This window comes from Schistocerca americana, chromosome 11 (genome assembly GCF_021461395.2).
Source record: "Schistocerca americana isolate TAMUIC-IGC-003095 chromosome 11, iqSchAmer2.1, whole genome shotgun sequence".
NCBI classification, from domain to species: domain Eukaryota; kingdom Metazoa; phylum Arthropoda; class Insecta; order Orthoptera; family Acrididae; genus Schistocerca; species Schistocerca americana.
The window spans coordinates 86,292,849-86,437,027 of record NC_060129.1 but is presented as its reverse complement, the minus strand read 5'-3'; the positions used below and the strand labels follow the sequence as shown (position 1 = coordinate 86,437,027).

At 44.6% G+C, this 144,179-nt stretch overlaps 3 protein-coding genes across 3 annotated transcripts; all 3 read right to left on the bottom strand.

The window, feature by feature from the left end:
* Nucleotides 1-85,803: 85,803 nt before the first annotated feature.
* On the bottom strand, nucleotides 85,804-137,099 carry LOC124553270 (speckle-type POZ protein-like). Its single transcript, XM_047127155.1, has 4 exons — nucleotides 136,938-137,099; nucleotides 122,657-123,207; nucleotides 102,183-102,332; nucleotides 85,804-86,350 (listed from the first exon to the last, which is right to left on the bottom strand). Exons 1-4 carry the CDS (start codon nucleotides 137,097-137,099, stop codon nucleotides 86,278-86,280), a joined length of 936 nt encoding a protein of 311 aa, XP_046983111.1. The 3' UTR covers nucleotides 85,804-86,277.
* Nucleotides 85,843-86,244, bottom strand: LOC124553271 (ankyrin repeat domain-containing protein 1-like). Its single transcript, XM_047127156.1, has one exon. It carries the CDS (start codon nucleotides 86,242-86,244, stop codon nucleotides 85,843-85,845), a length of 402 nt encoding a protein of 133 aa, XP_046983112.1.
* LOC124553269 lies at nucleotides 137,100-137,693 on the bottom strand. The gene has a single exon (XM_047127154.1). The coding sequence runs from the start codon at nucleotides 137,691-137,693 to the stop codon at nucleotides 137,100-137,102; it is 594 nt and encodes a 197-aa protein (XP_046983110.1).
* Nucleotides 137,694-144,179: the final 6,486 nt, after the last annotated feature.

Here is a 144,179-nt window from a genome sequence, read left to right as displayed (position 1 = left end):
GTTGTATACGGTATGTATTTCCACTTGTGAGTGCTTTAAACGTTTCAGAGTATCTTATGCTACACTTTATGCTTGTCTTTCACTTGTGTGGCAAATGACAGACACTAGAGGTTAATTGAGATACGTCTGCACAACTTTCCATAAATACGGCGAAACAGAGTGTTTGCAGCTTGCTTTTCAAAGTCACCACGAATTATCTCGAGTAGGTAACAGAACGTTCCTCCCGTCATGTCGTATATCCGTAAAACCTATGTCGTTACTCTGATAACTGAAGGAAGAGTGTTTAGTACTCGCCACATTCCTTACGAGACAGGAAAGCTCATTCAGATCCATTCGGCATCTCTTTAATAGCAGAAGCCGCTGCGCAGCATTCGTATCCACGCAAAGAGAAGTCGTGGTATCCACCCTACCCTAAGAGACTAAGATATGGCACTATTGCTTACACAGAATAGATTATAACCCAACCTAACCTCCTTGACGCTGCCAAATGCTGACGGAGATCAGACGCACCGTGACCAAGCTGTCGGCCGATGTTGTCGGGTGAGCCCTGCCGACAGCGTCTGACGACCGTCGTCGGTGCCGCTGTGAACGCAGCTGCCCCGTCCCCCCCCCCCCCCTCACCCACCCCTTCTACCGCGCAGCTCTGACCTACACAGTTTACCAGGCGGAGTGCAGAGCAACCTTCCCAGAACTCCTCCCAAAGCACGCAGGACGGGAAATATCTCGTGAGATATCGAAAGAGTGGAATTCCGATAAGGCCGAGTCACGTACCTGCTTACCGCTTATCTGAAGTGTTTACTACGGCGGAGCAATGGCGTCCCCCTGACGTTGACAGATGAGACGTTCATGACTTCACATACGAGTGTGGACATATATAAGGGAAGAGGCAAGTGGGGGAGGGTTTAAGGGGGTGCGATAACAACGTTTATAGCTCAACTCATACCTTGTAACGTTGATATGGATGTATTTATGGGGCAAAGCTTTGATGGCGCTCCAGTGGTGAGCAGCTGGTTGGGCTGGTATGAGACTATGATTTTTCTTCGTCAAAGTTGATATCTCAAATACTTCTGTCAAACTGTTTTCATGATTTAAATCTTACCTGCCGTCAAATAAACACATTCAGACTTCTGACATTCCAAGCCCCGATATGTAGAACATCATCCTTTCATTGGTTGTTCAATTTTTTCTCACGATCACCTTGCCCTTGGCAGTCCCGGATCACTGTGAAACATTTCGGTATATTTTGCAATGTTTTCGAATGCTCCTGAATACCCTCGAAAGTTCTGGGATGTTCTCGAGTAGCAATTGTTCAGGAATTTTCTAGAAAATTCTAGAGGACGTACTTTCCAGTCCTTATATCTTCAAAAGTACGCCCTTCAGGTAAAAATGAAAACCTTATTCATTGATGGGGGATAAAGGGCTAAAGGGCTATCACACTATGCAACCTATGAACGTGTCTTCATTTTTCTTTTGCCTTGCATCCATTATTAACCGAGTCGTCAGATCTGCCTCGCTAGTGCCTTTACCTTTTCTAGAGGCAAACTGATCGTCATCAGAAACATTCCATTCTTCTGCATATAATACTTTACAGCAACTTAGCTCCATGAGCTTCTAAGCTGATTGTGCGACAATTTTCACACTTATCAGCTCTTCCAATCTTCGGAATTGTGTGGATGATGTTTGTCCGTATGTCAGGTGGTATATCGCCAGACCACATATATTCTACACACCAAAGAGAATAGTCGTTTTGTTCCGATGTTCCTCACTGATTATAGAAATTCTGATAGAATGTTGTCTATTCCATCTGTCTTGTTTGACCTAAAGTCTTACAAAACTCTTTTAATATACATTCTAATACATGATGGCCAACCTTTTCTATATCGACTGCTGTCATCTTCTTCTATCACATCATCAAACAAGTTTTCCCCCTCATTGAGTTCTTCAGCGTCCTCTTTCAACCTACCTCTCTTCTGCAGTTAACAGTGGAATTTCCATAGCACTCCTAATGTCACATCCCTTGCTTTTAATTCTACAGAGGCAACCTTTGAGTTTTCTATATGATGAGGTGGTCCTTGTGACCATAATTTATTATCAGATTTCTTCAACTTTTTTTTTTTTTTTTTTCTTTTTTGCGACCGCTTCACATTTGTTTCTCTGCACTTACTATTCATTTCATTCCTGAGTCACTTGTAATACTGTTTTGCTGAACAATCCTGAAAATTTGTGTGTTGTCTTGTTTCATCGATCTACTGAACCTATCGTTTCTTCGCAGTTATCTTCTTTGCACTAACGTCTTTATTACCTGTTTCGGTGATTGGTGTTCTAGAGATGTCCATTCCTCTTCAACTGAACTGCCTACTGTTCCCTGTCGCAGAATCTATGGCCTTGGAGAACTTCAAGCGTATATCTTCATTCTTTAGTTCTTCCATATTCCAATTCTTTGAGCATTCATTTTTCCTGATTAGTGTCTTAAACTTCATTTTACTCTTCATCACCACTAATTATGTGGTCTGGATTCATATCTGCTCCTGGGTACATCTTACAATCCTATAGCTGATTTCGGAATCTCTGCCTGGCCGTGATATAACCTAAGTGGAATCCTTCTGTATCACCTGGCCCTTGCCAAGTATACCTCCTTCTCTTGTGATTCTTGAACGAAGTATTCCCTATTACTAGCTTAAATTTATTGCAGAATTCCATCAGTCTTCCTTCTCTCTCACTCTTACTATCAAGACCATATTCTTCTGTAACCATTTCTTCTACTCCTTCCCCTATGACCACAATCCAGTTCCCCTGACTATTAGATTTTCGTCTCCCTCCATGTACTGTATTACCTCTTCATCTTTCGCTGTCAGTGTCGTCATGTTTACCTGAACTATCGTTGTTGGCCTATTCACAATAAGCCACTCTCTGTCCCACCTTCCTATTTATCAAGGAACCTACTCCCGTTTTACCGTTTTCTGCTGCTGTTGATACTACCCTACACTCATCGGAAAAAAATCCTGGTCTTTACCGTTTCACTCCACAATGCCTAGATTTTCCTCAGCATTTCCTTTTCTGATTTTTAGCTTCACAACCACGTTCAAACTTTTGACTTTCCGAGCCCCGACATGTAGAACGTTATTCTTTCTTTGGTTGTTCAATCTTTTTCTAGTTTTCACCTCGCCCTTGCCAGTCGCTTTCCCAAGATATGAAAGAGGCATCATTCCAAAAACTTTTACCAGTGTAGAGACCATCATGACACTTTTTCAGTTACATTCCAAATGTCCCGTTGATCACATTATGTGGCTTTAATGTGGTTTTCATTGTTTTCTGCATCCTCATTCCGTTGATCATTCTTCCGTCTTTAGGGGCAGTTTCCCACGCCAAGTGCAAAGGAGTGCCCTGAACCTCTCTCCGCTCCTCCGCAATCATTGAAAAGGCCGTTGGCTGACTGAGGGTGACTTCTTATGCCAGATTCCATCTACCGTCAGTACTGACGATTTTCATCCAAATTTAAGCAGTGGTGAGATTAGAACTAGCGACCGAGGATCTTTTGATTGCTAACCACGAACGCTACCCCTAGACCACGTGTACTGAGTGTTTTACGCACCCCTACTGGCCAAGAGTCGTAAACGAGGTTCCCCTTAAGGCTTCTCTTCTTCAGAAATGCTGACGTGGGAGCGATGTCAACTCAGCAACGTATGCTGAAGTCGTGAACCACCTGTATTTGGTATCTACAGCGCTCAGTGCTCGACAGGTATTGGAAACCTTTCAAGGAAATAAACTGATATTAACAGAATTCTGTACAAAAGTTTCGCTATCCACCCTTTACGAGCAGGTGGCCGCTTTTACAGTGATTAAGACGAGGTGCCAAGTACTTGTTCTCTTATCGTGAAGTAGGGGGAGGGGGGGGGGAGGCAAACCATGGGGAGTCATCAATGTGGACACGGCGTTTGGCAGTCGCGTAACACGTACGTTCATAGCCGTCCTAGCTGGGTGCACGAAGCACTGGAACACTCAAATAGACGAATGTTGCGGATGTAAGGCAGATTAAAGGAGATCTCAGTAAAAATTAATATTTCTGAGAAAGTAATTTTATACTGTTGTTTCCAGGCGGAAGTAATCAGTTCAGCTAACTATGGTAGGCGCTTGAAAATGCGAGTAAATTGTTTTATTATAAACTGGCCACGGAAAAGTAATAAATATAGTAAATCGGAGGTCTACCAAATATAATGTCATGAATGCGAAAAAAGCTATATCGGACAGACAGGTAGGAACTTTGATGTAAGGTCTAAAGAACACATGTATGCCAGTAATAAGACAGTGCTAGGCTTACATATGCAAGACGAGGGTCATAATATTGGTAAAATCGACGAACAGCTTCAAATTCTACATGAAGTCACAAAAAGTAAACGATTAGACATTGTAGAACAACTGGAGATTTTTGTGACGAGATGTAGAGAACCTGACAAACTCCTCAGTGAACAGTAAGAATTTGCAACAGACGCATACTTCAACATTTACGACGATCTGTTCGCCTGAGCGAATCGTTTTCACCACACACGTGCTTCAGCTGAGGATTGAGCCTTCCGGCGGGCGAGTATTGCGCTGGCCAGTGCGGGCCGCAGCAGATGTCAGCAACCTCTGAGGCGGAGGAGCGTCCCAGGCACCTGCAGCAGAGCACCACACTCGGCGCCCTGCCCGTGTCGTCCCTGCAGTACCGATGGACAGAGGCGTAAACAGGCAACAGCCATCGGGCGTCAGAAGTACACACTACAAGTGCTAGCACTATTTGCGTCTATAGCAATGTTTTCTCTTTGTTCTGAAATGTTATTTCACTGATTTAACGATCTGTTCTGTAGTTTTAAATTTTACATACATTTGACCTAAATATTAATAGTAAATTTGTCATATTTTAGACTTCTGAAAAATAAAGACCATCTTATAGAGGACGCGCTTATCTATCATAGAGGAAACACAAGCAAAAAAAATTTTATATCTATATTGTGGTTTTAAATTTTATAGCTAATTTGACAACGCATGAACCTGTGTTCAATATATGCCGCCTTTAGGTATGAACTATTGTATTTCGCACAAATTCAGCAGATTACTAATAAGCCTGGTTAAATATAGCACTTATTTTTAGGTTTTAACAAGAATTTTCTTTTGTATTGTTATAGAATCTGAAGATGGTCATTGTGTAGTCGAAACCGGTTATGACTGTGTCATAATAATGTGATTGCTTATATAAATAAACAAAAAATTTTTACAAAATAATCAATCCCTCACTCCATTGACAAAATGTTTTTTTTTCAAGATATTCTGTGTGTTGGTAACGAAATACAGATTTGTCAATTTAAATTTCGTTCAGTATCTTTAAGATTTATAAATGTTGTTACTGCTGATCCATCTGTGAAAGCCGTATGAAAGCTCTTATTATTATCAGCGCCCGAATGCTTTCAGTGTACTTTCCCAACTTGGCGCTGTGAGATTCTAACTGTCCTTGAATACAAGTAACAGGATTGAGGCACATGCACATGGTCGCTTTCAACTGAAACGGCAAATGGTCTCGAAAAGAGCTCCGAAACAGATGTTACATGAAAAGCATCCTCAAAATACACTCCTGGAAATGGAAAAAAGAACACATTGACACCGGTGTGTCAGACCCACCATACTTGCTCCGGACACTGCGAGAGGGCTGTACAAGCAATGATCACACGCGCGGCACAGCGGACACACCAGGAACCGCGGTGTTGGCCGTCGAATGGCGCTAGCTGCGCAGCATTTGTGCACCGCCGCCGTCAGTGTCAGCCAGTTTGCCGTGGCATACGGAGCTACATCGCAGTCTTTAACACTGGTAGCATGCCGCGACAGCGTGGACGTGAACCGTATGTGCAGTTGACGGACTTTGAGCGAGGGCGTATAGTGGGCATGCGGGAGGTCGGGTGGACGTACCGCCGAATTGCTCAACACGTGGGGCGTGAGGGCTCCACAGTACATCGATGTTGTCGCCAGTGGTCGGCGGAAGGTGCACGTGCCCGTCGACCTGGGACCGGACCGCAGCGATGCATGGATGCACGCCAAGACCGTAGGATCCTACGCAGTGCCGTAGGGGACCGCACCGCCACTTCCCAGCAAATTAGGGACACTGTTGCTCCTGGGGTGTCAGCGAGGACCATTCGCAACCGTCTCCATGAAGCTGGGCTACGGTCCCGCACACCGTTAGGCCGTCTTCCGCTCACGCCCCAACATCGTGCAGCCCGCCTCCAGTGGTGTCGCGACAGGCGTGAATGGAGGGACGAATGGAGACGTGTCGTCTTCAGCGATGAGAGTCGCTTCTGCCTTGGTGCCAATGATGGTCGTATGCGTGTTTGGCGCCGTGCAGGTGAGCGCCACAATCAGGACTGCATACGACCGAGGCACACAGGGCCAACACCCGGCATCATGGTGTGGGGAGCGATCTCCTACACTGGCCGTACACCACTGGTGATCGTCGAGGGAACACTGAATAGTGCACGGTACATCCAAACCGTCATCGAACCCATCGTTCTACCATTCCTAGACCGGCAAGGGAACTTGCTGTTCCAACAGGACAATGCACGTCCGCATGTATCCCGTGCCACCCAACGTGCTCTAGAAGGTGTAAGTCAACTACCCTGGCCAGCAAGATCTCCGGATCTGTCCCCCATTGAGCATGTTTGGGACTGGATGAAGCGTCGTCTCACGCGGTCTGCACGTCCAGCACGAACGCTGGTCCAACTGAGGCGCCAGGTGGAAATGGCATGGCAATCCGTTCCACAGGACTACATCCAGCATCTGTACGATCGTCTCCATGGGAGAATAGCAGCCTGCATTGCTGCGAAAGGTGGATATACACTGTACTAGTGCCGACATTGTGCATGCTCTGTTGCCTGTGTCTATGTGCCTGTGGTTCTGTCAGTGTGATCATGTGATGTATCTGACCCCAGGAATGTGTCAATAAAGTTTCCCCTTACTGGGACAATGAATTCACGGTGTTCTTATTTCAATTTCCAGGAGTGTATTTTTGAAACTATCCTTATAATTCTTTCAAGGTCACTAATAATCCCTCAGACCTCGCGTTTTCTTTGACGACAGTGAACGTAAGGTACTGAACCGCCTTTGTCGGAATGTCTCCCTTCTACAACGCGATTTTCTTTTTAAATGGCAACTCATGAAACCAGAAGGAAGCTAACTTGTGGTGTCTTATAGCGGGCAGTCTGCAGTCGAGTCAACTAAAAATCCATTGCGGATGGTCTAATTCTCGTTTCTGTATTCATTTTTGCTTCATAAATTGAACAACAGTGAATTTTAAATGATAAATCATCCTAGGCCTGCCTCTTGAGTTAGTCAACGTACTTTTCAATAATATACACTGAAGCCCCAAATAAACTGGTTATCAAATAGACAAATAAACAGTCAGAATACGCCTATAGAAGACAATAAGTGTCTGGCATAGTTTTTTGTCCGGTTAATGCTGCTAAAATGGCAGGTTATCAACATTTAAGTGAGTTTCAACGTGGTGTTACAGTCGGCGCACGAGCGATTCGACACAGGATCTCCGAAGGTAGCGATGCAGTCGGTATTTCCCCAAACGACCAATTCACAAGTTTACCATGAATATCGGGAATCCGGTAAAACATAAAACTCCGACATCGCTGCGGCCGTAAAAGGATCCTGCAAGAACGGGACAAACGAGCAGTGAAGAGAATCATTCAAAGTGACAGAAGAGCAACCCTTCCGCAACTTGCAGCAGATTTAAGTGCTGGGTCATCAACACGTGTGAGCGTCGGAATCATTCAACGAAACATCATTGATACAGTATTTTGGTGCCAAAGGCCCACTCGTGTAACCTTCATGACTCACGACACAAAGCTCTACGCCTGGCCTGGGCCAATGAATACCGACATTGGACTGTTTGATGAGTGGAAACATGTTGCCTGGTAGGACGAGTCTCGTTTCAAATTGTATCGAGCGGATGAACATGTGCGGGTGTGGAGGCAATCTCACTAATGCATGGAGCGTGCGTGTCGGCAGGGGACTGTTCAAGCTGGTGGAGACTCTGTAATGGTGTGGGGCGTGTGCAGTTGCTGTGATACGGGACCATTCATAAGCCTAAATACGACTCTGACAGGTGACACGTACGTGAGCATCTTGTCCCATCACCTGCATCCACTCAGGTCCATTTTACATTCCGGCGGCTTTCGGCAATTCCAGCAGTACAATGGTACAACCCCGCATGTCCATAATTGCTACAATTTCGAACTGGGAACGCTCTTCTAAGTGTAAACACTTCCGCTGGCCAGCAAACTTCCCAGACATGAGCATTGTTGATCAAAGCTGGAATGCCTTGGAATGTGCTGTTCAGGAGAGATCATAAATAAACAAAAAAATTTTACAAAAAACTCAATCCCTCACTCCATTGACAAAATGTTTTTTTTTTTTCAAGATTTTCTGTGTGTTGGTAACGAAATACAGATTTGTCAATTTAAATTTCGTTCTAAACCGGTAGTCATCGTAACGCTGCAACAGTCGTAATAAATATCATGTTTCTTGTTTATCTGTACCCAGTTCTTTTCACCATCAAGATATTAAAACAAGCCGTTGAATATCAGTGTGCGGTCTCATTAATGCAACAGTAATAAAAATAAATTTGCCACGAAATGTTTTTAATGAGCCACCTTGAAGCGATACGCCATTGATCGCTGATGCGGTGTGAGCGTGAGCGAGACAGCACGAGCAGCCGTGCTGGACTGTTGGACTTGTCGAGAGCGCCTTACTGTACCTGTGAGAGGGCGGCTAGGCCTGCCCACACGGTGTTTGTTTGTTTGTTTGTTTGTATAATGTACTGGGCTGTATAAGTCGCTAAATGTATCATGTATACATATATCTGAGAAGATTTCGTGTGAATAACCATTGTAAGAAGAGATGCAGCATCAGACATACGTTCATATTGCCAGAGTACCTGTGTCTGCTGTTTGCCGGATATCGCGTGTGTCGGAGAGTACGGCGTGCGGCCGCTACTCGTGCAGGCGCTGACCTCTCGGCTGCTCCGTCTCCCTCAGTTCGACGCTCACTGCTACAGAAACGTGGAACGCCGCAGTGGTCGGCTGCCATCACCTGTGTGGGGAGCTAAGATAACGGGGACTCGTATATCAGCTTATCTCTTACTGGGAGTGCTGATTGTCAGGTGCGCCCTTTGTAGGTAAATGGTTCAAATGGCTCTGAGCACTATGGCACTTAACTGCTGATGTCATCAGTCCCCTAGAACTTAAACTACTTAAACCTAACTAACCTAACTGACATCACGCGCATCCATGCCCCAGGCAGGATTCGAACCTGAGACCGTAGCGGTCGCGCGGTTCCAGACTGTAGCGCCTAGAACCGCTCGGCCACCCCGGTCGGCATGAAGATACATCCCGCAATGCTTGACAACAGACTCGTAACAAATAAGGCAGTCGGCCTTTCTCTTTTGCGTAAAAATTTTTAATTTTTGTTTCATAGTACGTTCAGTATCTTTAACATTTATAAATGTTGTTACTGCTGATCCATCTGTGAAAGCCGTAGGAAAGCTCTTATTATTATCAGCGCCCGAACGCTTTCAGTGTATCTTTCCAAACTTGGCGCTGTGAGATCCTAACTGTCCTTGAATACAAGCAACAAGATTGAGGCACATGCACATGGTCGCTTTCAACTGAAACGGCAAATGGTCTCGAAAGGATCTCCGAAACAGATGTTACATGGAAAGCATCCTCAAAATATTTTTAAAACTATCCTTATAATTCTTTCAAGGTCACTAATAATCCCTCAGACCTCGCGTTTTCTTTGACGACAGTGAACGTAAGGTACTGAACCGCCTTTGTCGGAACGTCTCCCTTCTACAACGCGATTTTCTTTTTAAATGGCAACTCAAGAAACCAGAAGGAAGCTAACTTGTGGTGTCTTATAGCGGGCAGTCTGCAGTCGAGTCAACTAAAAATCCATTGCGGATGATCTAATTCTCGTTCCTGTATTCACTTTTGCTTCATAAATTGAACAACAGTGAATTTTAATTGATAAATCATCCTAGGCCTGCCTCTTGAGTTAGTCCGTACTTTTCAATAATATACACTGAAGCCCCAAATAAACTAGTTTTCAAATGGACAAATAAACAGTCAGAATACGGCGCTGCGGTCGGCAACGCCTATAGAAGACAAAAAGTGTCTGGCGCAGTTTTTAGTTCGGTTAATGCTGCTAAAATGGCAGGTTATCAACATTTAAGTGAGTTTCAACGTGGTGTTACAGTCGGCGCACGAGCGATTCGACACAGGATCTCCGAAGGTAGCGATGCAGTCGGTATTTCCCCATACGACCAATTCAGGAGTTTACCATGAATATCGGGAATCCGGTAAAACATAAAACTCCGACATCGCTGCGGCCGTAAAAGGATACTGCAAGAACGGAACAAACGAGCAGTGAAGAGAATCATTCAAAGTGACAGAAGAGGAACCCGTCCGCAAGTTGCAGCAGATTTAAGTGCTGGGTCATCAACAAGTGTGAGCGTCGGAATCATTCAACGAAACATCATTGATACAGTATTTTGGTGCCAAGGGCTCACTCGTGTAACCTTCATGACTCACGACACAAAGCTTTACGCCTGGCCTGGGCCCATGAATACCGACATTGGACTGTTGATGAGTGGAAACATGTTGTCTGGTCGGACGAGTCTCGTTTCAAATTGTATCGAGCGGATGAACATGTACGGGTGTGAAGACATTCTCACTAATGCATGGACCGTGCGTGTCGGAAGGGGACTGTTCAAGCTGGTGGAGGCTCTGTAATGGTGTGGGGCGTGTGCAGTTTCTGTGATACGGGGCCATTCATAAGCCTAAATACGACTCTGACAGGTGACACGTACGTGAGCATCTTGTCCCATCACCTGCATCCACTTAGGTCCATTTTACATTCCGGCGGCTTTCGGCAATTCCAGCATGACAATGGTACAACCCCGCATGTCCATAATTGCTACAATTTCGAACTGGGAACGCTCTTCTAAGTGTAAACACTTCCGCTGGCCACCAAACTTCCCAGACATGAGCATTTTTGATCAAAGCCGGAATGCCTTGCACCGTGCTGTTCAGGAGAGATCTCCACCCCCTCGTACTCTTACGGATTTATGGCAGCCTTGCAGGATTCACGGTGTCATTTCCCCCCAGCACTACTTCAGACATTAACCAAGCCCTTGCCATGTCGTTTTGCGGCACTTCTGCGTGATCGCCTGGGCCCTACACGATATTAGGCGAGTACCAGTTTCTCTGGCTCTTCAGTGCATTAAGCCTCCGTACTTGTCGTTTAGTTCCATTGAAAACTGTTGCAGCTGACAACGCATGTGACTTCAGAAATTTTCCATTTTTCATGTTCTCCAGGCCTGAAAATTTATTACAGACCACATTTTTTATGTACAGGACAATGAATTCCATTTGCGATTCGTTGTTATTTTTCACTCTTTCATTATCAACTAAATTTTAAATTCTTTCCACATGGTATTGTAAAGTTGTTTCATAACAAACATGTAGCAGTTGTCGCTTATGTAAATTCAGAATACTCATATCTCAATTTTGCAAACAAACACTGGATATCTGAACATCCTTCATGAAACCAAAAGCAGAGAATGTTAAACAGCTCTTACGGCATGATTCTGCCGAACTGAAGAGACTTGTGCCGACCGAAAAATGCCGCACAACAATCCTAAATGAAATGTCGCGCAAATCCGAGTGACAAGATGAACCTTGGCTCACACGTGGCATGCACACACTGCACGTGTGAAGTTTGGCACGCCGCGGCCGGCCCTGCCCTAGATACAAGCTTCCAGGTGACGGCTGTAGATGCAAGCACAGTACGTACTCAGCTACGTAATGAAGTGTACCGCGTGTTGCTCAGTTACGCTGTGTGGCAGCGAGTCTGTGGTTTATCAGCTGCTTAGGACACTGAAGGAAAGGTGGTTAAGAAATACTTCAATGAAGACGACGCAAATACTGAAACAGTGTAAATTTTCGAAAGTAATATTTTCAGTAACAAATGCTATGTTTGCTACTCTAAGAGCACACTGAAAATCTCTAAGCATTGCTAAGTATGAAGAATTCAGACTACTCGGACACGAAAGAATTGTCATGACACCATCTCTCACTTCAACGGAAACTAAGACACTGGAGATGTAGGCAATATATACGATGGAGAATTAAAAGGTCTACATTGAACATTAAAATTAAAGAAATTAGTAGGCTGATTTGGGAAGTTACTACTGATAATTTCGTGAAGGTCCTCGGCTCTGACCCCTGGCTACACGTGGTGAAGCGATACTATCAGTAGCCATTCCATTTTATTTTCCAATCAACAACATAATCGGTAATTATATAAGAAGTCCACAACAAACTATGTTTCATTAGTTAAATAAATGGCTTGACCAGCTCATATGCTGCTCATATGCTGTTGTTGCACTTCAGAAACGATAATTACGTACATTCCTCTCTAGAAGAACAAATGACTAGCCTCCAGTTGTGGTATTGGTTCCAATTAACCACCTACTCCCATATCCACAATAAGCTACTGTCTGCTGGTAATAGAAGCGCTAAGTAAGCAGTTTTTGAGAAATGCAAGGTGTACCCAGAAAGTAAGTTCCGATGCTGGCACAGAATACCAAATCATCACCAATCAAAATATATTAATACGAATGTTTACCGTTTCACTAGTTAGTTGTCACCGTAGTCATCACCACTGATGAGAGGTTTTCCTAACAGTGCCCCATCAGCTGTATACCCGTGCCTTAGGATTCAGCCCCAAACATAACGAGCCACAGAGCCACTCCAGTCTGCACCTCAGCTTCGTTGTGGTGGATGATATTAGCTCTAGGGTGGATGGTAGAAGATCTCCCATCCAATATGATTCAACGCATTTCATGCGGCATTGGCACAAGCTTAGTGTCTCTTGTCAACATCGCACGTCTCTTGATCTGCACCACGCACTTAGATTTTTCAATGCCTGACAATATCCATCGTATTTAAGGTTTCCCCTCGCTGTTTCTGGCAACTTGGTCTTCACAGGTGAACCGCTATGCCGCCAATCATTGGATTCTCGTATTTTTTCTGGTGTGGTATGCGATACCCATGTTTCATCTCCATTGACAACATGGTGGAGAAACCAGTCAACATTCTCTGCATACCGCTGTAGGAATACCAATGCTCCAGCCAGTCTTCTATTTTTTGTTCATCTTTCAGTTGCCTTGGCACTATCTTGCACACACTCTACCAAAACCATTTCAGTGGCAGACAATTTCGTGCAACAGCGAGCGAGACGTTTCGGGAATTGACGAGAGAGTTCAGGAAATCTGAAGCGCCGATTCTGCAAAATTCCTCGCAGCACACATTTCCAGCTGTTCTGGTGTCACCAGGCACGGCCTACCACCGGCCACTGGGGTCTTCTTCGACCTTCAGCGAACTGCCTGCGCCAGCTTCTGACCACACCGTCGCTCACAGTGTCGTGTCTGCACGCGTGGCACAACTAGCGATGAATCTCTGCGGGACTGTGCTTCCGAGCGTGCAAAAATCGGATAACTGCACGAACCTCGAAGTTGGTGGGAGACAATTTTAGGGCAGCCATTTCAGTGGCAGACAATTTCGTGCAACAGCGAGCGAGACGTTTCGGGAATTGACGAGAGAGTTCAGGAAATCTGAAGCGCCGAATCTGCAAAATTCCTCGCCGCACACATTTCCAGCTGTTCTGGTGTCACCAGGCACGGCCTACCACCGGCCACTGGGGTCTTCTTCGACCTTCAGCGAACTGCCTGCGCCAGCTTCTGACCACACCGTCGCTCACAGTGTCGTGTCTGCACGCGTGGCACAACTAGCGATGAATCTCTGCGGGACTGTGCTTCCGAGCGTGCAAAAATCGGATAACTGCACGAACCTCGAAGTTGGTGGGAGACAATTTTAGGGCAGCCATTTCAGTGGCAGACAATTTCGTGCAACAGCGATCGAGACGTTTCGGGAATTGACGAGAGAGTTCAGGAAATCTGAAGCGCCGAATCTGCAAAATTCCTCGCCGCACACATTTCCAGCTGTTCTGGTGTCACCAGGCACGGCCGACCACCGGCCACTGGGGTCTTCTTCGACCTTCAGCGAACTGCCTGCGCCAGCTTCTGACCACACCGTCGCTCACAGTGTCGTGTCTGCACGCGTGGCACAACTAGCGATGAATCTCTGCGGGACTGTGCTTCCGAGCGTGCAAAAATCGGATAACTGCACGAACCTCGAAGTTGGTGGGAGACAATTTTAGGGCAGCCATTTCAGTGGCAGACAATTTCGTGCAACAGCACGCGAGACGTTTCGGGAATTGACGAGAGAGTTCAGGAAATCTGAAGCGCCGAATCTGCAAAATTCCTCGCCGCACACATTTCCAGCTGTTCTGGTGTCACCAGGCACGGCCTACCACCGGCCACTGGGGTCTTCTTCGACCTTCAGCGAACTGCCTGCGCCAGCTTCTGACCACACCGTCGCTCACAGTGTCGTGTCTGCACGCGTGGCACAACTAGCGATGAATCTCTGCGGGACTGTGCTTCCGAGCGTGCAAAAATCGGATAACTACACGAACCTCGAAGTTGGTGGGAGACAATTTCAGGGCAGCCATGTCAGTGGCAGACAATTTCGTGCAACAGCGAGCGAGACGTTTCGGGAATTGACGAGAGAGTTCAGGAAATCTGAAGCGCCGAATCTGCAAAATTCCTCGCCGCACACATTTCCAGCTGTTCTGGTGTCACCAGGCACGGCCTACCACCGGCCACTGGGGTCTTCTTCGACCTTCAGCGAACTGCCTGCGCCAGCTTCTGACCACACCGTCGCTCACAGTGTCGTGTCTGCACGCGTGGCACAACTAGCGATGAATCTCTGCGGAACTGTGCTTCCGAGCGTGCAAAAATCGGATAACTGCACGAACCTCGAAGTTGGTGGGAGACAATTTTAGGACAGCCATTTCAGTGGCAGACAATTTCGTGCAACAGCGAGCGAGACGTTTCGGGAATTGACGAGAGAGTTCAGGAAATCTGAAGCGCCGAATCTGCAAAATTCCTCGCCGCACACATTTCCAGCTGTTCTGGTGTCACCAGGCACGGCCTACCACCGGCCACTGGGGTCTTCTTCGACCTTCAGCGAACTGCCTGCGCCAGCTTCTGACCACACCGTCGCTCACAGTGTCGTGTCTGCACGCGTGGCACAACTAGCGATGAATCTCTGCGGGACTGTGCTTCCGAGCGTGCAAAAATCGGATAACGGCACGAACCTCGAAGTTGGTGGGAGACAATTTTAGGGCAGCCATTTCAGTGGCAGACAATTGCGTGCAGCAGCGAGCGAGACGTTTCGGGAATTGACGAGAGAGTTCAGGAATTCTGAAGCGCCGAATCTGCAAAATTCCTCGCCGCACACATTTCCAGCTGTTCTGGTGTCACCAGGCACGGCCTACCATCGGCCACTGGGGTCTTCTTCGACCTTCAGCGAACTGCCTGCGCCAGCTTCTGACCACACCGTCGCTCACAGTGTCGTGTCTGCACGCGTGGCACAACTAGCGATGAATCTCTGCGGGACTGTGCTTCCGAGCGTGCAAAAATCGGATAACTACACGAACCTCGAAGTTGGTGGGAGACAATTTTAGGGCAGCCATTTCAGTGGCAGACAATTTCGTGCAACAGCGAGCGAGACGTTTCGGGAATTGACGAGAGAGTTCAGGAAATCTGAAGCGCCGAATCTGCAAAATTCCTCGCCGCACACAGTTCCAGCTGTTCTGGTGTCACCAGGCACGGCCTACCACCGGCCACTGGGGTCTTCTTCGACCTTCAGCGAACTGCCGGCGCCAGCTTCTGACCACACCGTCGCTCACAGTGTCGTGTCTGCACGCGTGGCACAACTAGCGATGAATCTCTGCGGGACTGTGCTTCCGAGCGTGCAAAAATCGGATAACTGCACGAACCTCGAAGTTGGTGGGAGACAATTTTAGGGCAGCCACTTCAGTGGCAGACAATTTCGTGCAACAGCGAGCGAGACGTTTCGGGAATTGACGAGAGAGTTCAGGAAATCTGAAGCGCCGAATCTGCAAAATTCCTCGCCGCACACATTTCCAGCTGTTCTGGTGTCACCAGGCACGGCCGACCACCGGCCACTGGGGTCTTCTTCGACCTTCAGCGAACTGCCTGCGCCAGCTTCTGACCACACCGTCGCTCACAGTGTCGTGTCTGCACGCGTGGCACAACTAGCGATGAATCTCTTCGGGACTGTGCTTCCGAGCGTGCAAAAATCGGATAACTACACGAACCTCGAAGTTGGTGGGAGACAATTTTAGGACAGCCATTTCAGTGGCAGACAATTTCGTGCAACAGCGAGCGAGACGTTTCGGGAATTGACGAGAGAGTTCAGGAAATCTGAAGCGCCGAATCTGCAAAATTCCTCGCCGCACACATTTCCAGCTGTTCTGGTGTCACCAGGCACGGCCGACCACCGGCCACTGGGGTCTTCTTCGACCTTCAGCGAACTGCCGGCGCCAGCTTCTGACCACACCGTCGCTCACAGTGTCGTGTCTGCACGCGTGGCACAACTAGCGATGAATCTCTGCGGGACTGTGCTTCCGAGCGTGCAAAAATCGGATAACTGCACGAACCTCGAAGTTGGTGGGAGACAATTTTAGGGCAGCCATTTCAGTGGCAGACAATTTCGTGCAACAGCGAGCGAGACGTTTCGGGAATTGACGAGAGAGTTCAGGAAATCTGAAGCGCCGATAATGCAAAATTCCTCGCCGCACACATTTCCAGCTGTTCTGGTGTCACCAGGCACGGCCGACCACCGGCCACTGGGGTCTTCTTCGACCTTCAGCGAACTGCCTGCGCCAGCTTCTGACCACACCGTCGCTCACAGTGTCGTGTCTGCACGCGTGGCACAACTAGCGATGAATCTCTGCGGGACTGTGCTTCCGAGCGTGCAAAAATCGGATAACTGCACGAACCTCGAAGTTGGTGGGAGACAATTTTAGGACAGCCATTTCAGTGGCAGACAATTTCGTGCAACAGCGAGCGAGACGTTTCGGGAATTGACGAGAGAGTTCAGGAAATCTGAAGCGCCGAATCTGCAAAATTCCTCGCCGCACACATTTCCAGCTGTTCTGGTGTCACCAGGCACGGCCTACCACCGGCCACTGGGGTCTTCTTCGACCTTCAGCGAACTGCCTGCGCCAGCTTCTGACCACACCGTCGCTCACAGTGTAGTGTCTGCACGTGTGGCACAACTGGCAATGAATCTCTGCGGGACTGTGCTTCCGAGCGTGCAAAAATCGGATAACTGCACGAACCTCGAAGTTGGTGGGAGACAATTTTAGGGCAGCCATTTCAGTGGCAGACAATTTCGTGCAACAGCGAGCGAGACGTTTCGGGAATTGACGAGAGAGTTCAGGAAATCTGAAGCGCCGAATCTGCAAAATTCCTCGCCGCACACATTTCCAGCTGTTCTGGTGTCACCAGGCACGGCCGACCACCGGCCACTGGGGTCTTCTTCGACCTTCAGCGAACTGCCTGCGCCAGCTTCTGACCACACCGTCGCTCACAGTGTCGTGTCTGCACGCGTGGCACAACTAGCGATGAATCTCTGCGGGACTGTGCTTCCAAGTGTGCAAAAATCGGATAACTGCACGAACCTCGAAGTTGGTGGGAGACAATTTTAGGGCAGCCATTTCAGTGGCAGACAATTTCGTGCAACAGCGAGCGAGACGTTTCGGGAATTGACGAGAGAGTTCAGGAAATCTGAAGCGCCGAATCTGCAAAATTCCTCGCCGCACACATTTCCAGCTGTTCTGGTGTCACCAGGCACGGCCTACCACCGGCCACTGGGGTCTTCTTCGACCTTCAGCGAACTGCCTGCGCCAGCTTCTGACCACACCGTCGCTCACAGTGTCGTGTCTGCACGCGTGGCACAACTAGCGATGAATCTCTGCGGGACTGTGCTTCCGAGCGTGCAAAAATCGGATAACTACACGAACCTCGAAGTTGGTGGGAGACAATTTTAGGACAGCCATTTCAGTGGCAGAAAATTTCGTGCAACAGCGAGCGATACGTTTCGGGAATTGACGAGAGAGTTCAGGAAATCTGAAGCGCCGAATCTGCAAAATACCTCGCCGCACACATTTCCAGCTGTTCTGGTGTCACCAGGCACGGCCGACCACCGGCCACTGGGGTCTTCTTCGACCTTCAGCGAACTGCCTGCGCCAGCTTCTGACCACACCGTCGCTCACAGTGTCGTGTCTGCACGCGTGGCACAACTAGCGATGAATCTCTGCGGGACTGTGCTTCCGAGCGTGCAAAAATCGGATAACTGCACGAACCTCGAAGTTGGTGGGAGACAATTTTAGGGCAGCCATTTCAGTGGCAGACAATTTCGTGCAACAGCGAGCGAGACGTTTCGGGAATTGACGAGAGAGTTCAGGAAATCTGAAGCGCCGATTCTGCAAAATTCCTCGCCGCACACATTTCCAGCTGTTCTGGTGTCACCAGGCACGGCCGACCACCGGCCACTGGGGTCTTCTTCGACCTTCAGCGAACTGCCTGCGCCAGCTTCTGACCACACCGTCGCTCACAGTGTCGTGTCTGCACGCGTGGCACAACTAGCGATGAATCTCTGCGGGACTGTGCTTCCGAGCGTGCAAAAATCGGATAACTGCACGAACCTCGAATTTGGTGGGAGACAATTTTAGGGCAGCCATTTCAGTGGCAGACAATTTCGTGCAACAGCGAGCGAGACGTTTCGGGAATTGACGAGAGAGTTCAGGAAATCTGAAGCGCCGAATCTGCAAAATTCCTCGCCGCACACATTTCCAGCTGTTCTGGTGTCACCAGGCACGGCCGACCACCGGCCACTGGGGTCTTCTTCGACCTCCAGCGAACTGCCTGCGCCAGCTTCTGATCACACCGTCGCTCACAGTGTCGTGTCTGCACGCGTGGCACAACTAGCGATGAATCTCTGCGGGACTGTGCTTCCGAGCGTGCAAAAGTCGGATAACTGCACGAACCTCGAAGTTGGTGGGAGACAATTTTAGGGCAGCCATTTCAGTGGCAGACAATTTCGTGCAACAGCGAGCGAGACGTTTCGGGAATTGACGAGAGAGTTCAGGAAATCTGAAGCGCCGAATCTGCAAAATTCCTCGCCGCACACATTTCCAGCTGTTCTGGTGTCACCAGGCACGGCCTACCACCGGCCACTGGGGTCTTCTTCGACCTTCAGCGAACTGCCTGCGCCAGCTTCTGACCACACCGTCGCTCACAGTGTCGTGTCTGCACGCGTGGCACAACTAGCGATGAATCTCTGCGGGACTGTGCTTCCGAGCGTGCAAAAATCGGATAACTACACGAACCTCGAAGTTGGTGGGAGACAATTTTAGGACAGCCATTTCAGTGGCAGACAATTTCGTGCAACAGCGAGCGAGACGTTTCGGGAATTGACGAGAGAGTTCAGGAAATCTGAAGCGCCGAATCTGCAAAATTCCTCGCCGCACACATTTCCAGCTGTTCTGGTGTCACCAGGCACGGCCGACCACCGGCCACTGGGGTCTTCTTCGACCTTCAGCGAACTGCCTGCGCCAGCTTCTGACCACACCGTCGCTCACAGTGTCGTGTCTGCACGCGTGGCACAACTAGCGATGAATCTCTGCGGGACTGTGCTTCCGAGCGTGCAAAAATCGGATAACTGCACGAACCTCGAAGTTGGTGGGAGACAATTTTAGGGCAGCCATTTCAGTGGCAGACAATTTCGTGCAACAGCGAGCGAGACGTTTCGGGAATTGACGAGAGAGTTCAGGAAATCTGAAGCGCCGATTCTGCAAAATTCCTCGCCGCACACATTTCCAGCTGTTCTGGTGTCACCAGGCACGGCCGACCACCGGCCACTGGGGTCTTCTTCGACCTTCAGCGAACTGCCTGCGCCAGCTTCTGACCACACCGTCGCTCACAGTGTCGTGTCTGCACGCGTGGCACAACTAGCGATGAATCTCTGCGGGACTGTGCTTCCGAGCGTGCAAAAATCGGATAACTGCACGAACCTCGAAGTTGGTGGGAGACAATTTTAGGGCAGCCATTTCAGTGGCAGACAATTTCGTGCAACAGCGAGCGAGACGTTTCGGGAATTGACGAGAGAGTTCAGGAAATCTGAAGCGCCGAATCTGCAAAATTCCTCGCCGCACACATTTCCAGCTGTTCTGGTGTCACCAGGCACGGCCTACCACCGGCCACTGGGGTCTTCTTCGACCTCCAGCGAACTGCCTGCGCCAGCTTCTGATCACACCGTCGCTCACAGTGTCGTGTCTGCACGCGTGGCACAACTAGCGATGAATCTCTGCGGGACTGTGCTTCCGAGCGTGCAAAAATCGGATAACTGCACGAACCTCGAAGTTGGTGGGAGACAATTTTAGGACAGCCATTTCAGTGGCAGACAATTTCGTGCAACAGCGAGCGAGACGTTTCGGGAATTGACGAGAGAGTTCAGGAAATCTGAAGCGCCGAATCTGCAAAATTCCTCGCCGCACACATTTCCAGCTGTTCTGGTGTCACCAGGCACGGCCTACCACCGGCCACTGGGGTCTTCTTCGACCTTCAGCGAACTGCCTGCGCCAGCTTCTGACCACACCGTCGCTCACAGTGTCGTGTCTGCACGCGTGGCACAACTGGCGATGAATCTCTGCGGGACTGTGCTTCCGAGCGTGCAAAAATCGGATAACTGCACGAACCTCGAAGTTGGTGGGAGACAATTTTAGGGCAGCCATTTCAGTGGCAGACAATTTCGTGCAACAGCGAGCGAGACGTTTCGGGAATTGACGAGAGAGTTCAGGAAATCTGAAGCGCCGAATCTGCAAAATTCCTCGCCGCACACATTTCCAGCTGTTCTGGTGTCACCAGGCACGGCCTACCACCGGCCACTGGGGTCTTCTTCGACCTTCAGCGAACTGCCTGCGCCAGCTTCTGGCCACACCGTCGCTCACAGTGTCGTGTCTGCACGCGTGGCACAACTAGCGATGAATCTCTGCGGGACTGTGCTTCCGAGCGTGCAAAAATCGGATAACTGCACGAACCTCGAAGTTGGTGGGAGACAATTTTAGGGCAGCCATTTCAGTGGCAGACAATTTCGTGCAACAGCGAGCGAGACGTTTCGGGAATTGACGAGAGAGTTCAGGAAATCTGAAGCGCCGAATCTGCAAAATTCCTCGCCGCACACATTTCCAGCTGTTCTGGTGTCACCAGGCACGGCCTACCACCGGCCACTGGGGTCTTCTTCGACCTTCAGCGAACTGCCTGCGCCAGCTTCTGACCACACCGTCGCTCACAGTGTCGTGTCTGCACGCGTGGCACAACTAGCGATGAATCTCTGCGGGACTGTGCTTCCGAGCGTGCAAAAATCGGATAACTACACGAACCTCGAAGTTGGTGGGAGACAATTTTAGGACAGCCATTTCAGTGGCAGACAATTTCGTGCAACAGCGAGCGAGACGTTTCGGGAATTGACGAGAGAGTTCAGGAAATCTGAAGCGCCGAATCTGCAAAATTCCTCGCCGCACACATTTCCAGCTGTTCTGGTGTCACCAGGCACGGCCGACCACCGGCCACTGGGGTCTTCTTCGACCTTCAGCGAACTGCCTGCGCCAGCTTCTGACCACACCGTCGCTCACAGTGTCGTGTCTGCACGCGTGGCACAACTAGCGATGAATCTCTGCGGGACTGTGCTTCCGAGCGTGCAAAAATCGGATAACTGCACGAACCTCGAAGTTGGTGGGAGACAATTTTAGGGCAGCCATTTCAGTGGCAGACAATTTCGTGCAACAGCGAGCGAGACGTTTCGGGAATTGACGAGAGAGTTCAGGAAATCTGAAGCGCCGATTCTGCAAAATTCCTCGCCGCACACATTTCCAGCTGTTCTGGTGTCACCAGGCACGGCCGACCACCGGCCACTGGGGTCTTCTTCGACCTTCAGCGAACCGCCTGCGCCAGCTTCTGACCACACCGTCGCTCACAGTGTCGTGTCTGCACGCGTGGCACAACTAGCGATGAATCTCTGCGGGACTGTGCTTCCGAGCGTGCAAAAATCGGATAACTGCACGAACCTCGAAGTTGGTGGGAGACAATTTTAGGGCAGCCATTTCAGTGGCAGACAATTTCGTGCAACAGCGAGCGAGACGTTTCGGGAATTGACGAGAGAGTTCAGGAAATCTGAAGCGCCGAATCTGCAAAATTCCTCGCCGCACACATTTCCAGCTGTTCTGGTGTCACCAGGCACGGCCGACCACCGGCCACTGGGGTCTTCTTCGACCTTCAGCGAACTGCCTGCGCCAGCTTCTGACCACACCGTCGCTCACAGTGTCGTGTCTGCACGCGTGGCACAACTAGCGATGAATCTCTGCGGGACTGTGCTTCCGAGCGTGCAAAAATCGGATAACTGCACGAACCTCGAAGTTGGTGGGAGACAATTTTAGGGCAGCCATTTCAGTGGCAGACAATTTCGTGCAGCAGCGAGCGAGACGTTTCGGGAATTGACGAGAGAGTTCAGGAAATCTGAAGCGCCGAATCTGCAAAACTCCTCGCCGCACACATTTCCAGCTCTTCTGGTGTCACCAGGCACGTCCTACCATCGGCCACTGGGGTCTTCTTCGACATTCAGCGAACTGCCTGCGCCAGCTTCTGACCACACCGTCGCTCACAGTGTCGTGTCTGCACGCGTGGCACAACTAGCGATGAATCTCTGCGGGACTGTGCTTCCGAGCGTGCAAACATCGGATAACTACATGAACCTCGAAGTTGGTGGGAGACAATTTTAGGGCAGCCATTTCAGTGGCAGACAATTTCGTGCAATAGCGAGCGAGACGTTTCGGGAATTGACGAGAGAATTCAGGAAATCTGAGGCGCCGAATCTGCAAAATTCCTCGCCGCACACAGTTCCAGCTGTTCTGGTGTCACCAGGCACGGCCTACCACCGGCCACTGGGGTCTTCTTCGACCTTCAGCGAACTGCCTGCGCTAGCTTCTGACCACACCGTCGCTCACAGTGTCGTGTCTGCACGCGTGGCACAACTAGCGATGAATCTCTGCGGGACTGTGCTTCCGAGCGTGCAAAAATCGGATAACTGCACGAACCTCGAAGTTGGTGGGAGACAATTTTAGGGCAGCCATTTCAGTGGCAGACAATTTCGTGCAACAGCGAGCGAGACGTTTCGGGAATTGACGAGAGAGTTCAGGAAATCTGAAGTGCCGAATCTGCAAAATTCCTCGCCGCACACATTTCCAGCTGTTCTGGTGTCACCAGGCACGGCCTACCACCGGCCACTGGGGTCTTCTTCGACCTTCAGCGAACTGCCTGCGCTAGCTTCTGACCACACCGTCGCTCACAGTGTCGTGTCTGCACGCGTGGCACAACTAGCGATGAATCTCTGCGGGACTGTGCTTCCGAGCGTGCAAAAATCGGATAACTACACGAACCTCGAAGTTGGTGGGAGACAATTTTAGGACAGCCATTTCAGTGGCAGAAAATTTCGTGCAACAGCGAGCGATACGTTTCGGGAATTGACGAGAGAGTTCAGGAAATCTGAAGCGCCGAATCTGCAAAATTCCTCGCCGCACACATTTCCAGCTGTTCTGGTGTCACCAGGCACGGCCGACCACCGGCCACTGGGGTCTTCTTCGACCTTCAGCGAACTGCCTGCGCCAGCTTCTGACCACACCGTCGCTCACAGTGTCGTGTCTGCACGCGTGGCACAACTAGCGATGAATCTCTGCGGGACTGTGCTTCCGAGCGTGCAAAAATCGGATAACTGCACGAACCTCGAAGTTGGTGGGAGACAATTTTAGGGCAGCCATTTCAGTGGCAGACAATTTCGTGCAACAGCGAGCGAGACGTTTCGGGAATTGACGAGAGAGTTCAGTAAATCTGAAGCGCCGATTCTGCAAAATTCCTCGCCGCACACATTTCCAGCTGTTCTGGTGTCACCAGGCACGGCCGACCACCGGCCACTGGGGTCTTCTTCGACCTTCAGCGAACTGCCTGCGCCAGCTTCTGACCACACCGTCGCTCACAGTGTCGTGTCTGCACGCGTGGCACAACTAGCGATGAATCTCTGCGGGACTGTGCTTCCGAGCGTGCAAAAATCGGATAACTGCACGAACCTCGAAGTTGGTGGGAGACAATTTTAGGGCAGCCATTTCAGTGGCAGACAATTTCGTGCAACAGCGAGCGAGACGTTTCGGGAATTGACGAGAGAGTTCAGGAAATCTGAAGCGCCGAATCTGCAAAATTCCTCGCCGCACACATTTCCAGCTGTTCTGGTGTCACCAGGCACGGCCGACCACCGGCCACTGGGGTCTTCTTCGACCTCCAGCGAACTGCCTGCGCCAGCTTCTGATCACACCGTCGCTCACAGTGTCGTGTCTGCACGCGTGGCACAACTAGCGATGAATCTCTGCGGGACTGTGCTTCCGAGCGTGCAAAAATCGGATAACTGCACGAACCTCGAAGTTGGTGGGAGACAATTTTAGGGCAGCCATTTCAGTGGCAGACAATTTCGTGCAACAGCGAGCGAGACGTTTCGGGAATTGACGAGAGAGTTCAGGAAATCTGAAGCGCCGAATCTGCAAAATTCCTCGCCGCACACATTTCCAGCTGTTCTGGTGTCACCAGGCACGGCCGACCACCGGCCACTGGGGTCTTCTTCGACCTTCAGCGAACTGCCTGCGCCAGCTTCTGACCACACCGTCGCTCACAGTGTCGTGTCTGCACGCGTGGCACAACTAGCGATGAATCTCTGCGGGACTGTGCTTCCGAGCGTGCAAAAATCGGATAACTGCACGAACCTCGAAGTTGGTGGGAGACAATTTTAGGGCAGCCATTTCAGTGGCAGACAATTTCGTGCAACAGCGAGCGAGACGTTTCGGGAATTGACGAGAGAGTTCAGGAAATCTGAAGCGCCGAATCTGCAAAATTCCTCGCCGCACACATTTCCAGCTGTTCTGGTGTCACCAGGCACGGCCGACCACCGGCCACTGGGGTCTTCTTCGACCTTCAGCGAACTGCCTGCGCCAGCTTCTGACCACACCGTCGCTCACAGTGTCGTGTCTGCACGCGTGGCACAACTAGCGATGAATCTCTGCGGGACTGTGCTTCCGAGCGTGCAAAAATCGGATAACTGCACGAACCTCGAAGTTGGTGGGAGACAATTTTAGGGCAGCCATTTCAGTGGCAGACAATTTCGTGCAACAGCGAGCGAGACGTTTCGGGAATTGACGAGAGAGTTCAGTAAATCTGAAGCGCCGATTCTGCAAAATTCCTCGCCGCACACATTTCCAGCTGTTCTGGTGTCACCAGGCACGGCCGACCACCGGCCACTGGGGTCTTCTTCGACCTTCAGCGAACTGCCTGCGCCAGCTTCTGACCACACCGTCGCTCACAGTGTCGTGTCTGCACGCGTGGCACAACTAGCGATGAATCTCTGCGGGACTGTGCTTCCGAGCGTGCAAAAATCGGATAACTGCACGAACCTCGAAGTTGGTGGGAGACAATTTTAGGGCAGCCATTTCAGTGGCAGACAATTTCGTGCAACAGCGAGCGAGACGTTTCGGGAATTGACGAGAGAGTTCAGGAAATCTGAAGCGCCGAATCTGCAAAATTCCTCGCCGCACACATTTCCAGCTGTTCTGGTGTCACCAGGCACGGCCGACCACCGGCCACTGGGGTCTTCTTCGACCTCCAGCGAACTGCCTGCGCCAGCTTCTGATCACACCGTCGCTCACAGTGTCGTGTCTGCACGCGTGGCACAACTAGCGATGAATCTCTGCGGGACTGTGCTTCCGAGCGTGCAAAAATCGGATAACTGCACGAACCTCGAAGTTGGTGGGAGACAATTTTAGGGCAGCCATTTCAGTGGCAGACAATTTCGTGCAACAGCGAGCGAGACGTTTCGGGAATTGACGAGAGAGTTCAGGAAATCTGAAGCGCCGAATCTGCAAAATTCCTCGCCGCACACATTTCCAGCTGTTCTGGTGTCACCAGGCACGGCCGACCACCGGCCACTGGGGTCTTCTTCGACCTTCAGCGAACTGCCTGCGCCAGCTTCTGACCACACCGTCGCTCACAGTGTCGTGTCTGCACGCGTGGCACAACTAGCGATGAATCTCTGCGGGACTGTGCTTCCGAGCGTGCAAAAATCGGATAACTGCACGAACCTCGAAGTTGGTGGGAGACAATTTTAGGGCAGCCATTTCAGTGGCAGACAATTTCGTGCAACAGCGAGCGAGACGTTTCGGGAATTGACGAGAGAGTTCAGGAAATCTGAAGCGCCGAATCTGCAAAATTCCTCGCCGCACACATTTCCAGCTGTTCTGGTGTCACCAGGCACGGCCTACCACCGGCCACTGGGGTCTTCTTCGACCTTCAGCGAACTGCCTGCGCCAGCTTCTGACCACACCGTCGCTCACAGTGTCGTGTCTGCACGCGTGGCACAACTAGCGATGAATCTCTGCGGGACTGTGCTTCCGAGCGTGCAAAAATCGGATAACTACACGAACCTCGAAGTTGGTGGGAGACAATTTTAGGACAGCCATTTCAGTGGCAGACAATTTCGTGCAACAGCGAGCGAGACGTTTCGGGAATTGACGAGAGAGTTCAGGAAATCTGAAGCGCCGAATCTGCAAAATTCCTCGCCGCACACATTTCCAGCTGTTCTGGTGTCACCAGGCACGGCCGACCACCGGCCACTGGGGTCTTCTTCGACCTTCAGCGAACTGCCTGCGCCAGCTTCTGACCACACCGTCGCTCACAGTGTCGTGTCTGCACACGTGGCACAACTAGCGATGAATCTCTGCGGGACTGTGCTTCCGAGCGTGCAAAAATCGGATAACTGCACGAACCTCGAAGTTGGTGGGAGATAATTTTAGGGCAGCCATTTCAGTGGCAGACAATTTCGTGCAACAGCGAGCGAGACGTTTCGGGAATTGACGAGAGAGTTCAGGAAATCTGAAGCGCCGATTCTGCAAAATTCCTCGCCGCACACATTTCCAGCTGTTCTGGTGTCACCAGGCACGGCCGACCACCGGCCACTGGGGTCTTCTTCGACCTTCAGCGAACCGCCTGCGCCAGCTTCTGACCACACCGTCGCTCACAGTGTCGTGTCTGCACGCGTGGCACAACTAGCGATGAATCTCTGCGGGACTGTGCTTCCGAGCGTGCAAAAATCGGATAACTGCACGAACCTCGAAGTTGGTGGGAGACAATTTTAGGGCAGCCATTTCACTGGCAGACAATTTCGTGCAACAGCGAGCGAGACGTTTCGGGAATTGACGAGAGAGTTCAGGAAATCTGAAGCGCCGAATCTGCAAAATTCCTCGCCGCACACATTTCCAGCTGTTCTGGTGTCACCAGGCACGGCCGACCACCGGCCACTGGGGTCTTCTTCGACCTTCAGCGAACTGCCTGCGCCAGCTTCTGACCACACCGTCGCTCACAGTGTCGTGTCTGCACGCGTGGCACAACTAGCGATGAATCTCTGCGGGACTGTGCTTCCGAGCGTGCAAAAATCGGATAACTACACGAACCTCGAAGTTGGTGGGAGACAATTTTAGGACAGCCATTTCAGTGGCAGAAAATTTCGTGCAACAGCGAGCGATACGTTTCGGGAATTGACGAGAGAGTTCAGGAAATCTGAAGCGCCGAATCTGCAAAATTCCTCGCCGCACACATTTCCAGCTGTTCTGGTGTCACCAGGCACGGCCGACCACCGGCCACTGGGGTCTTCTTCGACCTTCAGCGAACTGCCTGCGCCAGCTTCTGACCACACCGTCGCTCACAGTGTCGTGTCTGCACGCGTGGCACAACTAGCGATGAATCTCTGCGGGACTGTGCTTCCGAGCGTGCAAAAATCGGATAACTGCACGAACCTCGAAGTTGGTGGGAGACAATTTTAGGGCAGCCATTTCAGTGGCAGACAATTTCGTGCAACAGCGAGCGAGACGTTTCGGGAATTGACGAGAGAGTTCAGTAAATCTGAAGCGCCGATTCTGCAAAATTCCTCGCCGCACACATTTCCAGCTGTTCTGGTGTCACCAGGCACGGCCGACCACCGGCCACTGGGGTCTTCTTCGACCTTCAGCGAACTGCCTGCGCCAGCTTCTGACCACACCGTCGCTCACAGTGTCGTGTCTGCACGCGTGGCACAACTAGCGATGAATCTCTGCGGGACTGTGCTTCCGAGCGTGCAAAAATCGGATAACTGCACGAACCTCGAAGTTGGTGGGAGACAATTTTAGGGCAGCCATTTCAGTGGCAGACAATTTCGTGCAACAGCGAGCGAGACGTTTCGGGAATTGACGAGAGAGTTCAGGAAATCTGAAGCGCCGAATCTGCAAAATTCCTCGCCGCACACATTTCCAGCTGTTCTGGTGTCACCAGGCACGGCCGACCACCGGCCACTGGGGTCTTCTTCGACCTCCAGCGAACTGCCTGCGCCAGCTTCTGATCACACCGTCGCTCACAGTGTCGTGTCTGCACGCGTGGCACAACTAGCGATGAATCTCTGCGGGACTGTGCTTCCGAGCGTGCAAAAATCGGATAACTGCACGAACCTCGAAGTTGGTGGGAGACAATTTTAGGGCAGCCATTTCAGTGGCAGACAATTTCGTGCAACAGCGAGCGAGACGTTTCGGGAATTGACGAGAGAGTTCAGGAAATCTGAAGCGCCGAATCTGCAAAATTCCTCGCCGCACACATTTCCAGCTGTTCTGGTGTCACCAGGCACGGCCGACCACCGGCCACTGGGGTCTTCTTCGACCTTCAGCGAACTGCCTGCGCCAGCTTCTGACCACACCGTCGCTCACAGTGTCGTGTCTGCACGCGTGGCACAACTAGCGATGAATCTCTGCGGGACTGTGCTTCCGAGCGTGCAAAAATCGGATAACTGCACGAACCTCGAAGTTGGTGGGAGACAATTTTAGGGCAGCCATTTCAGTGGCAGACAATTTCGTGCAACAGCGAGCGAGACGTTTCGGGAATTGACGAGAGAGTTCAGGAAATCTGAAGCGCCGAATCTGCAAAATTCCTCGCCGCACACATTTCCAGCTGTTCTGGTGTCACCAGGCACGGCCTACCACCGGCCACTGGGGTCTTCTTCGACCTTCAGCGAACTGCCTGCGCCAGCTTCTGACCACACCGTCGCTCACAGTGTCGTGTCTGCACGCGTGGCACAACTAGCGATGAATCTCTGCGGGACTGTGCTTCCGAGCGTGCAAAAATCGGATAACTACACGAACCTCGAAGTTGGTGGGAGACAATTTTAGGACAGCCATTTCAGTGGCAGACAATTTCGTGCAACAGCGAGCGAGACGTTTCGGGAATTGACGAGAGAGTTCAGGAAATCTGAAGCGCCGAATCTGCAAAATTCCTCGCCGCACACATTTCCAGCTGTTCTGGTGTCACCAGGCACGGCCGACCACCGGCCACTGGGGTCTTCTTCGACCTTCAGCGAACTGCCTGCGCCAGCTTCTGACCACACCGTCGCTCACAGTGTCGTGTCTGCACACGTGGCACAACTAGCGATGAATCTCTGCGGGACTGTGCTTCCGAGCGTGCAAAAATCGGATAACTGCACGAACCTCGAAGTTGGTGGGAGATAATTTTAGGGCAGCCATTTCAGTGGCAGACAATTTCGTGCAACAGCGAGCGAGACGTTTCGGGAATTGACGAGAGAGTTCAGGAAATCTGAAGCGCCGATTCTGCAAAATTCCTCGCCGCACACATTTCCAGCTGTTCTGGTGTCACCAGGCACGGCCGACCACCGGCCACTGGGGTCTTCTTCGACCTTCAGCGAACCGCCTGCGCCAGCTTCTGACCACACCGTCGCTCACAGTGTCGTGTCTGCACGCGTGGCACAACTAGCGATGAATCTCTGCGGGACTGTGCTTCCGAGCGTGCAAAAATCGGATAACTGCACGAACCTCGAAGTTGGTGGGAGACAATTTTAGGGCAGCCATTTCAGTGGCAGACAATTTCGTGCAACAGCGAGCGAGACGTTTCGGGAATTGACGAGAGAGTTCAGGAAATCTGAAGCGCCGAATCTGCAAAATTCCTCGCCGCACACATTTCCAGCTGTTCTGGTGTCACCAGGCACGGCCGACCACCGGCCACTGGGGTCTTCTTCGACCTTCAGCGAACTGCCTGCGCCAGCTTCTGACCACACCGTCGCTCACAGTGTCGTGTCTGCACGCGTGGCACAACTAGCGATGAATCTCTGCGGGACTGTGCTTCCGAGCGTGCAAAAATCGGATAACTGCACGAACCTCGAAGTTGGTGGGAGACAATTTTAGGGCAGCCATTTCAGTGGCAGACAATTTCGTGCAGCAGCGAGCGAGACGTTTCGGGAATTGACGAGAGAGTTCAGGAAATCTGAAGCGCCGAATCTGCAAAACTCCTCGCCGCACACATTTCCAGCTGTTCTGGTGTCACCAGGCACGTCCTACCATCGGCCACTGGGGTCTTCTTCGACCTTCAGCGAACTGCCTGCGCCAGCTTCTGACCACACCGTCGCTCACAGTGTCGTGTCTGCACGCGTGGCACAACTAGCGATGAATCTCTGCGGGACTGTGCTTCCGAGCGTGCAAAAATCGGATAACTACACGAACCTCGAAGTTGGTGGGAGACAATTTTAGGGCAGCCATTTCAGTGGCAGACAATTTCGTGCAATAGCGAGCGAGACGTTTCGGGAATTGACGAGAGAATTCAGGAAATCTGAAGCGCCGAATCTGCAAAATTCCTCGCCGCACACAGTTCCAGCTGTTCTGGTGTCACCAGGCACGGCCTACCACCGGCCACTGGGGTCTTCTTCGACCTTCAGCGAACTGCCTGCGCCAGCTTCTGACCACACCGTCGCTCACAGTGTCGTGTCTGCACGCGTGGCACAACTAGCGATGAATCTCTGCGGGACTGTGCTTCCGAGCGTGCAAAAATCGGATAACTGAACGAACCTCGAAGTTGGTGGGAGACAATTTTAGGGCAGCCATTTCAGTGGCAGACAATTTCGTGCAACAGCGAGCGAGACGTTTCGGGAATTGACGAGAGAGTTCAGGAAATCTGAAGCGCCGAATCTGCAAAATTCCTCGCCGCACACATTTCCAGCTGTTCTGGTGTCACCAGGCACGGCCTACCACCGGCCACTGGGGTCTTCTTCGACCTTCAGCGAACTGCCTGCGCTAGCTTCTGACCACACCGTCGCTCACAGTGTCGTGTCTGCACGCGTGGCACAACTAGCGATGAATCTCTGCGGGACTGTGCTTCCGAGCGTGCAAAAATCGGATAACTACACGAACCTCGAAGTTGGTGGGAGACAATTTTAGGGCAGCCATTTCAGTGGCAGAAAATTTCGTGCAACAGCGAGCGAGACGTTTCGGGAATTGACGAGAGAGTTCAGGTAATCTGAAGCGCCGATTCTGCAAAATTCCTCGCCGCACACATTTCCAGCTGTTCTGTTGTCACCAGGCACGGCCGACCACCGGCCACTGGGGTCTTCTTCGACCTTCAGCGAACTGCCTGCGCCAGCTTCTGACCACACCGTCGCTCACAGTGTCGTGTCTGCACGCGTGGCACAACTAGCGATGAATCTCTGCGGGACTGTGCTTCCGAGCGTGCAAAAATCGGATAACTGCACGAACCTCGAAGTTGGTGGGAGACAATTTTAGGGCAGCCATTTCAGTGGCAGACAATTTCGTGCAACAGCGAGCGAGACGTTTCGGGAATTGACGAGAGAGTTCAGGAAATCTGAAGCGCCGAATCTGCAAAATTCCTCGCCGCACACATTTCCAGCTGTTCTGGTGTCACCAGGCACGGCCTACCACCGGCCACTGGGGTCTTCTTCGACCTTCAGCGAACTGCCTGCGCCAGCTTCTGACCACACCGTCGCTCACAGTGTCGTGTCTGCACGCGTGGCACAACTGGCGATGAATCTCTGCGGGACTGTGCTTCCGAGCGTGCAAAAATCGGATAACTGCACGAACCTCGAAGTTGGTGGGAGACAATTTTAGGGCAGCCATTTCAGTGGCAGACAATTTCGTGCAACAGCGAGCGAGACGTTTCGGGAATTGACGAGAGAGTTCAGGTAATCTGAAGCGCCGATTCTGCAAAATTCCTCGCCGCACACATTTCCAGCTGTTCTGGTGTCACCAGGCACGGCCTACCACCGGCCACTGGGGTCTTCTTCGACCTTCAGCGAACTGCCTGAGCCAGCTTCTGACCACACCGTCGCTCACAGTGTCGTGTCTGCACGCGTGGCACAACTAGCGATGAATCTCTGCGGGACTGTGCTTCCGAGCGTGCAAAAATCGGATAACTGCACGAACCTCGAAGTTGGTGGGAGACAATTTTAGGGCAGCCATTTCAGTGGCAGACAATTTCGTGCAACAGCGAGCGAGACGTTTCGGGAATTGACGAGAGAGTTCAGGAAATCTGAAGCGCCGAATCTGCAAAATTCCTCGCCGCACACATTTCCAGCTGTTCTGGTGTCACCAGGCACGGCCGACCACCGGCCACTGGGGTCTTCTTCGACCTTCAGCGAACTGCCTGCGCCAGCTTCTGACCACACCGTCGCTCACAGTGTCGTGTCTGCACGCGTGGCACAACTAGCGATGAATCTCTGCGGGACTGTGCTTCCGAGCGTGCAAAAATCGGATAACTGCACGAACCTCGAAGTTGGTGGGAGACAATTTTAGGGCAGCCATTTCAGTGGCAGACAATTTCGTGCAACAGCGAGCGAGACGTTTCGGGAATTGACGAGAGAGTTCAGGTAATCTGAAGCGCCGATTCTGCAAAATTCCTCGCCGCACACATTTCCAGCTGTTCTGGTGTCACCAGGCACGGCCTACCACCGGCCACTGGGGTCTTCTTCGACCTTCAGCGAACTGCCTGCGCCAGCTTCTGACCACACCGTCGCTCACAGTGTCGTGTCTGCACGCGTGGCACAACTAGCGATGAATCTCTGCGGGACTGTGCTTCCGAGCGTGCAAAAATCGGATAACTGCACGAACCTCGAAGTTGGTGGGAGACAATTTTAGGGCAGCCATTTCAGTGGCAGACAATTTCGTGCAACAGCGAGCGAGACGTTTCGGGAATTGACGAGAGAGTTCAGGAAATCTGAAGCGCCGAATCTGCAAAATTCCTCGCCGCACACATTTCCAGCTGTTCTGGTGTCACCAGGCACGGCCTACCACCGGCCACTGGGGTCTTCTTCGACCTTCAGCGAACTGCCTGCGCCAGCTTCTGACCACACCGTCGCTCACAGTGTCGTGTCTGCACGCGTGGCACAACTGGCGATGAATCTCTGCGGGACTGTGCTTCCGAGCGTGCAAAAATCGGATAACTGCACGAACCTCGAAGTTGGTGGGAGACAATTTTAGGGCAGCCATTTCAGTGGCAGTCAATTTCGTGCAACAGCGAGCGAGACGTTTCGGGAATTGACGAGAGAGTTCAGGAAATCTGAAGCGCCGAATCTGCAAAATTCCTCGCCGCACACATTTCCAGCTGTTCTGGTGTCACCAGGCACGGCCGACCACCGGCCACTGGGGTCTTCTTCGACCTTCAGCGAACTGCCTGCGCCAGCTTCTGACCACACCGTCGCTCACAGTGTCGTGTCTGCACGCGTGGCACAACTAGCGATGAATCTCTGCGGGACTGTGCTTCCGAGCGTGCAAAAATCGGATAACTGCACGAACCTCGAAGTTGGTGGGAGACAATTTTAGGGCAGCCATTTCAGTGGCAGACAATTTCGTGCAACAGCGAGCGAGACGTTTCGGGAATTGACGAGAGAGTTCAGGAAATCTGAAGCGCCGAATCTGCAAAATTCCTCGCCGCACACATTTCCAGCTGTTCTGGTGTCACCAGGCACGGCCTACCACCGGCCACTGGGGTCTTCTTCGACCTTCAGCGAACTGCCTGCGCCAGCTTCTGACCACACCGTCGCTCACAGTGTCGTGTCTGCACGCGTGGCACAACTAGCGATGAATCTCTGCGGGACTGTGCTTCCGAGCGTGCAAAAATCGGATAACTGCACGAACCTCGAAGTTGGTGGGAGACAATTTTAGGGCAGCCATTTCAGTGGCAGACAATTTCGTGCAACAGCGAGCGAGACGTTTCGGGAATTGACGAGAGAGTTCAGGAAATCTGAAGCGCCGAATCTGCAAAATTCCTCGCCGCACACATTTCCAGCTGTTCTGGTGTCACCAGGCACGGCCTACCACCGGCCACTGGGGTCTTCTTCGACCTTCAGCGAACTGCCTGCGCCAGCTTCTGACCACGCCGTCGCTCACAGTGTCGTGTCTGCACGCGTGGCACAACTAGCGATGAATCTCTGCGGGACTGTGCTTCCGAGCGTGCAAAAATCGGATAACATCACGAACCTCGAAGTTGGTGGGAGACAATTTTAGGGCAGCCATTTCAGTGGCAGACAATTTCGTGCAACAGCGAGCGAGACGTTTCGGGAATTGACGAGAGAGTTCAGGAAATCTGAAGCGCCAAATCTGCAAAATCCCTCGCCGCACACATTTCCAGCTGTTCTGGTGTCACCAGGCACGGCCGACCACCGGCCACTGGGGTCTTCTTCGACCTTCAGCGAACTGCCTGCGCCAGCTTCTGACCACACCGTCGCTCACAGTGTCGTGTCTGCACGCGTGGCACAACTAGCGATGAATCTCTGCGGGACTGTGCTTCCGAGCGTGCAAAAATCGGATAACTGCACGAACCTCGAAGTTGGTGGGAGACAATTTTAGGGCAGCCATTTCAGTGGCAGACAATTTCGTGCAACAGCGAGCGAGACGTTTCGGGAATTGACGAGAGAGTTCAGGAAATCTGAAGCGCCGAATCTGCAAAATTCCTCGCCGCACACATTTCCAGCTGTTCTGGTGTCACCAGGCACGGCCTACCACCGGCCACTGGGGTCTTCTTCGACCTTCAGCGAACTGCCTGCGCCAGCTTCTGACCACACCGTCGCTCACAGTGTCGTGTCTGCACGCGTGGCACAACTAGCGATGAATCTCTGCGGGACTGTGCTTCCGAGCGTGCAAAAATCGGATAACTGCACGAACCTCGAAGTTGGTGGGAGACAATTTTAGGGCAGCCATTTCAGTGGCAGACAATTTCGTGCAACAGCGAGCGAGACGTTTCGGGAATTGACGAGAGAGTTCAGGAAATCTGAAGCGCCGAATCTGCAAAATTACTCGCCGCACACATTTCCAGCTGTTCTGGTGTCACCAGGCACGGCCTACCACCGGCCACTGGGGTCTTCTTCGACCTTCAGCGAACTGCCTGCGCCAGCTTCTGACCACACCGTCGCTCACAGTGTCGTGTCTGCACGCGTGGCACAACTAGCGATGAATCTCTGCGGGACTGTGCTTCCGAGCGTGCAAAAATCGGATAACTGCACGAACCTCGAAGTTGGTGGGAGACAATTTTAGGGCAGCAATTTCAGTGGCAGACAATTTCGTGCAACAGCGAGCGAGACGTTTCGGGAATTGACGAGAGAGTTCAGGAAATCTGAAGCACCGAATCTGCAAAATTCCTCGCCGCACACATTTCCAGCTGTTCTGGTGTCACCAGGCACGGCCGACCACCGGCCACTGGGGTCTTCTTCGACCTTCAGCGAACTGCCTGCGCCAGCTTCTGACCACACCGTCGCTCACAGTGTCGTGTCTGCACGCGTGGCACAACTAGCGATGAATCTCTGCGGGACTGTGCTTCCGAGCGTGCAAAAATCGGATAACTGCACGAACCTCGAAGTTGGTGGGAGACAATTTTAGGGCAGCCATTTCAGTGGCAGACAATTTCGTGCAACAGCGAGCGAGACGTTTCGGGAACTGACGAGAGAGTTCAGGAAATCTGAAGCGCCGAATCTGCAAAATTCCTCGCCGCACACATTTCCAGCTGTTCTGGTGTCACCAGGCACGGCCGACCACCGGCCACTGGGGTCTTCTTCGACCTTCAGCGAACTGCCTGCGCCAGCTTCTGACCACACCGTCGCTCACAGTGTCGTGTCTGCACGCGTGGCACAACTAGCGATGAATCTCTGCGGGACTGTGCTTCCGAGCGTGCAAAAATCGGATAACTGCACGAACCTCGAAGTTGGTGGGAGACAATTTTAGGGCAGCCATTTCAGTGGCAGACAATTTCGTGCAACAACGAGCGAGACGTTTCGGGAATTGACGAGAGAGTTCAGGAAATCTGAAGCGCCGAATCTGCAAAATTCCTCGCCGCACACATTTCCAGCTGTTCTGGTGTCACCAGGCACGGCCGACCACCGGCCACTGGGGTCTTCTTCGACCTTCAGCGAACTGCCTGCGCCAGCTTCTGACCACACCGTCGCTCACAGTGTCGTGTCTGCACGCGTGGCACAACTAGCGATGAATCTCTGCGGGACTGTGCTTCCGAGCGTGCAAAAATCGGATAACTGCACGAACCTCGAAGTTGGTGGGAGACAATTTTAGGGCAGCCATTTCAGTGGCAGACAATTTCGTGCAACAGCGAGCGAGACGTTTCGGGAATTGACGAGAGAGTTCAGGAAATCTGAAGCGCCGATTCTGCAAAATTCCTCGCCGCACACATTTCCAGCTGTTCTGGTGTCACCAGGCACGGCCGACCACCGGCCACTGGGGTCTTCTTCGACCTTCAGCGAACTGCCTGCGCCAGCTTCTGACCACACCGTCGCTCACAGTGTCGTGTCTGCACGCGTGGCACAACTAGCGATGAATCTCTGCGGGACTGTGCTTCCGAGCGTGCAAAAATCGGATAACTGCACGAACCTCGAAGTTGGTGGGAGACAATTTTAGGGCAGCCATTTCAGTGGCAGACAATTTCGTGCAACAGCGAGCGAGACGTTTCGGGAATTGACGAGAGAGTTCAGGAAATCTGAAGCGCCGAATCTGCAAAATTCCTCGCCGCACACATTTCCAGCTGTTCTGGTGTCACCAGGCACGGCCGACCACCGGCCACTGGGGTCTTCTTCGACCTTCAGCGAACTGCCTGCGCCAGCTTCTGACCACACCGTCGCTCACAGTGTCGTGTCTGCACGCGTGGCACAACTAGCGATGAATCTCTGCGGGACTGTGCTTCCGAGCGTGCAAAAATCGGATAACTGCACGAACCTCGAAGTTGGTGGGAGACAATTTTAGGGCAGCCATTTCAGTGGCAGACAATCTCGTGCAACAGCGAGCGAGACGTTTCGCGAATTGACGAGAGAGTTCAGGAAATCTGAAGCGCCGAATCTGCAAAATTCCTCGCCGCACTCATTTCCAGCTGTTCTGGTGTCACCAGGCACGGCCTACCACCGGCCACTGGGGTCTTCTTCGACCTTCAGCGAACTGCCTGCGCCAGCTTCTGACCACACCGTCGCTCACAGTGTCGTGTCTGCACGTGTGGCACAACTAGCGATGAATCTCTGCGGGACTGTGCTTCCGAGCGTGCAAAAATCGGATAACTGCACGAACCTCGAAGTTGGTGGGAGACAATTTTAGGGCAGCCATTTCAGTGGCAGACAATTTCGTGCAACAGCGAGCGAGACGTTTCGGGAATTGACGAGAGAGTTCAGGAAATCTGAAGCGCTGAATCTGCAAAATTCCTCGCCGCACACATTTCCAGCTGTTCTGGTGTCACCAGGCACGGCCTACCACCGGCCACTGGGGTCTTCTTCGACCTTCAGCGAACTGCCTGCGCCAGCTTCTGACCACACCGTCGCTCACAGTGTCGTGTCTGCACGCGTGGCACAACTAGCGATGAATCTCTGCGGGACTTTGCTTCCGAGCGTGCAAAAATCGGATAACTGCACGAACCTCGAAGTTGGTGGGAGACAATTTTAGGGCAGCCATTTCAGTGGCAGACAATTTCGTGCAACAGCGAGCGAGACGTTTCGGGAATTGACGAGAGAGTTCAGGAAATTTGAAGCGCCGAATCTGCAAAATTCCTCGCCGCACACATTTCCAGCTGTTCTGGTGTCACCAGGCACGGCCTACCACCGGCCACTGGGGTCTTCTTCGACCTTCAGCGAACTGCCTGCGCCAGCTTCTGACCACACCGTCGCTCACAGTGTCGTGTCTGCACGCGTGGCACAACTAGCGATGAATCTCTGCGGGACTGTGCTTCCGAGCGTGCAAAAATCGGATAACTGCACGAACCTCGAAGTTGGTGGGAGACAATTTTAGGGCAGCCATTTCAGTGGCAGACAATTTCGTGCAACAGCGAGCGAGACGTTTCGGGAATTGACGAGAGAGTTCAGGAAATCTGAAGCGCCGAATCTGCAAAATTCCTCGCCGCACACATTTCCAGCTGTTCTGGTGTCACCAGGCACGGCCGACCACCGGCCACTGGGGTCTTCTTCGACCTTCAGCGAACTGCCTGCGCCAGCTTCTGACCACACCGTCGCTCACAGTGTCGTGTCTGCACGCGTGGCACAACTAGCGATGAATCTCTGCGGGACTGTGCTTCCGAGCGTGCAAAAATCGGATAACTGCACGAACCTCGAAGTTGGTGGGAGACAATTTTAGGGCAGCCATTTCAGTGGCAGACAATTTCGTGCAACAGCGAGCGAGACGTTTCGGGAACTGACGAGAGAGTTCAGGAAATCTGAAGCGCCGAATCTGCAAAATTGGTCGCCGCACACATTTCCAGCTGTTCTGGTGTCACCAGGCACGGCCGACCACCGGCCACTGGGGTCTTCTTCGACCTTCAGCGAACTGCCTGCGCCAGCTTCTGACCACACCGTCGCTCACAGTGTCGTGTCTGCACGCGTGGCACAACTAGCGATGAATCTCTGCGGGACTGTGCTTCCGAGCGTGCAAAAATCGGATAACTGCACGAACCTCGAAATTGGTGGGAGACAATTTTAGGGCAGCCATTTCAGTGGCAGACAATTTCGTGCAACAACGAGCGAGACGTTTCGGGAATTGACGAGAGAGTTCAGGAAATCTGAAGCGCCGAATCTGCAAAATTCCTCGCCGCACTCATTTCCAGCTGTTCTGGTGTCACCAGGCACGGCCTACCACCGGCCACTGGGGTCTTCTTCGACCTTCAGCGAACTGCCTGCGCCAGCTTCTGACCACACCGTCGCTCACAGTGTCGTGTCTGCACGCGTGGCACAACTAGCGATGAATCTCTGCGGGACTGTGCTTCCGAGCGTGCAAAAATCGGATAACTGCACGAACCTCGAAGTTGGTGGGAGACAATTTTAGGGCAGCCATTTCAGTGGCAGACAATTTCGTGCAACAGCGAGCGAGACGTTTCGGGAATTGACGAGAGAGTTCAGGAAATCTGAAGCGCCGAATCTGCAAAATTCCTCGCCGCACTCATTTCCAGCTGTTCTGGTGTCACCAGGCACGGCCGACCACCGGCCACTGGGGTCTTCTTCGACCTTCAGCGAACTGCCTGCGCCAGCTTCTGACCACACCGTCGCTCACAGTGTCGTGTCTGCACGCGTGGCACAACTAGCGGTGAATCTCTGCGGGACTGTGCTTCCGAGCGTGCAAAAATCGGATAACTGCACGAACCTCGAAGTTGGTGGGAGACAATTTTAGGGCAGCCATTTCAGTGGCAGACAATTTCGTGCAACAACGAGCGAGACGTTTCGGGAATTGACGAGAGAGTTCAGGAAATCTGAAGCGCCGAATCTGCAAAATTCCTCGCCGCACTCATTTCCAGCTGTTCTGGTGTCACCAGGCACGGCCTACCACCGGCCACTGGGGTCTTCTTCGACCTTCAGCGAACTGCCTGCGCCAGCTTCTGACCACACCGTCGCTCACAGTGTCGTGTCTGCACGCGTGGCACAACTAGCGATGAATCTCTGCGGGACTATGCTTCCGAGCGTGCAAAAATCGGATAACTGCACGAACCTCGAAGTTGGTGGGAGACAATTTTAGGGCAGCCATTTCAGTGGCAGACAATTTCGTGCAACAGCGAGCGAGACGTTTCGGGAATTGACGAGAGAGTTCAGGAAATCTGAAGCGCCGAATCTGCAAAATTCCTCGCCGCACACTTTTCCAGCTGTTCTGGTGTCACCAGGCACGGCCTACCACCGGCCACTGGGGTCTTCTTCGACCTACAGCGAACTGCCTGCGCCAGCTTCCGACCACACCGTCGCTCACAGTGTCGTGTCTGCACGCGTGGCACAACTAGCGATTAATCTCTGCGGGACTGTGCTTCCGAGCGTGCAAAATTCGGATAACTGCACGAACCTCGAAGTTGGTGGGAGACAATTTTAGGGCAGCCATTTCAGTGGCAGACAATTTCGTGCAACAGCGAGCGAGACGTTTCGGGAATTGACGAGAGAGTTCAGGAAATCTGAAGCGCCGAATCTGCAAAATTCCTCGCCGCACACATTTCCAGCTGTTCTGGTGTCACCAGGCACGGCCGACCACCGGCCACTGGGGTCTTCTTCGACCTTCAGCGAACTGCCTGCGCCAGCTTCTGACCACACCGTCGCTCACAGTGTCGTGTCTGCACGCGTGGCACAACTAGCGATGAATCTCTGCGGGACTGTGCTTCCGAGCGTGCAAAAATCGGATAACTGCACGAACCTCGAAGTTGGTGGGAGACAATTTTAGGGCAGCCATTTCAGTGGCAGACAATTTCGTGCAACAGCGAGCGAGACGTTTCGGGAATTGACGAGAGAGTTCAGGAAATCTGAAGCGCCGATTCTGCAAAATTCCTCGCCGCACACATTTCCAGCTGTTCTGGTGTCACCAGGCACGGCCGACCACCGGCCACTGGGGTCTTCTTCGACCTTCAGCGAACTGCCTGCGCCAGCTTCTGACCACACCGTCGCTCACAGTGTCGTGTCTGCACGCGTGGCACAACTAGCGATGAATCTCTGCGGGACTGTGCTTCCGAGCGTGCAAAAATCGGATAACTGCACGAACCTCGAAGTTGGTGGGAGACAATTTTAGGGCAGCCATTTCAGTGGCAGACAATTTCGTGCAACAGCGAGCGAGACGTTTCGGGAATTGACGAGAGAGTTCAGGAAATCTGAAGCGCCGAATCTGCAAAATTCCTCGCCGCACACATTTCCAGCTGTTCTGGTGTCACCAGGCACGGCCGACCACCGGCCACTGGGGTCTTCTTCGACCTTCAGCGAACTGCCTGCGCCAGCTTCTGACCACACCGTCGCTCACAGTGTCGTGTCTGCACGCGTGGCACAACTAGCGATGAATCTCTGCGGGACTGTGCTTCCGAGCGTGCAAAAATCGGATAACTGCACGAACCTCGAAGTTGGTGGGAGACAATTTTAGGGCAGCCATTTCAGTGGCAGACAATTTCGTGCAACAGCGAGCGAGACGTTTCGGGAACTGACGAGAGAGTTCAGGAAATCTGAAGCGCCGAATCTGCAAAATTGCCTGCCGCACACATTTCCAGCTGTTCTGGTGTCACCAGGCGCGGCCTACCACCGGCCACTGGGGTCTTCTTCGACCTTCAGCGAACTGCCTGCGCCAGCTTCTGACCACACCGTCGCTCACAGTGTCGTGTCTGCACGCGTGGCACAACTAGCGATGAATCTCTGCGGGACTGTGCTTCCGAGCGTGCAAAAATCGGATAACTGCACGAACCTCGAAGTTGGTGGGAGACAATTTTAGGGCAGCCATTTCAGTGGCAGACAATTTCGTGCAACAACGAGCGAGACGTTTCGGGAATTGACGAGAGAGTTCAGGAAATCTGAAGCGCCGAATCTGCAAAATTCCTCGCCGCACTCATTTCCAGCTGTTCTGGTGTCACCAGTCACGGCCTACCACCGGCCACTGGGGTCTTCTTCGACCTTCAGCGAACTGCCTGCGCCAGCTTCTGACCACACCGTCGCTCACAGTGTCGTGTCTGCACGCGTGGCACAACTAGCGATGAATCTCTGCGGGACTGTGCTTCCGAGCGTGCAAAAATCGGATAACTGCACGAACCTCGAAGTTGGTGGGAGACAATTTTAGGGCAGCCATTTCAGTGGCAGACAATTTCGTGCAACAGCGAGCGAGACGTTTCGGGAATTGACGAGAGAGTTCAGGAAATCTGAAGCGCCGAATCTGCAAAATTCCTCGCCGCACTCATTTCCAGCTGTTCTGGTGTCACCAGGCACGGCCGACCACCGGCCACTGGGGTCTTCTTCGACCTTCAGCGAACTGCCTGCGCCAGCTTCTGACCACACCGTCGCTCACAGTGTCGTGTCTGCACGCGTGGCACAACTAGCGGTGAATCTCTGCGGGACTGTGCTTCCGAGCGTGCAAAAATCGGATAACTGCACGAACCTCGAAGTTGGTGGGAGACAATTTTAGGGCAGCCATTTCAGTGGCAGACAATTTCGTGCAACAACGAGCGAGACGTTTCGGGAATTGACGAGAGAGTTCAGGAAATCTGAAGCGCCGAATCTGCAAAATTCCTCGCCGCACTCATTTCCAGCTGTTCTGGTGTCACCAAGCACGGCCTACCACCGGCCACTGGGGTCTTCTTCGACCTTCAGCGAACTGCCTGCGCCAGCTTCTGACCACACCGTCGCTCACAGTGTCGTGTCTGCACGCGTGGCACAACTAGCGATGAATCTCTGCGGGACTGTGCTTCCGAGCGTGCAAAAATCGGATAACTGCACGAACCTCGAAGTTGGTGGGAGAGAATTTTAGGGCAGCCATTTCAGTGGCAGACAATTTCGTGCAACAGCGAGCGAGACGTTTCGGGAATTGACGAGAGAGTTCAGGAAATCTGAAGCGCCGAATCTGCAAAATTCCTCACCGCACTCATTTCCAGCTGTTCTGGTGTCACCAGGCACGGCCTACCACCAGCCACTGGGGTCTTCTTCGACCTTCAGCGAACTGCCTGCGCCAGCTTCTGACCACACCGTCGCTCACAGTGTCGTGTCTGCACGCGTGGCACAACTAGCGATGAATCTCTGCGGGACTGTGCTTCCGAGCGTGCAAAAATCGGATAACTGCACGAACCTCGAAGTTGGTGGGAGACAATTTTAGGGCAGCCATTTCAGTGGCAGACAATTTCGTGCAACAGCGAGCGAGACGTTTCGGGAATTGACGAGAGAGTTCAGGAAATCTGAAGCGCCGAATCTGCAAAATTCCTCGCCGCACACATTTCCAGCTGTTCTGGTGTCACCAGGCACGGCCTACCACCGGCCACTGGGGTCTTCTTCGACCTTCAGCGAACTGCCTGCGCCAGCTTCTGACCACACCGTCGCTCACAGTGTCGTGTCTGCACGCGTGGCACAACTAGCGATGAATCTCTGCGGGACTGTGCTTCCGAGCGTGCAAAAATCGGATAACTGCACGAACCTCGAAGTTGGTGGGAGACAATTTTAGGGCAGCCATTTCAGTGGCAAACAATTTCGTGCAACAACGAGCGAGACGTTTCGGGAATTGACGAGAGAGTTCAGGAAATCTGAAGCGCCGAATCTGCAAAATTCCTCGCCGCACACATTTCCAGCTGTTCTGGTGTCACCAGGCACGGCCGACCACCGGCCACTGGGGTCTTCTTCGACCTTCAGCGAACTGCCTGCGCCAGCTTCTGACCACACCGTCGCTCACAGTGTCGTGTCTGCACGCGTGGCACAACTAGCGATGAATCTCTGCGGGACTGTGCTTCCGAGCGTGCAAAAATCGGATAACTGCACGAACCTCGAAGTTGGTGGGAGACAATTTTAGGGCAGCCATTTCAGTGGCAGACAATTTCGTGCAACAGCGAGCGAGACGTTTCGGGAATTGACGAGAGAGTTCAGGAAATCTGAAGCGCCGAATCTGCAAAATTCCTCGCCGCACACATTTCCAGCTGTTCTGGTGTCACCAGGCACGGCCGACCACCGGCCACTGGGGTCTTCTTCGACCTTCAGCGAACTGCCTGCGCCAGCTTCTGACCACACCGTCGCTCACAGTGTCGTGTCTGCACGCGTGGCACAACTAGCGATGAATCTCTGCGGGACTGTGCTTCCGAGCGTGCGGGACTGTGCTTCCGAGCGTGCAAAAATCGGATAACTGCACGAACCTCGAAGTTGGTGGGAGACAATATTAGGGCAGCCATTTCATCCTAGCACTGTGCGGTAACCACCGCCGCCACAACACAACATCTGCACTGCATTATTCCCATGCGTCTCCCCTCTACTCCTGCGAGTGCGCATCCCTATCACACGACGGAAGTCATCTTAGGACGTGATTGGAGCTTACTTTATGTACGCCTTTCATACTATCTCTTACGAAGGAGCGAGTCCCAGTTTGAATCCGAATGTGCCCAGATCTTCTCTTGTTGTTTTTTCCTGTTCCTTCCAGGCTTTTGTGGGAGACATGTTAACTTTAAATAATAGTGACACATCTACGACTTCACTCATCTTCTCATTTCATGTCCTTAACAATTCGTAGTTTTCATTTGATTTTAATTGGTTTCAAAACAGCTTCTTATTCTGCTCTTTCACCATCAGTTGCTAAACACAAGAACATACGACCACAACAGCTTTCAGAGGCAAAGAATTTAAACCTCTGCACTGTGTGGCTAATATCAATTCCAACTCATGTCATTCTGACGTCGGGAATGTACTTAGACGCACTTCAGTACCTGATAAATTTCCTGATATAGCTGGTACGGCTGGACTTGATTTCTACTGTGAACTCACACCAATCAAGAGATAACACACTCCACACATGTCCTCAGTTGATAAATAATATCCGTTAGAGATAAGTTGGTTTCTGAGGGTATCTTAATCTTTAGCACTTTCTATATTGTTTTATTGGTAATTCATGTTATGTATTCTTTCCCTTTCAGACAGAAAATATGCACTGTGGTACTAAGTTTAATAGGGGTTAAGGAATTACCGACCTTGGGTGCAAGCGTGTATTGATTCCAATCAATGAGAAAAGTGGGAAATTTGTAGCAGACTGGGATTTGATCCCGGGTCTGCAGCTTATAGGCAGATTCTCAGATCATTAAACCTTCCAGATGCGCTGGTCATTGCAACTGCACGATTTAACTTACCATGCCTACTTTCCAACCCAAATATTCAACTTATTCACGTACTATTAATTTAGTGCCCTTCCTCATTATCAATATTACTCACGGCATTTTTCCAATTCCCCTAAGAGTTCCAGAGTGCCGTGCATCTGCACACGAGAGATCATTGGCCATCTCATCTTAATAACATATACACTGAAGAGACAAAGAAACTGGTTCATCTACCTAATATCGTGTAGGGCTCTGCGAGCTCGCAAATGTGCCGCAACACGACATAGCATGGACTCGACTAATGTGTGAAGTAGTTCTGGTGGGAACTGACACCATGAGTCCTGCAGGGCTGTCCATAAATCCGTAAGAGTATGTGGGGGTGGAGATCTCTTCAGAGCAGCACGTTGCAAGGCAATAAACTTGTCTGGTGAGAATGTTGTCTGATCTCAGAAGAGTGTTCCTGGAACAACTCTGTAGGGATTCTCCACGTGTGGGGTGTCGCATTGTCCTGCTGGAACTGCCCAAGCCCGTCGGAATGCACAACTGACATGAATGGATGCAGGTGTTCAATGCTTAGGTACGTATCACCTCTCAGACTCGTATATAGATGTATCAGGGGTCACATATCACTCCAAGCGCACACGTCCCACCATTACAGAGCCTTCACCAACTTCGACATTCCCCTGGTGACAGGCAGGGTAAATAGATTCATGAGGCTATCTCTACACCCGTAAATGTCCATCCGCTCCACACAATTTCAAACGACACTCGTCCAACCAGGCAACATGTTTCCAGTCATCAACAGTGCAAGGTCGTTGTTGATAGGTACAGGCGAGACGTAAAGCTCTGTTGGGCAGTCGTCAAGAGTACACGAGTGGGCCTTCGGCTCCAAAAGCTCATATCAAAAACGTTTCGTTGAATGGTTCGCACGCTGACACGTGCTGATGGTCCAGCATTGACATCCGCATCAATCTGTGCAAGTGCTGTACTTGTGTCAAATTCAACGATTCTCTTCAGTCGTTTTTGTTACCATTCTGCCGAGATCTTTTTCCGGTCGCAGCGATGTCGGAGATTTGATGTTTCACTGGATTCCTGATATTGACAATACACTCATGAAATGGTCGTACAGGAAATTCCCCACTTCGTTACTACCTCAGAGATGCTGTCCCCCATCGCTCCTGCGCCGACTATGACACCATGTTCAAACTCAGTTAAATCTTGACAACCTGCCATTGTAGCAGCAGTAACGGATCTAACAACTGTGCCAGACTCTTGCTGTCTTTATATTGCCGTTGCCGACCACAGCAACATATTCTGCCTGTTTACATATCTCTGTGTCTGAATACGCATGCCTATACAAACTGCTTTGTCGCTTCAGTGTATATGTGGTTCCTGTTCTTCCCGACATGTCCGAAAGAAGAGGCAACACATGTTCATTTAACAGCTGTTTTTGTCAAACCAACATAAATATTTTAAATAACGACGTGATACTAGCAAATTGGGTAAGATGAGGTGTGGTATTTCCCTCAATAGTACTCTTGAAGTGAGTGATAAGGCTCCTCCTATTAAATGCGTTTGTGCTTTCCGTGTGGACTCTGGTTTATATCAAAGGCTGCCCAGTCGTTCCCGTCTCGAGCGTCAGTACTATCAGTGCCTTCCATTCCATATCTACGTCTTCACTCCGTAAGTTTCTTACGGTGTGTGGCGGAGGGTATTTCTGCTACCACTATGTTTGCTCCTCTCGCCTATTCCATTCGCAAACGGTGCGTGGGCAAAATGACTTCTTTTAAACATTCGTATGAGTTCTGACGTCTCTGATTTTCTGGTCGTGTTGAGTTACATGTGGGAGGAAGTGATACGTTTCCCGTCTCTTCTTTGATCTCGCGCTCTCGGACTTCCAACAGGAGCCCTCTCCATGGAGCAAAGCACCTGCCTTGTAACGACTGCCACTGCTGTCTGCTGGGAATCTCTGTGAGATTCACGCTGCGAGTGAACGATCCCGTGGCAAAACGCGCAACCCTTCATCGAATCTTCTCCGCCTCACCCGCTCATCCTTCCGTATGACTCTCGCACACTCGGGTCGGTGCTCTACTGTCGGGCAGAGGCTGCGCAGCTGATCCTTACAGCCGGGAATGGCGCTCTGTGTCTTTGGGTGAGCCAACACGAACACTAGTTAGTTGACTATAGGATTTCTTTCACGTTTCCGATGTCAGGAGCTCATCCCACGACCCTTTTCAACTTCTTGATTAAAAAATGTTTATTTATACAATTTGTTATTAAAGGAAAGATAAACAGTTTCACAGAGGGTATTTTGGCTTTCAGTTTAGTAGTGGAAAGGAAAACAGCACACTTTCAGTGGACCTACAGACCTGGAAAAAGCGTCTGAGAGTGTAGAGTCGATACCGAAGGAAATGTAAGTACAGGGTGACAATTATTCGACTATATGAAACAAAGTATTCACAACTTCTGAACGGTTTACGCGGGGCAAGATGGGAATTAGTATGCACATGCATGGTTTGTATTAGTGACGAAGCCCACCTCGTTTGGTTGGGTTCGTCAATAAGAAAAACCGTCAGATTTGGGGGGCTGGGAATCCGCATTGTCTCACACATGGTTTATGTAAGTCGAGATAACTGGGGGTCCTTCTGTAGTGTCTTCCGACACACACACAGTGGGACATAGGTTTCTGTTGAGCTGTCGTTTTCTGCATGAGGTCTGTTAAAAATTTTCCTTAACAATTGTAATTTCGGACCAGTGCTGTGCTGGAACGAATTGGGTTGGTATCCCTGATCACGCCTATGTTAAACGTGTAACTGCTGGAAGTTTCATTGCTGTATGTCCGTTAGTTATGGTTCACTGCTGTAGTGTGTAGAAAGTTGTGTCGCACAGTGTGCGAATTGGGAGATGGCAGAGCTAGAGGAGCAAAGCGTCTGCATTACATTTTACGTCAAACTCAGGAAACCTTTACAGAGACGCACCAAATGACGCGGGAAGCCTTCGCTGATGAGTAGTTAAGCCGTACTCGGCGTTACGAATGGTCAACACGGTTTAAAAACGGCTGGACGGAAGTTAAAGGTGACCCTCGTCCAGGACGCCCTTCGACTCCTACCGACGACGTTCACGTCAGTAACTTGAACGAAATTATACCTACGAATAGAAGACTGATTGTCCGAGAGATTGCAGAAGAATGTAGCGTTTCAGATGGATCATGCCATGAAATCCTGATACAGCATCTTGGAAAGCTTCTTGTTGCCACCAAGTTCGTCCCACGGCTCATGAGTGAAGACAAAAAGATGTTTACCTTGCAACCTTTGAAGAGGTTTTATATCTCACAAATGAGAACGAGATGTTCTTTAAGAGAATCATGTGACAGGGGTTTATTGTTATGATGTTGAGACAAAGGGATGACTGGATGGTGTTGAAAGAAACATCAGGGCCCTATGAATCAGAGTATGGAGAAGGAAAGTAAACCAGAGGGCACAATGAAAGGATATTGCGAAGAAGGCTAAGGCCCATGCAGCGTTGTGAAGACACAAAAAGAATTTAAATGGTTTGGCAGCCTCATCAAATTTATATCTCATTTTTGTGTAGTTAATAGTTTATGTAAAGAGAACTGTGCTCTTTTTTCAACAGAGACTCTTAATAAGTTTTGTTGGTAGATAGTTAATTATTGATTATTTTCTCTGAAATGTAGCTCATATGTATAAAGTGTGTTTGGAAATATCCGTTACAAACTTCTAGAACTCGTAGAGGTGAGTGAGTTCATAATATCTTGAATAGGAAGCCACATCTGGAAAAATACTATTTCTCTTCTATTACAGTTTCAGTTCAGATATTTAATTTATCCACTTCTACTTCACGAATTGAATGATTAGTGACACAATATAGTTATCAAGTAACAATTCGAAATGAAACATAACGAGGCATGGATTTATTACTGAAGTACATTTATTTGTATCAGCACTTTAACATTAAATGTTTACGTTATACCGAAACAAAAGGAACCCAGCATGCTGAATGCACAGAACACTGCTGATGTGTTACAACAGGTGCATGACGTGGAGACCATCTACATTGTTACAGACATTGTACCTATGTAGCATGTTCCGGTATACACTCTCCTTGCCACCGAGTGTCTCTTTAATTTCTAGTTCAGTGACCAGAACTTGTGCCAGCATATCTTCCTCTGTCTCTACAGGAGAGTTGTATAACAAACCTAGCATATGACATTAATGACATCAGGTGAGCATCAGATGTAGCACAAGTCATCCTGTATACCCTGTTGCATACCAGGACAATCAGCTCTGAGACTTTCCTATTCCCCTCAACAGATGTGGACACGTTACACATCTGAAGTGAAACTGTGATAGAACAGAAACAGTTCTTTTCGGGATATGAATTCCCATTCAAGATATTACATACTCACTCCCTTCCACAAGTTCTAGAAATTTGGTGTGACGTGTATAAGTGCAGATTCTTTTATATGTGGTGCCTTAATACGTACACACAGCAGTAAAGTGATTGCTTTTCCTCTGCAATGCACAGTCGTCACACAAACATGTCATATTATTTATTGTCTGATGTTTTCTACATGGTTGTAGCTGCACTTTTAAGCGAACTACATCTGTTACTCTATAATGACTACCCATTTTGGGTCCACATGTCTATACTTCAGCACCTACCTTCTCCTCAGGAGATAATAATCATTTATGGCTTGTTCTTGCCAAAAGTACTTGCAGTTACTACCCAACCCAAAAACATACGATATGGTATTGCTATAGTTGTTAGTCAGCAAATGATGTAAATACTGATGTAATGGGTTCAGTACATCATACCCAGCCACCAATAGAAATATCAGAACTTAACTTCCAGTATGTGTATACAAAGGTCGATCAGAAAAGAGGTTCAAAATTTGCAGAAGTATGCATCAAGAAAAGAAAAAAATGTTCCCATAAACATTTATCTTTAGCGTCATGCTCTGTGTGTGTTTACGAAGAGCATATCTTGCCCACCATATACTTTTACACAAGACAAATAAGGAAACAGCATATGTACTACACATTTTTGCAATACAGTGTGTTTGCATTCGTATCAAGCATCCACCCAACACAAGAACATTTACAGTATTCCACAGCATACTACAGTAGGTAATGTATTGGTCAGGTATGTTATTTTCATCTGGGGTACCCATAGGGCTCGCATGGTGCATTGTTTGCTGTGACAGGGCCGTACATTCCTGTAATTTGTTTGCATGTCTTTCACTGTATGTACAGCATCCAAAGGAGGCCTGGCCTACTACTCTGCGTAGGAGATGGCACAAATGGTCTTCTCCTTCTGGCAAGTAGATGGAAACAGCTTATGGGCATGTAACCTTTATGGTACCAAATACGCATGACATCGTATACCATTTGTAACGATGTTTATTACACCTGAAAATTATAATGAAATCCAGACCTTCAACTTTTATTGGCGTTCATAAATATCAATGGGGACAGTTGAAAAATGTGTGTCCGCGACTGGGATTCAAAGCTGGGATTTCCTGCTTACATGTCAGATGCTCTAACCGACTGAGCCACCCAGGACACAGATGATAGTGCGACTGCAGGGACTTACCTCTGCCATGCTTCCCGTGAGACCCACATTCCCAACTTGTTGTCCAGAAACTGCTGTGTGCTTCGTAGCTCAGTTGGTGAGAGCGTCTGTCATGTAATCAGGAGGTCCTGGGTTCAAATCCTGGTTGGGGCACACGTTTTTCAACTGTCTCCATTGATATTTATCAACGCCTGTAAGCAGCTAAAGGTCTGGATTTCATTATAATTTCAATCTTCGAGAGTTGCAAGATTGCCAATGGTATCTGTACAGATAAAAATTTCATATGTTGATTACCCTGTTCCAGCAGCAATCGAAAATGTGATCCTTTGCATCAGGACAGTGGCAGACGTCCAACAACCCACACCTGATTTGGAGCAATGGATATTAGAATGTGTGGAAAATAATGCTGAAACACGGAGAATAATGCTGGAATGAGTGTCTGAAGAATGGCTGCGGCAGAAGGTGTTGCAAAGTGTGTTGTCTCGACAATCATCCACGGACAGTTGCTCCATCCCTACCAAGTCCACTGAGTCCAGGATTTGCTGCCATATGATCAGCCTGCCGGATGGTAGTTCTGCCATTGGTTTTTACATAGGTGAATTAATGTACTGGAGTTCACAGCAAACGTGTTGTTAACTAATGGACTGGGCTTCAGGAGAGATGGTACCATAAATTGTCAAAATATACACACATATAGGCCACTGCCAACCCATGTGAGCTTGAAGAGAGGTGACACCACCAGATATTTAGTATCAACATTTAGGCAGACATCCATGTGAGCAGAGTGCTAGGTCCTTACTTTCTGCACCACACACTGAATTGTGCTAGAAATCGTCACTTTCTTTGGAACGAATTACATGTGTTGCTGGAGAATGTTGGTACACGCATTAGGTGAGGTGATACCTAACATCAATTTTTGCGGAGTGATGGATTGTTTGTGGAGGACCACTACCTTTGCCTGCCTGTCTTCTTGACCTTAATGTTGTGAGCTTTTGGATTTGGAGACATGTAAGGACCTTGCCATATGCAGTCCCATAAATGATGTCGATACACTAAGAGAATGCTTGTTCAATGCCTATGACACAATTTGGCAACAGTCAGAAGTGTACCTACGAATACACGATTCCATCTGATGTAGGATGGAAGGATGCATTGAAATAGGTGGCGGTCACATAGAGCGACTATGGAGACTAGCGAAGAGACATGGTGACCATTGAGATGAGTGATTGTAGACTCGAAAGATACAAGCTTCACAACCTATGTTCATAGTAATATAGGAATTTTTTCTTCCCTTGTTTCATACTAGATCCTCTACAAATACCGTAATATATATATATATATATATATATATATATATATATATATATATATATATATATATATATATATAGGGTGAGTCACCTAACGTTACCAGTGGATATATTTCGTAAAGCACATCAAATACTGACGAACCGATTCCACAGACCGAACGTGAGGAGAGGGGCTAGTGTAATTGTTTAAAACAAACCATACAAAAATGCACAGAAGTATGATTTTTAACACAAACTTACGTTTTTTTAAGTGGAACCACGTTAGTTTTGTTAGCACATCTGAACATATAAACAAATACGTTTGTTGCATTCTAAAATGTTAATTACATCCGGAGATATTGTAACCGAAAGTTGACGCTTGAAACCTCCGACGTTCAGTTGCGTGTTGTAACAAACACGGCCCACGGTCGGCGAGCAGCATCTGCAGGGACATGTTTACGATGACGACCGTGTTTACGAGTGTGGCCGTAGTGCACTGTTGTGGTTTGGTCTAGCTGTCGCAGTGTCCGCATGTAGCGCTTGCTGCTATTGTTATTCTGCATTCGTCTCCGCACGCAGACCAACTGTAGTACACCGTGTTACCAGACGTCTGTGATACTGTAGTGTTGTAGGAACTGTGACCATGGTGTATTCGAACTCTGAAAAGGCGGAGATGATACTCATATATGGCGAGTGTCGACGAAATGCAGCTGAAGCCTGCAGTGTGTATGCAGAACGGTACCCGGACAGAGAGCACATTGCAAAACATCTACCGCCAACTGTATGCAACAGGTATGGTCGTAGAACGCAAACGGGTCCGTAACAGGCCCGTCACAGGAGAAGCGGGTGCAATTGGTGTGTTAGCTGCTGTTGCCATGAACCCACACTTGAGTACACGGGACATTGCGAGAGCCGATGGACTGAGTCAAAGTAGTGTCATGCACATACTGCATCGTCACCGCTTTCACCCGTTTCATGTGTCGCTACATCAGCAATTACATGGTGATGACTTTACGGAACATGCATTACTGGTCAGTGGGCAATCCTCGCTGGCTCAGACAGGTAGAGCGACAGCGACCGTGGAATGTAAATGTATGGTGCGGAATCATTGGCGACCACCTCATTGGTCCTCACTTCATTGCAGGGGCCCAAACAGCTGCGACATACACCGCGTTTCTACAGAATGATCTGCCAACGTTGCCCGAAAATGTCCCACTGGAATCGCGTCGACGTATGTGGTATCAGCATGATGGTGCACCTGCACATTCCGCAATTTACACTAGGCTGACCCTTGACAGGATGTTCGACGGGCGTTTCACAGGACGTGGAGGACGCATAAATTGGCCAGCCTGTTCTCCTGATCTTACACCTCTGGACTTCTTTCTGTGGGGTACATTAAAGGAGAATGTGTACCGTGATGTGCCTACAACCCCAGAGGATATGAAACAGCATATTGTGGCAGCCTGCGGCGACATTATACCAGATGTACTGCGGCGTGTACGACATTCATTACGCCAGAGATTGCAATTGTGTGCAGCAAATGATGGCCACCACATTGAACATCTATTGGCCTGAGTTGTCGGGACACACACTATTCCACTCCGTAATTGAAAACGGAAACCACGTCTGTACGTGTACCTCACCCCTCATGGTAATGTACAGGTGCGTCAGTGAAAAAGACCAATAAAAAGGTGTTAGCATGTGGACGTAATGTGCTGTTCCAGTTCACTCGCAGCGCAGGGCTGCATCAGCGCATCAGGGATTCCATGCGACGGAGGGTGGATGCATGTATCCTCGCTAACGGAGGACATTTTGAACATTTCCTGGAAAAAAGTGTTTGAAGTCATGCTGGTACGTTCTGTTGCTCAGTGTTTCCATTTCATGATTAATGTGATTTGAAGAGAAGTAATAAAATGAGCTCTAACATGGAAAGTAAGCCTTTCCAGACACATGTCCACACATCATATTTTCTTTCTTTGTGTGTGAGGAATGTTTCCTGAAAGTTTGGCTGTACCTTTTTGTAACACCATATATATATATATATATATATATATATATATATATATATATATATATATATATATATATAGAGAGAGAGAGAGAGAGAGAGAGAGAGAGAGAGAGAGAGAATTTTTTTCTGTATGTTGAAGGTGCTAATCACTCTGAATCTTGTCGTGCTACACAGTTTTGTCTATCTTATATTCTGTTATTCGTAAACTGATATGCAGAACTTTTTCATGCTAGGCGAGCTGACTTGGGTCTGAATTGATGACCTCCATACAAGTATGATATGTCATGGGAGTGAGTACAGAAAAAAGATTGCTCTCTGTAGAAGCCATTCCTGTAGCCAAGCAACCAAACAACTACACTCGTTTGCCTGAGAGGCTGGCAAGTGTGTGGTAGAAAGAGGTTGACGTATGCTACTGAAATAATAGGCATATCTGTAAAGGAATTTAGGAGAACATGATTGCACTTACAGTATCTTCAACTAATGGGTTTCATAAGTGGTTTGGGGGTTGTCGAAACTGACTGGTGTATGCAACGGATAAGGAACAATGAGTTGTGTAGAAGAGCTGGAGGGGATCTCACATGGTACAGTTCTGAAATCACATATGGTGGACTGATGAACTGATGTGAAATCAGGAGGTATCAGTGATGAACAAATTATGGGCAGCGTCATGGGATTAAAAATGTGAAGTGCTCACTGACTGCTTACAAGCTGATGCTGTGTGTGTCTACCCTGCTCCTTGAGAATCACCTCATCTACATCTACATCTACATGACTACTCTGCAATTCACATTTAAGTGCTTGGCAGAGGGTTCATAGAACCACAATCATACTATCTCTCTACCATTTCACTCCTGAACAGCGCGCGGGAAAAACGAACACCTAAACCTTTCTGTTCGAGTTCTGATTTCTCTTATTTTATTTTGATGATCATTCCTACCTATGTAGGTTGGGCTCAGCAAAATATTTTCGCATTCGGAAGAGAAAGTTTCGTAAAAATATCTCGCCGCGACGAAAAACGTCTTTGCTTTAATGACTTCCATTCCAACTCGCGTATCATATCTGCCACACTCTCTCCCCTATTACGTGATAATACAAAACGAACTGCCCTTTTTTGCACCCTTTCGATGTCCTCCGTCAATCCCGCCTGGTAAGGATCCCACATCGTGCAGGAATATTCTAACAGAGGACGAACGAGTGTAGTGTAAGCTGTCTCTTTAGTGGACTTGTTGTTATCTTCTAAGTGTCCTGCCAATGAAACACAACCTTTGGCTCGCCTTTCCCACAGTAATATCTATTTGGTCCTTCCAACTGAAGTTGTTCGTAATTTTAACACCTAGGTACTTAGTTCAATTGACAACCTTGAGAATTGTACTATTTATCGAGTAATCGAATTCCAACGGATTTCTTTTGGAACTCATGTGGATCACCTCACAGTTTTCGTTATTTAGCGTCAACTACCAACTGCCACACCATACAGAAATCTTTTCTAAATTGCTTTGCAACTGATATTGGTCTTCGGATGACCTGACTAGACGGTAAATTACAGCATCATCTGCGAACAACCTAAGAGAACTGCTCAGATTGTCACCCAGGTCATTTATATAGATCAGGAACAGAAGAGGTCCCAGGACGCTTCCCTGGGGAACACCTGATATCACTTCAGTTTTACTCGATGATTTGCCGTCTATTACTACGAACTGCGACCTTCCTGACAGGAAATCACCAATCCAGTCGCACAACTGAGACGATACCCCATAGACACGCAGCTTGATTAGAAGTCGCTTGTGAGGAACGGTGTCAAAAGCTTTCCGGAAATCCAGAAATACGGAATCAAATTGAGATCCCCTGTCGATAGCGGCCATTACTTCGTGCGAATAAAGAGCTAGCTGCGTTGCACAAGAACGATGTTTTCTGAAACCATGCTGATTACGTATCAATAAACCGATCCCTTCAAGGTGATGCATAATGTTTGAATACAGTATATGCTCCAAAACCCTACTGCCAACCGACGTCAGTTATGTAGGTCTGTAGTTTGATGGATTAGTCCTACTACCCTTCTTAAACACTGGTGCGACCTGCGCAATTTTCCAATCTGTAGGTACAGATCTAACGCTGAGCGAGCGGTTGTATATGATTGCTAAGTAGGGAGCTATTGTATCAGCGTAATCTGAAAGGAACCTAATCGGTATACAATCTGGACCTGAAGACTTGCCCGTATCAAGCGATTTGAGTTGTTTCGCAACCTCTAAGGTATCTACTTCTAAGAAACTCATGCTAGTAGCTGCTCGTGTTTCAAATTCTGGAATATTCCATTCGTCTTCCCTGGTGAAGGAATTTCGGAAAACAGCGTTCAATAACTCCGCTTTAGCGGCACAGTCGTCGGTAACAGTACCATCGGCACTGCACAGCGAAGGTATTGACTGCGTCTTGCCGCTTGTGTACTTTACATACGACCAGAATTTCTTCGGATTTTCTACCAAATTTCGAGACAATGTTTCGTTGTGGAACCTATTAAAGGCATCTCGCATTGAAGTCCGTGCCAAATTTCGCGCGTCTGTAAATTTTAGCCAATCTTCGGGATTTCGCGTTCTTCTGAACTTCGCATGCTTTTTCCGTTGCCTCTGCAACAGCGTTCGGACCTGTTTTGTGTACCATGGGGGATCGGTTCCATCTCTTACCAATTTATGAGGTATGAATCTCTCAATTGCTGTTGCTACTATATCATTGAATTTGAGCTCCATCTCGTTTACATTTGCATAGTCAGTTCGGAAGGAATGGAGATTGTCTCTTACGAAGGCATCTAGTAACACTTTATCCGCTTTTTTAAATAAAATTATTTTGCGTTTGTTTCTGGTTGATTTGGAAGAAACGGTATTGAGCCTAGCTACAACGACCTTGTGATCAATAATCCCTGTATCAGTCATGATGCTCTCTATTAGCTCTGGATTGTTTGTGGCTAAGAGGTCAAGTGTGTTATCGCAACCATTTACAATTCGCGTGGGTTCGTGGGCTAATTACACGAAATAATTTTCGGAGAAAGCATTTAGGACAATCTCGGAACATGTTTTCTGCCTACCACCAGTTTTTAACAAGTATTTTCGCCAACATATCGAGGGAAGGTTGAAGTCCCCACCAACTACAACCGTATGAGTGCGGTATTTATTTATTACGAGACTCAAATTTTCTCTGAACTGTTCAGAATCATCGTAGTCTGGGGGTCGTTAGAAGGAGCCAATTATTAACTTAGTTCGGCTGTTAAGTATAACCTCCACCCATACCAATTCGCGCGGAGTACCTACTTCGACTTCACTACAAGATAAACCACTACCGACAGACACAAACACTCCACCACCAATTCTGCCTAACCTATCTTTCCTGAACACCGTCTGAGACTTCGTAAAAATTTCTGCAGAACTTTTCAGGCTTTAGCCAGCTTTCTGCACCTATAATGATTTCAGCATCATGCTTTCTATTAGCCCTTGAAGCTCAGGAACTTTCCCAGCACAACTAGAACAATTTACAACTACAATTCCGACTGTTCCTTGATAAAGCACGTCCTGTATTTGCCATACACCCTTTGATATTGCAGCCCACCCCGTACTTTCCCAAGGCCTTCTAACCTAAAAAACCGCCCAGTCCACGCCACACCGCCTCCGCTACCCGTGTAGCCTCCAGCTGAGTGTAGTGAACTCCTGACCTATTCAGTAGAACCCGAAACCCCTCCACCCTATGGCGCAAGTCAAGGAATCTGCAGCCAACACGGTCGCAAAACCGTCTGAGCCTCTGATTCAGACCCTCCACCCGGCTCTGCACCAAAGGTCCGCAGTCGGTTCTGTCAACGATGCTGCAGATGGTGAGCTCTGTCTTCATCTCGTAAGCAAGACCGGCAGCCTTCACCAAATCAGATAGCCGCTGGAATCCATAGAGAATTTCCTCAGATCCACAGCGACACACGTCATTAGTTCCGACATGTGCCACCACTTGCAGCTGACTGCATCCTGCGCTCTTCATGGCATCTGGAAGGACCCTTTCCACATCAGGAATGACTCCACCCGGAATGAACACGGAGTGCACACTGGATTTCTTCCCCTCCTTAGCCGCCATATCCCTAAGGGGCGCCATTACGCGCCTAACATCGGAGCTCCCAACTACCAATAAGCCAACCCTCTGCGATTGCCCGGGCTGAGAATCATACTCTGAAATAGGGCAGGCAGCTGCATCTGGCTCAGCCAGAGCCAGTATCTGACACCTGTTTGTCAGACGCACCGGGGAGGCTTTCTGATCAGCCTCCGGGGACGTCTTTCGCTGCCTGCCACGCCTTGGAACGACCTCCCAATCAACCACAGGCGAGGCCTCATCCCCACTGCAGGCAGCAACCGGGGCAACCACAGCGGCAGACCGATATGGGGACAGACGGGACGAGGTTGATATCCCCGTGATACCCAAGTCCGGCTCCCCATAGTGGTGCCCATTGGCAATAGCCTCAAGCTGCGCGACCAAAGTCAGCGCCGCTTGCAGCTGTCAGTGAAGGGATGCCAACTCAGCCGTCATCCGAACACAGCAATCACAGTCCCTATCCATTCTAATCGATGTTAAACAACAGTTACTGAAACACGAGTCTGTGCCTAGATAACGCAAGGGAAACACGCAAAGAATGTATGAACTAACCTGTACAAATGTCTAACGACTGCGCTACAATCTGCCTGGATTTACGATTACATAACTAAAACTCAAAATTACACCTCCTATACGAAACTCACACGCAATTTAAGTAAGAATCTACGAAGTAAACACTAAAGCGCGATGCTACAACTCTCAAATACTATAATACGTTCGGAATTTATGAATTAAACAATGCAAGTACCAAAAACACTCAAAGAAATTAAGAATTAAACTATGTAACAAATAAGTAAGCTAGAAGTATACGACTTGCTGCTGGCAGCTGCTTATCCAACGGCGACGGAGAGCACACTCCCTCATATGGAACTGTATTGTAGCAACAGAAGAGAAATGTGAGTGTGGCTCATTTGAGAACTTTTCTAAGTCGCCTCAGATGTTGTGCTACTTTGAAAGACCCTTATGTCTGTACCGTAAATGCACAAAACTAAAACTGAATATCGAGCAGACGGAAAGTATATAAAGGTTATTTATTATATATTACTGACAATTTGTGAACAGTGACCAAAAGATTCACGGAAATGGATGCACCACAACACATCACAATGAGACTGCCACGCCAGAAGAAGAAAGTGAGTGACCGTTACACAACATTTTCGTGCAAACATCACTCCTGCTTCCAAAGTGTCATCTCTTCTTACTAAGTTTTCTCTTCTTCCACAGGATGACCACAGCGTTTACGAAAAGACTATGTAATATCAGTATGATCTTATTGTAAAGTTGTTTTTGTATTGCCATTTAGTCTAAAGATGAGGTTTAACCCTCGAAACATGTCGCTAAATAAATAAGTAATACAATAGTTGAGCCGGCCGAAGTGGCCGTGCGGTTCTAGGCGCTGCAGTCTGGAACCGCGAGACCGCTACGGTCGCAGGTTCGAATCCTGCCTCGGGAATGGATGTGTGTGATGTCCTTAGGTTAGTTAGGCTTAACTAGTTTTAAGTTCTAGGGGACTAATGACCTCAGAAGTTGAGTCCCATAGTGCTCAGAGCCATTTGAACCATTTTTTTACAATAGTTGACAATGTTTGTGACTGGAAGCGGTAATTTAAAAAAAGCTTTTACGTATTTCTTGAGACAGTTACGGTCGAAAAATATTCAAGAAGGAAAGTAACTGGTGTGGCAATCTCAACATGATGCCTGAAATGGTTCAAATGGCTCTATGCACTATGGGACTTAACATGTGAGGTCATCAGTCCCCTAGACTTAGAACTACTGAAACCTAACTAAGGACATCACACACATCCATGCTCGAGGCAGGATTCGAACCTGCGACCGCAGCAGCAGCGTAGTTCCGGACTGAAGCGCCTAGAACCGCTCGGTTGCATCGGCCGGCATGATGGCTGAAATCGGACAGTGTTATGATTAGTATTCTGAAACTATCATTTCATGTAAATAAGTGCTCTTGTCGTAAATCCTGTGAAGACAGCATTTCAAAGTTAAATTGTTAGAGGCAACACCACTGCAATGTATTAATCGATTCCTTTTCAAAGGACACTAGCATGAGTTTTTGCTTGCACTCATCTTCAAATTTTTATGTAATACAGCATCATGTCAGGCATGGCATCTTTCAAAGTTGTGTTGTCCATCCCTGAGTGTTGCTGTCACAAAATGGCATACACCCGTAGCTGAGGATCCAGTATGGCTCTTCTGAATGTTCAACAAACGATCTCAAACATTAGCCAACCGACAATATCGCCGATGACACAGTGATGTGAAGAGACAAGTATTTCCATCCCCAGAGGAGATGGTCTACTGCTTTGCCTACATCGTAATGAAAGTAAAACTGATGCACTCATCGCAAAACTGAAGAAAAACGAAATAAAGTATACAATTGATATTGTCCGTCTTAATGTTCTAATAACCAATAAGAACTCATTATCACAACAATATCTCGTTATGACACCCAAAGATCTAACCTTGGTGAGATGTACCATTTCGCCCGAGGTTTTTGACTTTTGATTTTTCCTTAAGACTAGCCTAGATGGGGAGCACATTTCCAGTAAATCCAGGGAATAAGTGAAATCCAACCTTGAACCCCGCGATTGTCACTAGTAGAATATCGTAAATGTTAAAAGTATATATCCAGTCCAGTTAAGGTTTGTAGTGTCACACGTATCTTAATAATGACAAAGACATATTTTTATAGCCTTCAGCCAAATTATTTCTGACGCTGAGTGGCAGCAGGTACATTGAATTTAAGACTTCTTAAGATTTCTGGTGCCATACAGTATATTATAAATATTGTTAAATGCTTGATGCATTCCAGAGTATAGTTACTGAATTGGGGCACAGTATTAAGCACTCGCTGCCCATGGTTATCACCGACCCTGCTCCATTGTCCGGGATCACAACTACAAACGAGTATTGTATGAATACTTTGATCTAAAATTCGAATCTTGTAGATCATGATATAAGGTTGTGTATTTGAATTAGAAGCATGAGTTACACCATTTCGACAATGTGTAATTCACAACTGTCTCGCTGATTACAACAAGAGATTAATAAATGGTCGTCATACTACATACTGAGCTAACCCAAAATTAATCTTTATTGTTCATCTGACTTGATAACGAACGCTTATCTTGAATCATTTTATGCAAATATTTGTGTGACCTGATGATGATTGGCAGTTCGTGGTGTAAACTAATAGAGCCTCTAGAATGTTCAACCATGATGTTTCATTTATTAATAAATACTAATTACTTGAATGACAGTTACTACAGCCACCAACCAATCAATGTGAGATAGCACTGCAATATGCTGAGCTCTGTCCCAACCACTAAATGTAATAAGCCTTTACACTAAAAGAAGACCATTTATTTCAGACAAGTTACACAGTTTACCACGATACAATTTTAGATATTTCTGTAGAATCACATGGTACAATGAACATTTTCAACCTAAAAATTAATCAAAATACTATGAAGCAAAATGTGGAACGCATAACTTTCTGTAGAAAATAAAACCATGTGTTTTAACACAAGTATCTGAAAACCACAATATATTGCAGAGGAAACACTTATAACCCTGCTTTTACTCATTCAAAACCACCTCCAGCGTTGTGACACCTCACACTGTATTCAGCATTGCCAAAACATGGTCCACAAACATACTTGTCACACATTATACATAAATGCTTGCTTCTATTGTTGCCTCTGAACGCTCCAATTTGACCAGTCCTCCGAATGCTGTGATGTTGTGATGCTATATGAAGAAGAGTATTTTGTACCCTTGAGTCTTTACATGCTGAAGCATGTATATGCCAATTTGTATATAAACTAACGTCTGCTTAATTTTTCTCCTGTTACTTCCTTCCAAAGTACCCAAGCAATTATAGCTGTTAAGCCCAAGGAATTGAACAAAACGTGAATGGGCCATCTGCGGCATCCATGCTTCACCGTGCAAAGCCGAGCCATTTGATCGTTTACGTCAACGCCATACTTAGTGCTACTGCAATAGGCCACTGACTCTGCTAGCTATTTAAGATGTCGTTCATCGATAGTTACTGTGTCATGCACTCAACTCAAAATAAGCACATCTTTGTTCTTTTTCCCCTGATAGCATGTTAGAGTCATGTCACCTGACTTACAAAGAATAGTTGTGTGCAAAGGTGCCACAGTAGATTTTGCTGGTCGAGGTAGTTCCCTTCTTGATTTCTTCACTGTGCCTACAATGCTTGTACTCTTACGTTTATAAATGTCTGCACGGCATTTCGTTGCGAAAAACTTGTCACAGATTATGTTTCTTCCTGCGGAAACAGAGGGCTGCATAAGACACGTTACAACATGCCTTGCAAGTGGAACACCTGTGGGACGCTTCTCATCTTTGCCTAGGTGAGGAAACCCTTTCACCAGATACTTAGAATTCGTATAACTGCTAGCCGAAATCATATTCCTTATGTTATTGCTCATGTATTGAATGAATGCATGGAAACAGTTGCTCATCCACAGTGATATTTTCACTTTTCACATTTATATTGGAATATAACACAAGAAGGAATTGGCAATGAAAGGATTCCACACAGGGATAGCAGGTGCAAAACGATCTGTCTTTAGTCTATGTGACGTGTGCTCTTTTCGTCAAATCGCATAAACCAAAATATTTCGGTGAACTTATTTCTGATCTCTGTGTTCCGAAAAAAATGCTGGCCTCCATCCTCCATGTATTCGACCACAACAGCTTCAGAAAGTTTTTTTCTACATATACACCTTGTAAATATGTAAGGGATATTGTGTCTTCTATTGAGTCGACGCTAATGTCTGATCATCATCATGTAGCTCTTGGTGTGCTCTATGTTCTGTACATTTCTTTATATTTTGTAGCGTTCTGTCACCAATTAGCAGTCTCCATGCACTACAATATACACTTTTCCTGACAATCTTCTTCGCATAGCCTGTAGGTCCCTGTGCTAACTTCAAGTTGTTCTACTGTGGACGTCTTCCTGGAACAGCTTTCGTATGTGTAAGAGTCCATGTTGTTCCGTCATTAGCTGTATCACTACTCCCAATGGAAGGATTTCCTTCCATCTGAATTTTTCCTTTCACTCTGCCACGGACGAGTCTAGTGCCGTTAGCTGGAGGTAAGCGCACAGTGTTATTTAAACTACCTAAATATACAGTATATAATAGAATAACTCTGTCACTACAAAAACGATAAATTTCAAATTGTAATACAGAAAAATAGAACACATATATAACGCTTGCTGAAATATCAGTTGCGATAGAATATAAAATTATAGTACAATGGCTATACAAAAGTACCTGCTGTAGGTAAAGCAACACTGGTTTGCAACTGCTTGGCTTGCTCTTGTCCAGTAGTTGCAACATGGCTGTCTCAAGATTTACTTATTTCATTGATGGGCGGAATATATTCCTCATCATCAACAGCGCTTGCAGCGTCGTCTTCTCGTAATTCTCCAGCCTCGCAAACATCATGAGGATCTTCTCCTTCGTATTCCCATCTGACATTGAGATCAAATATTTTAAAATTTGTTCATCAGACAAACCGTCTCTTTTAACCACCATTACGAAACAACTGAAATGTCGGCCACAAAAACTGCTCCACTTGAGCAACAAAGCTTCGTTGCTCCTCGACAATGAATCTGCAGAACACAATAATCAAATTAGGGAGATAAAAACCAATAGTTTGGGACATGTCCGAAAGCTATTGTTTGGGACACTTTTCAGAATGGTCCCATTGGGTAAATTCTTTGCAGACGTGTACCTAACAAGTATTTATGAAAAGTCACAGAAAATGGGACCAGTAAAGAATCCATTTAGGGAAAATAAGTCTATACATGTAGAATAGCCGACAAAATGGCTGTGTTAGTAATCCTTAAAACTGTTCCCGACATATAAACAATTACTGTAGTACTATTACAGTGTCTAGATTGGGTAACTAGTGAGGATGTACTAAATTGGATCCGGATCAAGAATCATCAGTTTGGTAATGGAGGAAAGTTGTGATGGTCTGGGAGATGTGATGGACACTGCAGTGGGAGACCAGGGCTTGGATACAGGAAACAGGCTCGAATCGATGTAGGTTTCAGAGTTATGCAGAAATGGAGGGACCTACTGAGGGTAGAGTAGTGTGGAGGACAGCATCGGACTAGAGCTGGGACTGAAGCCCACAGCAGCATCAGGGAGTGGTCCACAGCCAGAGGCCGTCTGGTGAGGGGAGAGCAGCGGGCTGCTGCCCACCCAGTCCAGCACTGTAATGGCCTGCCAGAGCGTGAAGTTTGCCTGGACTGATGTTCGCTGCCAGTGCTGCCAAAATTACTTTTGGTGTTGATGATGATGTTTGGTTTCAAGGCGCTCAAGTGCATGTTCATCAGGGCCCATACAAAATCCCAATTTTTACACAGTACAATTTTTTTTGGCAGTCCAATCTAGCCACTGTCATGAATGATGATGATGATGATGATGAAGTGATGAGGACATCACAAACACCCAGTCCCTGTGCAGAGCAAGTCCCCAACTGGGCTGGGAATCGAACCTGGGACCCCATGATCCAGAGGCAGCAATGCTAGCCACTAGACCACCAGCTGCGGACATTACTTTTGTGTTGTTGAGGAGAGTGAGGAAATATGCCTCCTACTTTAGTAGCAAAATTGAGCTTATTGTCTCTGAGAGAATTTGTTGTGCAGAACGGACCATTGTGTAACATGCTCGCCACACTGCAAACTAAGGGAACAACCTAGAGCAGTGTATCAGGACAGGAGGAAAGATGCTGTTCGTTTCCAGAAAAATAAGAAAAATTTTCAGAGATGTTAGATTAGTTACCGATATTTTAACATGCAAATGTCAGAGTAAATGTCAGTACCAGCTTTGTGCTCCTAAATATCTGCGCTTCCTATTCCAAGTGTGAGCATGTAAGATATAAAAGTCTGTTTCCATTGAAGAACCAAAACTTTAGTAACGGCCAGTTTTGAGAAGCCTTATCGAAAAAAACTCTGGGAGATTCATACCTTGAACTAACTTATTTCAATTTGCCTTAAAATCGACGTCTTCTGCCTGTTTGCCATTTTACCATACGGAAAGCTAAAAAGGCTTTCTTTCATATTTGTCACCACTATAGCCTTAATAGTTTAGAAGCAGGTGAAATTAAAATACAGCGAGAAAGAGCAGCAGCAGACGAGAGATCGGCAGAGCAGGGAGTCCCAGCAGCGGCTTTAGAAATGGTTGCCTATTGTTCAGTAAGAACTTGGTGACAGTATTTGTTACCATATTTAAAGCTTACACATAGCTATTTTTGAAGCCTTTTGCTTAAATTAGCTAGCAAATCTAGGTCGTTAGTGTCTGATAACGTTACTCCAGTCTACCATTTACCATACATTGCTCTGCTGGGAAGCTCAACATTTCTACATCAACACCGGTGAGTATTGGAACAACAGTGGTACTGGGACAAACTACCGTTATCCGAGATGGGGGCGATGACGTAATCCAAATGGTGGCGATGACGCCATCCAAGAAGGCGGATTTTGGTGGGAGTTTGAATTTTACAAGAATGTGCCACAACCCCCTTCCCCAGAAAAATGGTGGGAAGTTAAAATTCCAACATGATAATGCGTCACATCTAGGAAAATGGCGGGAAAAATGGACTTGTCTTTATTATCTAACCAATTTCAAGTATGTGTGTTCGCCACTAGGTCTGGACTCCAACTGACTTAGTTCATATCGTCGCCACCAGAGAACACCACTGGGATGTCAGATCATGATGCAAGCAGCGTTATTCAAGATGGCTGCACCCAGTGTATCCACCACTTGGCTTGGTACACAGAGGACGCTGTCTTGATGTCAGCTGATGACGCGAGTACTGTTATCCAAGATGGCGACAATTTTTTTTTTCTCCACTCAGATGACTCGAATTGATGGTGCACATTCAGTCTTTGCTGAGCCGTCGTTGTCAAACCATTATCCTGTGTTCGATGACCGATATAATGTGAATGATAGAGCACCTTCCAATAGCTGCATTCCATGCAAACATTCGAGGGAAGCCTGTAACCTCAGTTCACTACATCACATATGGAAGAGTATGATAATGGAGGAGTATAGGAGGAATAAGTACAAGAATTCTGTTCAACAGATTTCTGCAATGCAGAGGGATGGAGCCAGGATGCATATCTTACCCATCACTTGCTCATGTGCATGCACAAACTGCCGAAATATTCATATAGGCAAGAAAAAGGGTTCAATATGCTTTCAACTACTTTTCAAGGTCATCCTACCACTCACTTCCACATCCGAAATACTGGCACATAGATCGATGTACGTAGGAAATGTGATATGATTTTTTGGTAGGTTAGCGAGTAAGACACGTAAATATTCTGTTACAAAATTTTTATTAACTTTTGTATATACATGTACACACAGAAAACATCTCTTTCATTATTTTTGTTAGGTGTAGCTTTAATAATGTCCAATTTAATTTTTAACTTATAGCATGAATCCACATCTGAATCATCTATTTCTTTCTCCAACCACTAACTTGACAAACACAGAGGAGATGTATTCTCGAATTCTAATACATATCTAATTTTCTTCCTATAAAATACATGTTTCACGGATTTAACTACTAGCTCTGTTCCTTCCTGCAGTTCTTCTAGGCGAGAACATTCGAAGATTTTAAATTTCCTCGTATATCCTCGATGACGCAGCTGTTAAGTCGTTCCACGCCCTCTTGTGTGTATGTCGGCAACTCTTCTGCTCCACATTCTTGCGGGATTTCTGTATAGAACTATAATTTTACTATTTTTGCAAACGAGTGGCCATTAACTGTAGTTATTCCATCAGTTTTAAACTTGGCAAATGGCTGTTCTGTTGCTTGGTGGACAACATCCAGCTCGCCACACTTAGAATATAACCACCCTTTTTAAGCAGATCCCAATGGGAATAGAGATTAATAAACACATTTTTCGTGTATCTCTTAATATAGTAAACGTTCTCGATTCCACCGATTTTGGCCAGTACTCCAACACTTCACCAGATTCTATGGCTGTTTACTATAAATGCCAATATTTTGTATTCCCTTTCGCAGTCAGATTTTTCAATACAGAATATTTAAATCCATACATAAACCTGGCCTGCACATCGGCAATAGCTTCTTCCTTTTCCAATTGCAGCTTATACTCTAGCTTTATAGCAGTTGTCTTATATTGTCTTTGTTGGAGTCAAAGTTAAAAATCTCCACGTAGTTTACAGGTAGATAATGAAAACTGTATGCAACAGAGCATAATTTATAACCTTTTCTCGGCCTTGAGGGTCCGGCAGACTTACTTGCACACCTGTCAATTTTCGGGTGTCCTTTTTACCCCAGTAGAAAAATTGTAGAACGTTGTTAAACATCACACAGCAACTGTTCTGTAAATTATTAGTTAGCTGACACCACATGGATGCAATTGGCATAGAATAAAGTGGGGCACATCATAAATACTGCTTGTTGGTGTCCAATACATTTAAACAACTTAGCACTGGGTCGAACACACGATCCATTCTGTAGTTGTATATTGTGGCCTCCAGCCTGGTAATGCCATGCTCCTTAGCCAAAGAAGACGTACAATTTTCCTGTCGTCGTGTGTCTGGACACTGTAACATCTATAAGATGATCACTTATAACTTTTTTTTACTCCTGGACTTGTGATTTGACTTATAAATTTGTTATATTCTTTTACCCTACAATTGGACCTCATCCACGTTGAACAGTCTCTTACAGCTGTTACATCGTTGTCTACAATCACATTGCTGCTTCCCTGATGATCTCCTTCCATGCAGAAGTCGTGGGTTGATATTAGGTACTCGCACATCTCCATTTCATTAAAAATTTCGGCAAAGTCTACCGTTATGTCTAAATCCAAAAGGTAATATTCTGGGCAACTCCTCCATTAGAACATCCAATTTAACGTTCGCTAATTCCACTTTATATGGTATAGCCCCAAGATTTTTATATTTGTTCGAAATCGTCTCCAGTGCTTCCTTGCCGATTTTGTCAAAAATTCCTCTAGCTATCACACTGTCGCTTCCATGTAGGAGAAATGGTAGCTTCGCCTTGACACTATGTCTTGCAGTGACGAACTTGGAGAATTTACTACGTAGATAATAGTTAAATGAGCCACACATCTCCTATTTTAACATTACAGATCGTCCCTTCTCTAATTGCTCCTGACAGTCCTCTTGATCACAGATTTTAAGTACCACAATGTTATCGCAAAAGGGTTCTGTAATAGGAGTAAGCACGTTTAAGTTCGTCTTGCTAAGGAGCGTACCATTTTCGGTGTAATTTATGTTACCAGTGTCAGAAACCAGATTGTCGAGGTTCCCCAGTAGTAACCATAAACCAAAGCGTTCGTCAGTTGGTCTCGTCCTCCTCCCTAATAGTTGAAGCATGTTAAGCACTTTGGAGGAATCCATGTTGACACTTTCAACTACCACAGAAGACTGATTAGATGCAGATGTCATGCATCCTTTTATACTCTACAAATCCGAGATGATTGCACTTCCAGTCACACGATTTACGGTCATACACTCTTCTTAGACTCTAGCCCAATTGCGCTATTTTGTCGCAAGGTGTCCGTAGGAGGGAAGGCGACTACTCCATGTTGGAATTTGAACTTCCCGCCATTTTTCTGGGAGAGGGGGGTTGGCACTTTCGCGCCAAAATTCAAACTTCACGCCAAAATACGCCATCTTGGATGACGTCATCGCCACCATCTCGGATGATGTAATCACCCCTATCTTGGATAACTGTACTTGCGAGGAAACGGTAAGTTGGAATTTGTATGATCAATGTTCTCAAGGTTTGTACAGATTGGCGTGGATGAGGTCAGATGTTTGGAGATACTCAGTCGATTAGTACATTAAACCAAGATAAATCTATATTAGCAGTCCTAGTGACATTCCAAGAGCACATAATATATACAAAACCTGTATTAGTGCATCTGGTCACTCCTTCATCTTTCTTTACTCTTAACCAAATTGATCTGTTGTTCATATTTTATTGAATATAACGTGGTTTCCGATAGTCTCAAAGAGTATTATTTTACATGGCCATTGTATCGGAGCTTGTTAGATATTACCTGGCAGTCACTGGCAGTCCTCTGTTTGAGAACTGAGTCTGTTGACTGTAATCTTCTACTGTCTGTTTTGGCAGAAGGTAAAGAAATACCGCTTTATCTTTGCAGCCATTTTTTAAATATTATAAGCGGTTTCGGGTTTTACCCCTTGAGAGTGGAGTGGCATTTATGCACTATCTGACATGTTAAATTTTCTGACAGAATTCCCTATACCAATTCCTCATCCAGTTGTACACTTCCCGCAAGCAGTAGTTGGACAGACTGATGCCTGTGGCAATGGAGACGCTGTCGGCAGGGGCGGCTGTGTGGCCAGGGCTGCTGTGCAGCTGGTAGCAGGGCAGCACCTGCAGACGCGTTGTAGACGTAATACCTGACAGAGGAAAATGCACTGAAGATGGGCAGAAGCAAAGTGTGGGAAAAAGGGAAAAATTTCTGTAACTTTCTGTAATGTGATAGTGCTGGTCAATGTTACATGATACATGGTAATACGTCTTGTAAGAGGAGTGTCCCAGCTGTGTGTTGTATTTGTGATTATATGTCATTCTACAATTCTTTCATCTTTAAGATAAACTGCTAACTTTTCAAATGATTAGCACATAATTTCGTTTGATTATTGCTATAGATGGCACACTGCAGTTATACAGATAAATCACTGAGTTACGCACATACATGAGTCAATTAGTTCCAGTGTAAAGTCAAGTGCTGGTTCGCCAGTCTCGAACGTGAGAGCAGAGAGGGCTGTGAAGAAGACGTCTGCAAATAGCACGCTGACTGACACCTCTCTAAGACTACAACGCGACAGCAGCGGCATCTGGGCGAAGAGAACATAAGGGTAGGTCCCGACGGGTCGCGGCCACAGCGTCAAGATTAGGCACTTCAAGACCACCGACTTAGGTATTGTATATACTGAAGAGATTTTTTTGTTCGCGTGTCGCCCTTTCCTTGCAATACTTCTGTGTTATTGTCAAAGTTAAGTATTGCCATTGGTTCATTTAGTAATCAAACACTTGAAACACGTATGTAACGTATCAGCGATGGTTAGGCATGATAAAATCTTTGACCAGAGAGCCTTTTATCGTGGTTAGTCTGCGCTTGACCGCGCGAGTGTTACGAGCAGTACTCCAGTAGTCGTCGTGCAGTGCACTCTGTCGGTAGCAGTAGCTCAGTTCAGTGGCGTCCAGTAGTCGGTCAGTAGTCGTGCAGTACAGTTGCGAGCAGTCTGTCAGTGGGCAGTCTGTGAGCAGTGCAGTATGTCGGTAGTAGCAGTCGAGTGCAGTTGTGAGTGAGGAGTCGGCGGGCGTCGACATGGCATTCTGGTCAAGATACAGGACGAGGTATATTATTTTTAAATGCGCTCAGCTAATAATGTAAATTAACTGTAACTAATTTGTGCAATAATCGCCCCAATAATAATTTTGATTTCAAAGCAATTTTTTACAAAAGAACCTTTTTAATTGAACCAACGATCTCCTTCCATTTCCTTTAAAGAACAGTTTCAGTTAAATTTAAAAAAGAAATATTATTTGCAATGCATTTCCTCCAAGCCGTGGCCAACAATAAGAGCAGAAATTTGACATGCAGTTATACTGAGGTAAGAAATTAATTCTGATTTTTGCACAGGGCCAAAGACCGATATTTCGGTTTAATTGAATTTTCATTGTCACTGAAGCTTCATTAGCACTGAATTATCTTTTATTATTTTTTTTTTTTGTGGGAGCTTACACCAGAGTCAGATTGCGAATTTCACATTTTATTGCCTTTGTCAGTACATTTCATTGCAGGGAGGTTACGTTTGGTTACGTTTGGCTCCCATTTCTATTAAAATAATATCTTATAAATTTTTCGGTGGGGAGGTTATACTTAGCTCAATGATCATTGGCAGTCTTAAATAATATTATTTTTAAAAAATTTCTGCGGGAAGGTTACACTTTGCGACACCCAGTCCAGGATCGAATTTCGTTGAGAGTCGTTTGAACAACAGTCAGATATCTGCTCTTATTTGCTTAGATATAATTAGATTTAGCGCAACGCTTTTACTAATATTGTGACTTTCTTTCTACAGGTCAACGGCAATTCGTTGCTCTGTTGTATTGGTGTGTTGCTTTTGAATTTCTGATTATTTGTTTTGTGAATAATTGACTATTGTAAAAATGCCGCGAAAGACTGTGAATAGTGTATCGCGAGGTATTATGAATGAATTTACCGGCTTAAACAACTTAACCGATGGTAATTGTGACACGCAGTGTAATGATGACAATCCTGCGTTCAATAACAATCAGAGCATTCCAACCACTAATGATGACTTTTATCTTAATGATGAACAAACGAACTCAATTGTCTCCTCTGTTAATTTGACGACAATTGATGACGCAGAACACTGTATTGTAATGAGCGCTGCCGAACTTAACACACCTGATTTGGAAAATTCAAGTAACGTACAGACAAATTTTTTTAATGAAAATGAACAAGATACACAAAGTACGCCGGAGTTATTTAATTCCGAAATAGTGAATGAGAGTGTACATTTGACAGGGAAAGCTTTTTGTGAACCAAAGAATGACCAAATGGTCACACAAAACGTGACAATTGCATGTACTCCATCACAGAGTACTGAGAATGCAACAGCTACTTTAAGTTTGGATCAATTTATGACAATAATGCTACAGTTTAAGAATGAACTTAGTGTAGATATCAAACAACAGAGCGTAGATAACGAACAAGATAATGAAAAACTCAAACAACACTTAAATGAAAAACTTGACAATAATGACGAAAATCTCAAACAACTTAGTGAACAGGTCAGACAACAGAATGAAAAATTAGACGACAATTCCAGACAGCTTAGTGAACAAATTAGAGCCGTTGCCGCGCAGTGTCATGACACTAAGGAACAGTTGCGCGTGGAAATTGAGGCTTGTTCAAAAAAAAGTTGCGAAGAAATTAAGTCTGTTGCTCAGGAATTAAGGGAATTGCAAACAGCTGCAACAGAAACACTCAGAGACGAAATTAGCGGAGTCGCTAAACAATGCTCTGAAAAAGCTACACAATTATGGGACGAGTTTAAAGCAATGACGGTAGAACTTTCGCGCACAGTGGACGCAAAGATAGACGCGAAATTCGAACAGCAGAACACTCAGATTGACGAACGCTTTAATCTTCACATACAAAACAGTGATACGCGTTTCCGCAAATTTATTCAGGATCAAAATAAAGTCAAACGTCAAGTCATGGAAACAATCACTGCCCAAAGACAAGAAGACAAACGTAAAATGTTCGCGAAAGCGAAAACGTATGTAGACAATAATATTACTACAGTGTCCGACAAAATTAATACCATAGAACAGTTGAACGCGGAATTACGTGATGAAATTTCTGATCTTAAATCAAAAACAGATACACACACAGTAAATATTCAAACAGTGACAGACAGATTCGAACAATTAGAACTAACACAGGATTGCGATGTCATCAAAGCTGATGTTAAAAAACTGAGCGAAACTACACGTAAGTTGCAAAGACAGATTAATGCGTCCGATTCTAAAACCGATGATCAGGCAAAAATACTGACTGAAAAATATGATGAATTAGCCAGTCGTATTGATGCTATTGAAAGTAATAATGATAATAAATCAGACGATACTGCACCGATTTCATTTAACCAAACACCTGAATTTCAAAATTTACAGCAGACAATTAATGAGATCGATTCGTCTAATAACACGTTGCGTAGAAAATTGTCGAGTTTACAACAAGAAGTAACAGAGATGAAAAACATTTCAGTTAATAATAACATGCCACAACAGACGCCACTTTATGAACATTTGTCAGACTCACGCAGCGCGTATAATTTGGGTAATCTACAGAGAGTACGGGACTTAGATTCCGATCAACCACAGTTCAATAGATTCTCTTACGATCCTGAACCTGTTCCATTACACAGAGATGATAATTTCGATTACAAACATTTTCTGTCAGTGAGAAAGTTTAAAGTTTTTAAAAACGATAGAACGCAGATTCACCCACTGGATTGGATTCAACAATTTAGCTTTGCTCTTCCACCGACTTGGCCTGTAACGCATAAACTTGAATTTATTTGCAGTTTTTTGGAAGGCGAACCGGCAACTCGTATGAGACCGATCGCGAGGCAATGCTACTCAGTAGAGGAATTTCAGAATGCTTTTCTATCTGCGTATTGGTCGAAGACGACACAGCGCGGAATTAAAGATCAGTTAATTAGTTTGCCGAATTACGAGAACTCAAATTTTCCCAGTGTGACGCTATTTTTTGAGCATATGGTGCAACAAAACCAATACCTGAGTGAACCGTACAGTGAATCTGCACTTATACAATTATGCATTTCCAAATTACCACGGTCATTACGAGTGTCACTTCTAACGGGCCAGCAAAAAGAAAACATTTCAGCATTCAGAGATCTTTTGCAGCTTTTAGAAGTGCAGCAATCTGATTATTCTTTTGTAAACAAAAATTTTTCTTATAATACCCAAGGTCAACAAAAGTACAGTAATTATGGTCAGGGACGTAATTTCAATAGGAAAAGTAACAGACGCTTTAGGAACGATAACTACCAGAACTTAAATCACAGAGAGAATTCTGATTATCAATATCGTCAAAATCATCAGCAACAGGAACCACATTTTGGTAACAATAGAAGTTTTCCACCGCAACAGCATGAAAGTCAACCGGTTAGCATACGTAACCAACAATGTAATGCACAAGGTCAACCAGGCTTTAATGTTTCGCCGCGTGCACGTATAGTCCCTGATACAAGAAATAGTAACGTACGGCAGCAAGGAAACAACTACGTACAAAGAAGGCAGTATTTCAACTCCTATCGTAATGCACCGTATAGGAATGATTATTACGACAGACGTAAAAATAATGAGGACAATTTTCAGCGTACATCTAACAACAGTCGGTCATACCAACAGCAAAATTATACACAAGAACCTATTCTCATGAATGAACCCGACAGTAGGTATCATCCAGAGCGTAATACGTCTGGAAGAAGTAATAGAACAGTTCAAATAATAGAAATGCCACAGAACCCTCCTGACAATAATAACACGTCAAATAGAATCTGACTAGATACTGTACAGGTCGCATCTTCCAGTAACACAAGCACTACTTTAGACACGCAAAATGTTGTTCACGAAAATGTAATTACTTTTGACGATATCTGAGACACTCTCTTGCAGGAAAGACCAGTTATTCAGAAAACTATTTCACATCCTGTTATCGAAATTAAAATTGGTTCATCGAAATTTTCAGCAGTAATCGATTCCGGCTCACCTATATCAGTAATAAATGAAGAAACTTTCAACGAGTGCAACAAAGAGAATACTTATCCGACATTACCTTTAGGCAAAACAAAAGTGAAGGGAGCAGTATCGAGTAAAGGCGTAGACGTTAAATTACAGACGCATTTACCATTTTGTATTGGAGGTCATACTTTTCACTCTAATTTTTGGATTGTTCCTTTATTGACGACAGACGTAATTTTAGGTACGAATTTTCTGGTACAACACGACGCAGTCATTGATTTTCAGAATTCTTATTTAATGTTAAAGGATGAAAATGTACAACTTGCTTTAGAATTTCAGCACTCACTATCTGCGGAAGAACAATTAACCGCACAGAGGTCATTTCCGCAACACGTAACATAGACTGTAATCCCACATTGTTCACAGATACGTACGTACACATCTATAATACTCTAGGCGAAGCTGACTACGACGTAATGCAATTGATTTCTGATAAAGTTAAACAAAGCAGTGCAAATACAGACGACGAACGCACGCAGTTACACAAAATTCTTTTACAGCAAGCTCCAGTTTTCGACAACATGCCTGGTACTATGTCCGGTTTTATGTATGAATTTCAAGTGAAACAGCACGACACATTTAAAGCAAAGCATTATCCCATTCCATACATTCACAGAGAACAAGTTAAAAAAGAGTTGCAGGATATGCTTGACCAAGGAATTATTGAACCGGCAGTTAGTCCGTACATACACATACTCTCATTCCAAGATGTAATTAATTCCATTCCAAATGAATCCACTATGCTATCTCCGTCTGTTATACTGAAAAACGTTGAACCACCAAACAAAATTAAAGAATTAGTAAACTTCCCTAAATGTCGTCGACTAAGACACCACGAAATAATTGACATTGCGCTGAACAACATCAAACGTGCCGCAGAGCGCCGGAGAAGACAGCAAAAACAGGTTTGTACACGCCGCGACTTTCACGTTGGACAGAAGATATTAGTGCGTACACACTATTTATACAGCAAATTAAAACGTAAGTGCAGTAAATTTGAACTTCTATATGCAGGTCCATATCGGATTCGCAGCATCCCTCACCCCAATGTTGTACACGTCGAAACTTTGAGAACCAGAAAATCGAAAGGCAACCACCATTGGTCAAATATTAAACCCTTTATTGAATGAAGACACTGTATTATTCAACACACTATGATGCCATTTACTTATGCAATTATATTCATATAACTAATTACTGATGATTATCGTATTTTTTCTTGGCAAGTGCCCGACAAGGTAAGGTTAGCAGGTCGCTTTTCTTGTCGTTACACATCAGACAGTGCACATTTTCCATTTTTTTGTGTATATGATTGTATTCCAGTTTTGTTTGTATGCACTGTGAAATAGTTAAGATATAACACACACCAGTTGACTTTGACATTTTTTTTGCCATATGATATCTCAACATCGTGACTGTTTTACATTTTTCTTTTTGCTGCTGCATTGTATTATTCTGTGTACATTTTTGCATCTGAACACTGTCAATGTCTTTGAGATATTACGTTTTCTGTCATGTTATGCTGTATGGTTAATTATGTCACCATAAACCGGTCATTATTTAGTGGGTGTATGATTTAAATGCAAGACGTTAATCTTTGTTCATCAATTTCAGAAAGAAATGATGCGTGTAAGAAATAAATTCAACAGAAATGGAATTTCACCTACAGAATAAACGAAAGAAGATGCAATAACTTTATGAGGAAGAGTAAATGGATCAGCATTAACAAGCATTAACAAGAATATACTATACTCATCGTAGAATAGCAGTCTTAACTAATTTTTTCTTTCAGAATACAAGGCGATTGATGCAGGCTGTCAGACAGAACTACACATCTTAGTTTTAGTGATGAAATATGCTAGAGATAAGGAATAGTTGTATAATGAGTAATGAAGTGATATTTTTGCAGATGATAATGAATGCTGATGAATAATGATGAAGGATATGCTGTTATGAATAATGAAATTTTTCTTTATAGGTGATGATAATAATGAAGTTATGATAATACGGGTAATGAAGTGATTGATAATGAAGTTTTTTCTTTACAGATGAGGATAATGTTGAAGTTATGTATTTATGCTATGTAGTTATTTAAGTATTTGTTGCAGTTTGCTTTGACAGCAGGTGTTATATTGCATAGTATGATGACGGAAAGTTTTGGAAAGGACAGCTATGGAACACATTTTTATACACATTTCACTACCCGTTAATTCGAAGTTCACTACTTTTCAGCATAGTATGCGTTTCTTCTTTCAGCTCAATAATCCATTTTGTATTTTTTTTCCCAGGAGAAGCTTTTCATGATACTTACTAAACCTGTTACTTATTACACCTGTTCTAGTACTTGCATTTTTATTTTTTTTACCCATTTGTGTCTATCATTTATAAATGTGATCACATATACTGCCTTGTTACATAACCTTGCTACAGCTGACTCATGACGAATGACGTTACCTATCCTCATTTGCAGCAATAGGTCAAAAGCAAATATTGTTATGCCTCAGCAATTAATTATCGATCCCAACGCAATGCATTGCTAACAAAAAAATGTATTACTAGTCCCAAATGATGATACCAGTTTAAAAGAGTTCTGAGTAATACTGATTAGCTCTGAATAGTATGTCACTTGAGTAATGACTTCTTAATGAGACAAAAAATATATATATATATATATAAAATAATGCTTTGTAACTGGCTAATAACTGCCACTGTTTATTATAATGAGACTACTTATAATGCGAATGATTATTAATGCTATGACTGTAATTAACTGATTTTTAATAATGACTTCTTAATGATCTGAATAATACTGAATGATGAGCAATGTTTTATTCTATTCAATACTTGCTGGCCACTGAGTGCCAATAATTAATGTCACTAAATGAATTACCTTATTAATTATGCCATTAATTAGCTCCTGTTTTCAATGATGATAATTAATGTCACTAAATGAATTATATATTAATTATGTCATCAATTAGCTCCTATTTTCAATGTTGACTTTTCATGTTTTGGCAAATGGCCAATGAGTGCCAATAATTTGTATCACTTAATGTATTATGTATTATGCTAGGCCAATAATTGACTATCCTTTTCAATTAAGACGTCTGATGAACATTATTCTGTCATACTATTTGTATCACTCAATGTATTATGTCAATGCTAGGCCAATAATTGACTGTCCTTTTCAATTAAGACGTCTGATGAACATTATTCTGTCATACTAAATATGCTTTGTAACTGGCCTAGGAATGCCACTGTTTATTGTAATACGATTTCCCATGATGCCAATAATTTAATTTTGTGAACATTATTCTGTAATACTACATACTTGGTACAGAAATGTTCAATAACTGGGCTATGAATGCCGCAAACTACTACTGTAATTCTCAATATTATGTGACTTAATGTCCTTCACCTTATGAGCTGACTACCCTGAATTACTGCAATGTCCATTTGTCCTGTCCATCCTCATGATCATGGAGCACTATATTTGGTTTTTGCACTAATTCTACGTTGGTGTGCCTTGTAAGAGCATGGTGTTGACACGACATGCTGTCCACCACCCTGAGCGAAGAAGACGTTATTATGGTCCCACTGTTTGGTGTACCTAGTGTACTGCCAAAATGAAAACATGGAACATTACTACGACAGTTCAGTGTCTTGGGTACGCTGATAAATTCTGATGGGAAAAGAACTTCAAATTGTGTCACTTGGTGTTGTACTTCTATGGAAAGATATGGACTTTCAGAACAGCTGTGTGCAATCTAAAGTGCTACAACCATGATGCAATCCTTCCCTTTCCTATCCTAATTCTTGTCACATAGTGAAGATCATTTTTTGATAACATCATTTATGTTCATGGGTTATACATTTTTTTTGATTCGCTGAACTCCAGTGCGAGTACACTTATGTCACTTGTCGACATGATTTTTTTGCCATTATGTTTATTTGTTGTGAAAATGCTAAAGACATTTTTTTCGATTTGTTCTGAAGTACAGTATATGTGCACTCTTGACTTTTACATTGTATATACATTATTATTTTGATGATATGTTCTGAACTACAGTGCATGTGCACTTATGTTATGTGTTAATATGCTTTCTACTGAACTTCAGTGCCTGTGCACTTTTCTCATTTTTCAATATGATTTGTACTCATTCTGTATACCTTTTATGATTTCCTGATGTGTTCATTACTTCAGTGCGTATGCACTTATGTCATTAGTTACTCATTACATATACATTTCGTCATTTGGTGATATGTTCTCAACTCCAGTGCGAGTACACTCATGTCACTTGTCAACATGATTTTCTGCCATTCTGTTTATTTGTTCTGAAAATGCTACAGAATTTTTTCAGTGCGTATGCACTCTGTTATCTGTCAAATAATTTGTATATACATTTTTCTGATTTGCTATTATGTTTTGTACTCACATTTTGTCTTTGTCTGATATTTTGTACTTGGTGCGTGTGCACCACATTTAATTATTGTACTACATTTGAATCTTCTGTAAATTGTAAAAATTTCTTGCGATGGCAAGTCCAAATGACTCACCATCGCTGCCAAATTTTTGCCCTCCCCAGTGGAGGGTTATGAAACACGTATGTAACGTAGCAGCGATGGTGAGGCATGATAAAATCTTTGACGAGAGAGCCTTTTATCGTGGTTAGTCTGCGCTTGACCGCGCGAGTGTTACGAGCAGTACTCCAGTAGTCGTCGTGCAGTGCACTCTGTCGGTAGCAGTAGCTCAGTTCAGTGGCGTCCAGTAGTCGGTCAGTAGTCGTGCAGTACAGTTGCGAGCAGTCTGTCAGTGGGCAGTCTGTGAGCAGTGCAGTATGTCGGTAGTAGCAGTCGAGTGCAGTTGTGAGTGAGGAGTCGGCGGGTGTCGACATGGCATTCTGGTCAAGATACAGGACGAGGTATATTATTTTTAAATGCGCTCAGCTAATAATGTAAATTAACTGTAACTAATTTGTGCAATAATCGCCCCAATAATAATTTTGATTTCAAAGCAATTTTTTACAAAAGAACCTTTTTAATTGAACCAACGATCTCCTTCCATTTCCTTTAAAGAACAGTTTCAGTTAAATTTAAAAAAAAAATATTATTTGCAATGCATTTCCTCCAAGCCGTGGCCAACAATAAGAGCAGAAATTTGACATGCAGTTATACTGAGGTAAGAAATTAATTCTGATTTTTGCACAGGGCCAAAGACCGATATTTCGGTTTAATTGAATTTTCATTGTCACTGAAGTTTCATTAGCACTGAATTATCCTTTATTAATCTTTTTGTGGGAGCTTACACCAGAGTCAGATTGCGAATTTCACATTTTATTGCCTTTGTCAGTACATTTCATTGCAGGGGGGTTACGTTTGGCTCCCATTTCTATTAAAATAATATTGTAAGTAGGCTGTTTAGGTTTTTTATTGGTAACGCCACCTCTGTATGAAAATCACTGGCTGTGCTGTGTGCAGTCTGTGGCTAGTTTGCATTGTTGTCTGCCATTGTAGTGTTGGGCAGCGGCAGCTGGATGTGAACAGCGCGTAGCGTTGCGCAGTTGGAGGTGAGCCGCCAGCAGTGGTGGATGTGGGGAGAGAGATGGTGGAGTTTTGAAATTTGTCATGAACTGCTATATTTGTATATGATGATATCAAGGTAAATACATTGTTTGTTCTCTATTAATATCTTTCATTTGCTAACTATCCCTATCAGTAGTTAGTGCCTTCCATAGTTTGAATCTTTTATTTAGCTGGCAGTAGTGGCGCTCGCTGTATTGCAGTAGCTTGAGCAGCGAAGATTTTTGTGAGGTAAGTGATTTGTGAAAGGTATAGTTTAATGTTAGTCAGGGCCATTCTTTTGTAGGGAATTTTGAAAGTCAAAATATTGTGTGTCAGTTTAAGCACAGTCTTGTATAATTGTTCAAAGGGGACGTTTCAATATCTTATAAATTTTTCGGTGGGGAGGTTACACTTAGCTCAATGATCATTAGCAGTCTTCAATAATATTATTTTTAAAAAATTTCTGCGGGAAGGTTACACACTTTAATACTATTTGCTTGAATTGCTGTCTAGCGATCCGAGAAGGAGGTTCCCCAGGCACAATATATTGGGCATCTAGGCATGATACAACATTGGCGATGAGTATTAAGAGGAACTCAGTCCCTGACGACCACGGATTTCATTTTCTATTTTACTGGCGCTTTAATTCTGCTTTGGCTTTTCTTTGCAAGGGTGTGTTTACTTGCTTTAACCCCATGGCGCATAGCGTCCACTACAGTGGACAGCTGTTAATGGTCGCTTCTCCGGCATTTTCAATCAGTCTTGAGGCTGATAATGCACACGGTTCAGTGCAGTCGGCAGTCCCTACTGGTGTTGTGTCCTGCATGCATTTGCAACCGCATGACTGATTGAAAATTCCAGAAAATTGACCATTATAAGTTGTCCACTGCAGTCAAATTCACGCACCAAAGGGTTAATAGTTTCTCTCCTATTGTTTTCGCTAATCAGTGTTTCCAGGTGGTCGTTGCGGAGATTTTCTTTGCTTCTGTACTTATTTTTATTGTCTTCCTTGTCTGTTTATTGCAGTTCTCTCTTCGAAATCGAACAACCCACTTCTCCCACCCCTTGGTCCAGCGGCACAGCTGCTAGCGATATATGAAACGCAGCTGACACAGATGTTTCAGTTTCAGAGTCAGCAAATCGCAATTCTACTGAGTACAGTACAGCAGCTACTCACCGCTCAAGCCACTAATGAAACGCAAAATACCACACCTCTAACTCCTAGTGCCATACTGCCTTTTTGCCAGTTTAATTAACAACAAGACGAATGGCTAGATGGGTTGCAACAGTTTGAAGCCCACATAATTGGTCACAACATACCAGGTACTGTGGAACTTCATTATTTCTTATCAACAGTAGGAAGTGCTGTGTTTTGTCTCATTCAGAGATTATTCCCTACCGCAACTCTGAGTGAACTTTCCTATGATAAGGTTGTAGATTCACTAATTAACTATTAAGACCAACAAGTAAAAGTAGTAGCAGCTAGATATCAATTCTTTCGTTGCAAGGAACGGTCAGAACAAACTTACCGTGAGTGGGCAACCGATTTGCATGGTGTGACAAGGAAATGCTAATTCAAAAGTGCTTGTGGTGCTTTATATTCAGATGTTATGTCACGTGATGCGATCGGGTACAATGTAACTGATGTCTCACTTAGAGGACAGACTTTGAAACTGTCTGATCCATCATTTCAGCAAGTAGTGCAAGTACTAGATCAGCACAATTTGGGTGCCATGTCGGCTGATAAATGTAAGCAGCCACCAATCTGTCAGGCTGACTCCCTTGCTCCCGACAGGCACATTAGGCAGCATCCACTTGCGAGCGCCACGCCATGTAAACAGTTCTCTATGCAGCCTAATCAGCTCTCTACACAGGCAACAGAGTTTAGTCATGCCCTTGGTGCTACTCACAAACGCCAAGACTGCCTGTCTAGACAAGCACAGTGTTATGCTTGGGAAAGAAAGGTCATATACAATCCGTATGTATGCAACAGAACAAACATAAACGAAATTGTAGTCACAAGGCCCATGTAATCAATGCAGTCTAGTCAAAGCCTGCTGGAGGCATTAGCATAACTAGCAAGCGAACAGTTTCTTCAGTGCAGTTTCTTCAGTGGGCACAAAAAGTTTGTGGGAAAACTTATTGTTAATTTGCACATTAGTGGAAAAAATGTGAAATTTCAGTTGTACACAAGTGTCTCAGTAACATCGCTGAATCGTAACTTTTAGGTTCCCCACGCCTTTATAAACCTAGCATGTACCTGATGGCTTATAACAGATGAGACATTCCTGTTCTCAGAAAATGTACTTTGCCTGCCACGTATCGCTCACATTCGTGAACTTTAACTTTCAGTGTGCTACAATCATGCGATTGTGAGAACTTATTTGGCCTTGATTCATTTGATCTGTTTGCTTTTCAGATTCAGTACAACGTGTTGGCAGTCAATGCATTCAATGCTAAAGACAGTGTATCTAGTTTGCTAAAAGAATTCCCTTAACTCTTTTCTGAACAGTTAGGCAAGGCTAACAGTTTTGTTCCACATATTGGTCTACTATGAATTTCTATGGTCAACGTAAATTTTACCAGGCTAGAACCGTTCCTACTGCATTACTGGACGAAATAGCCGCTGGAAATAAAGAATTGCAAGCTAGCGGAGCTATTGTTCCCATTGGTTTTTCATCCAAACTTTCAGGTCGCATTCGCCTCTGCTTCGACTTCAAGTGCACGGTCAACCCACAAACTATGATTCATACTTACTCCTTACCTCGCTCAGAGGATCTCTTTGATAGATTAGGCGCTGGTCGCTACTCTTCAAAAATTGATTTGTGTGATGTGCGTCTTCAAATAACGCTCAATGAAGAATCTCGAAAAATGTGTATAGTGAATACTCATTTGTGCTTGTTTAAATATTTGCGTTTGCCTAATAGCAGTGCTTCCACACATGATGTTTCCCAATGTTATTAGGAACAGCTGACTGCTCAAGTGCCAAACTGTTCAAACTATTTAGACGATATTGTTGTAGCAGGTCGTACACCTGAAGAACACACTGCAAGTTTGCGTGCTTTGTGTGTTACCTGATGCTGGACTAAAGTGTAGACTGGACAAGTGTGATTCTTTTTTAAACATGAGTTACAGTATGTTGGTCATGTCATAAACGGTCAAGGTTTACATCTTCTTCAGTAGCATTTGTTAGTCATACGAGACCTGCCAGTTCCTCGCAATGTCACAGAATTGCAGTCAGTTTTAGGGAAAATGAACTATTATTCTCGGTTAATACCGAATGCTGCAGAAATTGGAGCTCTATTCGACCGCTTGCGTCGCAAGAATGTCCCCTTTATTTGAACGGATAAGTGCCAAGTAGCTTTTCGAGAACTTTAAGATGCGTTGCTCTGTGATCGATGCTTAGTTGACTTTGATCCTGACAAATCACCTGTATTGCCAGTTGACGCTTCCTCTTATGGACTCGGTGCAGTTCTTTCACATTGATTTTGTGATAAAGACAGGCCTGTTGCATTCGCATCGAAAGTGTTTTTCAAGGCTCAGTGTAATTATTCACGAATAGAGAGAGGGGCACCAGCTATTGTGCATGGTGTCACCAAATTCCACCACTATTTGTATGGCATGAAATTCTACTTAGTAACGTATCACAAGCCTTTGCAGTCATTGTACCTACTGGCCAAAAATTGCAATGATGGGCTTTGTTGTTGTCTCAATATCAGTACGGGATTGTAAATGTTAAGACAGATCAACATGGTAAAGTGGACGTACTTTCACGTCTTACGATTGACCCTGATACAGACTTTGACGCTTCTGTAGCATTTTGTTGGCACATCGATCGTCAGTATTCTGATTTGCTTCAACCTATGCCTCTGAACAACAGGAACATTGCACAGGCCACGGAAGCTGATTCAGATTTCAAGATTCTGCTAAACTACATTCGCACAATTTTGCCTCGCTCATAGTATAGCATTAAGAACACCGTAGCGCGCCAATACTTTGCACGTCGGCATAGCCTCGCTATAAAGCGAGGGGTGATTCTTGTTCAAAATGATAGTGGACTGACACTGGGGGATAATTACGAAACAGCGCGTCGAGACTGTACTTGGGAGGGTATGGACAGCCAAATAGAACAGCGTGACGCATGTGGGGAAATTCGGTCCGCTCCACCATAAAAATTCTCTTCTTGGCCTAAGTCGCAATCACCATGGCAACGTGTCCACATAGATTTTGTGGGATCTTTTTGGTTGGTGGTATACGCTTATAGCAACGGTTTCTCACCTCCTAACATACGCATCCACAAGATGGACCATCGCTGGCGGACACTGCTCCATCTACTCCTCCCTCCTCAATATCTGGCGTCTAAGTGTGGACGCAGACAGTGGGCGCGAGGCGAGATCGTTCGTCGACTTGGTGCTTGCGTGTGTCTCATTTCAGGCCCAGGCGGATTGCAGCGCCGTCATCAGGATCAAATTCGCCACTGTAATGTGCACAGTGATCCTTGTTTATCTCTTCCAACAGATTTACAGATCCCGAGGATGGTGTGACCACAATAGCTGTGAAAGGTTGTCATCACGACACCACGGGACGACCTCATGGAGACAGAGTCGTCGCCTCGTCCGCCTCCTCTCGTTCTACCGATGGAGCTGGACCAGCCAGCTTGAGGCTTCTCCATCTGGTTTTTAGTCTCAGGAGTTGGATGCGTGCCCTTCTGTGCGTTTTCTGGGGGACGTTTGCACCTGAGCGCAGGCCAGATGGCGGGATAAAACTGGAAGAATGACGTTTGCTGCAGCCACAGTTTCCAGTCCATCGCAGCATCCATACACCTGCCTTCCCTCCCATTGTCGCGCTCCTTATACGACGACGGTCCGTCGTTTTGGGGGGAGGAATGTTTTGGCGTAAAGTCGAGCGCCGGCACGCCGGTCGGGAACGATAGAGCAGACAGGGCTGTGAAGAAGACGTCACCCAATAGCACACTGGCCGACCTCTGTCTAGGACGACAACGCGACAACTGCGGTCTTCAGGGGAAGAGAACAAGAGCGCCACTCCAAACTTGTCGCGGCCACTTCTACAGCAGACATTAGTCACATCAAGACCAGTGACTTAGGAATTGTGAATACTGAAGAGATTTCTTTCTTGCATGTCACCCTTTGTTTGCAACACTTCTGAGTTATTGTCAGAGTTAAGTATTGTCATTGATTCATTTCGTAATAAAACTCTCTAATACGATTTGCTTGAACTGTTGTCTAGCGATCCGAGAAGGAGATTTCCTAGGCACCCCATACTCAACAACTAGACAGGATACAACAAAATTCAGTCTGGAATCGGAACTAATGTGTTGTAAGTACTGGTAATAATACCAATTTTTAACTGCAGACACAAGTTGCTGGACTGTCAGCTCATTAGGTACAGAAGTAAATTCAGTGGAAGATCTTAAATAAAGATGTATTTTAGGTACAGAGCTTATGTGTCAGCAATCTGGATATAGGGAAATTCATAAGAGTTTTATATAAGTTCCACATAGCACCAAACATGCACCTAAAAAGTATTTTTTAGTAAAAAAATATTGTAGAAAACTGGTGTTCGTTGGTAATCGAGAATTATTGTTTGTTTTGAATTTTCAGCAAAAGGAGAGTCCCCCTTTCAACTTATAGTCGTCTATAAGCACTCTTGGAGTAATGGTACTTGAGTCGTTGGTTGTACTATGTAAATATGGGTGCAAACCAAGGTTGCAGGATAAACTTTTCTGTATTATTTATTTTATAAGTAACAAAGCTCACATAGAAGGATTTTTTTATTTTACTTCACAGTTGTTTGCACTATATTTGATCCTAGGATGTCTATGAGCCGTTGGTAGTTGTTCCGCTTGGCTAGGTCCAGCGGCGTGTCCCCATTGGCATTCCTGACTTCTCTGTCGGCCCCTGCCTCCAGTAGCGCAGTCGCCGCGTCTGGGTGGCCACGCCGTGCCGCATCGTGCAGTGATGTGTTTCCATTTTTATCCTTGGCGTTATGGTTGGCACAGGATGCTGCCAGCAGCCGCACCATGGGTGCGTGGCCTTTCCATGCAGCCTGATGCAGAGGCGTGTTCTGCCAGCGGTCCCTAGCGTTGACATCAGCTCCATCCTCCAGCAGAAGCCTCGCCACCTCCACATGTCCCTTGGCTGCTGCCCAGTGCAGTGAGTTCTGCTGGTTCTCGTCCATCGCATCCACGTCCGCCCCCACTACCAGCAACGTTCACACCTTGCTCACTGACCCCTCCTTAGCTGCCGCAATCAGCATCTTGCCCTTCTCTTCTCCAGAAAGATCCCTGCAACAAAAGGAGAATACTTACAAATTGCTCCAAACACACGCACCCGAGGACGAAACACTATGGCCAAAGCAGAACTGTGATGAGTCCCTAAAAGTCGAGAAGGTTACCACAATGCACTGGTGTCGAAAATTAAAGCTTCTAAATGCGATTTCCCGTCCTGTGTCCAATTCACGATGTAATCATGCAAACTGTCAACAGATATCTGCACAATCGTGCTCTACACATTCCAGTCAAAGGACAACCACGCCCACGACAAAGTCAGCGCTGGTAGCAATGGGGTAGTGGTTGCTGGGTACTCCCACATCCGCAATCGCTGTAGACGCAGTCACAGATGGTGCAGTATGGTACAGAGAAGATGCATACCAGGCTCTCCGCAGTGGAGGGCCATTGGAAGAATGGGAGGAGGACAGTCACAACCTGATGTGGCCCGATGGCTTAATGTGAATCGTACTGTTGTTTCTCAGATGTGGCGACTGTTCGTAGAGACGGAAACTGTATCTCGAAGACGAGGGTAGACCACGTGTGATATGAGAAAGGGAGGACCATTATTTGGGTAAAGGGGCATCATGGTACTGCCTTACTACTGCACGGCAACTGGCACCTCACCTTGCAGGATGCACTGGATGTGTTGTATCTAGGCAAACGTTATACAGAAGATCTCACTAGAGTGCCACTTATTGTGAGGGGCCCATTGTTTATGTACCTCCGACACTTCACAGAAAGAAATGTGTAGAGTGAAGTCGTCAACATCCCACCGAATGACCGAACAATGGGCCAATGTTATTTTCATATGTGAGTCCGAAAATGGTCTGAAGAGCGATTCTCGACGGATTCTCATATGGAGGGAACGTGTAACAGGATTTCGTGACCCAAATATCGTGCAAAAGAGACTGATATCAGGGAGGTTCTTTAATGGTGTCCTCAGCGATTACGTGGCCTACCTGAACACCTCTTCACGACACTGTATGGGTGAATTGGCAAGGCTTAACTCCTGTCAGGTATCGTAACGAGACCTGGGGAACTCATATGCCGTCGTTGCGAGGAGCTGTGGTCTACCACTTTGTATTGATGGACGATAGAGGTATGCCCCATAGAGATCAGCTGAATGACGTTTTCTTGGAAATGGAAGATATTGCACACCTGGGATGCTCAGCTCGATCTCCCAATTTGAATCCCATAGAGCATATCGCTGATACACACCTCTACCAGAAAACTTCAGTGAGTTTGTTAAAGCTTTAAAATACTGTGCACGGCAGAGTACACGAGAGGATGTAGAAAATCGTACATTCAAGGCTACAGCGAAGAGACAAAAGAGAAATACGAAACATATTGTGGTCTTTATGACGCCAACCCATTCTCCCCATAAACAATGGAGGCAGGCGAAGAAGTCATAACAACAATGATTGAAAATAGAAGGCAGAAGTGGTAACACACTGTAGAAAGCATTAACATGACTCACAGTAGTCAGAAAGCGTAGAGACTGCTCAAAAATTAGATGGTATACCTGCAGGTACACCAGGCTTTGCTGGCGCTATGGCCAACCAAATAGCCTCACAACTGCTTGAAAACGGTAAAGTGAAACACAGACTGAGGAAAGGTCATATGAGTAGACTAAATGCTTTCCAAGAAGAAAATAATGATACACTCGATGATTCATTTACAATATCAGAACTGAAAGAAGCAATCAAAAGTTTAAAGGCTGGCAAGGCTGCAGGCATAGATGATATTGAAAATGAACAGATGATATGTCTTGGTGTTCGCTCTAAATTGTGGCTGCTGGAGTTTATGAACTGCTGTTGGTCAACTGGACGAATTCCTGAAATCTAGAGACAGGCAAAAATAACTGCAATTTTTATGCCTGGTAGGGACCCAGAAGATCCTAAGAGCTATCGGCCAATCTCTCTGTTGTGCACAACACACAAACTGTTCGATACTAAGCAGATTCAAAGAGCTTACTGAGGGCACCCTAATAAAAGAGCAAGCAGGATTTCGGCCTTGCAAATCCTGTACCAGTCAAGCTCTCAGCCTAATCCACTATATTGGAGATGGGTTTGAGAAAAGAGTTACTATGGGGATCGTGTTTATAGATTTTATGGAAGCATATGATACCATCAACCTCAGAAATCTCATTGCAAAAGTGGAAAAAACAACAAAAAGCCCTCAATTGACTGCTGTACTCGAATCACTTCTTTTTAACAGAAGGTATTTTGTTGAGTTCCAAGGTAACAAGAGCAGACAGAGACTACAAAAAGATGGGCTTCCACAGGGCAGTATTATTGCCCCCATGTTATTCAATATTTATACAAATGAGCAGCCTGTTAGTCCGTGGTCAAGATCTTTCATTTATGCTGATGATAGGGCAATAACAGCTCAGGCATAAAACTACAAGGATATTGAGGAAATACTAGCAGAGAATCTGGAAAATCTCACCAATTACTACAATAAAAATCAGTTGAAACCCAATCCAAGTAGAACCCAGACTCACCTATTCCATCTTAACAACAGAGAGGCGAAACAAGAATTGAATGTTTAGTGGAATGGCACAAGATTAACACATTGCCCTCTCCCAGTGAACTTGGGAGTTACTCTTGATAGGACACTGTCATTCAAGTGGCACATTGAGAAGAGCAGGGCAGAAATCCAATCACGGAATAACTTACTTGGCAAGCTAACAACATCAAAATCTCGACCTAATCCGAAAGTTTTACGCACCACTGCAATGACACTCCTGTACTCTGCTGCTGAGTTTGCAAGCTGGAGACTGTCCTGAACCAGATGTGTAGACATATTACTGGATGTATTAATCCAACAAGAGTAGAACACGTATACTGCTTGTCAGGAATTGCTCCGCCAAATGTCCGACGTTCAATACAGAGCAGAATTGAACGAACAAAACAGGTTCAAAATCAACGTCATCTGCTCCATGGGTACCAAATGGTACCAAAACGCCTTACGTCAAGAAGTAGTTTTCTCCACCCAACCGAACCGCTCACAGGTTCACCAAAAACTTCTAGAAAAAGACTGTCGCAGGAACAACAAGAATATGCACACGATTCTGAGGTAGTGCTGCCATCAGGTCCGGAACTTGTGTGGGAGAGATGGAAAACCCTGAACAGGCTATGTTCAGGAATGGACAGATGTAACAGAAATCTGCACAAGTGAGGAATTAGTGAAAGTGCTTTGTGTCCATGTGGGAACATCCAAACGATGAACCACCTGCTTCAATGTCCGTTACTAAACCATCCAAGAGCGTGCACGGCCCAAGACCTGATGGCGTGCAGCAAAGTAGCGAGGGCATATGTAGACTTCTGAAGAATGACATGTGAAACAAAGACTGTATAAAATTTTATTATACTGTATATAGTTTTCGATGAATTTTATTTTATAAATTAGCATTGTAATATTGTAAATTTTATAGAGGACAGATTATTCTATAATGTGTGGATATATTGTAAATTGTTTGTAGTACGCATACGAAATATATGTAGTAGTGAGATGGGTTGCATCACACAAGCATCCACCAACAATTCCATAAGACTTGAGAGTAGCTCTGCAGGAGGAATGGTGTTATTGCCTCCACATGAGATTGATGACATCATTCACAGCTTGCCCTGTCGATGTCAGGGTTGTATGAGCCAGAGGTGGTCACAGCCCATGCTGAGCACATAATCCAGTTGTTGGATTGTGTGTGCAAATCTGGTAAGTTGGAAAAAACGAAGAACATTTTTTTCTACCTTTATGCATATTGTACTTGTTTATGTTCTTTGTTCTTAACATTTTTCCTACTTCACTAACACCTGTTTGTACTATTTTATGACAAAATAAACGCAACCTCGCAAAATTTCAGTTTGTGGCTTTAATTTTGGACACCAGTGTACATCGAATTTCATGCGCTTTTCATACCATTCAAATTACTAGGCAATCTGGATCTTGGCTGCGTGAATACACTAAAGACCTGACAGCATTTACATACACTGTTGAGGCTCTTGCAGTCTTCCGTCCAGAGACAGCTTTGATGCAGCTCTCCATGCTACTCTACTGAGTGCAAGCTTATTGATCTCCAAGTAACTACTGCAACCTACATCCTTCTGAATCTGTTTTGTGTATTCATTTCTTGGTCTCTGATTACGATTTTTAGCCTCCACACTGCCCTCCAGTACTAAATTTGTTATCCCTTGATGCCTCAGAACATGTCCTAGCAACCGATCCCTGCTTCAAGTTGTGTCACAAATTCCTCTTCTCCCCAATTCTGTTCGGTACCTTATCATCAGTTATATTATATACCCACCTAATCCTCTGCATTCTTCTGTAGCACCACATTTCGAAAGCTTCTATTCCCTTCTTGTGTATACTATTTATCGTCCAAGTTTCACTTCCATTCATGGCTACACTGCATACAAATACTTTCAGAAACGACTTCCTGACACTTAAATCCTTACTCGCCGTTCCAGATTTCTCTTCTTCAGAAATTTTTTCCTTGCGATTGCCAGTCTACAGTTTATATCATATCCGTTTCGACCATCATCAGTTATTTTGCTCCCCATATAGCAAATCTCATTTACTACTTTAAGCGTTTCATTTCGTAGTCTAATTCTCTCAGCATCACCTAATTTAACTTGGCTATATTCCATTATCCTCGTTTTACTTTTGTTGATGTTCATCTTATATCCTCTTTTCAAGGCACTGTCCATTCATTTCAACTGCTCTTGTAGGTCCTTTTCCGTCCCTGACAGCATTACAATGTCATCTTTTTATTTCTTTTAATTCCTACTCCAAATATTTTTCTTTCGTTTCCTTTACCACTTGCTCAGTATACAGATTGAATAACATTTGGGACAAGCTACACGATAGGATCAAAACTATCTAAACACCTCTATCTAATGTGTGACTGACCAACAAATGTAATGAAAGGACGATCCGCCAGTATAAAAGGAGGCAGAGACATACGTGTTGTTATCAGAGAACCAGAAATAGCAGAATGGGTCCATCAGGGAGGTTCAGTAATTTCGAATGTGGACCTGAGTAACAAATGTACCAGTAATATTTCGACCCTTACACAGTAGCCCTTGTGAAGTGGAAATGCAAAGGAACAACCATAGCAAAAGGTAGAAGAGGCGGATCCATGTACCGACCAATAGGCACCATGGATCTTTATGGAGGGTCGTTGTAAAAAATCGCATGAAGCACTGCAGCCAGCATAACGACTGTCCACAGGGAGGTAAAAAGAAGGGGGTAAAATGGTCGAGTACCCCCCCCCCCCCCAATGAGCCACACTTAACTGCAGTCAGTGCTAAGCAACACTTACGGCTGTGTAAAGCGTAACGCCTCTGGACGATGGACGAGTGGAAACGAATGGTCCAGACAGATGAACCACCTGTGGCAGTCCGATGGAAGGTTCTGTTTTTGGTTGATGACTATTACCTGCCATTTTGTGTAATGCCAAAAGTGAAGGAGTGAGAAGATGGCGTTGCATTATGGGCTATAACCATGGTTATGTTATTATTCCCCTATTGAGGTTAAGAGAACACTAAATTCGACAGCATATGAATCACGTTTTCCAGCTTTATGTACTGCATACAATACAGTATCATTGTTTGTATTAGCAAGACAGTGCTCCTTGTAATAAATCATTATCTGTCACGTGAGAGTTTGTGGACAACAACATTCCATGAATGTACTATTCTGCCATGAATTCTGAGCTGAATCCAATGTAGCTGCTTTGGGATGAGTTAGAAGCTGACTTCGCTGCAGATTGAAGAGTCCAACGTTGAGGAAGGATGGGTTCTCATTTCTCCACTGAAGTTCAGACCCATTACTGAAAGTTTGCTCAGCAGAGTCAAAGCCTTCATAGAGATGAAACTTTGACACATCCCTTATTAATGTTCACTAATGAGTGTCCAGAAACTGTCGATGTAACTGAATGTCTACTGAGAAACGGGCTATGTTATTTGCATGTGACAGCAACACCTACATTTTGATATTACAAACTGTGTGTTGCAGCCTCAGGAATAACATGTAAGACTTTCTTTGTGAACTAAAGACAATTAAGTACAAATAATTTCTATTAATCTGCCAAATGAAATTGTTTTAGCTAGTAGTTATCCATTTGGTTTGATGTGGCCTGCCACAAATTCCTCTCTTGCATCAACCTTCATCTCAAAATAGCAGGTAAACACTACATGCTCAATTAACTCCTGGATGTAGGCCAATCTGTCTTTCTCTTCAGTTTCTACATCCCCTTCGTCTTGTCAGTCTTTCCCCATGTCACTAATTCTGAAAAGTACCCCCACATTCAATATCCAACATGCCCACCTAATTTTCAACACTTTTCTCTAACACCACATCTCAGACGCCCGTAGTCTCCCCAGTCACAGTGTTTTGCCACTGTCTACTATTTAGTATCATACAAAGTAGTTCTCTAAACATAGATTCTCATAAATTTATTCCTCAAATTATGACCTTTGTTTCATAGTAGTAGAATTACGTTGGCTAGTTGTACCAATATTGCCTTTGCTAGTATGCTTTTTATGTCCTTGTTTCGTATATCATGAGTTATTTTACTTCCAGAATTCCTTAATATCGTCTACTTCATGACCACCAATTTCAATGTAAAAAATTCCAATATCTGCTACTTCTCATTAGAAATTTATTTCCATGGTTCATTCTCAATTAATATTCCTTATTCATCAGACTCTCCATTCAATTCAACAGATCCCATAATTCTTTACTTTCTCTGAGAACAGCAATGTCATCAACAATTTTTTTCTTAGGCGTCCTTTCACTGTTAATCTGAATCCCACACTTGAAACTTTATTATATTTCCATCATAGCTTCTTCGATGATTAGATTGTATAGTAGGGGAAACGACTGCACCCTGTCTTACACACTTTTAATCTGAGCACTTTGCTCTTTATTTTCCAGTATTCTTCCCTCTTGGTTCTTGTACATATTGTAACCTACCTGTCTTTCCTTGTAACTTACTTACATTTATGTAAGACTTTCGAAGATCCTGCAGAATTTTATATTGTCGAACGATTTTTCTAGATAAAAAAACTTTTGACTGTATTTTGACTTTTAGTCAGACTTGCTTCCATTATCAAGTACAATTTTAGAACTGCCTCTCTGGCGCCTTTACCTCTCCTAAAACCAAACTGCCCGTCACCTGACAGTTTCTCAATTTTCTGTTCCATTCTTATTTATATCATTCTCATTAGCAGCTCGGATGTATGAGTTCCAAAGACGATTGCGGTTTTGTTTTCACAATTATCTGCCCTTGTTACCTCTGGAAATATGTGGATGATTTTTTTCTGAAAGTGTGACGGTACATTGATTCTACGCTCTAACTTGGATAGTCGTTGGGTGCCACTTTCCCCTATGAACTCAGTAGTCATGATTAAATTTTATGTATCCTTTTAGCTTTATTTATTATCAAATCGACCAGAGTTCTTTTAAATATTGCCTCTAACCGTACATCCTCTATATCTTCCACGGCAACACAGATTGCTTCCTCTTCCATGTCATCAGAAAAGTTCCTCCTTCATAGAGGCTCTCAATGTCATCTTTCCATTTATCTGCTCTCTCTTCTGACATTGGGAATGGAATTCCCATGGTAATTATTGTTTTGACTTTTCTATATTGTGTGTCAGTTCTTCCTATGACTGTTTGTTTAAAGTTTTGTCTTAGGTTTTCTGCAGTTATTTAGCCTTGGCTACCTAGAACATGGTACTTATGTCATTCCTAAATGACTTACATCGAGGTGACACGTTGTGCAAAAGTGATGTGCACATACGAAGATAGCGGTAGTATCGTGTACACAAGATATGAAAGGGCAGTGCATTGGCGGAGCAATCGTATGTAATCAGGTGATTTACGTGAAAAGTTTCCGACGTGATTGTGGCCATATGCCCACACAGCGAGAATTAACAGATTTTTCACACCGAAAGGTAGTTGAAGCCAGACGCATGAGACATTACATTTCGGAAATCGTTAGGGAATTCAGTATTCCAAGATCCACAGTGTCAAGAGTGTGCCGAGAATACAAAATTTCAGGCATTACCTGTCACCACGGTCAATGCTGTGGCTGACAGCCTTCAGATAACGACCTAAAGCAGCGGCTTGTACGTAGGTTGCGTGAAATAACCGCAGAAATCAATGTAGAAGGTACTACCAACGTATCTGTTCGGAAGTGCGGCTAAATTTGGCGTCAATGGGCTGCGGCAAAAGATGACCAATGCAAGTGCATTTACTAACAGTATGTTATCACCTGCAGCTCCTGATCTCATGACCACTGTCCAAACGTTTATTAGAGTATCGTGTAAAAATGTGAAGTAAGTCGTTCAAGAACTTTTTGAGATTTTGGTAACGTTGTTACAACGTCTTTTACTTTCGAAATAGTACATACAATGAAGGATTGCAGCACCAATAAAAAGAAGTGCGATATAAACGAAAGTTGGTAGGCGTGTTTCTACATCTGAATGATGGTGACCTTTCGCGGCAGTCACGTCGCTTAAGAGTGGCGCTAGTAGCACCACAGTGAGGGAGCAAATGAAGCCTGCTTTAATTATACGCTGTAACGGGCTCGAGCGTTAGTTACATTTTGAGATTGGACGCAGTGAGTTTATGTAGGGCCAAAATGTCTTTGAGACGACAAAGACGCATTTATCAACATCTCATAGGGATTAAACGAAGTCAGTAATGGGGCTACGAGATGCTGGTTGTTCCTTCCGTGATGCAGAAATATTTCACAGTAATATAGCCACTATACATGCCTGCTGGCAGCGGTGATTACAAGAATATTCGGTTGCAAGAAGACTGGGTTCCATACGGCCACGTGGAACTACTGAGAGCGAATACCATCGTGTTCTGCGTATTACTCTAGCGCATTGCAATACATCTCCAGCAGCAGTTTGAGCAGCAGGTGTCACCAAGTAACACAATGACGTATTACAAATCGGTTGCTTTAAAGACAGATCCGGACCAGGTGCCCTGTAACATGCGTTTCGCTGATGCCAAACCACCAGCCTCGGTGGCAGTAATGGCCATGTTTTGATTAGGCCATTTCGGGGCCGACAACCAGCCTTTCTGCATGTTCAAACAAATTTCGGGCTTGCAGCCGATCGTTCAATACTTCGCACGATATTTCAAATGGGCACCTGCCAGTCATCTTCAGGTGAGCCGTCGCAGACTGGCGAAAACGGCCTCCGTTCCGCCATATATAGCGTACTGTAACTATTCTGCGCATGCGTCGAAAACTTGATAGTTGAACCACACTGCCCGCCGGCAGCGCCCTCGTTGGTAGAATAGCGGAACTCAGTCACCATCTGCGTTGCTGTTTGCCACGGCCGTCGGCGCACTCTGTCGTCTTCGATTTAAGCAAATCGCGGAGATGATGGGATTCCATGCACTGTCCAGCTGGTAGCCGCTGTCACGGTTTAACAGATTTTCCGCCAGTCGTATTTCTACGGAGTCTTTAATAATGGAGTCCCAGAAAGACGTTGCTGTGGACAAAATCATTGTTTTCTCATACTCCATTGAATGTCCAGTAGCAATACAATGTTCAGCAATAGCGGACTTGCTTGGCTGCAAAAGGCGGGTGTAACGTTGATGTTCAGTGCAGCGTTCTTTCACGGTGCGTGTGGTTTGACCTATGTAAGCCATACCACATTGGCACGGTATCTTGTAAATTCCGGCCTTTCGTAGTAACAGATTGTCCTTAACTGATCCCACAAGGTCCGCAATCTTCGATGGTGGGCGGAAAACCACTTTTACCTGAAATTTTCGGAGGATTCTTGCTATTTTAAACGACGTGTTGCCAACGAAAGGAAGAAAAGCTAAAGATTGTTCCGTCATTTTCTCCTCTTTATTCACTTCCTGCTTCTTAGTTTTAACTGTTAGTGCCCTGCCGGATGGAATACCCATTTTCACTGAATACTGTCTTTAGATGGGCGAGTTCTTGAGGTACGCTATCTAGATCTGAGACAGTATGAGCTCTATGAACAAGTGTTTTAGGCAAACTCATGGTTTGCGATGGGTAATGGCAACTCGATGCTTGCAGGTACGAATCAGTATGAGTGGGTTTCCGGTAAACTGAATGCCCTAGAGAACCATCATTCTTCCTTCGAACCAGGACATCCAAGAAAGGCAAACAACCATCTTTCTCTATTTCCATGGTGAACAGGATGTTGCTATGAATGGAGTTGAGGTGATGTAGAAATTCCATTAATTTTTCTTCTCCATGAGGCCACACTATGAAAGTGTCAACCACATACCGCCAAAAAACTGTTGGTTCCAGGGCAGCTGATTCAAGCGCTCTCTCTTCAAAATCCTCCATAAAAAAGTTGGCCACCAAAGGAGACAGGGGACTACCCATGGCGAGACCGTCAGTCTGTTCAAAATATTCTTGATTAAACATAAAATAAGTTGAGGAAAGAGCATGCCTGAACAAAGCAGTGATATCAACAGGTAACATGTTACCAATCAGTGTCAAAGAATCTGCAAGAGGAACTTTTGTAAAATTTGAGACCACATCAAAACTTACTAGAAGGTCTACACTGCTAAGGCGAAGATCCCCCAGTCTATTGATAAAATCAGCTGAAAAAAATTCACTGCCTTTCTGTGTGTTAACACACTGGACCTACATCTGGAGTTATGATCTAGGACAGCAGGAACATTCTCGTGGTTATCCCACACACCTTGTCTGTTTCAATCTGGTGATTCGACCCGTTCTACTGCCATTAACGAACAGCATTCCAGGGGCAGTTTTTCAACAGGATAACGCTCGCTCACTTACCGCTCTTCTAACCCAACATACTCTAGAGAGTGTTGACACGTCTCTTGGCATGCTCGATCACCAGGTCTGTTTCCAGCAGAGTAGATATGGGACATCATCATACAATTACTCTGGCATCATTCACAAACATTATTAATCGTCCCTGTACTTACCAACCAAGTGCATCAGGCATCGAACTCCATTTCAAATACTGACATCCGATACTTGAGCAACACAATGCATGCATGTCTGCACGCTTGCATTCGACCTTCTTACAGTGCTCCAGCATTTCACGTTTCCAGTGGCTTATCTCGCACTTACGTTAACTTGCGATCTTGCAGTGTTAATCAGTTAAATATGTTACCCTGGCAAATGTATTCCAGACCTTCCACTGTTCTATATTCTTTTAAATCAGTGTATTTATGACTGTAAACTATTTTTGTTCAAAGTAGTTTTCGCTTTTAGTCTTCCAAAGCCTATATTTATGTAGGACCTCTAACTAGTCACCACAGCCGTCTGATGCCGAAGAAAAAAGGAAGCCATCACTCTCTTCGCCCCGTACATTGTTATTCACATTACTACCATGTTATGCATGATCTGCTATCCATCCTGGCTTTTTTAACTCTCTCTCAACAAACTTTTCACTCCATTATCGAGAATTGTCTTAATATGTTTCATTTCCTGATCTTAATATTTTATTTCCTAATGCTGATGTTTCTCTGTAGCTTTTTAGCCAGCTTCTCCTCTTTTTATGTCAGTCTTTTTATGCTGGAACATTCTTTCCTTTCCGTGTCTTGTCTCTTGTTCAACAACAATAATTTATTTTCTAATTTGTTTTCTGCCCATTTTCTACTGAGTTTCTGCCAATTTTATGTCTAGTACGTACAACATAATCTACAGACGTTGCCTGACATCATATTCATTAATTATTATTGATTATGCTGCATCATCTTACATTGATGAGTTTCTGGCTCTTCTACATAGTCTTCTTCGCTGTACTCTCTATCTTTAGTCTTTCCTGCTACACTTACTTCTCGTTGGTTGTCTTCTTATGTCAAATGGCTGATGCTATTTGTATACGACAAATTGGGTGAATACCTATCAGGCTCTCTATCTTATAAAATTTCAGCGTAGATTCTGTCTATCTTTCTATATTATCAGACCAATGGATGAAGTTTTGTTGACTGCCTGTGTGAATAAAGCTTTTAGACTGGGAAAAGTATTCTGACAAGGGAACCTCCCCATCGCACCCCCCCAGATTTAGTTATAAGTTGGCACAGTGGATAGGCCTTGAAAAACTGAACACAGATCAATTGAGAAAACAGGAAGAAGTTGTGTGGAACTATGAAAAAAATTAGTAAAATATACAAACTGAGTAGTCCATGCGCAAGATAAGCAGCATCAAGGACACTTGCAGTCAAGGAGAGCCGTGATCCCGTAATTAGCGAGAGCAGCTACGGAATGAGAGGTCCTAGGTTCAAGTCTTCCCTCGAGTGAAAAGTTTAATTTTTTATTTTCAGTTTATGTTACAGACTCTTATGTTTTCATCACTTTTTTGGAAGTGATTATCAGATCCACAAGAAAACCTAAATCGGGCAAGGTAGAAGAATCTTTTTACGCATTCGCCAAGTGTACAAGTTAGATGGGTCGAGAACATATTCCTGTCATGTGACGCACATGACGTCACCAGTGTCGTATAGAATATATCATACTTGTTTTCCCGTGGAGGAATCGGTTGACCTATGACCTTGTGATCAAATGTGTTCGGTTCCCATTGGAGCAGCGCGTCCTTTCGTCTACTAATCGTACGGTTTTGCGGTGCGGTCGCAAAACACAGACACTAAACTTATTGCAGTGAACAGAGACCACAGACGTCAATGAACGAACGGACAGATCATAACTTTGCGAAAATAAAGAAAGTACAATTTTCAATTGAGGGAAGACTTGAACCAAGGACCTCTCGCTCCATAGCTACTCACGCTAACCATGGGACCACGGCGCTCCTAAGCATACATTCTCCTTGATGTTGCCTATCTTGTGCGTGGACTACTCAGTTTGTATATTTTACTAATTTTTTTCACGGTTCCACACAACTTCTTCCTGTTTTCTCGATTGATCTGTGTTCAGGTTTTCAAGCCCTCTCCACTGTGCCAACTTATAACTGAATCGGAGGGGGGTGGAATGGGGAGGTTCCCTTGTGAGAAGTATTTGCTCAATTTGGTGCAAACATTAAATGTAAGACATCGTACATCTGTGGCTGACCATAATAGGTAATTAAAGCCCGAAATCCTTGAATCACTGGGAGAGAATATGTTTTCATAAGTCCACTGAAACATTACTGATCCCATTCTCATTGTTAAAATACCTTGTAAGGTCAGACTCATATATCGTCCAATAACTTGTTGGATTCTGCTCTCATTAATTGTAAAGGCATGTTGAATACTCTGAATTGCCACTTTTAGGCCTGTAGAATTCAGGCATCAACTGAAATGTGTCCTGCAACAATATCAGTTCACTATCAGACAGGATTATTTTACAAAGCGTCAGTCAAACATCGGTGACTACCACTACAGATCTATGATTTCAAATAAGAAAAGTGAAGTCACGACGAATTTACACTGAAACTGGTCTGCGATGAATAAAAAGGAAAATTTCTGTCAGCTCGCCTATGAAACTCCCTGAGCTACAGAAGGTTTTACAGCTGGCGAAATATGGCTACTGTGTCCATCTCCACTCAACCATGCCCACACAATAGGATTGACAAAATTTTTCGTGATCTAAAATGGCCGCCTTTATCAGTAGGACACCAACAGGTCCGACTACCACTTTCGTTGAAGCTGTTGTTGCCACGAATGGTTTCCATAAACTGCCACTAGACGTTGTCACATACGTCTCTCGCAGTAGGATATAAGCCACGGATCTCAACTGATTCCGCTCCCTCAGCTGCGGTGTTACCACACATCATGTGAGAGAATTTCTCATCATACCGCTGGGAGAATAATCGTGGAAATCCAAGTTAAGGGTTCTTCCCCCATAGTTAATTCATAAGATAGGAAACCATCTACATCCACGTCTACGTGAGTACTTTGCTATTCACAATAAAGTGCTTGGCGGAGGGTTCTATGAACCACCATCCAGCTGTATCTCTACCGTTTCGCTCTCGTACGGCACGTGGGAACAACGAGCACTTAAATTTTTCTGTGCGAGGCCTGAGGTCTCTTATTTTGTCGTGGTGATCATTTCTTGCTATTTAGGTGGGTGCCAACAGAATGTTTTCACAATCGGAGGAGGAAACTGGTAGTTGAATTTAATGATAAGATCCTGTCGCAATGAAAAACGCGTTTGTTTTAATGATTGCCAATCCAATTCACGAATCATATCCGTGGCACTATCTCTACCACTTCGCGGTAATAAAAAATGAGCTGCCCCTCTTTAAAATTTTTCGATGTCATCCGTCAGTCCCACCCGATGCGGATCCCACACAGCACAGCAGTACTCCAGAATAGGGCGGACAAGCGTAGTGTAAGCAGCCTCTTTAGCAGACCTGTTCCACCTTTTAAGTGTTCTGCCAATGATTCGCAGTCTTTCGTTTGCTCTACCCACAACAATATCTATGTGATCGTTCTAGTGTAGGTTATTTGTAATTGTAATGCCTAAGTATTTAATTGAATTTATAGCCTTCAGGCTTGTGTGAATTATCGCGTAATCGAAATTCTGTGGATTTCTTTTAGTACTCGTGTGAATAACTTCATACTTTTCTTTGTTCAGAGTCAATTGCCACTTTTCGCACCATACCGATATCGTGTCTAAATCATTTTGCAAGGTATATGACAGCATCATCTGCAAACAATCTAAGAGGGCTACCCATATTGTCCCCTACGTCGTTAATATAGATCAGGAACGACAGAGGGCCTATAACAATTCCTTGGGGAACGCCCGATATTACATCTGCTTTACTTGATGTCTTTCTGACAGTAATCACGAATTCAGTCGCGCAACTGAGGCAATATTCAATAGGTACGCAGTTAGACTAGGAAAGCCTTTATGAAATTTAAAAATATGGAATCTTTTGACATCCCCTGTCGATAGCACTAATTACTTCAAAAGTATAAAGACTTAGTCGTGTTCCACAGGAACGATATTTTCTAAGCCCTTGCTGATAATGTGTCAATAAAACGGTTTTTTTTTGAGGTAATTCATAATGTTAAGACAGCATATGTTCCAAAACCCTACTGGAAATCGACGTTAGTGATTTGGGCCAGTAATTCAGCGGATTACTCCTATTTCCCTTTTTGAGTATTAGTGTGAGAAGAGCAATTTTCCAGTCTTTAGGTGCGGATATTTTTGTGAGCGAGCTGATGTATATAATTGCTAAATATGATACTTTTATGACAACATATTCTGAAAAGAATCTGACAGATATACAATCTGGATCGGAGGCCCTACCTTTGTTAAGTGATTTAAGCTACTTTGCTACACCTAGGATATCTGCTTCTATGTTTCTCACTTTGAAGTTATTCTTGATAGGAATTCAGGAATATTTATTTCTTCTTATTTGGTCAAGGCGTTTCGGAAAACTATGTATAATAACTCTGCTTTAGTGGCACTGTCACCAGTGACTTCACCATTGTTATCACTCAGTGAAGGTTATTGACTGCTTCTTCCCACTAGTGCGCTTAGTGTATTACCAGAATATCTTAGGGCTTTCTCCGAGATTACTGGACAGAGTATTCGCTGAAAACTGAAATTGCTCCCAAAACATCAGCACAGTCGTTAATTTTGGGGAAATATTTAGTGTTATCTTACGCAAGTCAGCTGTGTTAGGAACTGAAAACGAGTCATGCAACAAACCTGTAGAAGGGTGTATAGATCCCCATATATCGTTGCCTCGTCGAACGTCACAATTAATGAAAGGAAAATCTTTATACGAGACCTACAACTTCTGCTTCGTCAAAAACGTAAAATAGCGACATTCGATTTCTTGACTTTATCACTTGGCTAACTGCTTAACATGTCGCGCTGTGATTGTGGACAGTCTACACGTAAAGTGACTGAACTCACCGCAGGAGAGAGATGGTGATGTCATCAGGCTGGGGAGTCGTCTGGGGAGAGGTGGGAGGCACAGCTGTGGCTGGGCTCCGGCCGTCGTCGCTGTGGCCACCGTGCGGCTGTGAGGAGGGGCCGGTCCTGCTCTCTCCAGCGCTTGGCGTGCTGCACAGAAGGAACACTGCTTCCAGAAGGGTTTTCACATCGAGTCCAGTGGGCAGATTACCACAGACGGTACAGCTGAGGTACTGTCCACACACACATAATAGAACACACACTGCCAACGACAGTAGTGGCCCTGTAAGATGAATGACAGCATTCAGGTAATCATACATCTTCCTTCTCCTCATTTTCTCATACCTGTAGCCTAGCATATTACACAATATTTGGTACAAAACAAAGCATAAATATAAGATTTGTACAAAGTTCAACAATTGTGCTTAGAACAACCATTGTTCAACATAGTTTCAATAGACAACAGCATAATCACAGACAAATTTGAAAGACAGTACCCCAGCAATGCACTTGTGGTACTGCCGTCATGAGATGGTGTTTGCAGCTCGTGTGTTAAGGGGGGTTCGACGTAAAACGGGCCGACTTGGAGCAGAAGAGGCACCACAAGACACTAATTTCTACTGCCTATATTTTTACAAATAAATTCATAGAGTTTTGTCAACATGACCACGATTCACAATCTTAGCAATGGAAGATCAAAAACATAACGAAATTAATTCTTTTACAAGTGAAATTTCATAATTATTTCACTTAGTATTGTCTGCATTTTTTGCTATAGGTACACTTTTCTTCATAAGTAAGAGAGATTCCTAGTTAAATTTTGCACGGCATACAATACATACTTAAAGCTGTATGAAATATCATCGATTAAACGTGTACTGGCAATAGCAGCGTCAATTCACGATGAATGACTGCTAGTTAGACGCATGTACAGCCTGTGTAGAATCAGTGAATGTGCTGTCCATTTATATACGGGGTAGGTATGCTAATGTCTGACTTTGAATTAGGGAAGTCTGTGATGACCTGGACGCTCATGACGAGCATTTCGGAATGCACGACTTGTTGAGTGTTCGAGTAGCGCTGTGGTGAGTGCCTTCGTCATGTGGCGAAACCAAGGTGAAACTATGTCCAGACGTCATGGCGTTGGGCGGCCAACCCTCATTACATATCTCTAGCGTTGTAGGCTGGGCAGACTGGTAGAACACGACAGACGGTGCAGGCTACAAGTGTGTCTGAACACACAGTGCGCTGAAGACACCTAACAGTGTGCCCCTGCAGCTGACGACCCATACATTTGCCAATGTTAGCACCACAATATCAGCAACTATGACCGATATGGGCACTTGACCATTAGCAGCTCCTGGACACCTATGCTGTGGGACAGAGACAAACTGGCGCTGGTCCCATTGTGCTCTAGGGATATTCACGTTGACATTCATAGGTCCAGTACAGATTGTGCAAGACACCACGATGGCCAACAAGTATTATACACTGGTTCCAGAGCACATACTCCCCTTCATGAGGATCATATTTCCAGATGGCAGTGACATTTTTCAACCAGGTAATGCGCCATATCACATGGAATGGAAGTGATGGAGTATTTCGAGGAACAGAGTGGCGAGTTTCAATTAATGTGCTTGCCCCACAACTCACCAGATGGGAATGCGATCAAACAATTCTGGGATATGCCTCGACTTGTCGTAAGAGCTTATTCCCCAGGCAGGAATTATTGGGAATTAGGTGCCTTGTGTGGGCAGTGTGGTGCCAGTTCCCTTCCAGACTATGACATGTCACTGCTGCTATCCATTCCAAAGGTGAACATATCAGCTGTTACATAGGTGATTATAATGTTCTGGCGGATGAGTGTTTATGTTTTAGTCTCCAGTGTTATCTTACACAAGTGAGCTGTGTCAGGAACTGAAAACAAGTCATACTAAAAACTTGTAGAATGTGTAGAGATCCCTTGTATCTTTGCCTCATCGAACGTAACAGTTAATGAAAGGAAAAGCTTTATACGAGACCTACAACTTCTGCTTCGTCAAAAACGTAAAATAGCGACATTCGATTTCCTGACTTTATCACTTAACGTGTTGCGCTGTGACTGTGGACAGTCTACACGTTAAGTGGCTGAACTCACCGCAGGAGCGAGATGGCGACGTCATCATTCTGGGGAGTCGTCTGGGAAATGGTGGGAGGCACAGCTGTGGCTGGCCTCCGGCCGTCGTCGCTGTGGCCACTGTGCGTCTGTGAGGAGGGGCTGGTCCTGCTCTCTCCAGCGCTTGGCGTGCTGCACAGAAGGAACACTGCTTCCAAAAGGGTTTCCACGTCGAGTCCAGTGGGCAGATTACCACAGACTGTACAGCTGAGGTAATGTCCACACACAGATAATAGAACACACACTGCAAACGACAGTAGTGGCCCACGTAAGATGAATGAAAGCATTCAGGTAATCATTCATCTTCCTCCTCCTCATTTTCTCATACCTGTAGCCTAGCATATTACACAATATTTGGTACAAAATGAAGCATAAATATAAGATGTGTACAAAGCTCAATAACTTTGCTTACAACACCAATTGGTCAACATAATTTCAATAGACAACAGCGTAAGTCACAAAAAAAATTTGAATGACAGTAACCCATAAATACACTTAATGTGGTACTACCATCATGAGATGGTGTTTGTAGCTCGTATGTTAAGCGGGTTGGACGTCAAATGGGCCGACATGGAGCAGAAGAGGCACCACAAGATACTAAATTCTACTCTCTATATTTTTACAAATAAATTCATAGAATTTTTGTCAGTATGACCAGGGTTCACAATCATAGCAGTGAAAGATCAAAAACATAACGAAATGAATTCTTTTTACATGTGAAACTTTATAATTTTTTCACTTACTATTGGCTATAGGTACACTTTTCTTCATAAGTGAGAGAGATTCTTCGATTAATTTTGCACAGCATACAATCCATACATAAAGGTGTATGAAATTCTAGATTTTATTTAATTTACAAGAAAATGAATGACCTGTTACATTTTAAACTTCAAGTTTAGAAAAACACTCAAATTTTATAGTTAATTATCTCAAACTTTACCACAGTTTTTAATAGAGATGGAAAATTCTAGAGTTTTCCATTAAGGAGTTTGTGTTTAATAAGGATACCACGTTGGAAAAGGAATGGGATATTTATTTTGGATGTTACATGTACCTGAGAACAGAAATTTGTGTTTTGCAGAAAATGGCCATTAAAGTTTCTGGCTGCATTTGGCATCTTTTAGAACTGTTCAGCACCATAAAGAGGTGTTTTCCCATTTTGTAAATACGTTTTCGTCTTTTCCACATTCCTCCACTTCCAAAAATGATTTACGTGCTTTCACTACACGCTCTCTGTTTATCGCATATAAAGCTTTGATGCAGTTCGCTTTGCCCTTGATTCCCATTTTCTCTAAAGTACATATCCAGCTTTGCACACCATCATTAAAACATGTAACTGCATCATAAACACCAACAGCAAGTGCATCTCTTCCACACAAAAATTTGTTTTTGCTATCTTTTCCATACACATTCTATAAAGCTTGCATTGGGGTTTGGGTGCCGCCATCAAGACATTTCTTCTATGTCAATAGTCCTTTGTTACACGTATGTCCATCTCTGGTGCAAATATAAACATTCGAATTCTACACAGTGAAATACACGTATGTATGACAGCAGACGTCAGTGGTAAGGGGTGTAGTGCTTCACCTTGGTACACATAGGACCAAATAGCGTGCCTTATAATCACTGAAATATATTTGTTTTATACATAAAACTATTCAGAAAGATGTACTCTACAAAACAGACATATTTTCGAAAAGTCGATTTTTTAAAAATTTTTGACTTCCTACCCGCTTAGGAGACAGGAATCGGACTATAGGGGGAAGAAATTGGAGACAGGTATCTAAAAATCTCTTTGGGTTCTTTCGTCGCTGTTGTCTATCAGAATGATGCGAAAATAATCCCAGAACACGAAGAAATGGGATATAAATGAAGAAGGAGTTGAATTATGCCAGTGATATGATGTTGTGCAAGGTTGTTAGTCTGTGGCATTTCGCTTCCGAACATTATTGATGGCCCAAAACAACACAAGGACCGCAACGCTCGCGTGACGTGAGATGACATGGTGAATGGCGCCAGTTCTGCGCTGGGTTCAGGATGACGACAGCCTAAGTCGCCAGCTGCCCCAGGCGTCGCGTCGCCCCCTGGGTAAACGGCAGACAGCCCGGCGGCTGTATTGGGGGTCACCACTGGGTGAGGCAATGCTGCGCCGAAAACTGGAGTCGACCTATATGTCGGTGTACAGCGAGAGAAATTCGAAAGCGCAGAACTGCTCCTTTGCCAAGCAGACTACTGTCACAAGGGACGTCATTTCCGCCTCGCCGCTCGCTACTCGCCATCAAAGACAACTGAGGCGTCAGGTATTTATCGTATAGTGAAAAAGTTGATGTATGAGTACTAGAAGTAGACATATAACATGTAGGGATTAATTCTTGTCACTTTACTGTTCCATCAAGTCGTTAGACTTCCATGAGTCTTAGACAGAGTTCTCATACGCCATTACCGAGCAACAGCAGCACTGCGAGTTTTTTCTGTATTGTGGTATTTTAATGCCTCACAAGGAAGTGACAAAATAGCCAAATACAGTATGTCTACAAGGTACAATGTCGTTGATAAATGTTGCATATTATGAAACGAATGAGGTACGATAGAAGACAGTTACCGAATTTTCAGATGTTTAAGTGAATTTTGCCCACTCATGGTGAATAGAAAGAAACGCTTGCTACTTACTTTCACGTTCCATGCATCAAATTGCACGATAGATCGTCATGTCGTGGAATGAGTCATTTTAGATTCAAATTGCCAGTTAATTTATACGTCTATTTGTACTCTAAACATCACCATACAATTGCTATTCTTTTTCCCCTAAATGGTAACAAGAAATACAGATTGAGTTATCAGTTCCCACCCATAACCTTTTACACATTACAAACATAGAAAGTCTCCTACAGAGTAGAAGGAGTTCTCAAGCAGAAAATTTTTCAATTTATTTCCTAGTTTTAACATACTGTCTGTTAGACATTCTATATCACAGGGCAAGTGGTCAAAATTTTTTGTTCAAACCAACCTAAAGAAAACCTTAATGTTCAGTAATGAATGTAATTTTTTCTTCTCTTATTGTAATCATGTACCTCAAAGTTCCTTTTGAACTGTAGTAGATTGTTTACAACAAGCTTCATGAGGGAATAAATATACTGTGAAGCGGTAGTCAGTAGGCCCAACTCCTTAATCAGATGGCTACAAGACGATCGCGAGTGAGCGCGACATATTATTGTTACAATTCGTTTTTGGGCAATGAGGACGTTATTTCTTAAAGATGAATTACCCCAGAACATTATTCCATATGACATTGCTGAATGAAAAGAAGCAAAATATGTCAACTTACTGATTTATCTCTTTTCTAAAATGGCTCTGAGCACTATGCGACTTAACTTCTCAGATCATCAGTCGCCTAGAACTTAGAACTAAATAAACCTAACTAACCTAAGGACATCACACACATCCATGCCCGAGGCAGGATTCGAACTTGCGACCGTAGCGGTCGCTCGGCTCCAGACTGTAGCGCCTAGAACCGCATGGTCACTCTGGCCGGCTATCTCTTTTCTAAATTTGCTATGATTCTAAGTGCAAATGTAGCTAAACTAAGTTTTTTTTTTAGGATTTCCCGAATTTATGTTTTTCCAATTAAAATTCTCATCAATATGGATACCTAAGAATTTTAAAAATTTCCACCCTATGTATTACTTCACCACCATGTCTTACACTTATCACTGATGCAGTACCCCCTAGAGCTGGAGAACTGTATATAATGTGTCTTTGTGAAATTCAGTGTGAGACAATTTGCAGAAAACCAAACAATGATACTTTTGAGAACTTTGTTTACCATTTCTTCCAGTTCTGTATTAATACTGAGAGTGATAACAATACTGTTGTCATCTGCAAAAAGAACTAATTCTGCTTGCTGTACATTAGGCGGTAGATCATTAACATATATGAGAAACAGTAGTGAACCTAAGATTGAGCCTTGGGGAACCCCATATGTGATTTCCACCCAGTCAGAATTATGTCCCTGAATTCTGTTGGTTGAGTTACTACTAAATACAGCTTTTTCCAACCTTTTGGTTAGATATGATAAGACTGACTACACCATCAACCCTACAAAATTTATCTAGCAGTATACTATGATTTACACCATCAAATGCCTTGGATAGATCACAGAAAATACCCACCTGTGCTGTTTTGTTATTTAATGCTTGTACTATCTGGTGTGTGAACATTTAAATGGCATTCTCAATAGAGCACCCCTTCTGAAAGGCAAACTGTGATTTGATGACAATATTATTGTTGCCAAGGTGAGATAATCTTCTACAATACATCACCTTCTCAAAAATTTAGGTAAATGATGGAAGCAGTGAAACAGGTCGGTAGTTTCTGATGTCTCTCTTATCTGTGAAATAAAAGGTGTCACATTCAAATTCAAAACTGAACGCTATTCAGTCTGTGAATCCAAAGAAGGGTGAAATACACCGTTTTAAACAAGTGTACTGTCACAAGTCACTGTTTCAGAATATATAATTCGATGCATGACAGATAAATTGAAGCGATCCGAAAAAGCGGTGAGATGTCATTCTGGCTTCTTACACAAACACGCCATCAGCTGCAGTGTAACTGATCAAGGTTTCAAATCTCCATGACTGGTAGACTGGACACCACAGCACGTTTATAAAATGCCTGTGAACAGTGTCAGATGTTGTGTGATACTTGTGAAGGATACAGAGACACTTTCTACGCATGCATTATCTGCAGCTAACATAATTTGGAAGCTGCTCCACTCTTGATCTCCAGTTGCATGGCAGGTCTAATTGTGCAGCAATAAGATTTTGGGGATTTAGATGTTATAATGTAGCAGTGTTGAATCGCACATGACCACGAGGGCAGGCATTATCGTTGTCAAGGTGACAGTCTGTCACGTCTTGTCAGGACAAGGGAAGAATGCCATATTGCACACTGGGCTCACAGTGACCCCTTTACAACTGTACCTACCATCTGAGTCCAAATAATGGTCTTTTATCAGCAATGTGTTATCCCGCACTTTGGTTCAGAGATTCATTTATTGGTTTATTTATTTATTTATGTCATTTTCTCAATACCCTCTCGGGTGGAACAGCGATCATTGCAATTTATAAATAACAGACTCATTAGCCAGAACATTATGACCACCTATCATCGATTAAACGTGTACTGGCAATAGCAGCGTCACTTCACAAGGAATGACTGTTAGTCAGACGCATGCACAGTCGATGTAGGATCAGCAAATGTGCTGTCCATCTGTAGATGGGGAAGGTATGCTGTATGTCTCAGTTTGAAGGAGGGAATTTTATGACGACCTGAACGCTCATGACGAGCATTTCGGAATGCACGACTTGTTGAGTGTTCGAGGAGCACTATGGTGAGTGCCTTCGACATGTGGCGAAACCAAGGTGAAACTATGTCCAGACGTCATGGGGTTGGGTGGCCAACCCTCATTACATATTGCAAATGTTGTAGGCCAGGCAGACTGGTAGAACGCGACAGATGGTGCAGGCTACAAGTGTGTCTGAACACACAGTGCCCTCAAGACTCCTAACAGTGTGCCCCTGCAGCTGACATCCCATACATTTGCCAATGTTAACACCATGACATCAGCAACTATGACTGAAATGGGCACTTGACCATTAGCAGCTCCTGGGCACCTATGCTGTCGGACAGAGACAAACTGGCGCTGGTTCCATTGTGCTGTAGGGAAATTCACCTTGACGTTCATAGGTCCAGTAGAGATTGTTCAAGGCACCATGATGGCCAACAAGTAATATACACTTGTTTCAGACCACATACTCCTCTTCATAAGGATCATGTTTCACGATGGCAGTGGCGTTTTCAACCAGGTAATGCACCATATCACAAGGAATGGAAGTGATGGAGTATTTCGAGGAACAGAGTGGCGAGTTTCAATTAACGTGCTGGTCCCACAACTCACCAGATGGGAATGCGATCGAACACATCTGGGATGTGCCTCGACGTGGCGTAAGAGCTCATTCCTCCGGTGAGGAATTATTGGGAATTAGGTGTCTTGTGTGGGCAGTGTGGTGCCAATTCCCTTCCAGACCATGATGTGTCACTGCTGCTATCCATTGCAAAGGTGGACATATCAGGTATTACATAGGTGATTATAATGTTCTGGCTGATGAGTGTTTATGTTTTAGTCCTTAGTAGCAGTTTTCATTTAGCCTACTGGTTACTGGTTTTGGTACACAATACCACCTCAGAACATCCTCTGCCATGCTCTTGGGAAACTACTAGGTACCTCAAATATGCAAGCTTGTTTTTCTCTTATTTCTTTCTTATTTTGAACATTATAATATGGTATGTCTAAAATATAAGATTTTCACTGTCCTTATTTCTGTCTACTAGTAGGCCCCAACATTTATATGGATATCGATGTGGTGCTCTACATAGTGGCATTCGTTATTTCAAATCATCTTGCCTAATTTTCCTATTTCATTATACATATTGCTATTAACACTACAATGATAACTGATACTATAATTGCAGTAAAAACAATATAACTCTTACAACTATTGAAAACCTCTATTAATACTACATCACCATGAATTTTCTCTAGAAGTTACAACTACTACTGTTACTACTATGTTACTACTAACACTTGTTACTAATATTAACATTAATACAAATACTTATACTGCAGTTACAAAAGATAACATTATATTTTCTGACTCAAAGAGAAAGGTTAGTAACTTACTGACTTGTATAGGTTTGCTCTTTCCGTGTACAGTAGTCTAAGGTGGACGCACATACACATGCAATTTATTAGAAGGTGGGTCAAATAAAAGCAGCCAGAGATTAGAGTTCTATAGTACAAAGCAATACAACAGAGGAAAGTAAATGCAGCACTAAGATGACTATATCAGCTGTTGAAAATGACCACCATTCATCTCTTGATGCTTTTGGGCCCTGGTCGGTAGGCTGCTGAAGGCAGATCGAAGGTTGGATGTTTGAATTGCTGCAGTCTCATCTGGAGTGATCTGCTGCAGTTCTTGATGACTATGAGGGTTGTTGTGATTGACTCTGCTCTTGAGGGCTCTCGTGCAGTGTAATAACACACTGACAGATCAGGTGACAAAGGTGGCCAGGTAGGGCCCCAACCAGACTGACCTAGGCTAACAACTGTGAATCATGAAATTGTGTACCTGTGATCAAAGGTTCGGCTTGCTGTATGACCAGTTGCTCCATCTTCTTGGAAGTAACTGAACGCCTTTCCCTCCTCCATTAATGCTGCCACAAATAGCTCCCAAATGTTGGCAATGTGATGGGCCAAAGTCAGCAACTGATTGAAGAAGGTGAAACCGGTAATGCTGTGTGCAGACCTTGCACACCAAAATCCAACCTTATTATCGTGCAAAGGTGTTTCGTGGAAGTTCTGCTGACTCTCTGCTACCCGGGCCCTATGATTCTGTTAGTTGACGTAACAACTCAGCGGAAATTAGTCTACATCAGACATAAAGAAAAGATCCATGTCCAAGCCATTCATTGTTATCTCAGTGAATGGACATCCACAAATGTGGAGGTGGTTAGGAACATCTGCTGGTTTTAATGCATGACCAACACACATGCGATAGGGACATACAGGGTGGTCCATTGATAGTGATCAGGCCAAATATCTCACGAAATCAGCATCAAACGGAAACACTACAAAAAGAGATACTCGTCTAGCTTGAAGTGGGGAAACCAGATGGCGCAATGGCTGGCCCATTAGATGGCGCTGCCATAGATCAAACGGATATCAACTGCGTATTTTAAATGGGAACCCACATTTTTTATGACATATTAGTGTAGTACGTAAAGAAATATCAATGTTTTAGGTGGGCCACTTTTTTCGTTTTGTGACAGATGGCGCTGTAATAGTCACAAACGTACAAGTACGTGGTATCACGTAACATTCCGCCAGTGCGGACGGTATTTGCTTCGTCATGCATTACCCATCTTAAAATGGACTGTTTACGAATTGCGGAAATGGTCGATATCTTGTTGATATACGGCTATTGTGATCAAAATGCCAAATGGGCGTGTGCTATGAATGCTGCTCGGTATCCTGGACGAAATTATCCAAGTGTCCGGACCGTTCGCCGGATAGTTAGCCTACGTTATTTAAGGAAAGTGTTCAGCCACTTGTGAAACGTCAACCACGACCTGCAACAAATGATGATGCCCAAGTAGGTGTTTTAGCTACTGTCGCGGCTAGTCCGCAAATCAGTAGCAGACCAATTGCGCGGAAAACGGGAATCTCTAAAACGTCGGTGTTGAGAATGCTACATCAACATCGATTGCACCCATTCCATATTTCGGTCCACCAGGAATTGCATGGTGACGACTTTGAACGTCTTGTACAGTTCTGCCCTGGGCACAAGAGAAATTACGGGATGATACTACAAGATGTTTCACTGCATTACAGAATGGCGATGTACTTCCAACATTATGGATGTCTGGCACATAGCTCGCGTACGGTTGAAGCGGTATTGAATAGCATATTTCATGACAGGTGGATTGATCGTCGAAGCACTATACCATGGCCCGCACGTTCACCGGATGTGACGTCCCCGGATTTCTTTCTGTGGGGAAAGTTGATGGACATTTTTTATCGTGATCCACCGACAACGCCTGACAACATGCGTCAGCGCATTGTCAATGAATATACAAACATTACGGAAGGCGAACTACTCGCTGTTGAGAGGAATGTCGTTACACGTATTGTCAAATGCATTGAGGTTGACGGACATCATTTTGAGCATTTATTGCATTAATGTAGTATTTACAGGTAATCATGCTGTACCAGCATGCGTTTTCAGAAATGATAAGTTCACAAAAGTACATGTATCGCATTGGAGCAACCGCAATAAAATGTTTAAACGTACTTATGTTCTGTATTTTAATTTAAAAAAACTACATGTTGCAAACTGTTCATCTAAAATTGTGAGCCATATGTCTGTGACCATTACAGCGCTAACTATCACAAAGTGAAAAAAGTGGCCTAACTAAAACGTTCATATTGCTTTACGTACTACACGAATATGTAATAAAAAATGGGGGTCCCTATTTAAAAAACACGCAGTTCATATCCGTTTGACCTATAGCAGATCCATCTAGCGGACCAACCATAGCGCCATCTAGTTTCCCCCTTCAAGCTAGACAAGTTTTTTCATTTGACGCTTATTTCGTGAGATATTTGGCCCAGTCAATCAATGGACCACCCTGAATATGCAGGTCAGCATAATCAGTGTGACATCCTGGCCTCTTGTGACAGGTGTTGGATTGATTTGGTAAGTCTCTGAAACATTTTATGGCGCACTGCAGCCATGTTTTGTGGTGTGCAGGACAGTTAAGGCTTTTTTTTTACTGGTTCAAAACAGATCCTGTTTGACAGCACTTTCGGATTAAGCGTTGCATAGGACTCGTTGCTCACACTTTAACACCACTAAATTTCGCAGAAAACAACTGACCATACCGTTTCCATGATTTCGTTCTCACATAACTTTTCACAACGAACGCCTGCTGCTCCACTGCGAGTACCATCGCCCCCTTTGCTCTGCTCCACTCACACTGGCACAGCCCGCACTGCAATCTGAACTGATGTGGATCACGTGGTGGATCACATGGCGTGCATGTCACAGGGTGTGGCTATATGCATATATTCACGTGCAATCGTATCCAACCTCCCAGGCCACTTTCATTTGCTCCACACTGTACTAACAGAAGTATCTAAGGTCTCTCTAGGTTTGGAACCAGATGGGCCACGCCATCATGTCCGGCAATATTTTACTGCCTGGAGACAGCATTGCAACCGATCAAAGTGTATCACTTGTATTTCACTCATTTTTCTAATCTTCTTAGATACCCTCGTGGTCAGCGCTTAACACTTTTGTTATTGGACCAGCCAATCGTAGTAATGTATTGTTTGGTTCACAGTCCCTAAGACCATGAACATGTCTTCATCGTCCCTGCATTGGTGTTAGAGACCACTAGCAGATGGACTATGGAATTATTCAGCCACGTGTAGCTGCCATTACTACCAACACAGAAAAGGCTAGTACTGGAGTGGTGCTGTGAATATAATGCATAGACTACTGGCATTACAGCAATGAATCACATTTTGTACTGGCCCAGATGAGTATCGTCAGGCACTATGGCGGCGACCTTGGTCGCATTCTTTCTGTTTTCTGGAGACATGCAGCAGTGTTACTTCTGGGGTCATGGTATGTGGATCCGCTGGGTATGACCTCAGCTCAAGACTCATAGTGACTGAGGACGCTGTTGGTACAATGGTATGCCACTGCCATCCCATGTCCCTGTTTGCTACCTCTCATGCAACAGTATTGTGACATCAACACTCAACAGGAAAATGCTCACCCACACATGGGATGTATCTCCATAAATTGTCTGCCTGATGTTGAAATGCCCCCATGTCCCGAAAGACATCCAGATCTAACATGTCGGGTGTCAACCCATCGCAGTGCTAGTAACTGCGATATCAAGGACGAGTTGCAATGGTTATGGCCCACTTTCCGTCAGGAGAGGATAAAATGACTTTAAGATTTACTTCCCAACAGAGCCAACGCATGTGTCCAGGTAATTGTGGTTGCAATACCAAACCATAAATTGGTTCATACCACTAAGTTATGTGTAAATTTGACTCGATTTTTCAATGACTGATATAATGTCACATACTGTATCAACATGTGAAGTATCATTTCGTTTCGTCAGCCCTTCCGAATACTTCAGTTCTTGTTGATGCAATGTATATTTAAACATAAACTCTACATAAGCGATGTTCATACTCTTACGTGGAAGTTATCTTTCCAGTCTTACATGCTTCACTTTCACCAGACTCTACCTTTCTCTTTTGCAGCTGACAAAGTCCATAAACTTATGTTCATGTATGATACTCATATAGCAATGCACCAGCAACCTACTTCCACATCCATTCCCTTCAAGATTACTTTGGGAGATAAATAACCAACATTTTCTGCAATAAGGAAGTCAGTACCAAGACTAAGTTATCTGTGCACCGTTCAATCTTTCGACCAACTTTGTTGTATGGGAGCGAAAGCTGGGTGGATTCAGGTTACCTTATCAACAAGGTTGAGGTTACAGATATGAAAGTAGCTAGGATGATTGCAGGTACTAGTAGATGGGAACAATGGCAGGAGGGTGTCCACAATGAGGAAATCAAAGAAAACTGGGAATGAACTCTATAGATGTAGCAGTCAGGGCGAACAGGCTTAGATGGTGGGGTCATGTTACACGCATGGGAGAAGCAAGGTTACTCATGGGTTCAGCAGTAGAGGTTAGGAGGAGTCGGGGCAGACCAAGGAGAAGGTACTTGGATTCGGTTAAGAACGATTTTGAAGTAATAGGTTTAACATCAGAAGAGGCACAAATGTTAGCACTGAATAGGGGATCGTGGAGGAATTTTATAAGGGGGCTATGCTCCAGACTGAACGCTGAAAGGCATAATCAGTCATAAATGATGATGATGATGATGATGAAATAACCAACACTGAAACTAGATGCTCCATCCACTGCATTAATATATACAGAAACTCTGGAAAAGAATTTTAGCTTAGGAAACAATCCCCATACTACTACACTGAATGAACATTTAGCATAAAAATAATCTACTCCGTCAGTCCAGATTAATAAGTGGAAAGTCAAAGTCCTGATATTAAATCTAGAAATTGAACGCCATTTTCTCTCTGAATCCAAAGAAAGATGTCGACATCGATTAACACAATAAGTTTACTGTTAACCATCACCATCTCTGCTTTTTAGAAACTAAAATTCGATTTTTTCACCATAACACTTCGCTAACGCCACCCTCCTCTAATTTGTTTAAAGATATGCTTATGTAGTGACAGAACTCACGACATGCCACAGACGGGGGCTGAGTGGGGACCTGTGGTCTGCACAGCTGTGACAAGGGTCCAGCCATACTCGCTGTGCTCACTGTGTGGCTGTATATTGGGGGTTGGTCCTGCTGTGTCCAGTGGCTGCCCCACAGTGCAGAGGTAGACTGTTTCGATACATGTATTCACACAGGGACCACAGGGCAGCTATCCATCCACATATAATGGGACCAATACAGTCAAAGGCAACAGTGAGTCCACTAACCCACTAAGATAAATGACTTACTAGTGAGACAATCAGTTCACACGCTGCTTCTCTTGAGTTCCTCATACTAGCAGTTTAACATACCAAGTTACAGTCACTCAGAAGTTAGTTTGGCAAAACGTTTAATGTACTTAATTCGCTACTATGTCCATCAGATGGTGTTCGTAGGTCATATGCTACAGACTGGGCGGTAGGGGGAACAACAGTAAATATGATGACAGATACTTCTGAAATGACCAGGGAAGGAAATTCAGAGAAAAATGGAGCACAGTATTTGTCATATTACGAAGCTACTGCAGTAAAAATTTAACTTCCATTAAAACCTTTATCCCAGAATTAAAAGTTCGGCCAAAAGATTTATTTGATTCACACTGGCCAATGAGTACTCACACGGAACAGGTGAACGTTGAATGGTACCTGACTGGGAGGCTGAACGAGTCTATGAGTATGATCAGTAAAATAAGCAGACACATTAATTATATAATACATATTTACACCTAAGTGCTGATCACAGGTTGTCACTCACTGAAATCAAGAATTTTGATTCTTTACTGTGTTCAGTGTAATGATATTCATCAGACTGTGATTAAGGTGTGTGTGTGTGTGTGTGTGTGTGTGTGTGTGTGTGTATGTGTTATATTAGTGCAGTGTGTGTGTGTGTGTGTGTGTGTGTGTGTGTGTGTGTGTGTGTGTGTGTTGGTTAACGTTTGTGATTTCTCACGAAGAAACTGGGCGATGAATTTACGATTGACATAAGAAGAGAGGCTTCATGTATATACACGTAACGTGGATGGATACTTGTGTGTGAACTGGTTGTCATGGTAAGCAGATGAATAGGTACAATGCAATAGTGTACATAGCTTGAGGCAATGAAGAAGATACTGGTTAGGTATTGTGACATGCACGCTATTTAAGTTAAGAAGTGGATTTCCCAAATTTACTTCTAAATAATTCAGATAGAATTACATATTTAAGGTTAATGTGTAAATAGTAGGCATCTTGAAAACATGGCTGTGGCGATAAGCATTTTCATTCAAACATTGATTTTCGTTTATAATTATGGAATACATTTCTGTAACAATAAAAGTAAATGAGAAACGAATCATTGAGTGTAAGGATTATTATGGGAAGGATATGAATTCCAGTTTTTGAAGCAGCTCAGTAAGTGGTGCATAAATATTCAGATATATCTAAAAATGAAAGTAATTTATGGTAATTACTAGTCAGTAACATTATAGTGAGTATTTATAATGTGATATGTTCATAAAAAGGAATAGAAGGATATAAAGATCTCTTTCATTTTGACGTGGTTGGGGATGGACCAATAACTGGATCAGGTCAGAAAAGGAAAACACTAAGTTCTACCAGAAGAAAACACTGCAAGACTAATATTTACAAAAGCCACAGGGAAAATTAAGCAAAGAATGGTCAGTTGATATTTGACAGACCCTCCTCTAAGAGCCAAGTACGGAGTTTTCACACAAAAAAGCGCATTCCTTCTTGTGTTGCACAAGGGAGTGCACTGAAGTATGGCAATATCACGAGAAACCACAGACTAGAAGTGGGAAGGAAATGTGAAGGAAGACAGAGAATTATGCGGAACTGCCTGAAGCGGCAGAGCTGTTGTGAAACCCTGTCGCCTTTCTTGTGAGGTGGTCATGTGGTGTTCAAGAATTACGTTTTTATATCACCTTCTTTAAGAGAAATTTTCCATATATGTTCCGATTGAGAATGACATTTTCCCTAGAGCTTAGTAAACTTCAAAAACGTTTTTTCTAATTCCCCTCGAATAGTTCGTTAGAGTTGATGAATTTTGTTACAGAAATTGTCAGCGAATCCCACATATATATATCTAGAAAGTAAAAGGGAGATACAAAACACACAAAACTGTTGTACTGATTTGGGTGTAGCGACTAATGCGACTGACTACTCCACTACAACGAAGATTTCAGGATTTACAGAATGGAAACGTCACGAATAGGGAATTTAAAATACGTTGCTGCACACCTCGAACTGTGCTGCAGCATTCTAAGATACACTATGTGATCAAAAGTATCCAAACACCTGGCTGAAATTGAATTACAAGTTCGTGGCGCCCTCTGTAGGTAATGCTAGAATACAATATGGTGTCGGCCGACCATTAGCCTTGATGACAGCTCCTACTCTCGCAGACATACGTTGAATCAGGTGCCGGAAGGTTTCTTGGGGAATGCCAGCCCATACTTCATGGAGTGGTGCACTGAGGAGAGGTATCTTTGTCAATCGGCAAGGCCTGGCACGATGTTGGTGTTCCAAAACATCACAAGAAGTTCTGTAGGATTCAGGTCAGCGCTCTGTGCAGGCCAGTCCATTACAGGGATGTTACTGAGGTGTAACCACTCCGCCTCAGGCCGTGCATTAAGAACAGGTGTTTGATACCTCCGAAGTTTACTGTTGGCACTACACACACTGGCAGATGACGTTCACTAAGCATTCGCCACACCCACTCCCTGCCATCGGATGGCAACATTGTGTACCGTGATTCGTCACTCCACACAACGTTTTTCCACGGTTCAGTCGTACAATGTTTACTCTCCTTAAACCAAGCGAGACATTGTTTGCTTTTTCTGGTATGATGTGTGGCCTATTAGCAGCCACACGACCATGAAATCCGAGTTCTGTCACCTCCCGTCTAACTGCCATTCTACTTGCAGTGGATCGTGATGCAGTTTGGAATTCCTATGTGATCATATGGATAGATGTCTGCCTATCACACATTAAGACCCTCTTCAACTGTCTACGGTCTGTGTCGGTCAACAGACGAGGTTGGCCTGTATGCTTCTCTGCTGTACGTGTCTCTTCACGTACCCACTTCACTATCACATCGGAGACAGTGACCTAGGGATGTGTAGGAGTATGGAAATCTCGCGCACACATGTATGACACAAGTGACACCCAATCACCTGACCACGTTCGAAGTCCATGAGTTCCGCGAAGCGCCCCATTGTGCTCTCTCACGATGTCTAATAACAACTGAGGTCACTAATATGGAGTACCTGGCAGTAGGTGGTAGCGCAATGCACCTAATATGAAAAACGTATGTTTTATGGGGAGTCCGGATACTTTTCGCCACATACTGTAGATGTTTCCCTGGTCCTGGTAAGGAGCGACAGACCTGCTCCGCTTCTTCACCTTCACTTTACACAGTATAACGCCATTTATAGGTATCTCATTCCCAGAAGCAGGGGATACAACAAACGAGAACAGAGGGTACTTTGAAGGAAGAGGTTTAGGGTGGCATGTACAGCACAGAGAACAGAGCGGGCTTTCCCTAGCTGCCAACAGCACCTGTCACTGTGGTGTCTGTCTGTGATCTGAGCAGTCCATCACTGTGTCCATCACTAGAACGTAACCCTGCAGTGGCCACAGCTAATTTTCCTTTTTCTTCAAACATTTCAGGAGCTAACGTAAATAACAGCTTGTTGTACACATGCAATTCAATAGAAATGTTGACTGCAAATAAGACCTAAATAATCCACGTAGCTATGGAAATCTTGGCTATTGCATGATTCACTTCTTGCTAACTTATCTGCCAACAAAAGATTTGATGAAAATGTTATTAGAATTCAACGAAAGCATTGTGAGCCATCAGAAAGTGCTATTTCTATTTCCAGTGTCTGTGTTTATGGCTCTACTGTGAAATGGCCTTCAGACATCCATGCACGTTTGAAGAAACAAGTACTGCTTGAGCTACAGCTGCGTGAAGAACAAGAAACGTATTCACAATCGTGAATACGATGAGACTCCAACTGTACAGTTTACTGGTGATGTCAAAAGCTTGATCTCAGACCTGGACTGGAATCTGAATTTTCCAATGTGCAAGTATGATCGCCGAACAACGTCGTCTATACGAGGATGCTTCAGTGACCGACCTAAAACTCCACATATCACCGCGAGTTTCCATGTCTTGCTGTAGGACAATCACTGTAACTCTCACTCAGGAAGAAACTTACTTATTGTTGCCACGACCTGTGCCTGGGCATATGAATACTACTTACAGTGCCTGTGTTTAAAAACCTCCTATGGCATGTCCTTCAGACAAGGATGCATGTCTGAAGGAACAGACCCTGCTGCAGTTCACAGCTGTATTTAGCATAAGAAATGTGTTTGCAGTTTAAAATACGATGAGATTCTCACTCTACAATTTACTCATGACATCAGAAGATTTGTGCCAGACTGGGACCCGAACCTGGATTTCCCACTTTATGCGGGCAGTGGCCTTAACAACTTCCAGGATCCAGATTAGAGTGTCAGTATGGAAGAAATTTTACTATTTTGCCAATATATAGGGTAAATCACCTAATGCTTCCTCCAGAAATATTGCGGGTATTGAAAGTGCTATTCATCTGCTGTTTTCATACAGTGGATTGGTAGTCTGGAGCTCGTATTGTTAGCCAATCCATAGATTGTACTAATACCGAGGAAGTGTATTTGTTGTGACAAGATACACTTTTCTAATTAGACCTACTCCTATTGACGTTAATAAACGAAGAGTAGCGTAGTTCAGAATGTCAGTGGTGTTTGTTGCGGGATCCAAGTACGAGTCGTTTACGAGATACCGTATTTGAAATGTTCGACATCGGCACTTGTTTGTGGCATTCAACCTGCTTAGTTGCGAAGTACAATGTCTTTATGTTGGCTTACTTCGAGCATGCGTGTTCCTTGAGAGCATTTAGACAAGCTATTCAGTTAGTGTGTGACAATCCAATGCAGACAACGCCGGTATTTGTATGACATACATTATGTGACCAAAGGTATCTGGACACCCCCAGAAACATTCATTATTCATATTAGGTGCATTGTGCTGATACCTACTGCGAGGTAGTCCATATTGGCGCCCTCAGTGGACATTACATACCGTGATATAGCAGAATGGGGCACTCCACGGAACTGACGGACTTCGAATGTGGTCAGGTGATTGATGTCTCACTTGTCATACGCCTGTACGCGAGATTTCCACACTCCTAAACATGCATAGGTCCGATGTGATAGCGTAGTGGAAACGTGAAGGGACACATACAGCACAAAAGCGTACAGGCCAACCTCATCTGTTGAATGACAGAGACTGCTGACAGTTGAAGAGGGTCGTAATCTGTAATAGGCACACATCTATCCAGAACATCACACGGTAAATCGGAACTGAGTCGGTATCCACTGCAAGTGCAATGACAGTTAGACGGGAGATGACAATACTAGGATTTCATGGTCGAGCGGCTGCTCTTAAGTCACACATCACGGTGGTAAATGTGAAATGACGCCTCGCCTGGTGTAAAAAGCGTAAGCATTGGACGATTGAACAGTGGAAAAACGTTGTGTGGTGTGACTAATCATGGTAGACAATGTGCCAATCGGATGGCAAGGTGTGGGTATGGCGAATGCCCTGTGAACTCTCTCTGCCAGCATGTGTAGTGGCAACAGTAAAATTCGGAGGCGGTGGTTTTATGATATGGCCGTATTTGTCATGGAAGGTGCTTGCACCCCTTGTTGTTTTACGTGGAACTATCACAGCACAGCCCTACATTCTTGTTTTAAGCGCCTTCTTGTTTCCAACTGTTCAAGAGCAGTTTGGGGATGGCGATTACATCTTTCAACATGAAAGAGCATCTTTTCATAATGCATGGGCTGTGGCCGAGTGGTTGCATGACAGTAACGTCTTTGTGAAGGACTGGCCCGCACAGACTACTGACCTGAACGCTACAGAACACATCTGGGATATATTGGAAAGCCAGCTTCGTGCCAGGTCTCACCGACCAACATCGATACCTCTCTTCAGTGCAGCACTCCGTGTAGAATGAGCTGCCATTCCCCAACAAACGATCCAGCACCTGATTGAACGTATGGCTGCGAGAGCGGAAGCTGAGATCAAGGCTAAGGGTGGACCAACACCAGACTGAATTCCAGCATTACTGATGGAGGGCTTCATTGAATTTGTAAGTCATATTCAGCCAGGTGTCTGGATACATTTGATCACATACTGTATACAAGAAAATGGATATCAGTAGTAGTGTATTTTACTGTGCATGCACATCTAATTAAACTTTGTGGTGGACATTGTAGGCCTGGCAGTACACACACTTATCGTTGTGTATCGTAGAATTGTAACTTGTCTCACGCTTACCTGGTGTCTGTCGGTGTCTCTGCAATCAGATGAGTCAACTCCACAACAGTTTGTGGGTCGTTAACTACAGCCTCAGCCCAGCCCTGCGTCGCCATCACATGGAGCATGTGGGCCTTTATGAAGGCGACGGCGGCCTGCTTCAGCCTGTTCGCGGAATGTCTAATCGCGATAACACCTGCAGCTGCCGCAGTCTCGACAGACAGCTGGGCGACCACCTGTTGCTCACAGTGCGCTTTCAGTACCGACAGGCCGTATACGTCGGCGGCGGCCAGCAGCTGTGGGGCCATGTTGGGCAGCTGGGGCACCTGCAGGGTGTAGAGGTATGCCAGCACCTGGCGCAGCACAGGACCCTCTGTGTCCGAGAGTACGAGCTGGCTGCTGCTGCCCTCTACAGTGACGCGACGGAACATGTCCGCAAACACGGGACTCCTGGCGGCCAAGACAGTCCTGTGAGCCACAAGCCGCGTGTCCCCGGCCAGCAGAGTCACCACAGCGCCGTCCCCGGCGTCCAGCAGGGCACCCAGATCCACGGCCGTGGCCTCCTCAGCCTCCTGAACTCATCCCACTGTGAGGAATTCTGGAACATAGTTTCCCAAAGTAAGAGGTAGGAGTGGCTGCCAGTGCAGAATTAATAATTTTATCAATTTAAAGGCATTTATAAAGCTTCCATCAGGATAAAATTCACACACAACATAGATTAAAGTGTGTAAATGAAGGAAATAGTACTTTTGAAAATCTATTACATCTCCTCTTAAAACTTCCCTATTTGCGTGTAAAAAATGCCACGGAAGGAATACAGGCCTCCTATCGTTTGTCTCTTTGTACAATACTTACTCTAGCACAAAACTAAGAGCATATTTTATTCAACACACAGTCCCAATATCTGCACTTATTTAAGAAAACAATGATATTTTATGTCTGAAATCTGTATCCCTCTGCCCTTAACCGCTAGCCCAGCATGTTTCTCTCCAGGAACTGACACAGGGGATCAACTAACTGCTGTCACAGTCTGGAATGACTTTCTAGAAACATGATATAGAGGTGCCTGACATAACTTGATGGCAACTTCTCACATATTCCAACATGACAACACCCAAAATTTTGTAGGGTAGTGGCACAACGGCCCCCTCCTCACCCTCACCCAGTGGATAAAATTAAATTTTATGTGGGGTACAAACAACTGTGTCCAACTGTGTTTCGCTCACAATACTAAATTATTTCTAAAAGATCATGTTTATCATTACTATTTCACAACAATGTAATAGTTATTACATAAGTTAACATTAATTAATTTTTAATTTCAAATATTAGAATTAATGAATGACACAATGTGGTGCATGCTACAGCTTGTCAAACGAATGTATGAACTTCATCTTCCACACATAATCCTCCTGCTGCACACAATAGTTTTCACTTTGTACCATGATGGAGAAATCGAGACATATAGATCACATATGCTTCAATATCTCATAAAAATTTCTAGCAAATGACCAGAAATTTCGTCATCACTCAGTTCATAATAACAAATGAAAAAATACTAAACTTCAACTCAACACTTACTATGTAGTGGCTACTATTGTAGTGTAAGATGTGTACAGTACTTTATTTTTATTATTATTTGTGGCACCTAGTCAGACTCAAAGCGTTGGCAAGTTAAAATCGTTCGGTTTCTGACACTTCAGAAGTAAGGAGTCCAGCAATCAAGTGATACAGAAACAGTAATTAGAGTGCACGAATTTTCACTTGACTGAATTTAAGTAAAGGCGCAGGGTGAGGGTGACACAAGTGTCAATAGAGAGAGAAGTGGTGTAGAGGAAACAAGTTTTGTAACAACTGCATAACTTCACTGCAGACAGTTAGCTAACTTCCATTTTTGAGTAGTCTTAGACACAATGAGAATGGCTACATCATTACAAATAAGAAGTACCAATTGTATAATTGACACATTAGTCTGAGGTTTAATAAAACGTCTACAAAAGCTAAGTATCATTTACCTTTCATCACCTTCAAAATAAAAATTTTCAAAGGAAATAATCTTCTTAGTGGAGTTTAGTTAATTGCTAAAGACGATGACTTAGTGTGTGTGTTTGGGTGGGTAGGGGGGTGGGGTGGGGGAGGTGGAGCTCTAGCTAGTGTCTGTTTGCACTCTGGGATAATGGTCTCAGAAAGGTTGGGAGCCATTACTGTAGGGGGATATGTCAGGGCCAGTCATAGAGAATAGGCCGTATTTTCAACACACATTCTTTCCATCATTTCGTAATTGATGTCACCCTACCAAATTGTTGCAGATGGTACTGATAACTGACCTTTGTTGGTGTGAGTTCTTCATTACAAGCTGTTGTTAGCGCTGAAAATAGTCACAGTTCCAGTTACTACGTTAGACGATCAGGTTGATCCTTTAAATGACATTTTAAATTACTATTATTTATTGCACTTATTTTCTATCAGCTAGCTCTGAAAATCCGAGAAACAAGAAAGCCCTGGGAAAGACAACATTCTAGCTGAATTTGTCGAACGTGGAAGAATTGGAATTAGAAATCTGTTATATACTCCCTAGCGTAACATAGAGAAACAGGGGAATTTGCCATCAGATTTTAGAAAAAAACATTATACGATATTTGTCCTTAAAGGAGGAATGTCTTAAAATACGAAAATTACCGAAGTCTTAGCTTAGTTGTGAATGCCTTATCAAATAAAGGCTTCCACTGTCTTCGAACAGTTGACACACGATAATCAGAATGTCAGTTTGGATTTTGAAAAAAACGAAGAATCCAAGAAGGATTAATATCATTAAACTTAATTTGAAATTGTAAATACATAGCTTTGATAGGTATACAGGAAACGTCTCATGATGTAAAATGGCCAAATAAAGTTTGAGATACAGGAGAGAGTAGGAATATGCATAGAGAGTGATATGTTATGTGGAAGCTGTATAATATAGGAGAAGACTTCCATTGGAGTGCACTCAGGTTCTACGCATGTTCACAAATGAGTCTGGCTGGGTGGTGTACTATAAACAATTACCTTTAATCTATTCAACGAACAGGTACTTAGGAAGGGGGAGAAGTGTTACATGTAGTAATACAGGAGAACAGAGCAGGTATGCATGGCATAGCTGTTTTATCTGAAAGTTAATACAATCTAGGTCCATGCTAGTGGCCTCTGTGTGCATGAGAACCAGAATGGCCCCAAAAGTGCACCTCCAGGGTGAATTTGGATAATCCATGAGTGGACATTGCACACCACACAGTCTGCCATTGAGGGTGAAGTGACATCTCGATCGCCAAATACTGACTCTCAGCCCCCAACCGTGCCAATTTCACTTACTAACGAATCCATACAAATAAAAGTGGCCGACAACAATATGGGGTGTTCGATGGCCATTCTAATTCCCATCGTGTCCCGCGGCTGGCGCATTGGACTGGATGAAGGAGACCCATTGAGTTCCCTCCACGGTCGCCAGATCTAACACCTACGGACTTTTTCTTGTGGGGCTGGAGGAACTTCGCACGCTGGAGGAACTTCGCCAGGAGATTACAGCGACATGTGCAGCATTCTCCACTGTAACAGTGACTGACATAGTTGCGACGAGCCGGAAGCTGTGGCCGAACAGTTCTAGGTGCTTCAGTCCGGAATCGCGCTCATGCTACAGTCGCAGGTTCGAATCCTGCCTCCGGCATGGATGTGTGGGATGTCCTTAGGTTAGTTAGGTTTAAGTAGTTCTAAGTCTAAGGGAGTAATGCCATCAGATGTTAAGTACCATAGTGCTTAGAGACTTTTAACGACCGCTCGTCATTCTGCTATGTGTATAGCCGCCGACTGTAAACATTTTAACACTTAAAGTAACCGTATGCTAAGCTGAAAGTTGTACAACATATGTGATGAATTATTAATTGTAAAATAAACACATAAGTAATAGTTTTCGTTCCTTATGGTGTGCTTAAACGTCACTACATATATTCGGATTAAGGTTATGACATCTTCGATGTGCCTGCCGTCATTGGCGATGAGGTGGCGCAGATGAATAGCGAAATTCTGCGTGACCCGTTGAAGTGTAGGAAAATCGATGCTGGCAATGACCTCCTGAATGTCTGTTTTCAGCTCAGCAGCAGTCTCTGTGCTATTGCTGTACACCTTGACCTAAATACAGCCCCACCGAAAGAAGTCGATGTATTCCGATCCAGAGAACCTGGAGGCCAATCGAGGCCCATGCCCGTGCCTCCTGGGTACACCAGAGCCAGAATGCGGTCCCCAGAATGCTCCTCCAGTACATCAAACAATTCCCTGCTTCGAAGGGGTCGAGCACTATGAAACACATCTTATCGAAATGAGGGTAACTTTGGATAATCGTGATGATATCATCTTCCAAAACCTTTATGTACCGTTCGGTAGTCACCAAAAGAGTATTGCACTGATTATTCCGTGACTGGAGACTGCACACCACACAGTCACCCGTTGAGGGTGAAGAGACTTCTCGATCACCGAATGCACAGTCTCAGTCCACCAAATGCGCCAATTTCACTTATTGACGAACCCATCCAAATAAATGTGGGCTTAGGGGCGAAACGAAACCATATTCACATCAAAGTCCTGTTCGTATATTCTGGAGACAAGAGCGTAGGCGAAACAAAACTGCTGTTCCATGGCCCTCTGGCTTAATGGCTGAGGAGTTTGAATTTTGTATGGGAAAAGACTCATGTCTTCAACAACTATACGTCGCAGTGCCTCCCAGTTTATTCCGAGCTGTTGTGCAGCTCGTCTGATAGATTTCCTGGGGCTGGTTTGAAACACAGCGCTTGTCGTCTTGATGTTTTCAGGCGTTTCCATCCGTTTCGGTCCACCGACATTGCGAACACTGTCAGCACGAAAGCTACCCGTTCTCTCAAACTTGCGAATCATATTCTTGATTTTTAGCACACACGGACCGGTTGTCTTCATCTTGATCTCGGTCACACCACTCACTTCCTTTGAGCCGCATTTGGGCTGTTATTGCTCGTGTATTAGGCCTTCACAAGTGGTATATATTCAGGTACGCTGTACCGTGACGTTTTCTCGTGCACATAGCCGACAACAACAAGGTGCACGTGCATACGCAAACTAATTCCCATCATCCCCCGCAGCCAACAGTGCAATTTGAATGTCATAAAGCAAACCGTTCAGAAGCTATGACGATTTCATTTCATGTAGGTCAATAATTGTCACTCTCAAACTTCCTGGCAGATTAAAACTGTGTGCCGGATCGAGACTCGAACTCAGGACCTTTGCCTTTTGCGGGCAACTGCTCTGTCGACTGGGCTACCCAACCATGACTCACGTCCCGTCCTCTGGGCTTCAGTTCTGCCAGTACCTCGTCTCCTACCCCCCAAACTTCACTAGCACTCCTGCCAGGAAGTTTCATATCAGCGTACACTCCGCTGCAGAGTGAAAATTTCAGTCTGCAAACATTCCCCCAGGCTGTGCCTAAGCTATGTCACCGCAATATCCTTTATTTTTTGGAGTGCTAGCCTTGCAAGATTCGCAGAAGAGCTTATGTGAAGTTTGGAAGGTAGGAGACGAGGTACTGGTAGAACTGAAGCCCAGAGGAGGGGACGTGAGTTCTGCTTCGGTAGCTCAGATGGTGGAGCAGTTGCCCTCAAAAGGCAAAGGTCTTTAGTTCTTGTCTCGGTCCGGCACACCCTTTTAATATGCCAGGAAGTTTCATATCAGCACACACTCTGCTGCGGTGTGAAAATTTCAATCTCGAATTGTCACCCTGTATGAATAACTTTCCTTCCTGATTTCTATCGTAAAAATGTTGTTGTTGTTGTTGTTGTTGTGGTCTTCAGTTCAGAGACTGGTTTGATGCTGCTCTATCCTATGTAAGCTCCTTCATCTCAAAGTACCTACGGCTATCTACTGAATGTATTCATATCTTGGTCTCCCTCCACGCTGCTCTCCAATACTGAACTGGTGATAACCTTGATGCCTCAAAAAAAGGCAGCCGAACAGATCCCTTCTTCTAATCAATTTGTGCCACAAATTTCTCTTCTCCCCAATTCTATTCAGTACCTCCACATTAGTTACGTGGTATACCCATTTAATCTTCAGCATCCTTCTGTAGCACCACATTTGGAAAGATTCTATTCTCTTCTTGTACAAACTATTTATCGTCCATGTTTCACATCCATACATAGCTACACTCCATTAAAATTCTTTCAGAAACGACTTCCTGACGTTTAAAACTATACTCGATGTTAACAAATTTCTCTTCTTTTGAAACGCTTTCCTTGTCATTGCCAGTCTACAATTTACATCCTCTCTACTTCGACCATCATCAGTTAATTTGCTCCCCAAATAGCAAAAGTCATCTACTACTTTAAGTGCCTCGTTTGCTAATCTAATCCCCTCAGCCTCACCTGATTTAATTCGACTACTTCCCATTATTATCGTTTCACTTTTGTTTACGTTCATCTTTTATCCGCCTTTGCAGACACTGTCCGTTCCATTCGACTGCTCTTCCAGGTCCTATGCTCTCTCTGAGGGAATTCCAATGTCATTGGCAAACCTCAAAGCTTTTATTTCTTCTTCGAATTTAAATTCCTAGTCGGAACTTTTCTTTTGTTTTCTTTACTGCTTGCTCAGTACATAGACTGAATGACGTTGGGGATGGGCTACAACCATGTCTCACTCTATTCTCAACCACTGTTTTCCTTTCATGCCCCTTGGTTGCAGTCTCTGGTTTGCTCTAAGCAAATAATTATCTATGTGATCGTTCCAATTTAGGTTATTTGTAATTGTAATCCCCAAGTATTTAGTTGGATTTACAGCCTTAATATTAAGTGTGACTTATCGTGTAATCAAAATTTCTTTGGATTTCTTTTAGCACTCATGTGAATAACTTCACTCTTTTCTTTATTCAGCTTCAATTGCCACTTTTCGCACCATACAATATCTTATCTAAATCATTTTGCTGTTCGTTTTGGTCATCTCATGACTTAACAAGACGGTAAATAATAGCATCATTTGCAAACAATCTGAGAGGGCTACTCAGATTGTCTCCTATGTCGTTAATATTGTTCAGAAACAACGGAGGGAAAAATTTGGAAATTTGTGGTAAGGTCTTATGGGAGCAAACTGCTGAGGTCATCAATCCCTAAGCTTACACGCTATTTAATCTAACATAAAGTAACTTACGCTAAGGACGACACACAGACCCATGCCCGATGGAGGACTCGAACCGCCGACGGGGGGAGTCACACGGAGCGTGACAAGACGCCCAAGATCGCGCGGCTACCCCGCTCGGCAACAACAGATGGCCTATAACACTTCCTTGGGGAACGCAGGATATTGCTTCTGTTTTACTCGATGACCTTCCGTCTATTACTACGCACTGTGATTTTACTGAGAGGAAATCACGAAGCCAGTCGCGCAACTGAGGCGATTTTCCATATTCATGCAGTTTGGTTAGAAGACGCATGTGAGGAAAGGTGTCAAAAGTCTTCTGGAAGTCTAAAAATATGGAATCAGTTTGACATCCCCTGTCGATAGCACTCATCACTTGATGAGTATAAAGAGGTAGTTGTGTTTTACAACAACGATGTATTCTGCATCCGTGATGTCTATGTGTCAATAAATCGTTTTCTTCGAGGTAATTCATAATGTTCGAACACAGTGTATGTTCCCCTACTGCAAATCGACGTTATTGATGTGGGTCTGGAATTCGGCGGATTATTCCTACTTCCATTTTTGGGTATTGGTGTGACTTGAGCAATTTTCCAGAATTTAGGTACGGAACTTTCAGTGAGCAGTCAGTTGTATATAATTCCTAAATATGGAGCTACAGCATCAGCATAATCGGAAAGGAACCTGAGTGGGATACAATGTGGACCGGAGGCCTTGCGTTTATTAAGTGATTTAACCTGCTATGCTATACCGTGGATGTCTCTACTTCTATGTTTCTCATCTAGGCAGTCGTTCTTTATCGGACTTCAGAAATATTTACTTCGTCTTCTTTGGTGAATTAGTTTCCGAAAACGTGTTTAATAACTGCTTTAGTGGCACTGTCGTCAATGACTTCACTGTTGTTAATCGTGCAGTGGATGTATTGATTGCATCTCGCCGCTGGCGTGCTTTATGTATGACCTGTCGCTGTTCCTTGATCACTGTCAACTGTCTTCAGTGCCAGTGATTGGCCGCAGACACGCACTGCCGCAGGAGGAACACCTGTTTCTGGAGCTGAGCCGTGCGCCAGGTCTAACATCATGGAAAGGGATAGCTTGGACGAAATATGCACTCGCATCTACCTGTCGCTAAAGGGTTAATAGAGGTGGCGTTTGGACATTTAAGCTGCTGAGTCAGAACAGCTTACACCATGGACTTCCCTTTCACATATAGGCAATATTGAAGCAGGTATACAGAATCACTGCATACTCACATACACATCTTTTGTGCATTGGCTGTTGGCTTTTCCTTTCACACACTTGTAACCACAAGGAAATGTTTATATTTTGTGTTCTGTCAAACATTTCGTTGGTTATGTCTCTTTGTACATATATCCACAAACAACTTACAGTGCTTACACATTAAATGTTGTTGTCGTTGAGGCTGCTCCCTGCTGAGGACAGATAGCTGTACCTCACCGTGGTCCTCGTATTCCACGCCAAGACAACTTGGTGGCCAAGGAATCAGAGTTGGAAAGATGTTTTGCTCTAAATGCAAGTCCGTCTGGAGACTACACACCCTGTTCCTCGATACTCAAAAACCGTGATGCTTTCACAATTCTTCTCCTACTTTCGTTTCTGCCCCTGTGTGGTCAACAGAGAACAGTCGATTGCTCCAGTGTCTCTCTTTCGTCAGTGAACATTATACTGCTGTGTGCATTTTGTTAATACTCTACGGTTTATCTATAATATCTGGTCTCATTCCAGAATAACGAAAGACGTTTCTCCTGTATGCATATTACATTTGTTTTTAATCAGATTTTTCTGACACAAAAATTAAAGATTTTTGAGACACAAAATAAAGTTTAATAAGATTAACTTAAATTGTATGGGCACTTAAGGTTTTAGCAACCATATATACATTTTTCAGTTTTTTTATATATCTTGTGTACTTCACTGTCGTAACTGTACCTAAAAATGGACTACTCCTGTCACTATAGACTTTCAATTTGCCTCTACACATCCACCCTTCAATACCTCATCTTCTGCCCATAGAAAAGTACACTTTCAATGGCTTGCTTGTGCCATTTGTACTTGCAAATAATAACCCATCTAAAACGTATGACCACTAACAGCCATAATTATTAGTCTGCAAATGGCGCAAGTACTGATATAATATTGTTTAGTACACTGTTCTCAGTCAGCAGCAGAAATATCTGCAGTTATACACATTACACAATGTATGTCTACATTATGTCTACATGTAGGAAGGTGAACGATCTGTACGTATAACTAACTACACACATTAAGCATTTGAATGTTATATACACTGAAGAACCAAGGAAATTTCGTGTAGGGCCCCGTGAGCACGCAGAAGTGCCGCAACACGACGTGGCATGGACTCGACTAATGTCTGAAGTAGTGCTGGAGGGAACTGACACTATGAATCCTGCAGGGCTGTACATAAATCCGCAGGAGTACGAAGGGGTGGAGATTTCTTCTGAGCAGCACATTGCAAGGAATCTCACTTATGCTCAATAATGTTCATGTCTGCGGAGTGTGGTGACCAGTGGAAGTGTTTAAACTCAGAAGAATGTTCCTGGAGCCACTCTGTAGCAATTCTGGACACGTGGGGAGTCGCATTGTCCTTCTGGAATTGCCCAAGTCTGTTGGAATGTACAATGGACACGAATGGATGCAGGCGATCAGACAGGAAGCTTATGTACATGTCACCTGTCAAGAGTCGTGTCCAAATGTATCAGGGCAGTAGAGAACCACGGCTGCTGTGGCCACACTATCCATTGTGCCAGATGTATCGAAGATGGCGACCATGACGTCATCCAAGATGGCGGCCTATACACTTGGCAACAGCGCGTGACATAATCCAAGATGGGGGATTTTGGCGGGAAGTTTGAATTTTGGCAGGACGATAGGTCAATTTGGCTACCTCCACTAACCTAACCCTCCAGAAAAAAAAAAAAAAAAAATTGGCACGAAATTCAAGTACCAGCAGGATAATGCGTCACACCAGGAAAAATGGCGGGAAAAAGGAATTTCTCTTTATTATTTAACCACTTTGTAGCATGTGTGTTCGCCACGAGCTCTAGAGCACAACTGGTATAGATGATATCGTTGCCACCTGAGAGCGCCATGATGACGTTATCCAAGATGGCGGATTTTGGCGGGAAGAAGTTCAATTGGGCTACCTCCACTAACCCAACCACCCCTCCCCCAGGAAATGGCGGGAAGTTCAAATTCCAACATGATAATTCGTCACATCTATTAAAATTGTGGGAAAAATGTACTTGTCTTTAATATTTAACCAGTTTCAAACAAGTGCATGCGCCACTGAGTCTGGACTCCAACTGACTTAGTTCATATCGTCGCCACCAGAGATCGACACTGTGACATCATCCAAGATGGCGACCGTGATGTCAATCAAGATGGCTGGACCCAGAGTACCCACCATATGGTGTAGGATTGTACATTTGGCCTACCTCCACTAACCTAACCCCCTCATCAATGGAGATTCAAACACCCCCAATTAAAATTCCTTATTGAATTTTGTGTAATTTACCGAAGCTGCCAAACAGTTGATTATTACGATTATATGACCGTGTGCTTAACGGAAGTAAGGCTACTGCTTTTTCTGTTGGTTTCGGGGGTATTTCAATCGAGTGCAACTCTTCTGAGATTGAATAGTGGAAATGATAGAAAGTTTGTCTATTATTAAGGACCACAAAGGCTGTGATGTACAAACTGATATATGTGTTTCGTACTAACACACAAATGCTGAGGCAGTTGCTACATTCGCCTTACACGTCTAATCACAGTTATATCTTTTTATTGGTTGTTGATTTTCAGTACTTCGTCACACGCTATGCTGATGGTTAACATTCACAACAATCCTCACTGCAATCCATGGTTGTTGCTGGCCGACGCGGTTGACGCGAAACACGTAATTCGGCACTTGTCACTTTCTGTTCCATATCACTCACGAATCGGTATTAGTGAGGGTCAACCCCACGACGATCAGGGGGACGTGCTCACTCGTCATACTCCAGTGAATTTTACTCGACCACCATTCTTGTCCGTCTTTCCAGCACCTCTTCTCACTCGATATTCTCCAGTACTATTCCGCACTCGACACTAGTCTCACTGCCTACTGCAGCGCTTGACAATCGACTCCTGTCTACTATCAACCTGGGTGTCGGATAATAGCATCAATGTTCGTGGGATCACGGATCCCTTGCGGATGCCCTAAAAACCTTCTTTGTAGCCACAGTGGAAAAGAATAATAGGAAAAATATCACATAGTATATAAATGAAAATGAGGAACATTTAAGTTCTGGCTCAAACACTGAAAATTACATCGTATCACAAATAATACCCTATTGACTCTGGTAGCAAACTGCCCCTACGGAAACATTATACAACATCAATATATCTTATTTAACATAGCATGGTAAATATTTTTAGAAAACTGTCTTACATTCAATTACCAAAAATCTTCATTTTCGAAGGTTTGTCTGGGCCATTAACTACATATTTGTTACTGGTTAATCTCGTATAACTAGCTACAGCAAAGACAAGAAAACAAACTGGTTGAATGCCAGCTACCCTTTTGGTATGCCGTCCTTTTTAGCAGGGTTCCTGCCGTCCATACTACTATCACTCTAACTTATAACTCACTTGGGCAACACACATCAAACTTAGGGAAGAAATTCACAACTTATTCATTTGAGTCTTTAACACAAGCAAAATTGAATATCAAAACAAAATATAGCATTTACGCCTTGACTTATGCAATTATTTTACAATTCCTCATACCTCTACAGATTCAATAATATTAAATGCTCCATTATACCACTAAATATGTCTTACACAACTATTTGCATCGCCATAACTAATGTGGTCACCCAATGAAAAATTTTAAATTACTGATCATTTCATTTTGCCAAACATTACTGCCATATGTGATTTGTTATCACTAAAGCTTACATGAGAGGTACAATATATCCTGTTATATTGACATTAATTCAAATCTGCTATATGGATATTTATTATTCATTACACAGTGCCAGACTTCTGCTTCTAAAGCTTGACCTAAGCACAACCATAATTGACTCTGATAGCTAATTGGATACGTGAATTAATCATTACTCATGAGTTACACTTTCTGTTTTATCAGCACACTTTAGGTCAACATGTATACTTACAAGTAACTTGCAAACTGATGTTGTCATGTGCTAAATGATGTACTTCAATACTTCAAACATCTCATACTCAATACACTTCATTACACATAACTCCCTCAACTTAATAGCAACTTCAACTGCAAATAAATATATGTCTTCAACCTACATCAATCCTCCATATACTTCAATACTTCAAACATCTCATACTCAATACACTTCATTACACATAACTCCCTCAAATTCACAGCAACTTCAACTGCAAATAAATATATATCTTCAACCTACATCAATCTTCCATATTCGCTGCAATAACTGCATAAAAATACTACTCCATAGTCTCTCTGTACATAATATTTCACATCATTTATTCGAACAACTATCTCCTCATGTATTTGTTTCTTTATATGTTCATCTACTTACAAGCTGATACATTACTTCAATTCTCTTACAATTGCTTGACCTTTTCATGCCGCATAAAACAACTCTGTAAGATTACACAAACTCTTATTTGACCAATTAGCTTCCCACCACATTTTATAAACATTAGCTTTCTGATCTAGTTCTCATTTTATTACTTCTGGAACTAATAATTTTGCAATGTACTGACACTAAGCTGATTTTTGACTTATTGATTCTTTGACATCTCATACTCTACATCAACAGTAACTACTCATCCTTATTTTAAGTCAACTATAAATCTGCTACATGGTTCCTGACTGAATTACTTGGATGACCACCACCAATCCTAACTATTGCACACTAACTTTCTTAACCTAAGGATAGAGAAAGATGGTAGAGAAGTGAAACTTGAAATGAGAAATAAAGTCTCACCCAGCTGGGAGCGTACCAGTCGCCACTTGGTATACCAGCAAAGGAGTTGCTGGCTCCCTACACCTTAACTACTTGTCCATATATGAGTGAACTATAAATTTGCTATATGGTTACTGACTGTATTATTTGGATGACCACTACCTATTCTAAGTACTATAACTTTCTTAATGTAGGGATAGAGAAAGATGGTAGAGGAGTGAAACTTGAAATGAGAAATGAAGTCTCACCCGGCTGGGAGTGTACCAATCGCCACTTGGTATACCAGCAAAAGAGTTGCTGGTTCCCTACACCTAACTTTCTTCAATTCGTATCACATGATCCCATCGTCTACCTTCTCCCCTCTCATAATTCCTGTCATTATCATCATCATCTCTCCCATGATTGTGGTAAAACTGTCGACCATTGCCATGGTTCGTATGTCCATTACCTCCACCTCTACTTCTGTAATTCGGTGGGCCATTAAGTTGATTTTGACGGTAATTATTTGCACCTTGGTTCTGATCACATATCTGATTGTTTTCCTGTGAACGAATAGTTTCTAATTGCTCCAATACTTCCATTAAAGTATCTTTATCTTTAATCAGGCTTCCAGATAAGTTTTCTTACATCCTACGACTTAACCTCCTTTTAATTGCTGATATCATTATGTCTTCATTCAATGGCTGCTCCAATGTTTCATTCAACTCCCATAGATGCTCAGCAAATTCTCTCAAGGTACCTCTCCAAATATTAAGGGACTTGTGATGCAGTAAATCTTCAAGTGTCGCACATTGGTGACTTTTGGACCAGTATTTCTTTAAAAATTCTTCCTGAAATTGACTGTAGCTGGTAACTTCTTCTTTCTTCCTAACTCCCCAGGTGAAAGCTTCATCTTCAATTCTGCCTATTGCGAACTGAATTTTATCTGAATCTCATAAGTGTGCTGGGAAAACTCCTCGTAACCACTTAGTAAATATCATTGGATGTAATGCCCCTTTGGGTTTATATTTTTGCCCCATGTTGGTCTGGGTATACCTATTATCAGCATTTACTAATGTAACGAACTTGCCCTCTCCTACTGTTATCTATTTATCTATTTATCTTCCTATCAATCTCTTCAGTTTTAGTTTCTACCTGTTGGACTCCCTCCTGCAGCTGTTTGATCTCATTTGTGACTACCTGCTCCACAGCCTCCTCCAATTTCACTTGCCAATTTCCCAATTTACCAATATTCACTTGGCACTGCTGTTGAATTTGCATCACATCTTCAATCCATTGGTTCTGGTATGCTTCCATTTATCGCATTCTCCCTTCCAATTCAGTTTTGACATCCTTCACATCTCCCTCAGCTTTTCCGATTATCTCTATTCTCATATCGTTCATCTCTTCTTGGAGTTGATCTATCTTAACCTGTAGCTTGTCATCTCTCTCCTGAAGAGTTATTCTCATCTGTTCCTGGAATTTCTGCAGTCCTTTCCTTAAGTTTTCTTGGCTTTCTTGGGACAACTCTGCTATACTTCTCTTGATTTCTTTGTTCTCTTTCTTAATTTCTTCATTTCCTTTGGACATTTCTTCTATACATTTGTTGGTTTCTTCACTTCCTTTGGACATCCCTTCTATTCGCTTGTTGATTTCTTGGAGCATCTCTCCCATATACTTGTCGATTCCTTGGAGCACCTTAAGTATTACTGACTGCGATTGTCCATCCTCAAGACTCAGTTCCTTTCTAATTGTTTCTACCGGTGTCTCAGGGTAACCGGTTGAATGACCCAATGGGCTGTCCATTGACATTCCACTACTACCAATTCCTGACTCATCCTTGTCCTCCTGCCCTATCTCCATTTTTCTAACTACCTTCACCACAACCTTTTCTTTCAATTCAAGATCCATTCTAACTATTCACTTTACACAGACAAGAAAGAGAAATAAAATAAAATTAAAATAACCTGCACGTAACCCAAACACTTACTAATTAGCTAATAACGAAATAATCCTTCACTGTATTAGGTTAACGCAGACTGACAAAATAGACCTCTCCATTGAACACCATACATTACAGAAGCCTATCCACATCAAACATCAATGACTGCATTTATACACAAAATCTCGAAGTAACATACACACAACTTAGAAGACTTATAACTATGTAGTTTACCATAAATAATGCAAATGAGGCAGAGCTTCATTGAAAATTAGCAAAAAAATGTTAAAAAATATTGTTCTTATAATTTCTGCAATTGTCAAATTTAATTTGAAGTTCCTTCCGCGCTATGAAGATAGTGCAATATTAATTAGTCTCGCTAAAGCAACCCGTCCCCACTCACCCCTCGACGCTCGTCGAAGTCGCGATGTCTTGACGTTTGAAGTCGCGCTACTAGTCGTGTTGGCGTTGGCTCCTCCGGAGCGGCGGCTGTCAGGCGAAGCGTCGTTGTAGCTGGTGTGGTGCCGTGTGCAAGCGAAGCTCGCGGCGAATCGCGCTGACGCAGTCTCGTAGTTCTGTGGTTGGCGACGGGATGGAGCTGTTGTCATGTATTTCGTTCGTGGGCGGGTAGGTGGCGCAGGTGTCGTATACTTCCGGGGTACGCCACTAGATGTCGAACTCCACGTCGTCGTTGTTTCTACTTCAGCCACTTGGCTCCGCTGTAGTCACTGGTCAGTGTGGTACATCTCCGCTGTCTAAATCCTTGATGTCGCGGCGTGTGGAACCTCTTCACTGCTTCAGATGCTTTCGTTAGCCGCTCACACTCTGGGTGACGTCATCCAACAATTACGCCAAAGACAACACTCGCGAATGCGGTAACAGTTTATGGGTCCACATCAAATTGAGGGATTTACCCCGTTCAAAAAACAATTTCGGATACAAAGTCACTTGAAAACATGTTCCTGATACTTTTGTAAAGGAATTTTGGCTGGTTCACTCGCTATTATGCACAAACGCGCCTTTTCTGAGAGTATGAATTTTATAGTAATTCACGCAGGTTTTCGTGTCCATACTTCAACACAATATTAATTAACACTTCTTTTGTCATTTCAACTCGTAAAAATAAACTGTTTACTGTTTTTCAGTCAATTTTGCACTGTATTGTATAAATAATGTGCTTCGTTCCCGCGATTTCTAATTTCACCATAAATACGTTACATTTCACTGTTTCTAGTTGCAATACAATAATTTTTGTCACGGTAACGACAATACCGAATTATTCTTGCACTAAAATCGTCCGATAATTGCAAATGTCTTTCCACTGAAACCAAAAAATTGGTGCTTAATAAATCATTGTTCGGATCCAAAGATTGCAACTGTCCTTTTCATGGGAGCCAAGATGAAACACCCCCGATTAAAATTCCTTATTGGATTTTGTATAATTTACCGAAGCCGCCAAACAGTTAATTATTACAATTACATGACCGTGTGCTTAATGGAAGAAAGGCTATCGGTTTTCTGTTGGTTTCAGGGGCATTTCAACCGAGTGCGGCTGTTCTGAGATTGAATAGTGGAAATGATAGAAAGTTTGTCTATTATTAAGGACCACAAAGATTGCGATGTACAAACTGATATATATATTTCCTACTAACACACAAATGCCTTACACGTCTAATCACAGTTATATCTTTTTATTGGTTGTTGATTTTCAGTACTTCGTCACACGCAATGCTGATGGTTAACATTCACAACAATCCTCACTGCAATCCATGGTTGTTGCTGGCCGACGTGGTTGACGCGAAACACGTAATTCGGCACTTGTTACTTTCTGTTCCATATCACTCGCGAACCGCTATTAGTGAGGGTCAACCCTACGACGATCAGGGGGACGTGCTCACTCGTCATACTCTGGTGAATTTTATGCGACCACCATTCTTGTCCGTCTTTCCAGCACCACTTCTCACTCGATATTCTCCAGTAGTACTCCGCACTCGACACTAGTCCCACTGCCTACTGCAGCGCTTGACAATCGACTCCTGTCTACTATCAACCTGGGCATCGGATACTAGCATCAGTGTTCGTGGCATCACGGATCCCTTACAAGATATCACAGTGACTGAACAGTCGACAGTAGTTTTGTTGCTGAATGTGATGTTTGGCCACTATCGAAAGGAGTTGCTGCAGTTCCAGATGACGTAGCTGCAAGGGTGCGACTTTATTCCGACCATATGTTTTTCAAAATAAATGAAATGACAACGTTCTGATTTTGCCTCCTGGGGCATGTAGGATATACTATTAACGACATTGACTTGTAACTGTCTGCATGGTTGTGTCATAGCCTATACGTTGTTCTGGAACCAATCCCAGAACATTCGTTTCAACAAATGTGCTAATTAGTCAACGTCATATTTTTGTGAAGGAAACCGTTTTTGAGGCTCGATTCGCGGCAGCCATTCCCAATAGTTTGTTAGGGACTGATAAGCATACGTCGTCCATCGAAACCAGTACCTCATTATAGAGGTTTGGCGTGAATCGAATGTTCGGATTTTGATTATTAGAATGCATGGATGTTAACCTTGGAAGCAATATTTTATCGAACATAACTATAATCGTGGGTCCAAATGGACCCTTAAATAAAAATTCAACATGATCTCCATAAAAGATATAATTCATATGACAATACATAATGATTGTATTAAAATAAATTTTATTTCAAATATAAATAAACTTTTATTGAGTAAAAATTTTACATTGTATTATTTGTCTAGCTTTAAGACCTATGTTTCATGTTTTATGAGATTTTTAGTATGTTACTTTGGAATGCTATATGATTACAAAAAAGGCTTACATCAAAAAACCTAGATACACTATGGGGTTTTTCATAACATTCACTTAACATAATAACGACTCTACATGCCATCAGTCAGAAACAAAAATAATGAAAACGAAACATGGAACTGTCCAAATTTATCTATATCAGTACATGAACGAAGAATGACACTTGGTACACAACACTTCTTTTCCTGCATGCCATTTGCAGATGAATTTAAAATATGTGTCACAGTTTTGTGATTGTTTGCTGTCGGTTTTATGACCACATAAATAATATTTTCCTCTTTTTCGTGATCCACATAGATAAAAGCATTGTATAAACAATGTGTTTTAGCCTCGCAAAGGCACTTAATCTTGATGCCATATTTAGCTTGATGCCATATTTAGCAGACTTCGAGTTCATATAAACCCTGAAAAAACATTTCCCTCTAAAAGAGCAAAGCAATTCATCAACTGTCAAATACTCTAAGTATTTTGGAGTGAGAGTAGCGCGTTCATTAGTTCTTTTTTCTTCCCTAGAATTCATATCTTGAAATCTCAAAGCTGATAACAGGAACATAAATCGCTTCACCGACATCGTTATTCTGAATATATCTCGGCTTGTTCCAGCAGTTGCCCATAAACCCTGTATGTCTTCATGGTCAGAATTCAATACACCTGATAACAGTAACAACCCAAAGAACGCTTTCATTTCCATAACACTCACATTGTTAGTGGAAGTAGAATTAGTTTAATACTTTTCTGAATATTCTGCTATTTTCTGATTGGTGTGAGTGCAAATATGTGCGATCATTTCATCTGATATCAGCAACTGCCGTGATTCAATTGGTGACATGATGCGTTTTTCAGGAACTGTATCGATGAGACCAGGCAGGTGAGTGATGATGATGTGACCTCTGCTCTGGACCTAGCTGGTGGATGGGTAGACCACTTTAATCGATTTTTACCTCAAAAATATGAACTACTTGAGAGCCGGCTAACTCTCTCTACTGAATCACCAGACTATGAATTACTTGAATGAGAAGCAATTTCTTGTTGTTTATTTTCATCGTCACTTATGTCATCGTCACTTATGTTCTCTTAATCTGAAGGTTCAAAATCGCTTAAAGATTCTGTATCTGAATATTTTTCGTCTAATAACAGTTCACAGATTTCTTTTTCAGTGAGACTCTGCTGCATTCTGGGAACAAAGTGCCTGAAACCCACAAAATAATTCACTATACACTGACTAAAAGAAGCCCTTATCTGCAATCGGGGGTCACATTGGACTTTCAGTAAATTTCAAGTAGCGAGTTCCCTGTTCCTGGTGCACATCACAATGTACTGAGACAGGAACGTACCTACAGCTTTTGCATGGGCGGGGGGGGTGGGGGGGGGTGTAACACTATCATTTAGGGAAGGTAAACCTCTCTTCGCCCAACCACGTAAAATGATTTTGCTATTAACGCCAATAGTCAATCAAGCAGAAATTAAAAAACACACAAATACGTTAGCATCCATATTACATGCGGGTTTAACTGTAGAGAAACATTAATTGATGCAAGTGTCTTTAAATGAAACATATGTATTGTAGCTGTTGAGGTATTTATTTATGAGAAAGCAACTAATTCTAAGCTAACATTGGAGGTAATTATATATTTTTGAATATCATTATTAATCATTAATATTAAGCAATAATATTAATATATTAGTCTTTGTATTAAATTGTGACACTTTGGCATTTTGCTGCAACTTCAGGTAGTACGTTAATTTAAAGTATTATATTTAGCCTTTTACGTCTTGCTACTAACTTACTAATAATTTCTTCACAATCTAGTTGCACCACCAGGGGTGCAAAATTTTTTATCCGCCACTGTTTGTCACATTTACTTTTCAGCCAATGACAGTCCACCATTTTTGCTGGCAAAGAAACTACTTCAACATGGACAAAGTTGCAACTGTTATTCATTATTAAACTTCATAAAATTGTATCACACTGTACAGTCTCAGTGATTGTAGTTTCAAGATTAGGTACCACAAAAAGAGAGCTCCAAAACAATCACACGCTTTCTATATTTATATTGTCCATGGAAAACTTACACCATACAGCTTCAGTGCTACAGGGTACCAGTTAATATTGGTCGGTTTCATTGATATATGCTTTCCACTGCCCTATCACTCCTTTTGTAGACTGGTTCGCAAATGTAAATGATCCATTTCGCCAAATTCCACTTCTTGCTGTTGGTGTGAGGCTTGCACATTTCCGCGGAAGACGGTGAATGTAGTATATCATAATGATTAACTACTTCAGTATTATTGTTTCATAGTTTTAAAGTGATCGATTTTCAGGTACCTTTAGTCAATGGTCGACGACAAAATTGGTATCCGTCATTGTCAGGTGTAGTCTCGCCGACAGTCACCTTTCGTTACTTTTCCTGCATTTCCCGATGGGCATGTAAGGGGAACCGGTGTTGCAGAAGTCATATGGACTATGAATCATGTTTTTGTTGAAGACTTCCATTAGATATGGGTCAATGTCGATTTCTGGTATTTGTGCTTCTGCTGATGAGTTTGAAGTGGCCTGGATTTTGTGGTCAATAAAATCAAAATGTATTCGTATGATACTCCTCTACTTTGCCGCTCAACGGAATACATCCAGCAGCGTGTCTCTCGAAAACCATGATGATTGGCCAAGAAAGTTATTCAGAATTCAAGTGTTTGTATTAAGTGAGGTGCAGAAAATAATATGAGATTCAGCTGATGACCCTCCAGTGAATCTAAGTTGTTTTGCTTCATCCCATGAATGGTTGCATGTGAATACGTTAAAATAACCTGAGTGGCCACTTGTGCAAACAAATGTCATTGTAACTTGCGTGTATCATCCATGTGCTGTGGAAAGCCTTGTCACTAATATAACTGTTTTTCCCAGCTCATTGGCATTCCGTTGACATCATTAACAACTGAGTGACGTAAATAAGGGAATTATAGTCTGTAAACCCAAGAGCGAGCAGCGCTTTTGGTGGGGGAAGTGGCCTTTCCCGGAAGAACTCTGACACCGGCCTACAGGGGCACCCAAAATCTGTTGCCCGTTACCTGTCTAGTGGTGTAGATCGGCGTGCAGTGATGTACGTCGTTTCTGTTCGTGGAATCTTAGTTGTTAGCATCAGTGAGTTAACTTTGTATACTTACTGATGTAGTTCGATATCCGGAAGTGATGGATAGTAGTCTAGCATTGCGAGAAAATATGCAGAATACGAAGAAGTGGAGGTATTTTCGGAGTAACGAGCGTTCGATAGTCTCTAATGTTATTACTGCGTGTATTAAAGAGGCGGCCCAAAAAGAACTGTTGGCTAACATTACCAGTCCCAATTAAAGGGCTGCAGTCTATGCAAACGTCAGCCTCACCCAGTAGGACACATAAGTTAGGAACGGAAAAATAAGCTGCTTCGTTTACTGGAATCGCCACGAAGGAAAATTAATAATTTTGGGAGGAAAGCCATCGTTATAGACAGTTTCAAAATCACACAAAACCTTTGATGCTTATGGAACACTAAATCTATATCTCGGTCACTATTCGCCTGATTCTAAGACATACTACTTAAAACATGTGCGCAATAGCTATTCTAAACCTTGCTGAAATTTCA

Bases quoted from the DNA above. Each gene is read 5' to 3' on its own strand.
- LOC124553271 (XM_047127156.1), bottom strand. From the start codon at position 86,244: ATGGACGAGAACCAGCAGAACTCACTGCACTGGGCAGCAGCCAAGGGA.
- LOC124553270 (XM_047127155.1), bottom strand. From the start codon at position 137,099: ATGGAAGCATACCAGAACCAATGGATTGAAGATGTGATGCAAATTCAA. The intron at 123,208-136,937 runs GTAGAAACTAAA...GGATGAGTTCAG, and splicing joins TGCAGGAGGGAGTCCAACAG to GAGGCTGAGGAGGCCACGGC. The intron at 102,333-122,656 runs GTAAGCGTGAGA...CCTTCTGTGCAG, and splicing joins GAGACACCGACAGACACCAG to CACGCCAAGCGCTGGAGAGA.
- LOC124553269 (XM_047127154.1), bottom strand. From the start codon at position 137,693: ATGGATCTTGAATTGAAAGAAAAGGTTGTGGTGAAGGTAGTTAGAAAA.